We start from the raw sequence: 144179 nt of genomic DNA, 5'->3' as shown, positions 1-144179 counted from the left end.
GATTTCCCTCCATGACCCGGTCACGGTGAACGCGCTGCGGAACTGTGGCCTGCTGAAGTTCTTCCGTATCTCTAGCATGAGAGCACAGATTTCTTTGCTGCAGTATATGCTTGATGCTTGGGATCTTGTTAACCAAGTATTCCAGATTAGGGGAAAGTCCATCCCTTTGACCATAGAGGACATGTACTTCTTGAATGGGTTGTCAAGACGAGGTGCCCCCATTTCCTTGTCAGGTATGGCCCGGGGGACTGATTCCACCAGAGATTATGTCCGCCAGTATTGCAGGGAAGGTTCTCAGCCGAGAAGAGACGGCAAGATTGTTATCCGTGAGATTACTGATCGGGCTCTCAGGTCCATTCTGTACACTATTGGTAGGATGGCCGGTAGTGCAGCTCTACATGTTGCCAACAGATCTTATATGCAGCACGCCTTGGAGTGTCTCCAACCGAAAGTATTCAACTGGTGTGATGCAGTACTCGTTCAGATGAAAAGTCAATTGACCAAGGTAAAGGACGGGAAGCTGAAGAACTTTGGATTTGGTTCTATTCTGACTGCCTTCGCCTTGGAGAAAATCCCACTGATGCAGCCTCAGTACATCATACTCGACTTGCCTTCTCCGACCGAGCCACGCATGCAGAGGTGGGTTGATCACATGTCTAGGCATGCTGGTCAACCTCATATTACTTTTACTGAGGCCTTCTTCAGGTGGTTCGAGCGCCAGGAGATGGCGTTTTCCGAGTATCCATATGTGGGTATGGATTTCCGAGGTGATCCGGATTTGGTGCTACCGGATGGCGAACAGTGGGGCGCCATTGGTAAACTCTTTGACCATATTACTGTTTATTGTTCTTATTTATAATGTTGTTGTGCTTTATTCTATCAAGACTTTTAATTGTACTCTTGGGTGCATGCAGATATTGGTCCTGTTCGTCCAACAGTCCGTCCGAGACCGCCAGTTGCTGCCCCGGCAGTGGAGCCTGCAATGGTCGTATCCGCTGCAGCCAGATACAGGTTAAAATCTCTTTGATAGTCCAGGGCGTACATTAATGATGCTTTTACTAGACAATCTTTCAGAGCATCAAAGGAAGCTTGCGCCACCTGGTCCCAGACAAAAGGTACATCCTTTTTCAAAAGACGAGTATAACCCTTAGCAAGTTCTGCGTAATTTGGAATGAACCTCCTCAGAAAGTTTGCTTTCCCTTGGAGTTTCTGAATCTGAAGCAAATTTGAAGGTGGAGGCAAATTAATGATTGCCTGAACCTTACAGGGGTCAAGACGAATCCCATCCTTAGAGACTACAAAGCCAAGTAAACGACCAGAACCGACGCAAAACACACATTTGTGTGGATTGAGTCTTATCTTGTAGTGTCGACAACGTAGAAATATCGCTCTTAAATGCTGTGGATGATCAGTCCGCTTTCGCGAATGAGCCAGAAGATCGTCGAGATAAGGTTGAACAATGTTCTTGATGTCATGGAAGGCATAATTCATCGCCCTCTGAAACGTCGCCCCTGCGTTCTTTAAACCAAAGGGTGATTTTCGATAAGCGAATGTGCCCCACGGACAAATAAATGCAGTCTTTGACTGGTCCTGTGGGCGGATATTTATTTGATTATACCCAGAAAATCCATCCATAAATGAAAAGATTTCACATCCGGCGCATTCATCAATTATCTGGTCGATGAAGGGTGTAGGGTAGTTGTCCTTTGGACAAGCTTGGTTTACATCCCTATAATCGACACACACTCTAATCGTCCCTTGTTTCTTCATAACAGGGACAATATTCGATACCCAATCGGTTAGAGGAACCGGGTAGATGAATCCAGCATGGAGGAGTTTTTCAACTTCCGCCTTAATGGCAGCGGCTTTCTTGGGGTGTACCTGTCGAAGCCGTTGTCTTACTGTTTTGACATCAGGATACATTTTAATTTCATGTTCAACGATACTCAAGTCAATGCCTGGCATTTCATCATATGACCAAGCAAAGACATCTCTGAATTCGCGAAAAACAGCGTTATATATTTCTAGTTCTGAAGGGGAACAACCTTTGCCGACATAAATATTCTCTACAACATCTGTTTTAGTCGAGATATTTATGGCTATAGTCTCTTCAATATTGGATAGGTTTCGCTCGGAATCCACCGTGTTTACAGTATTTGTTAGGAATTCAAAAACTGAAGGGTGATAAAGGTCACTTTGAGTATCTTCTTCATATTCCGGAAGAAGGGAACGATGGTGGTGATCATTCCATGGTGCCTCCTCAATCATCATTGATTGTAAGATTCCTTCGTCAGTCCCATGTGCTTTCGACCAAGGATCTAATGGGGTTCCATATTCTCTAGACCTATCTACCCAAACGCTTGACGAGCGTTGATTTGGGTTCGCCTCCCATGCTTGAAACATTGATTGCTACAATATTTCTAAAGGGCTAGGGGGAAAAACCATTGAACGATCCATGTTGACATTCGTGGAAGATATCATGTTGCAGGTTGCTACGAATGGTATATCTCCCATATAAATTGGAGGTGGTAGCGCGAAAGTTCCCATCAATGTGGGGTCTTTCAATAATCCTACTCCGATATCTTGAATTGAATGGTTGCTTTCATGGATCATGGGAATGCTTCCTGTAACTTGTGAACCATTAGGGAGGAAATTATGTTGGTCGACGACCGTAATCCCTCCTTCAAACGGGAATGCGATCTTCCTAAAATAAGTCGACACCACAGCTGCCATGGCATAAATCCATGGTCTACCCGGTAGGATGTTATAGTCAAGATTTCCATCAATGACCTCAACATCAATTTCTACTGTTTTTCCTCCTAGTTCAACTTTCAAGTTATTAAGGATACCGTATGGGGTATAAGTCCTTCCGTCGAAAGCTTTTAGTGTTGTCGATGATCGCGACAAGGTTGGAGATCCTAAAGTTTTCCAGCAACTCATCGACATAATACATGTCGATGCTCCCTCATCAATTATTGTTCTGTGAACAGTTTTGTTGAGGGCTTTCACTTGAATAAGGAAAGCTAGCTGAGCTGGTAACTGAGGATCATATCCCTTGTGATCAAAGGATACAAGATTGGAATCCTTAGGATCAACCCCACCAATTGCTGATAACAAGGCCTGCCTTTGGGTTGGACAATTTTGTAATACTTCAAGAGTCGACATAGCGGATGGCGATTGTGCCAAATCTTCCACTATATTATAATGCTGCGCCGCTCTGGCGCGAGGATTAAATGTCGACTTGTGTACTACACCCTTTGGCGGTTTTATTGTTAATTCAGGGATGATGGGTGGTACAACTTCTGTCAAAGTTGTTGTCGAACTACTTGGTTGATCTTTACCTTTTTCGTTCGACAGCTGAGGATTCCCATAATCTTTGTTCCTTGTCGAAATCAAAGCATCATTCTGCTGTTTTGAAACCGACAACATAAGGACTTGCGACGGGGAAGCATTTCCGCTATCAACCAGATTTTGACCTGGGTTGGGAAATGGATCAGTTAACACAGCTGAGGTTTGGGAACTTTTAAAGAACCTCTTTAACTCAGCTTTGAATGGGCAATTCTTTGTGTTATGATCCTTATCATCACATATTAGACATGGATAATTTTGTCTCCCTTTCCCAGGAGGGTTTGAAGAATTTTTCCCAGGGGATGACTCACCCTGTTTCTTCTTCTTCCCTTTGTTTTGCTTTTTCTTGCTTCCTGGTTGATTGGTTTCTTTGCCCTTATCTTCTGATACGGCATTTACTTCCGAAGCAAGAATTTCTTCTTTTGCATTTTGATCTGAATTCTTACGGGCTTTCTTTGACGAAGCCTTTATCGATTTCGTGTTTGCCGTGCCAATCACGCCGTCACCAGCATGAGAGTCACTATTTGATTTAGGAGGAGGAGGAATTGAAAACTCTGGTCTAGGGGCGTTAGGTATCTTGTCGTAGAATGTGCCGGACTGAGTATAAACTAAGTCCAAATACTGTGCACGAGCAATCACTTGCTCCTCTGTTACGACTCCCCCCTTGGCCACACCTTCCGTAATAGTAGGAAGTAACGACTTTATAAACCATTCAGCTAATAGCTGATCGGGAACGTACGTTTTCACCATCCTACGACGATGACACCACTCATGTATATGATCAGATATATGGGTGGCAGTTGTCTGCTTGAAGTTGGTTAATATTTCTGTTCCTGTTTCATACCTTATCGGTAATTGAAAATGGGTTAAGAAAGTTGTGGCTAGGGAACTAAAATTGTCGAAAGAGGCTCTTGGCAATTCAATATACCATTTAGCCGCTGGACCTGTCAATGTCCTCTGAAAAAGGCGAAGCCTTATCGAATCATCGTTTAGAGTGTTCGACGAACACCACAGATGAAAAGTCATCACGTGATTCGATGGGTCTTCACCTGGATTTCCATTGAATTTAGGAATGTCAGATGGAAGTTTATGAGGAATCGCTGGCCACCAAGGGGCATAAGCAATCGGATCGTTTGTTAACCGGTGTAAATCGGGTAACTCTAAAGTCGCCACGAATGGTAACTGTTGATTCAGGTTAGGCGAAGCATAACCAGGGTACGATGGAATTGCTTGAGCAGTGGGCCTTTGCATACCAGCATAATGTAATTGATGTTGGTATGACTGATACGGTTGGTGGACTTGACCACTGTAAAGTGGTTGGTTTTGACCATTTTGGATATACGGTTGTCCATTATTCGCAAAGATCTGCTGCTCAAAACCTTGGTACACCTGCTGGAATTGCGGTTGTTGGTATTGCACAAGCCATGGTTGTGACCCCATGTTTTGTTGTGCTATGCTAACCGTTGGACCAAGGTGTGGGGTAATTGTACCCGTTTGGACCTGTGTCGCCCCACCAGTTGGCGATTGTGGTTGTGACCCATGATCAAGTGGCTGTTGCATTACAACCTGAGACATCTGAGGTTGGCATGCAATAGGTATCGCTTGAACTTGTGACACTGTTACAATAGCCAGTGTGGTTGGGATGTTCGTCATAGGTACACACTGTTGCATAGAATATACAACCCTTGGTTGTTGAGGTAGCATAGGTACCCAACTACTTGATGCAATTCCAGTATAACCTGAATACTGTTGCGAACTCACGTATGGGTACCCTCCCGGAGGGGGTAATGAAAGGGCATATTGCCCCCCATACGGTATCAATCCCGAACTCAAGGGGATTGATTGCCCAGATTGACCTCCAAATGGATCAATTTGGCGAGTTTCAACATAAGAGTTGCCGGGTATTACTCCGGATGAACAAACTGGAATAGACCATACTGTCGAAATAGTCCCTTGGTGGACTCCTTCTAGCTGTTGTGAGCTAGTTGGGACAGCTGGTATGCCGGAAAACATCGTCGGAGTGACGGCAGGGACTTCTGCTGTCGCTGTGTCATTTGACACAGTCCTAGATGATGACGGTTGTTCAGACATCTTAAGTCTATCCAATAGATTGCCTAGCGATTCTACAGGAACTTCCACTTGTGGTGGATTAACCTCTGATGAAGGAAGGAGAGTGACCCCGACTCCAAAATGAGTTGGAGTACTTGCTTGCGGATCCTCTGCAATTTCCTCTATCGCAATCAAACCCGGTGGAAGAGGAAGACCGTCAGGTCCGTAAAATATTTCTAGTGCCAAAGAAGTGGTTGCTTCGACAGCGACAGTTGTTTGAGGAACAAAACTCTCTGGACTGGTTACAGATGGAACTGGTTCAGTTATACAAGTATTTGCCCCCAGACTATGATCAGTATTACTGTCCTTCTGTGGCTGTTGAACTTCTTCTATAGAGGCAGGGTTTCCAGAAATGTTAGGAGTAACCGGAACCTGAGATGCAGTTGGAACACTTGTTCTAACTTTTATAGGAGATTTTGAACCGGTTAAACGAGTTCGCTTTGTCCGTACTGTTTTCGATTCCGGAGACAAAGACGGTTGACTCGTAAGCCTCCGCGAACGACGGGGTTTCAATTGACTTTCTTCCACGATTGCGGATTACTCGATCAACCAAAATATTAAAAGGGGAAATTTGTGTTTCCGAATTGAATGAATTTTATTAGACGCTTTTAGACACAACTTGCTTTTTCACTTTTTAAGAGTCGAGAAAAAGCTAAAGATGACTCTAGTCTCCTTCGATGTATTAACGAGCCCGAAGTAACAAATGCTCGGTTGGACTTTTTCAGTTATAGAGTTTGAAAAAGGCCAAAAGAAACTGCTCAGGAGATCTAGGCAGAGGGTGTGCCAAACCTTTCACAAAACCACAGAATACGTTTTACGGTACGGGTGGTCGATCTTCGTGAATGCTATGTTCACTGCATTGCGATCAGTAGGGCGGCCGACACGGCTTCCTCTGGATAAAAGATATATGCCTATAGGGGTCTCCCAATATATACGCGACGGTACGTGGGAGCACAAGTCCATATTAGTGCCACCGACTCTCAGGAGGAATCACCCACCTTCGTCGAGATCGATAGTCACTACGTTTAACGACGCCGGAACACGTCTCTAGCTTAGACCTCTATGTGTTTGTGTTATGTTTCAAAGCATTGTTAGGTTCATTCAATATATTTTAAGTTGATCTTTTTAAAGTTTGCCTTTCAAGGTTCACCACGAGATGTTTTGATACAAATTCCTAAATGCAGTCTAAGATGAGAAGCAAGCTTTTTCAATCTTTTCGACTTATGAAAATCTTAACTACTGAGGGAAAAGAAAGACAACATCTTTTCACACAGATCAAAGAGCACACACTAATGCACTTTTTCCCTAATTCAACATACAAACTTATCAAATGCAAAATGAAAAATGCAGGTATTTCTTTTCTCTTTCTTAATGTTGGTGCGATACAAAAAGAAAGCTGTTGTATAACTTTGAATTCAATTTCAAGTGAAAGCAAACAAGCTTGTCCAAAATCAAAAGACACCTTAAGATTTACTTGTTTCGACACTAGAAATATATAAATTCAAACCATATGACGAAAGCAAAAGCTCAATCAGCTATGAACAGCAAATAAACTAACTCTTAAGATCAAAACGACACTTTATCACAGGTCTAGATCTAAGAGGCCACAGCAAGACTAGTTCACTTTCGTTATGGGAAACTGTAAATGATACAAGAAATACACAAAGAACAAACACAGTTTCTTTATACAACCGAGGTGGAATAGTGGCAAGGAAAGTTGGTTTCAGATAGGTACATTGACTGGTAACAGGCTGCAAAAACAAGGGTGAAAACAGGGCAATGAACAGCAGGGAACCCCAGTAGCACTAGGCAAAACTGGTCCAGCGCAGGTAGTACACTGGTAGTTTGACCTTCAGCGTAGGTAGCCCCTTCGGGAACTGCGCTGAAATGCAGACTGCCTTCACAACACCTGCACTGAAGAGACAAACTTTCGTTTTTCTCAGTTTCCGGGTCACAGATTGCTCAAAAATTCACAGTTTTTGGCCAAATCAGAAGATATCAGTCAAGTACACACTAAGGGATGAAAAGGAGGATGAAAAGCTATCACTAAGAGCTATTTAGAGTCCTTGTGGATCAGCTCTTCAAATCATAAACTTGCCCAGCAACTGAGCTAGAGTAGCTGCCCTCTACTTTGCATTTGAAAGATCCAAATGCAGTTCGATTCGGTACTCCCTGTGTTTATGAAATGAATAGCAAAAACACAAACAACCAACAAGATACGTTCCCCAGTGGAGTCGCCAATTTGTTGTTGGGAAAAGTATCCAATACGGAATGACCCTATCCCACTCTAAGGGTGATAGTACCTCAGCAACAATCAAAGCAAAGCTATTCGAGATTACTTCTTTATGAGATGTAAGAGAGGGGAGAAAGAGATCCACTAACCATTGTCTTCCGCTAATGATTGATCCAATCTTCTCTCTTTGCTGCTTGCTCCCAGCTCCTTGTTCTTTCACTGGCCCAGCAACACCAAGATCCTGCAAAATAACAAGAGAGGGAAACTACAAGAAGCATACATTCATAATTGATTCAAGGATTAGAATAAATCAAATATACAAGTATCAATACGCCATTGAGACACATGCATATAGAAGAACTTCAAATGCTTTATTAATGGAAGAAGTAAAGTTCAGGAAGTGATACAACCATAAAAGGCCCAATCCAGCATCACCTCCCAGCAGAAAGAAATCTCCTCTTCACCTCCTTCAAGCAAATCACCCAATAGTTCTATACTCAAACCAACAGCACTTCCTTACATTCACAAGATTCCAGCCTCCCTAGACCTCATGAGAGAGCTCTATATATAGGAGATTTGGAGAAAGGATGAGTCAGCTTGAGCTTGGCATGGAGCTGACTAGTGTCCTCTCCCACTTCAGTTATTCTTCAGTTCTTGAGTCCACTTGGAGGTTCTTGCTTCCACTTGGAGATCTAGACCCTCTTACTCATCACTAGGCGAATTCCCTGATCCAAGTGTCATTTTGGAAGCTTCCTGGGCATTGACACCTTGAGGAATGACTGTGCCACTTGGCCAAACTCGCCCAGCACAGGTAGCCTTCATTACAGTTGACATTCAGCGCAGGTATAGAGTGGAGCAGTTGACATTCAGCACAGATGCTCAGTGGAGCAGTTGACATGATCCAGAATTTGCTTGTTTTTGAGTGTTTTCAGGTGGAGAACTGATATTTAGTGCTGTGGTTTGCTGACCTTGTTCCTCTAGGGGTAGGAACAACATGTTTAGGGACTTTGGATCCCTTAGATTATCGACATTTCATGCTTCATGCTGTAAGGCACAAAAATGTCTATAACAGTGGAGGCTGCGGCTTTCCCGTGTTTATCCTCTTACTTCTCCTGGCTTCAGATGGTAGAGGGATCTCCCTCTCTCTCTTCTCCTTCAGCTTTGGAGGTGTACTGAGGGTGGCCAGCGCAGCTGCTGCCTCCTTTTCAAGAATACCAACCTTCTCTTTCTTGCGTTTTGCTTTCTCAGAGCTCCTTGTAGAGGGCCCCTTCTTTTCAGATTTCGGGCTTCCTGTAGAAGACCATGCTTTGCCCACTTCCGGGCCTTCTGTAGAAGATCCTTTCTTTACCAATTTTGGGCTTCCTGTAGAAGACCTGGTTTTAGCCACTGTCGGGCTTCCTGTAGAAGCCCCTGCTTTGGTAATTTTTGGGCTTCCTGTAGAAGACCCTTTCTCTGTCTTCAGGCTTCCTGTAGAAGCCTGTTTCCCAATGATTTTCGGGCTTCCTGTAGAAGCCCCTTTTTCCAATTTCGGGCTTCCTGTAGAAGCCTGTTTCTGCTTTCCTGTAGACACGGGTGTCACCACCTTTTCTTGCTTAGCCGCATGGGTTTTTCTCTTTGCTTTGGTTGCAGGTGCTGATGAGGTACTTGGGCTGACGTGGGCCACCTCAGCTTTGTCCATTCTGCTCTTCAACCTCTTTTCTCTTGTTGACAAGATGGGTGTGCCACCTTTTTCTTTGTCATCCTTTTCTTCATGCTTATTCTTTTGTTCCTTCTTCTGCACTGTGGTCGGGGTCTTCTGGCCTTTTTCTCTCTTTCCCTCGGCCACTGCTTCTTGTTCCTCACTGCTGGAAGAACCCGTTTCTTCAATCAACATTTTAATGTCTCCATCTCTTGTCAAATTCCGGAAGGATTCCCATGAGAGGGGAACCTTATATGAATGTAGCGCATCCTCCACAAGAAGCTTGATCAGCCCATGGTGGGCTATCTGATCCGGTATGCCCTCTTTTAGCTTTGTGGCACACTCCATTAGAGACTGCAACAGGAAATAAGGGATGCTCAGTTTTTGTTCTACAGGAAGATCAATCCGATGCCTCAATTCAGTGAGCAACCGAAAGTGATATGCATACACGATGCTAAAACGGCCTTCACAAGTTATATATTTCATGATTTTCAAACTGACTTCATTCCATGGTGGCAATAGACTCGTTCTTCGCACCCCATTTTTGTCCTCCGAGAATTCCTCCTTAGGTGGAAAGAATTCTTTCTTGGCCTGCTGGCTCAACTTCCGTTCTTCCTTATCCCACGGCAGACCCATTGGAATTTCAGTGATTCGACTGATATATTGCGGGGTGAGCTTGAGGCTTAGGCCCCTGAAATTCACTGTGGCCAGTGTCTTGGATTTCGGCCTCAGAGCCTGCAAGAATTCTTCGGCCACTTCATCATCGTAACCCTGCAGCTTATCACAAAAAGACATCCATTGTGCTCGTGTGAAGAGCTCTACCACTTCCTGGTTTTCCCTTAATTTGGCTGAATCAGTGGGTTCTCGCCTAATAAACCCACCCGGCATGATAACACAGTTTTGTTAACCAGAGGTGGTGATTGTGGAAGAGGTTTTGGTTTACTGAGACAGAGCGTAGGATATCATGCACATAACCCACAAACTTATCCCTGAGGAACTTTGACACCATTTAATTACTCGACATCCTGTAGAATGACAGTATAGGCACAGCAGACAACAATTTCACCGTTTTTCTATGACTGGACTGTGGCCGACAATCTTGCCACCTTTAATAACCAATTGCATGAAGAGTTCAGGGTTACCTCTTTAATTGGCCACCTTTTTACGTGAGGCACCCGCTTTCCTGTAGAAAACTGCGTTCCTGTAGGATGACAGCGTTCCTGTAGAATGCAATGTTCTTGTAGAATGACAGCGTTCCTGTAGAATGCAGCGCACGGATTCCGGGAGAGATTGCAGTCGGTCTGCGCCTTGGGCGTGCTTCTCACTCGCTCTGATAGCCAAAGGCTCGGCGTATCACACTGCAGAAGGAGCAGGATAGCCGCTCGAGTTCAAACCGGTGGGTGATAAATGCATGAATGAGATCGAGCCGATTAGATTTCAAATTCGACGGAATTCGTGGCGCGGGGGGTGAGCTGTCCCCGCCGGACCGTTGGGTGACGTCACCCCATCATTCAACTGTGCGTTCACTTGCTGCCGCATCAATTCCCGCGGATCTGCCGCCGCCTCTCCTGTTGAACTCGTTTCCTCGACGGGATCGTTCTCACGTGCATGCTGCCCATTCTCTTTGTCATGGCCGCCACCCACACATCCAACTAGACTATTAACTGGCCGACGTGGCCGACAAAATGGCCACACAGTCGCTCAACCAATTCACCTTTACACTTAGCAATCAATCAAAGTAACATTCATGCAGTCTGATGGAAGGAAGGGTCGAGACACTTACCTGCGTGGCTGTACACGTTGTTTCAGCTCTTTGGACGCTGATGAGTCGATTTACCTGCTGCTGGCGAACTTACACAGGCCCGGAGGTCTATGTTCACGAGCTGCCGTCGATGGATGGGATGCTTCAGTTGCATGTGCCCACGTTTCCCTTCAGATGGCCTGCGCGGTGAATGGTATCCACTCTAGCAGGTTTAACTGTTACAGGACTGCCGCGGGATGTCTTGGAACAGTTCTTCCTCCTTGGGTGCATGCTGCACGACTATGGATGGCCTCACGATCATGCTCTCGGAGCCTCGGGCTGACTGGGATGAATATGGTGTGAGATCTCTAACGCTTTTTCCATTTACAGGTTGCTTTTTTTTTCCTCGAGACTCATCGATCTGCTTAGCTGGTGCAGGTACTTGGTTGCATGTCGACAAGGACGGTGGAGCAAGATAACAGCAATGTGCATGGTTGACAATCGTGGCATGCATGCGTCCAAACCGATCCTTAGCCGTTAGATCGCCTCATGAAATGAATTCTGGCCCGTTCTGAGCTTCTACAGGAAGCTTCCTGTAGAAATACAGCGTTTCCTGTAGAAAGGATGCGTTCTTGTAGAGAGTCTGCACCTTCCTGTAGAAGATCTGCATCTTCCTGTAGAAACTCTGCATTTTCCTGTAGAAAATCTGCGTCTTCCTGTAGAAGACTCAAGCTGGAATAAAATTGCACATACCTTGGAGAAAATGAGGATTCTTGGAGGAGGTGCTGGTAAGGTGTCCTTGTTGCATGATGAGGACCCTTGGCTTTGAGTTGAGAGGCTTCCTCTCTTCCATAGAACACCTGCATGCAATTTTACATAATGAATCTGCTGACTTTGTTTTTCTTTTGTTTTTTTTTTTTCTCTTTTTTTTTTTTGAAAGATAACAGGGGCGCCTCATTGAGGTTTTCTCCCTTGCCATCTGCCTTGAGCACCTCAAAGAGGTTTTCACTCAAGGATCTTTTTCCAATCTCCTCTTTTTTTTCTTTTTTCTTTTTTTTTTGAAAAGACAATAGGGGCGCCTCAATGAGGTTTTCACCCCTATTACCTGCCTTGGGCGCCTCAGAAAGGTTTTCACCCAAGGATATTTATTATTATTATTTTTTTTTTTTTTTGTTTTCTTTTTTAGATTCTTCAGGGTATGCCCAAAGCTGAGGCAGAACCCTTCTCTATGACCAACACTGCCTTCTCCATAGTTTTGATGAACTCTTGTCTTGAGGGAGGCTTCCTGTAGATCTTCAATCGATGCCCATTGACAAGCATGGGGATGGCTTCCTCATCAATGGTCCTAATAAGCACAGATCCATTGTCATGACATTTTTCCACTGAATATAGCCCTAGCCATCTGGTTCACAGCTTCCCTTTGAAATCTTTGTATCTGGAGTCATACAACAAAGCCCAATCTCCCGGCTGAAATTGCTTGTCATGGAGATGTTGGTCATGCCACACCTTTCTCAGAAGTTGAACCACTTCTGAGTGAAGGAGGGCCTGCATTTGGTGCTCATCCAGGCCATTCAGCTGTAATAGCCTTTCTTGTTGTGCATGGCTGAGATCTAGGTCCAGCTGAGCTGCCATCCTCAAAGTGTTGTATTCAAACTCAATGGACAGCAAAGCTTTCTTCCCATAGACCAGCTCATAAGGTGTGAAGCCGGTGGTGGTCTTCCAAGTGGTGTTGTAAGCCCATGTGGCTTCAACCAGGCGATCTGCCCAGTCCTTTCTGCTGCTGCTCACCACCTTAGTCAAGATCCCTTCTAATGCTCTATTGGTGACTTCCACCTGCCCATTTGCTTGAGGGTGATAGGGGGTTGAAGTCCTATGCTTGATCTTGTGATGAGCTAGTAGATCTTCAACCAGGTTGGATGTGAACTGGCTCCCTTGATCGGTGACCAGCTCTCTTGGATAGCCAAACTTATAGAAGATGTTTTCTCTTAGGAACTCGGCCACCTTTTCTTCTATTGTTGCTTTGATTGCTTTAGTCTCTGCCCACTTTGTCAAATAGTCACTACACACAATGATGTAAGAACTTTGCCTCGAAGAAGGGTTGATTGGGCCCACAAAGTCCATGCCCCACTTCTCAAATGGCTCAAGAGTCACTTGAGGTTGGAGAGGCATCTCATCCCTTTGGGTCGGTTTTCCCATTCTTTGGCATTGGTCACACTGGCTGACATATCTTCTGACATCTTGATGAAGTGTGGGCCGATAGTAGCCTGCCTGCAGGATTTTGAAGGCAGTTCTCTTTGCTGCAAAATGTCCTCCACAAGGCCCATCATGACAAGTGAGGAGGATATCAAAGACTTCCTCCTCCCTTACACAACGCCTTAAGATCTGATCGGGGCCAAGCTTGAACAGATTGCCCCCGATCCAAGTAAATGAGGCACTTTTTCTGATGATTCTGCTCTTCTCTCTGGAAGATAGATACGGAGGGAACTGTGCTGAAACAAGGTAGTTTGCTATATCAGCAAACCATGGAGAGAGTACTGAAATAGCAAACAGATGTTCATCGGGCATCTGGTCATCCACTGTTCCATCCTCATCTGCAGACAAATCCAATCTAGATAAAAAGTCAGCAACAACATTTTCTCTACCTGGTTTGTCAACAATGGTCAAATCAAACTGCTGCAATAAAAGTAACCATCTAATAATACGCGCATTCACATCTGGTTTATTCATTAAATATCTAATTGTAGCATGGTCTGTATGTACAAAGGTCTGGTAACCAGTAATATAATGTCGGAACTTGTTCAGTGCATGGACCACGGCCAAGAATTCTTTCTCGGTTACAGTGTAATTCAGCTCAGCTTTGGACAAGTTTTTGCTAACAAAGTAAATGGCATATGGAAGTTTTTGCTCAACCTGTCCTAAAGCTGCACCTATGGCTTTGTTCGAGGCATCAGTGTGGATGTGGAAAGGTAGGGTCTAGTTTGGACCTCTCAGGATTGGGGCTGACACCAACTTGTCCTTCAATTCATTTAAAGCTCTCTGACAATCGTCAGTCCATTTAAACTCCACATCTTTTGCCAACAGGCCAAACAATGGTGAGGCTAGCTTGCTGAAATCTTTAATGAATCTCCGGTAATATCCTGCTAATCCCAAGAAACTCCGGACATCCCTTACCTTTTGAGGAGGTGGAACCTTCTTGATGAGAGCAATTTTGTTAGGATCCACTTGTAACCGTTGGCAAGAAATGGTATGGCCTAGCACGGTCCCTTCAGTCATTAGGAATTCACATTTTTCAAGACTAAGGGACAAGTTCATCTCGATGCATTTGGTTAGGACTTTTCCCAGATTGGACAATGCTTCCTGGAAGTTGGCCCTATAAGGAGTAAAGTCATCCATATAGATTTCCACTGCATCATGGACCAGCTCCGAGAAGATGCTCAAGACAGCTCTCTGGAAGGTATCAGGAGCATTGCATAGCCCAAAGGGAAGAACTCGGTAGGCAAAGGTACCCCAAGGACAAGTGAAGGTGGTCTTATCTTGGTCTTCCGGGCTGATTTGGATTTGGTTGTACCCGCTAAACCCATCCAGGAAAGAGAAGAACTTCTTTCCTGCCAGTCCATCCAACACTTGATCTATGAAAGGTAGAGGGAAATGGTCTTTCTTGGTAGCTTTGTTCAGTTCTCGGTAGTCCACATAGATTCTCCATTTCCCATTTTTCTTGGGAACCAACACCAGAGGGGACACCCATTCACTATCTGAGATGGGGTAGATGAATCCTGCATCCAACAGTTTTTGCAATTCTTCCTTGACAATGTCCTTAAGAGCTGGATTCATTCTCCTCTGGGGTTGCCTAACCGGTTTACAATCCTCTTTGATGTATATATGATGGGTACAGACCGAAGGATGGACTCCTTTCATTTCCTTATAGCTCCAAGCAAAAGCATCTAGGTGGCTGGCCAACAGACTACACAGCTCCTTTTACTGGGAAGGAGATAGGGAGGAGCTGATCTTCAATGCTTTCTCAGGGCCGAACTCCACATTCTTGATTCTGGAAGTAACAGGGTTGGTTGTACAAAGATCCACTAAGGTGCTAGCTTGGGCATCCTCCACCAATTTCTCTAAGGGTAGTGCACTGGAAGGTGGATTCTGGATCAAGGTCTCGATCAAGTCATCCTCGGTTGGGGGGTCTCTTCTAGTGGTATCTAAGGTGCACAGAGGTGCTGAGTACACATCGTCTTCCTCTCCTTCTTCCAACCAGAGTGGTAAGTCATGCTCTAAGGAGGGTTGGGCAGGAGGGTATAGGACTAGCTGCTTGGACATGGGACCATTTTTGATGGTCATGTTTCCTGCATGACAACTTATGTAAGCATCTGCAGTAGCTAACCAAGGCATTCCCAAAATGAGAGGATATCCAGTAAGCTTTGCCTTTGGTTGCAGAACCAGGAAGTCTGCAGGGTATTCCCAAGAGTCAATAGAGACCAAGACATCCTCCACAATCCCTTCGGGAGTCACGGTGGAGCGATCTGCTAATTGCAGTACTGTCGAGGTCTTCCTCAAGGAACCCTGAAGATTGAGTTTGAGCATGGTATCCCTGGTCATCACATTAATGGCAGCCCCCAGATCAATCAAGGTGTGAGGTATGATGGTGCCATTGATGTGGACATCTACTACAGGACTTCCAGGATCTAGGTACTTTGGGCAGATGACTTGTCCTAGCATCAGGTCAGATAGTTGTCCTATGACATTAATGGTTGAAGCATCTTTCTTCCACCTGCCTGGGTGTTTGAAGCACTTTTCGTTAACCAGTTTGTTGTATATTGGCACATCCTTGATGGCTTGGAGAAGTGGTATTTTTACACACAACTGCTTGAGCTCACCCAGAAGCTCATCCTCCTCTGGGTTGGGTTGTGTGGTGGCTGTTAGTCTCTCAGGAAAGGGTGGAATAGCCTTTGGTTCACTTTCCTGTTTATCTTCCTCATCCTCTGGGGGAGGAGGTTGGCGATTTGGTAGAGTCTTTCCAGATCGAAGATTGATCTCCTGGATCTCCACAGCATAGGTAGGGCATGAGGTTTCCCCAGTGTATACCTGCTGGGCCTGTCTATTGTTGGGGTTCGGGTTCGGTTGAGCAGGCATTTGAGGTTGCCTTGGAGGAGCAGGAGGTAATCGCTGAGGTTGAACTGGTGGTGGAGGCAAGATGGCAGGAGGAGTGTTGTATTGGGGCCTCCACCCCGACTGAGGTGCATTCCATTGAGGCTGTGGCTGGGCATGTGAATGATATGAATGAGAAGTAGGTTGAGTGGGGTACTGAGGTGGATAATACCATGGAGGAGGCATGGACCATGAAGGATGAGCAGGGGGACCCCAGGAAGGCATAGGAGTCGATTGGTTGGGGCTGTAATAAGCTTGAGGTGCCCCTTGCATCCCCTGCTGATAAGGTCTAGATCCTTGTGGCCTCCTTTGGTTGAGGTAATAGAGAGGTTCAGTGGGAGCTTCTGTCCCTTGGTACATGGCTTTAAACCCAGGTAAGGTTGGACACTGATTTGTGGGATGGTCCTCCTCACAAACGAAACATACTTCAACCGAATGCAATGGGCATTCGTTCTTAGGGTGTCTCCTTGTGCACCTAGGGCAGAAGACAGCCAAGGCTCTCTCAGCTTATTCTTTCTTCTGCTGGATTCTGAATGTGTCCAGCTGCATGGCAATGGTCTGTCTCACCTCACTCTTGAGATCTTCTAATTGATTTGCAAGCTCATGTTTGGAGAAAGGGACACTAGTTGAGGGGAGGTTTCCTCTACCTCGTTTCCGAGTTTCCCTGGAGTGGTTTCTAAACACAGTTTTGATGTCCTCATAAGGCAGTTGGTAAATGTCCCCCCCAGCTAACATGTGAAGGATATCTAAGAGGTCTTCAGGGACTCCTCGGAGCAGGACCAACTTGAGGGATTCAGGGTCAAGTGTGCACCTGGCCCGCTTATAGCTTAGTTGGAACCTCTCCTCATAATCCTCTAAGGACTCATCATTTCCCATGGTCATCCTAAAGATTTCTCCCTTGGTTTCCTTAGACCTACAATAATCCCTGTACTTGGTATTGAAAGCTTGCTGCATCTGAGCCCAAGTGGTGATACTATTCCCAGGTAAGCCCATGAACCAGCGTAATGCTGCATCCTTAAGAGTTGAAGGGAAGAGTTTCAGCTTTTGCTCATCTTCAGTATAGTCATAGGTTCTACAAAGGACAGCAAACTCAAACAGGAAGGTATCAGGATCTTCAGTAGTCAGTCCATGGAAGTGAGGTAAGGCGGAGGGGCTAATGTTCTTCATTTTCATTTCTCCATTGGTCTCTCGGATGGGGAAGGCAACTTCTATTCTCTCATCTTCTCTTCTATTGTCAGCCATAGCTTCAGATGGAGTGGTCTCTAACTCTTCTTCTACTATAGGATCTTTGTATATCTCTAGATGTTCACCTATAGGTTCTTCTGGGTCACTGTCACCAAAGAAGAGAGAAGGGTGACTCAGTGATGTGGTGGGGGTGTTTGGTAGGAATTTGCCTGATCTATCTCGGTTCCTATGAGGCATGAAAGGGAAAATACTTTCTTTTTGATTGTTTTTTCTTTTTCTTTTGTACCTGCAAAACTGAAACATATTGATCTACAGCTAACTATAAAGATGCAGAATTAAACTGAAAGCAGGAAAGAACTAATCTACTCTGCTCAAATGAAATTGCAGGAATGGAAATGCTAGTCTACGCTTGCAGAAATGAAACACTAATCTATGAAAGCAGGAAACGCTAATCTATGAAAGCAGGAAATGCTAATCTATGAAAGCAGGAAATGTCTATGCTACTTTTGCAGAATGAAATAAACTACTTAGCAGAAGGCAAGAGTAAGAAAATAGAAGAAAAGCAACAATTACTAATACTCTGACGCTTCCCCGGCAATGGCGCCAAAAAGGATGGTGGGCTCCAGTATTGTAGCAATAATGCTACAACTCCTGGGGCTCCCTATCTCTAATTTTATCAACTCGGTAGTTCGTACAAACTTGGAAGCGACGGTGCTGTATGCACAAGTACTAGCTCTTGTCGCAGCTGTCACTTGGTCAGCTGGCACAAGTCCGCTAGGGCTCAAGCCAACTTCTATATGCTCTCAGAAGAAGCTTTCTAAATGATGGACGAAGGCTATCTCAAGGGAAATTGATCTACTTTGCAACAATGAACTGAAAGCCAACCAAAGCATGGAAACCCTAGTAAACCCTAATCTGACTAGTTTAACCTCTATGATGCAATGGTGAAAGTGCAAATGTCTAAAAAGGATGCCATTACTTCTAGTGATGTGAAATGCATGAACTCAAACTACTTCCATTGAAAAGAACATTGTTTTTGTATTTTTTCTTAAGTGGATGGAGTGATTATGAATTTGTCTCTTATTAGGGTTTGGCTGCGCAGAGGTGGTGCGAAGGGAGAGAAAGCTTGGGAAAGGTCAGGATGGCTAGGAGAGGTCCCAGAGGGTCCCTAGCATTAGCCCACAGAGGTCTACAACATTCAGATGCTCGGAAACCAAGTTTTCAGGCTTCTACAGGATGTCTGCAGGGGATCCTACAGGAAACTAAGGAATTCTACAGGAAGTCTGCTAACTTCTACAGGATGTGCTGTAAGTGGAAGTTTTGGGTGATGGTGAAGGGATGGAATGGTTTGGGTGGATAGGTGAGGTGGAGATGGAACTGGTGATGACTCAGGGGCAGAGAAATAGGACAGAGAATGAGTGCACGAAGTTGGTTGGTGGATAGAAGGATGGCAGCAACGAAAGGTCAAAAAGATGAATCTACGTGGCAATGGATGAGTTGGAGGGTAAACGAGCTGGACAAAGGCCGAGTAGGTGGCTTGAGGAGAGGTCAAGAAGAAGAAGAAGGAAGTGGAATGATATGGAGCAGTGTAAATGAAACAAATTACTTATGTCTTGCACCAAAAATGAGAGTTCATTAACCTATGATACCTGTGCCATTAAACCTATGAACAACAATGTAAAACCGAGAAAAGAAGTCGTGCATTGAATGAAAAATGTAGAAGTATGGTTCAATATCAAAAGTGCATGGATGGATCTTCAATGGAAATGACTATGTTGCAGCTTGCATGGAAGTAAAAGACTGCGTTTCTTTTTGGTGGTTGATATGGACTGCACCCTAATCCCTAAACAGAGATGGCAGTGATCTCTAACAACATTTTTCTTGGAGCTCCTGTGTATTACAAACCTCCTATCGAATCTAAGCAGCTGAAAGCAAAGTAACCATAAGCTAATCCTACTCAATCACACGAAAACTAAATCAGCAGACTGTAAATTTGAATTGCATGTCAAAGTAAAGAAACAAAGTGCTGGAACGAAAGGCAAATAACACTACAAAACAGAGGAGGTCTATTGCTCTCAGGTTGGGCCCTAACCTGAGAGCTATAGCTCCCTTAAAAACTCAGAATTAGATCCAAATATGCTTGCCTTTATTCATAATCAAAAGTCTAATGTCATGCCAAAACTGGCTTACAAAATAACAAAAACCGAGCTGTAACTCGTGCTCAGAGATTACAATAGCAATTCCAAAAGTAAAAAAGCTTCTAACAAAGGCTACGACCTCCATATTTATACAAAATGAGGATCAAGTTGGCTGCCTTCATTCATGGAGCTTGGCTGTCTAACTGAAAGTCAAACTGCTGATCCTGTAGAACGTGTTGGCTGCCTTTGAGCTCGGTGGGGAGAGCTGTTAGAGCTCGGAGTTAAGGTGAAAAGCACAAGGGAAGTCATTTAAAGCTGTAGACAACCTCCCTGTAAACATGCGATGCCACCTTTGCTGTCTGCTTGTCTCCTTTTGCATGGTCTTTTGCTCTCTTTAATGCCAAGAACCTGAAATTTTCATGTATTAGTCACATAGATATAATGCCTGCCCTTCTTCCTACAAACAACACGAATATACTAAGAAATGAATGCATAAGTGGTAAAAGATGAATGGTTGAACAAGGTGAGTAGGCCAATATGAGCCCAAATTGTACCAAAAATTGGGGCTCATCAGAAATCATAATTCATAGAGTATGAACACCAGAGGAGTAACAACACCAGTGGGGTAACAACACTAGCAAAGTACCTGCAAGAAAAATTATAATAGAATAGTAACAACATTTTATTATTATTATTATATATATATATATATATATATATATATATATTAAGCAATAGGTGCAGAGGAAGAATTCTCTGCATTAACAATTTCAAAACCAGAATTATTAGAGAGATGTTTAATAAAGGAGTCTTTGGAAAATAAATGATGATACAATCTGAGGCAATTTCCATTTACAATCAAGGGAGTATGTCCCTCATCGATTGTTACAAGTCTAACAGTCATGTTATCAAACACCGTGTCAACTTCATATGGTCCCATCCATCTAGATCAGAGTTTTCCTTTAAATTTTTTGAACCGAGAGTCATAGATAAATGCCCAATCTCCTCTTTGAGACACCTTTTTCTTAATAAATTTATCATGCCATTTAGTTTGTTGTTGTTCAATTGTAGTTGTGTTCTAGACAACTACTAAACAAATTTCATCGAACTCATTTAACTGTTCCAGTCAGTGTTTCTGGGCTTCTGAAAGATCCAAACCTACTTCAAGGGTTGTCTTGAGTATCTTAATTTTGAATTCCACTAGAAACAAAGGGGATTTACCATAGACAAGCTCATATGGTGAAAATCCTGTTGTGTTCTGCCATGTTGTTCTATACGCCCAAAGTGCCTCAAGAAGATTTTCAGCCTAGTTCCGGTGATGGTTTGCTACAATCTTCATAAGGATATTCTCCAACACTTTATTTGTACTCTTGACTTGACCATTTTCCTGAGGATGATATGGAGATGTCACCTTGTGCTTGATTCCATACTTCTTCATAAGTCCTGCTATTATATGTGATGTGAACTATGCCCCTCCATCTGAAACTATCTCTCTAGGAGCTCCATACCGAGTGAAAATTTCTTTGAATAAGAAATCTAAGACAACCTGTTCTATTGCTTTCACAATAGCCTTGGCCTCTACCCACTTTGTCACATAATCCGTGCAGACCAAAATGTGGACTTTCTAATGTGAGGATGGATTGAATGGCCCAACAAAATCAATAGCCCATTTCTCAAAGGGCTCAAGAACTAGTTGAGGTTGTAACGACATCTCATCTAACTTACCAGGTTTTCCCATCCACTGTCATGTATCGCACCCTCGGACATATTTCCTTGCATCATGAAAAAAGAGGGCCAATAGTACCCCATCTGTAACACATTATGACCTGTCCTCTTATCTGCAAAATTCCCTCCACAAGGGCCATCGTGAGACGACATCATAGATGTCATCTTCAACTGTGCAGTGCCAGATTTTCTGATCAAGTCTTGTATAAAAGAGGTATCCCGCTATCCACGAATAGCAGGAATTATGATGGATAATCCTTTGATCCTCTCTTTATGGTAAGCGTTGAGGTACTTTTCCTGTAGCAAGATAGTTAGAAATATCTGTATACATGGATTGTGAGTAGAAATTGAAAAAATATGTTCATCTAGAAGACTATCATCTACAGGTGCACCTTCATCACTAGTATGCATCCTAGACAAGAAATCTACAACAACATTATCATTCCCTGTATTATCTACAATGGTAATATCAAATTCTTGAATTAATAATAACCATCTAGTAATACGACCAGGAGTTATCGGTTTATTCATCAGATACCTTATGGTTGTATGATCAGTGTGCATGAAAGTGGGATACCCTATAATGTAATGCTGAAACTTATTAATAGCATAAATAACAACCAAAAACTCTTTTTCAATTACCGTATAGTTTAGTTCAACAGGAGTCAAATTCTTGCTGACGTAATAAATCGCATATGGTTTCTTGTCCTCCTGTTGTCCCAAGACTACCCCTACTATTGTGTGAGAAGAATCTATAGAGATATGAAATGGGAGCTTCCATTTAGGACCACATAATATTGAAGCTTTGCAAAGTAGTTCTTTGATTTTCACAAAGGTTGTTTCACATTCATCTGTCCACACAAATTCTGCATCCTTAGGTAACAATTGAAAAAGTGGAAATTCTATCTTAGATTTTTTTTTTCTATAAACTTCTATAATAGCTAGCATAACCAATGAAACTACATACCTGTGTCAGTGTCTTAGGTGTAGGAAAATTTAATATTACCTCTACTTTGGTAGGATCAACCTAAATTCCTGCAACTGAAAGCAGATGTCCCAGCACTATTCCTTCCTTCATCATCATATGGAATTTTATTGTACTAAGAGAAACATGTGTTTGCTTACATCTTTTAAGGACTTTCTCTAAGTTTTCTAGACCTTCTTCAAAGGAATCCCCATATGGGGTGAAGTGATCCATGTAGATTTCAACACTATCATTGACCAGATCAGAAAAAATCCCCAATATTGCTCATTGGAAAGTAGCAGGCACATGATAGAGACCAAATGGGAGGACTCGGCATGTAAAGGTTCCCCAGGTTCATGTAAAGGTAGTTTTATCTTGATCCTCATGGGTTATTTGGATTTGGTTGTACCCACTAAATCCATCCAGAAAGGAGAAGAACTTCTTCCCAGCTAATGTATCAAGGACCTGGTCAATAAAAGGTAAGGGAAAATCATCCTTCTGATTTGATTTATTTAATTCCCTGTAATCAACACAAATACACCACTTTCCATTCTTTTTGGGAACAATGACTAGCGGGTATACCCATTGACCGTTAGACATTGGGTAAATAAATCCCATGTCCAATAGTTGCTATAATTCATCTTTGACAATGTTCTTTAAAGCAAGATTCATTCTTCTTTGTGTTTTCCTAACATGCCGACATTATTCTTTATGTATATGTGATGAGTGCATAAATCAGCAGGGATCCCTTTCATGTCTATATATTCCCAAGCGAAGTCTTCTTTTTGTTCTCGAAGGAATTTTAGTAATTGTTCATTCTGGGAAGGTGAAAGGACATGATTAATGTTCAATGTTTTCACTGGTTCAATTTCTACAGGAATACTGTTACGGGGTACAATTATAGGAACATTTTCAACTTCAGTCTCTGTCTCAATAGCTTCCTAAACATTACAACTCATAACAGATTCTAATAGCTAGCGGGTTGAATCAGAAATGGAATTGGGACTGCTTATAAAAGCACTAATGGCATCATCTTCCATTTCATCCTTAAAATAAAGGACTTCACCAATAGTAAGAATTGGTCTAATTTCTTCGTTTTCAAGTTCGAGCCTTTTCACAGGTAGAGTTTTTTGTGTTAAGGTAAATCGCAGTTTATTAGATGAACTCGGTTCTATAGGGGGATAAAGAATAGGATTCTTTGTAACTTCCCCATTAGATATTACCATATTTCCCGAACGAAACCCAATGTAAGCGTTTGCGGTTGCAATCCATGGTCTTCCTAAAATCAAAGGATGCCCATTGACTAGGGATTGGGCATGTAATAGTAAAATATCAACAGGGTACTACCATGATTCTACTAAAATAGTTATTTCTTCCAACTTCCCTACCGGTCTTATAGTAGACCGATCTGCTAATTCTAGGATGGTGGGAGTTGGTTTAAGATTTGGCAGACTCAAGGTAATCATAGTTGCAAAAGTTATAACCTTAATTGTTTCCCCCAATTCTAACGACACATTTGGAATATCAACCCCATTAATATGTACTATAAGAATCGGGTTCCCTGGATTCCCGTACTTAACAAGTATAGACTGCCCCAAAATTATATCTGATAATTTTCCCATAAAATGAATAGTGAGTGGATCCTTTGTCTTTCTTCTAGGTTTCTTAGAGCAATATTCTTTAATTGTTTTGGCATAAATCGATACGTCCTTCATAGCTTAAATTAAGGGTATTTTGACAAATAAGTTTTCCAATTCCCCTAAAAAGTCAAATTCAGGATGAGGACTTTGCTTGCTCAAGGATAGTCTCTCAGGATAAGATGGACCTGTTTGACATCCTCTAGTAACAATTGTTTGAGTAAGGGGTTGTTGTTCCATAGGAATTTGTGTTGACTCATCCCGAGTTGTTCCAATAGAATTCCTAGGTTTTAGTAATGAGACTTCATCATCAGTATGTTCAAAAATTATTGGTGAAGTCTAAGTCTTTATTACCCAACCAGTCCAAAGATTTATTTCGCTACATTCTACAGTGGAAATACTGTATGTAGGAAGGTTTAGTGTCTCAACCTGTTGAGCCCCCCTATTTTTTGGATTTGGGCTAGATTGAATAGGAAGTAGTGGACGAAGAGGAGGACTACTAGTGGAGCCATTAGAGGAAGCTGTAACTGTTGTTGCGGCATTTGCTCGGAGAATTGTCCTGAAGGAGGAGGAGGTCCACGCCAAGTTTGGGACCATGAAGGAGTTGCGTTGGGCCAAGGAAAAGGTATGTTTTCTCCTCGTAATAGCTTAATTAAGAATTTGCCCTCATGTGTTTATCTTCGTTTTAGGAATAAATCTAGAAGAAAAAATAGCAGAAGCTGGGTAAAATCGACTATTAACAAATTGGATAAATATGGCATGAAAAACTAAGTTTCACTATCTTTTTATGAAGGGACGTGGATTGGACGACTGATGTTCAAATGACAGAGCAGCAACAGCTAGGAAAGGAAAAGGACAATGCCTTGAGTAGGAGGGACAACAAAAGACCAGGAGGACCAATGGTATTCTGCGATGAAATCAGATCGAGGGTTGCGAAATCCTCATGATCCCCTAATCTTGGGGATTTGCTTCTATCCCTTTACTTTTCCAATATTTATATAAATCCATGAGGCGAATTGAATAACTAGTTTGGAATTTCAAGATTGTAACTATTCTTTTTGAACACAAATATTTTCATTACTGTGATGATGTAACTCTATTATTAATTTTAGTGAAGAAGACTGTGTTTCATCTATAATCGTATTCTTAATATCTCTGAGTGGGGACTTCTGGAGACTTGGGCCCAATCAATAGGAGATCTGTTGCTTCAATTGTGTTATAATCATTTCTGTTTATTTTTATAATTTTTCATTACTATTAGGCTGTAAAGTTAATGCTACTTCGATTGATGTGAGGATTGATGATTCTGGTTTGTGTTTCTATTCAGACAAGACTCTAGATTTATCTGTGTTACATTTGCGTGATAATCTTTATTGAATTGATTATGTTGATTTAGACATTTGATTGTTGTTCATTATCACATATCTGAAGGTTATAGTTGATTGCTTTCCATGAGATGTTTACCTAGTTACTTGTTGATTCAATTGCTGTAGTTTTCCTTCATATCAAATGAATTAGTGTCAATACCAATTAGATTGCTAAGAGTGATTCTTTCTACTCGCATTCCAATTTAGTTTCTCATATAATAGATTAGGTATATTTGAGAATGTTCTGATGGTTTATTTCCAAATTATTTGGATTGAACTTAGAGAAATAGATATTAGTGATTGCAACGATTCCAATCATTTCATTATGGATTGACCTATGAACTCACTGCATATACAATGCTGACACTCTTGAAATAAACAGACTTACCCTGGGTTGATGATTAATGTAGGTATTAAGATTGATTTTAATAAGACATCTTAGTGCACCAACATTTTGGTGTTGTTGCCGGGGAGAGTGTTTCAAAGTGATTTCTTTTTATTTTGCTGTAAAAGAATTGGGTTTTAAAAATGGGAGGTAAGAACTTGCATAACCAGCAAGTAAAGTGCTTGCTCTTTAGCCCGCTTTTCAACAATTTCATAGAGGTTAAATAGGAATAGGTTTTTTTATGAATGAATAGGAATAAAAAGATTAAAAAAGATTACAACCCCCCACCTAAATCCACAAAACCCAAGGGATCGGTAAACCTTGGGAGATCAATTTTTATAGACGAAATCATAATAAAAGTAGAGTCTTGAGCATCAGTAGGATTCCAGACTGTATCTGGAAAAGCCCTACTATAATCCCTCAGGCAACAGGTTCACCATCTATAGCTTACGCTAATATTCATAGCCAAATTGGCAGATCTGAACAAGGTTTTCAGGTTACAACAAATTTACATTTTGATCCTCTACAAGAGGGAAAATCAGGCAACTTAAGAGAAGGGGAGGGAGAAACCAATGGAATTGCTAAGGTAGGACCATAGTTGTTTGAATGAGGATATCCTATGATCCTAGATTTAGGCAGTGTTGCAAAACCAACTTGGATTGGGAATCCTTCGCTTACCTGAATAACATCCTTTGAAATCCCCGAAGGATATTGACACATTTTCAACCAAATGGAAAACCAGGTACCTCAAGGTCAGGCCTAGACATTCGAATACCACATAGTTGACCAAGTGGCCAATGCCCTGATGAAATATATTCCCTTGCAAAGCATCCCAACCTTTCATGGGATGATCACAGAGGATCTCGATGCCTTCTTATTCGAGTTTGATGTCCTCTGCAGAGGGTATGACTATACCACTGACCCTCAAAAATTAAAGTTGTTCCCTTCTACTATAAAAGGAGCAGCTTTGAGGTGGTTCATGGGTTTAGGCGAACACACTATTAACTCTTGGGATGACATGAAGACTTCTTTCCTCACAAGGTACCAAGACTTCTGCAAGGCTAGGGAATTAAAATATGAAATCTTTAAGATGGTTGCAAAGGATAATGAAACTCTAGAAGAGTATGTCGAACGTTTTCACTATAATTTGCAGAGATCCCCTCACACAGTATTACCAAAAGAAATCCTGAGATCCATCTTAATTAAGGGAATGAAATAAGAATGGATAGAAAATCTCAATTTTAATGGGGAAAGGAGATATTTCTCAAGAATATTATGATGAAATCATTCACTTGTGTATCAGGTGTTCCCGAGGTAGCACACGCACTGGGTTAGGAAGTCGAGATCCTATGACCAGAGGAAGTGTTATGAAACCAGCTCGAGAAAAGATAGATCAACGCCTTAGAATTCAGCCTCTTCGAGGGGGCAACCTCCTTTACATTACATAAATGAACAATTCTTGGATGATACAAATGAAAAGACCTCATTTCTATATATAGGAGTCTAAGGGGTCATAACATAATCAGAGCCGACATAACAATAATAATGTAAGGGCACAATAATAACAATAGTGAGCTTCTATGGGGCATAATAGTAACAATATGGGCACTACATGGGTACATCAATATAATAAGTGGGTTATACTAATAACAATAAGGGGTTACACTAGTAGTATAGGGGCCTAACATGCCCCTCTCCTTCAAAAAGTGTTGTCCTCAACGCTTGAGTAGTTCGTGATGCTTCTGTATAAAATTCTTGTTATCCGATGTGGAATATTCAGCGGGTAAGTTCTTCCACTTGATGAGATACTCTGAAATTGATCGATTTCATAGTTGTTGGGTTCTTGTTTTTGTGACTGCTCCAGGTTCCAATATGATTTTTCCTTCCTCTTCAATTTCTAGCAATATTGTTTGAATTGGGATCTTTTGAAACTTTTGAATAAGTGGCCATACTTCTCCATCCTTCTTCCATTCATCCCTTGCTTCATTTATCCAATTTGTTTGGATAATATAAATAGCAAAAAACAATGCTTCCACATCCTCATCCTTGAAGATTCTTCCCATTCGGTAAGGTCGCCATTTTTTAAGTGCATGTAGTATTGCCAACATTTCCTTCTCATAAATAGCTTGCTTGAGATGTAGCAGTAAAAATACCCAATCACCTACATCAAAACATTTTTCACTACGATGTTGATCTACCTGTTGTTTCGTTTGATTTTGCACCGAAGTGGTGTTATCCTTTAAAAGTTGGAGAACTTGTTGTTGATGCTCGATGTGATCTTTCACTGCTTGAACCTTTTTCTTCTTGATATGTCCTTCTATCTCTAGAGTTTGAGTGGTAATTTCTTCCAATCTTTTACAAGATATGGTCGGATTCATTTCTTGATGCTCAATGTGATCTTTCACCTCTTGAACATTTTTCTTCTTGATATGTCCTTCTATCTTGATAGTTTGAGGAGTGGTAATTTCGAACAATGAATTACAAGATATGGTTGGATTCATTTTTCTTTCTCGATGTGATCTTTCACTTCTTGCACCTTTTTCTTCTTGATATGTCCTTCTATCTTGAGAGTTTGAGGAGTGGTAATTCTTGCCAATGCTTTACAAGATATGGTCTGATTCATTTCTTCTTTCTCTGGGGTGGGGTCCTGGCATATATCTTCTTCTTTTGATGTTTCTTGATCCTTTTCTTGCTCCTCTTCATATTCTATGTAAAATAATTTCTTCTCAGCACACTTATGACCTTTAGTGCATTTACTATCACAATTGTAACAAAGCCCTTTTTCTCTTTTTTCTTCCAATTGTTGTGGTGTAACCCTTGTAGGTTGTGGAAGGCTAGGAGAAACAACACTTCCATATTTATAGTTGTGAGGGGTACGCTTCCTGGTTTCCATAATTTTGCTTTCCACTATGTCACAAAGCCCTTTTACTCTTTCCAATTGTTGTGGTGTTGCTCTAAAGAAGGTGTTGCTCTTTGTATCCTCATAATGTGCTATCATTTCCTCCGTGAAAATTGACCACGTAACAAGTTGTTTACGAGAACAAAGCCCTTCGTACCATAAAAAATGATTTGGTTCTAAATATGAAGATGCAATACATACCTTTTGTAACAGTTGCACACCATGTAGATCAAAATATTACAAAGTATCCAATTTACCGGATCATTGCCATCAAACTTCCTCATCTTGCTTTTTCTTGATTTTAGGAGCTCGACCTTGAAACAACTGTAACTCTGTACTTTCGGATCTTTAAGTTCTAAAATTGCGACCTATAGTAACCCTCTGTTTCCTCTTTCCAATGCCACCAGTCTGATCCAAATTGGATTCTCTAAGGAAGAGTTATGCACAATCTCCCAAGATGACCTGATTATAGACCTTTCCAGAAGAGCAAACTTGTATGAAGTGCCACGTGTCACTGTTACAACCTTTGGATTTGAAAAATGCATACAAGAAACTATAGTCCGTCCTCTTTCTATATATTCTTATGAAATTTCAATCTGATCCCCAGAGAGAAAGTTATGACAATTTTCCCTAGGTCACCTGTTTGGAATGTAATTCAGGAGTTTGCAAAAAGACCAACTTCCTCAAATCATATCTCCGCAAATATAGCGCGAAAAGCTCTAAAATTTGGACCCGAGGTTCAACGTGATTTCTTCTCAAATGGGTTTTTTTTTCAACTTCTGAAACATCGCAGAAAAAAAAGTTATAGCAAAAATGCCACGATGACCTGTTTGGAGCAGTGAAACCCTAGAATCCAAAGCTTTGATACCAAATGTTATGAAACCAGCTCAAGAAAAGATAGGAAAGATAGATCAACGCCTTATAATTCATCCTCTTCGAGGGGGTAACCTCCTTTACATTACATAAATGAACAATTCTTGGATGATACAAATGAAAAGACCTCCTTTCTATATATAGGAGTCTAAGGGGTCATAACATAATCAGAGCCGACATAACAATAATAATGTAAGGGCATAATAATAACAATAGTGGGCTTCTATGGGGCACAATAGTAACAATATGGCCACTACATGGGTACATCAATATAATAAGTGGGTTATACTAATAAAAATAAGGGGTTACACTAGTAGTATAGGGGCCTAACAGGAAGCAACCCACGCAGTGGAGGCATAACAATAATGGAAATCGGTAACCTCCTGGAAGACTTTGAGATGAACATCTTGGGCACCCTAACAACACAGTTTGATGTCCTACAGGCTAAATGGAAACAAGCCTTAGCAAAACAGAATTTGGCCGTTTTTTGCCTACGATGCCAGAAGAAGCACAGCCAGCGGGAGTGTCCACTTAGACATGGTCTAGACATGTGCTATATTCACCAAGGACCACACCACTGAGCAGTGTCTATCACTTCCAGGCCTGAAAGCAGTTTTCAAAGAAGAAGATATAGAACCAATATACTTGATGAATCAATATCGACAGTGGTAGGCCAAACCCATTGGTATGTCACAGGACACAGTCCAGTTCTTTCCTTCTTCATCATTTAATCAACAACAGAATTCCGGGGTAGCATGACAAGGCCAATCACCTTACTCTAATTAGCAATCCCAACCATTTCTTATGAAACCTTGGCCAACTCAGTCGTTTCTGGGTAATGGCTGGTCAAATTCTCCGTTTACTCTTGTTTGGCAAGATAATCCATATCCATCCTAGTGGCTTGCCTCTACTTCACAAAATCCAAACTGGTCTCCAACTTGGCAGTGACCTTTAGGGGTAACCAATACATCTATGGGGATGGGTCCTCAACCTCAACCTACATTATCAGCCCCATATCCATTGCAGCAAAATCATCAGCCCCTTCTACGTCCCTAATTGCCAGCCCAACCGAATCCAAATCTCAATAACGGACTGGTTTAGCTGGTGCAAATTGTTGAAAGCTCAAACTATGAGATTAAACAAAAAGAATGTAACTAACTTAGACTGAGATCAGGGTGCATTATCACTCCTGAGGAACATTGAGACCAGCCAGCAATTAAGTTAAAAACTCCACCTGTACATACACCATCGACCGTGAATAACAAAAAAAATAAAACATGGAGAAGATATAGTTGAGCATAAAGACCTTGAAAAACTCATAGTTTCTTCTCCCCTGTTTCCTGAAATATTAAAAATACCTAAACCAGTTGTTTATCTAGACTTTGATCTTGTAGGGGAACTGAAAAATATTTTCATTAAAATTCCTCTCCTCCAAGCCATCCAAGACATTCCTATTTATGCTAAAACAATTAAAGAGTTGTGTGCAAAAAATCTTGTGAGGAAAGCACAATATCCACTCATCCAAATAGAAAATGGCATTAACCCATGGTATTCATCCACCCATGGAATTTACCCATGATATTGTGAGTGGCATCCAACCATGGTATTGTAAGTGATATGCACCCATGGCATTCATTTACCCATGGTATTTTCCCATGGTATTGTGACAACCACCCATGGTATTCATTCACCCGTGGAATTGACCCATGGTATTGTAACTGGACCCATGGTATTGTAACTAAAAAATACTATAAGTAACAAGTCGCATTTTGTAAAAGGACAGTTTTGTCTACCACAATGTACTTTTACAGTTATTCTCCATTATAATAAAAAGTTTCTTTGTGGTTTTGTTTATTGGGTGTTCTGCAGTTTAGGGGCACCTTTCCCTTGCTTCGGATTCGAAGATCCAAAGTCTTGCTTCTTCTATTTAAAATTTTTCTTAATCTTTACCGCATACCGGTATGTCGTGCCAAACAGAGGAGATGTCCAGGAATTCCATCTCGTCCTGGATGTACCTGTGCAGGCAGCCGAGGTACTTGAGAACCAAATTCTTCTTAAAATCCTTGATTCCCAACTTCGTGTGAAGGGTATGAAAAACATTGGTAAACTCCAACACATCTTGGTCCCTTCGCTATCGCAGCATTATCCAGTTTATGTATTTATCCTCATAGCTCCTGAAAGGGTAGTACTTCTCCTTGATGGCATCCTAGAACGATTCCAAATGGGTGTGGCTAAAAACAGTGACTTCGTACTTTCATACTTCTGCTCACAGTAGGATTCCCACCAGTCCTTGATGTGGGGGGCTACTTTAAGAAGTGCAAAGGTGATCTTTCCCGGCTGGAAAAATCATTAATGAAAAAATACCCTTCTAGAAGATTTAACCATTTATCTACAACATCTACATCTATTTGACCCTCAAATATGAGAATGTCAAAATTAACTTGTACCTTAAAGGGCGTGGCATTTCTAGAGTAGCTGCCGAAAGTAGATGCGTCACTCATGGGTAGCTGCTATAGGATTTGGGAAAAGTTGTCCATCATCGCGTTCCTTTGTCGCTCGAGGGCTTCCTTGAGCAAGCTTTTGATAGGATCTCTTGCCCCCTCATCTTTCTTTTAATCTGCCATGGGAGGCCGTCGGGATTTGCGAGGCTGGTCTTGCAAAGGTTTGACCAGTTCAAGCCCTAAATCCTTATATCCTGACCTTGTTGGAGACATGAAAGGTCCTTTTACAAAATGCGACTTGTTACTTATAGTATTTTTCAGTTACAATACCACGGGTCAATTCCATGGGTGGATGTCACAATACCATGGGAAAAAACCATGGGTGAATGAATACGATGGGTGGATGTCACTTACAATACCATGGGTGGATGCCACTTACACTACCATGGGTTGATGAATAACATGAGTGGATGAATACCATGGGTTGATGCCATTTTCTATTCAGATCATCCACCCACCATTCACGTTGTAGGGACCTTGTCTGGTTTTCTTTTGGGAAGGGAAACTCCGGTAAAGTAGGAAGATCCTGGGAATCCCATAGTTACAGTTCAAGTATAAGGTCGCTCCTTTCTAAACACACTAGTTGATTTGGGTGCAACCATTAACATCTTAACAATAGAAACTTGTAAAACACTTGGTATTACCGCTCTGGAACCAACCACCATCCTGCTAGAACTTGTCGATCGTTTGGTGGTAAGACTAGAAGGAACTTTGCATGATATTACGGTTTCTATTGATTCATGGTAGTATCCAGTAGATTTTCTCGTTATAAACCCAAAGAGTTGATTAGATGGGCACCCTATGATTTTGGGCCAACCTTGGCTGGCAACAGCTGATGCTTATATAGGTTTTCGAGAAGGCAGCATGACCATTGCTAAGGGGGATGCTGTAAAAAATCTTGTTTTATATCCTCCTACCAAACCAAGTTTTTCCATTGTAAAAATACATAAATAACCACCCGCATACTTGGAAGAAAGCATTCGTTCACTACTTACGGTAGTAGATGCACTTGAATTCAAGAATCAGACGAAAGATGATGTAATCAATAACTTTATTAATCAGCCAGCTAATATGAACAATGTCAAATGTCGAATGTTGAAATAAATTCCTGACAATGAAGCCTCGGAAGACCCTCTGAAAGATACTGATGATCAACATATCTAGACAACTATTGTTCATAACACCAAGCCTATTGAAATTGAACCAGACAAGGTTTTAAACGTTAATGATAGCTTGGAGAATGACCAACATCAAAATTTCATTCAAGTCCTGCAAAAAGATAAAGGGGATTTTCCTTGTGACTATCTAGACATGAAGGGAATGGACCCACAGTTACGTACGCATCATATCTACACCGAAAAGGATGCTCATCCTATCTGACAACCTCAATGGAGATTGAATCCACACCTCAAAGATATTGTAAAAGAAGAGGTACATAAGTTGTTGGATGTGAATTTTATTTATCCAATTTTGCATAGTAAGTGGGTCTCTCCGCTGGTAGTTGTTCCCAAGAAAAATGGGAAGTGGTGTATCTGTGTGAATTACCAAGAATTGAATAAGGTGACACAAAAAGATCACTTCCCTCTTCCATTTATTGATCATGACCTTGATACTCTCGGAGGGAAACAATTCTTTTATTTCTAGAAAGCTTCAATTGCTACAATCAGATTCAAATCGCCACTCAAGACCAAGACAAAATGACCTTTACCTTCCTGTGGCGTACATTCGTTTACAGAGTATTACCATTTGGCTTGTGCAATGCCCCAGCTACATTTCAAAGAGCCATACTCAAAATTTTTGCTGATATGATAAATGAAGAACTTGAAGTTTACATGGATGACTTTACCCCGTATAGGGACGACTTTGATCAAGTGCTACAAACATTAGAGAAGTTTTTGGAATGATGCATCACCCCCATGCTATGTCTAGGTAATGTTAAGTGTCACATGATAATGACAGAAGGCGTAATCCTAGGACATTACATCTCTGTAGCTGGGATATAGGTAGATCCAACAAAGATATAGGTAATTCTCCTACTACCTACACCCTGTACTCAGATGGAGGTACGTAGCTTCGTTGGATATGCAGGTTATTATCGTAGGTTTATCGAAAAAAATTCACAAATTGTTGTGCCTTTATATGCTTTAACAATTAATGTTGATAAATGTGACAGGTCTTTTACAGATTTGAAGAAATTAGTTTCGATGACACTAGTATTACATGGACCCAACTGGGAACTGCCTTTCCACATTTCTATGGAAACATCAGATGTAGCAATAGGCACTGTTCTCGGCTAAGAGGAGGATAGAAAAACTTATGCTATACATTATATCAACAAAAATCTTATTGTTGCTAAACTTAGTTATACCATAATAGAAAATGAATTCTTAGTTGTCATTTATACCATATATAACTAGCTATCAAGTTTTCTGTATATGGATCATTTCGCCATAAGATATTAGCTAATAAACCTATTACAAATGATCGAGTGACTCGCTAGTTGTTACTTTTGTAGGAGTTTGATATCACTATCAAAGATCATCCAGGGAAATAAAACCCAATCAGTGATTTTCTATCTTGGGTTCCAAAGATAAATGATCCATTGGTAGTAGACGACCAGTTTCCAAACGAACATTTGTGTTCCGTAGCAGTCAAAACGTCGTGGTATGCAGATGTAGCAAACTCTCTGGCAGTAGGAAAGTTGCCTAGACACCTGACAACAAGGGAAAGGAAACAAATTATCCAACACAAAGCTCGATTTCCTTGGATTTGCGGATACCTTTTTCATACAGGGTATGATATGTGTATACACAGATGCATTCAAGATGATGAAATTTATGACATCCTGAAGGCTTGCCATGATGAGCCCTATGGGGGACACTTTGCAAATCATAGAATGAGACATAAGGTACTACAGATGGGCTATTATTGGCCCACTATTTTTAAAGACACTAAGAAATATGTCCAGGCTTGTGATAGATGCCAAAGGATGGGTCGGCCTGGCCAATCTGATGAAATGCCACTACAACCCCAATTGGTAATAGAACCTTTCAAACGATGGGCATTGGATTTTGTTGGCCCATTTCATCCGCCATCAAACCAAAAGGCCTACATACTAGTTTCCACAAACTATGTAACAAAGTGGGTATAAATAGTAGATTTGTCAAGGGCTACAAAAGAGGTTGTAATTAATTTCCTTTTTCGGTTATTTTTGTGATATGGTTTACCTTTGGAAGTGATAACAGATGGAAGAGGGAAATTTGTAGGACACAAAATTACAACCACTCTAAGGAAACACCACATCACACATAGAGTCACTTCCTCATATCACCTGTAGGCAAATGAGCACGTTGAAAGCACCAATAAGGTCATAGAAGCAATTCTGACCAAGACAGTTTTGACACATCAGAGAGACTGGCCTATCGCACAACTTGGCGAAATACTACTGCATATTATCCATACCAACTTGTATTTGGAAAAGAACCTATCTTCCCTATTGAATTTGAGATAAAGACTCTCAGAACAGCCCAGGAAGTGGGATTGGGTCTGACATAGGTACAAAACAAACGACATCAACAAATAAATGAATTGGACGAGGCTTGACTACTTGCTCTACAATGCACCACAATTATTCAGCAACAAAGGGAAAAGTGGCATGACAATCTTATTAAAAAGAAGACGTTTCATAAAGGGGACTGGGCACTTCTCTATGATTCTAGATTCCAAGACTTTTTGGGCAACTTACAGACAAGGTGGCTTGGCCTTTATGAAATTCAAGAGGTACATAACAATGGCATGCTTACTCTGACTACCATTGATGAGTCTGGACATTCTTTCAAGGTGAATGGACATCGGGTGTGTCTTTATCACAAACCACTCACCAAAGAGTCTTTTTGTCAACAGGTACGTGATGATCCCACTATGAAAATTTTAGCTGCAGGGAGTGATGACCCGACAACTTTGTTTTCATAAAAATGTATCTTTATTCAACTATAAATAATGTATATATTCTCTTACAGTTGGTTGCAATTTAGTTAGGCATCACCATGTAGATATGAGGAGTTCTCTTGTTTTTTTGGTGTGTTTAATAATTTTTGTTCAATCAATTGAGTGATTGCCGTTCAATCCATTGAACAACACCGATTTATTTTTTTGTGTTTTGTTGTTCAATCGATTGAACGATTGTTGTAAAATCAATTGAACAACATCAATTTCCATTTTCTGTGTGTTTTGTTGTTCAATCGATTGAACGATTCTCGTTCAATCAACTGAAAAACACTGACTTTTTCCATATATTCTGCTGTTCAATTGACTGAATGATTGTTGTTCAATCAATTGAACAACAATGATTTCTTTTTCATGTTTTGTTGTTTAATTGATTGAAAGATTGTTGTTCAATCAATTGAACAACACTAATTTCTCTTTGATGGTTTTCTATCCAATCAAATGAACGATTGATGTTCAATCAATTGAACGATTATGGTTCAATCGATTGAACAACACCAATTTCTTTTTTGTGTTTTGCTATTCAATCGATTGAATGATTGTTGTTCAATCAAATGAACAACACTGATTCATTTTTGTGCGATTGTTGTTCAAATCGATTAAACGATTTTTGTTCAAATCGATTGAATGATTATTGTTCAATCAATTGAACAACACTGATTCTTTTTTGTGTGTTTGCTACTCAAACGATTGAACGATTGCTGTTCAATCAATTGAACAACACTAATTATTTTTGTGTGTTTCCTGTTTGATCAGCCAAACAGCTCATGCTCATTCTATTGAACAACCACTATTCAATAGAATGAATAGCCTTGATTTCTTTTTTTCTGTTCCATCGATGATCATTCTTTTCCGCCATTTTCTTCTTCTTCCATGCTTTGAGTGAAAACCATCTGATTGGATTTGAAATTTGTACCTGAGATAAGGAAAAACAATAATATTAATACCATTATGACTTATGAAACCTTTTGATGGTCATATTTATTCCAAAGCTGACATGGTGCATCTATACAATGACTGGTCAAATATCTTTTCTTTGGACACATCATAAAATGATTTATTATCTTATACCATGTTGGTTTATCTTTTACACTTTCAAATGGAAAAATCCCTTTGATATGATGATATAGGGATAAAAGAATAACTTTCATTGGAATTTTTTTACTTCTTACACCATCCCTGACTCTTAAGGAATAAATGAGCCTCCCTCCCTTTACAATAAAAGCATGAAAATATGAAAAGATAAAAATATGAAAATATGAAAATATGAAAATGCAACAAACATTGTCTTAAAGAGGATAGGGGGTCTCCATGCTTTGAGTGAAAACCATATGATTGGATTTGAAATTTGTACCTGAGATAAGGAAAAACAATAATATTAATACCATTATGACTTATGAAACCTTTTGATGGTCATTTTTATTCCAAAGCTAACATGGTGCATCTATACAATGACTGGTCAAATATTTTTTTTTTGGACACATCATAAAATGATTTATTATCTTATACCATGATGGTTTATCTTTTACACTTTCAAATGGAAAAATCCCTTTGATATGATGATATAGGGATAAAAGAATAACTTTCATTGGAATTTTTTTACTTATTATACCATCCCTGACTCTTAAGGAATAAATGAGCCTCCCTCCCTTTACAATAAAAGCATGAAAATATGAAAAGATAAAAATATGAAAATATAAAAATATGAAAATGAAACAAACATTGTCTTAAAGAGGATAGGGGGTCTCCATGCTTTGAGTGAAAACCATCTGATTGGATTTGAAATTTGTACCTGAGATAAGGAAAAACAATAATATTAATACCATTATGACTTATGAAACCTTTTGATGGTCATTTTTATTCCAAAGCTGACATGGTGCATCTATACAATGACTGGTCAAATATTTTTTTTTTTTGGACACATCATAAAATGATTTACTATCTTATACCATGCTGGTTTATCTTTTACACTTTCAAATGGAAAAATCCCTTTGATATGATGATATAGGGATAAAAGAATAACTTTCATTGGAAATTTTTTACTTCTTACACCATCCCTGACTCTTAAGGAATAAATGAGCCTCCCTCCCTTTACAATAAAAGCATGAAAATTTGAAAAGATAAAAATATGAAAATATGAAAATATGAAAATGCAACAAACATTGTCTTAAAGAGGATAGGGGTCTCCATGCTTTGAGTGAAAACCATCTGATTGGATTTGAAATTTGTACCTGAGATAAGGAAAAACAATAATATTAATACCATTATGACTTATGAAACCTTTTGATGGTCATTTTTATTCCAAAGCTGACATGGTGTATCTATACAATGACTGGTCAAATATTATTTTTTTTGGACACATCATAAAATGATTTATTATCTTATACCATGATGGTTTATCTTTTACACTTTCAAATGGAAAAATCCCTTTGATATGATGATATAGGGATATAAGAATAACTTTCATTGGAATTTTTTTACTTCTTACACCATCCCTGACTCTTAAGGAATAAATGAGCCTCCCTCCCTTTACAATAAAAGCATGAAAATCTGAAAAGATAAAAATATGAAAATATGAAAATGCAAAAAACATTGGCTTAAAGAGGATAGGGGGTCTCAGTTTGAGGCAACCTACCATGATCATAAGGATGTAACAGGTGACATTCCATTATGGCCACCACACCAAGGTAATGACCTTCTTGATAGTTAAAACCGTAAGAAGGACAGGGGGTCTCATCACGAGCCAGCCTAATCACTTTGTTATATCCTAGTGAATGGCACTATGATTATCTGGTTACCATGCCGGAATAGTGGTCTCTTTATAGCAAGGATAAGGAGAATCATCTAAATAACTAAAAGGAGGACTCTAGCTCATTCTTAGGGTTAAAAAGCAACCCTGTCGAGGCTATGAACGCCTGCTGGAAGCAATGGATCTATTTGTGGTGTTGAAGTATTATGCTACACTGCCAAATATTCTCTATCTTATTACCACCTATGAATTCATTTCTAAAGGATAATTTTCCATTTGAACAACATTTCTAATTCAATTAACCAACATGCATGGTAACCTATATCTTATATGCATTATATCATTATTGTCCAATCACTTTACCGACAATCATTAATATTTATCGCCGGTCATGCGTTTGTCACCTTTCCACCTAAGGTAAATACCTATTTACATAATGATCTAAATTTCTGTTTTATTCTTTTTACAAGAATTTCAAAAATTTGACGTGTATTGCTTTGATTTCCTTTGTCATATTTTACGCCTCTTTTATTTGATTGCTCTCCTGCATTTATGACTTATCGACATTTTCTCCCTTTTCCATGCTTGGTAGGCATGGATACCATTTTATGATTGGAGGGGGGATGGTCTGCGTTATGAACAACATGTGTGATGATTTATGAATAGCTTGTGTGATAATTATTAACTATTTTTTGGTAAAGGACTGCATTATGAATGCGCGTGTGTACTAATTATCAAACCATTTATGATTGGAGGGGGGAAGGAAGCCATTATGGGTAGCTTGCGAATTAATTATGATCCTGCGCCAAACATTGCTGACAAGACAAATAACATAATTTCCTTTGATATTAACTCTCAAAACAATGTCATTGCTCTATTAATAGCTTTAATGTTCTATGGTGTTGTTCCAAATTGTGAAAGTGTGAAAGGAGTGCATGAAAAATTGCAAGTGAACCACCACTGAGAAACAATAGCCATAGGAGGAAAAGCCATTGGAAGTGAACCCACAGTTCATAGGGTATCAAACCAGGCTTGTGCGATTCTTGAGTGCACTGGCTGGGTACAATACTTGACTAGATTGCATGGATTTCACGAACGAAATGACACTTGAATTTTTGCATAATTTACAGAATGGCCACACCACGGTGAAAGGCAGGAACATAATGGTCTCCGAGGCAGTCATAGCTGAAGCATTCGGACTTCCAGTAGAAGTAATGAGATGGATGGACAAACACATTCTTCTAAAGGATAATTTTCCATTTGAACAACATTTCTAATTCAATTAACCAACATGCATGGTAACCTATATCTTATATGTGTTATATCATTATTGTCCAATCACTTTACCGATAGTCACTAATATTTATCGCCGGTCATGCATTGGTCACCTTTCCACCTAAGGTAAATACCTATTTACATAATGATCTAAATTTCTGTTTTATTCTTTTTACAGGAATTTCAAAAATTTTGACGTGTATTGCTTTGATTTCCTTTGTCGTATTTTACACCGCTTTTATTTTATTGTTCTCCTGCATTTATGACTTATCGACACTTTCTCCCTTTTCCATGCTTGGTAGGTGTGGACACCATTTTATGATTGGAGGGGGGATGGTCTACGTTATGAACAACATGTGTGATGATTTATGAATAGCTTATGTGATAATTATTAATTGTTTTTTGGTAAAGGACTTTATTATGAATGCGTGTGTGTACTAATTATCAAACCATTTCTGATTGGAGGGGGGAAGGAAGCCATTATGGGTAGCTTGCGAATTAATTACGATCCTGTGCCCAACATTGCTAATGAGACAAATAACATAATTACCTTTGATATTAACTCTCAAAACAATGTCACTGCTCTATTAATAGATTTAACGTTCTATGGTGTTGTTGCAAACTGTGAAAGTGTGAAAGGAGTGCATGCACAATTACAAGTGAACCAGCCATTGAAAAAAAATAGCGATCAGAGGAAAAGCCATTCGAAGTGAACCCATAGTTCGTAGGGTATCAGACCAGGCTCATGTGATTCTTGAGCACGCCAGCTGGCTACAATACTTGACTAGATTGCATGAATTTCACAAACGAAATGACACTTGAATTTTTGCATAATTTATAGAATGGCCGCACCACAGTGAAAGGCAGGAACATAATGGTCTCTGAGGCAGTCATAGCTGAAGTCTCCAGAATTCCAGTAGAAGTAACGAGATGGATGGACAAACATGTTCTTCTGGAGGACACAATCACAATATTTCAGGACCCAGACAAGCAATTGGTGTGAAAAGGAAAAGGGATTCACCCTATAGCTTTAAGACAACCATGGCAGGAATTGGCAACCATTGTGCAGAGGTATATGATGTGCGACAAATGCCAGGACGTGGTAAAACCTTTTCAACTTAAACTGTTAGCTATTTTGAAACAGAAAATAACAATTATTTTGCCATTTTATTTAAATTATGTATTGCATGACGTTGGTCACCAGGTCAGAAAGGAAAAGGACCCACATCTAGTTGTCTTCCATCATGGGCTGATCAAATTAATCATCGTTCATGAATTGGCCCAGCAACAACTAACCTGGGATAACCTTATGTTGAGGGCCCGGAATTCGGGTCAACAACAAGGGGGATACCCACCCGGTCCGGAACTTGGTTGGCAGCTCCTTGTCCGTTTGGTATAGCGGGTCTGAGTGGGGATAATGGGACCAGTTTACCAATGTAAGGGGGTGTGTGTTTGTGTGTAGAGTTTGATGATGCTGATCTAGAAGTAATTTAAGCTAATTTAATTCTAACTTCTAAACTGACTCTATGCTACTGTAATCTAACAAAAACAACACATCTAATCTACGCTAACCCGGGGTAGATTTCCTCTATTATGCGATCTAAAAAGATTTCGAGCAATAACTGGTAATAAAGATTATTCAACTATCATAAGAATATAAATCAATTAAGATAAACCATTCTGCATAAAAAGTTAGGCAAAATAGTTGTGAACAACATATCGCATAATAAGTTATTCATATGTCAAGCACAAATAAATGACTCCACCGTACAGAAGTGCCAAATGGTAACCCACACATTCATACATTAACATATAAACAACTCAGTTGCATATCACTCTAAGAATATAAGCAGAAATTAATCAAGAGATAAAAGTACCATTTATGACTGATTTCACTCACAAACTTCAAGAAATAACGATTTATCTCTACTTGTTCTAATATCTACTAAGAGTACAGAAGTGCAACATCAGTAGCAGACATTAAAATGCAAACATAAATAAATCTCGATCCATCCATTCATCAAAAACCCCCTCCGAGGGTGCAAAAGTGCATGTTCTGAGGACAAGTTTTTTGACAAATTTCCGGACCCTTCTCCAAATGCCATGAGAAGGGTTAAATACTACTAACTAATTAATCTTAATTACACAAATTTAGGAAAAGGCTTCAAATGACCGCCCTTTTACTAAAACAAATTTATTTCTAAAAATTGAATCTAATTTCTAACCGTTTATGTATCTGCTCCCTAGTGCTGTAAGCGATGCAACGTTCGTCTGGAAAGAGTCGGCTGGTTGTCTTTTCCTTTCGTTCGAGTGAAAAAAGTGGAAATAACAAAAGCTGGCACCTCTTTCTGACAAACTAGAAGATATTTTCGAAAATCTTCCTCTGGCTCAGTGTATTTGGTGTGTGTATACTTAGTATAACCCAGATTTCTTTCAAACTGATTGTGCTGTTGCTATTTCGGTTTTCGGCCGTGCGAATGACTCAATGAGTTAGGGATTTCGTTGCCTGAACAATCTTCCGTATTGAAAATTGCTTCCGTTCTTTGTTCCAGGCTTTTCTGGAGTGTCCTCCCTCTTTAGCATTTTTCTTTTTGCTTTACCCAGTCTGAGCTTCAGGATCTTTTGCAAACATGCTGCTTTTGTGTGTCTTTGACTCTGAGTCTTGGATAGTCTATTTTCATCAGTGTCTGTTGAGTGATACTCTGGAATCCGCGGTCCTGCTGCATGCGGCATCCATTTGCGAAGGCATCTCCTCTCTGTTCTCCTAGTATTGGCGCTTTCCCCTTTTCCTTAGATGTTTCCTGCATATTGATTTATATTAGTTGCTACCTTACAGTTTACGCAAGGGAAAAGAGAAATGACGAAAAGATTGACATGAAAGCTTTAAGTTCTAATGAATGCATAATCATGACACTCATAATGACTTGACTCTTCGAAAAATGCAACACAATCATTCTTGGATATTTTGGCGTATAATCATTAATTTCCCTTAAGGTGCGCACTCAATTTTGGGTTTACAGACCATGTCGAGGGAATCCTGCGATGAGTGGTTCCTGCAATTCGCATCACAGTATTGAGGATTGCGATGTCAAGAAGTGTCGTCGCAGGAATTGATAGTCTCATTCATCGCAGATCGCAGATCGCAAGATCGCAGATCGCGTTTTCATTTACTGTGTGCTGTTGATGCGATGCTGCGATATGCGACGTCGCATATCGGCCGTCGGCAATTCCTTAAGTTTTTCTTTTAAGGGCGCTTTCAATATATGCGATGCGATGATTTCGCGTCGCTTCTTCTCAGCTCATTTATGCGCATAGGAAACGCTTCACTCTCTCTTCGCAATGCGATCTAGCTTTAGGGAGTAGAAATACAAAAATTTTGATACAAATATTTTTTGGATTTTTTGTTAAGGGTCCCCCTTTGTTTGATATTAGCAATAACACCAAACAAAGAGGGGGGTTGTTGGTGACCACAACAATGGCGATTCACTGTGAAGAACCAGTTATCTCTGCTTTTCTATTGAATTTTCACTTCCGAAACAGAAAAATTTTCATATGCCTAAATTTTGTTATGGACAGATAGAGTACATTACTCCTTATCCTGTCAATGATACTTTGTCACAACCTTTTTATTCCAATTGTCTGCTTCCTCAGGCTTAATTCTTGCATTCATACCAGACATTACTCGGTCTTTTTAAAGATAAAATAAGGTCTTCTCTGCGTACTGGCTTTTAAAATATGCTCATTTGTCGTAGGTAGAGCCTCTGCTGCCTGCAGGCGTCCATAGCCTCGACAGGGTTACCTGTTATCCAGCAATGATCCTTTATCCTGCTTGAGGTTATTTACAACATTTCAGAGAAAAATCCTTTTTGACACTTTTTCCTTTTTTATTCTCTAAAGAACAATGTCTTGGTTTGGTGGCCAAATTATGACACAGTCATTCACTTGATTTACACTTTTGCTGAACAAGCTGGCTCGTGATGAGACCCCTTGTCTTTTGATTGCAACAATCTTGAGTCGTTGCCCTATTTTGATAGACAGTATTGGCAAAGTCAGCAAGTTATAATATCTGTGATCATGATAAGCCGGCTCGTGATGAGACCTCTTATTCTTTGAGATATAGTGTTTTCTCGGATTGTTTCTCTGAATGCTGCGGTTTCCTTTAGTAGGGAGGAAGTCATTGTTTTTCCTTAAGAAAGCTCTGGACGACAATAATAGAGTTTGAAAACAGCAGCTTTACAGAGAATATTTATTTTATTATTGATGATACCTCTCATTGTGCTGACATAAAACAATTTTTTACCAAAGGTTGCTTTCATCAAAGTTTTTTGAGGTTGAAACTAACATCATATTTAGGCTAAAGTTAACTCTATTTGTCAATAATAAAAATCAGATTTTTCGAAAAGTTTTGCTACTTGTACAAGCGAAATCAAAATCTAATAGAGAATTGGTGTGCTCTTTCATGAATCCTTTTTGATGATCATTTACAACCGGTTTATTTATAAGAAAGAGAAAAACAAATAAAAAAACTAAAACTATCCTACAAAAATAGAAGAATGATCTTCTATGGAAAATACATTTTAAGAATTTGTCCATTCACAGGCAAAGAATCTCTTCTACCTGCCAAATCCTGCAACACAAACGTCGATGGGCCTATGACTTCTACAATCTGAAAAGGACCAAGCCACAGCTTCTGAAATTTCGTATGTTTGCCCTTTTCTTCATGAGCCTTATCCCATTTTAAAACTAAATCTCCCATCTAAAAGCTTTTTCTGGTCATTATGCTTGAGTCAAAAGAGGATTTTATTAGCGCTTGGCGGTGAGCATGGGTTTTCTTAGCTTGTTCTCGTCGTTCTTCTAGTTTGATTATTTCCATTTGTATCAATTGTAAGGAGGAAGTAGATACTTCATCGATGTGTTGTACTAAAGACAAAGAGGGAATGACTAAGTGAGTTGGAAGAACCACTTCTTTCCCATAAACTAAATTAAAGGGAGAAGTGCCGATTGAAGCTTTCTTCGTAATTCTATCTGCCCATAAAGCATTTACCAGCGCTTTGTGCCAATTCTTTTGGTTTTGGTCGACTGTTCTTTTAATAATCCTGATTAGGTTTTTGTTTGTTGATTCAACCAACCCATTACCTTGCGGATAGTAGTTGGCAGAATACTTCAGTTTGAACCCTCTTTTAAGTGTAAACTCAGTCATTGTATTTCCAGAAACGTATGATGCATTATCAAACATTAAGGCCGTTGGCAATCCAAACCTAGTGATGATAAATTGATCTATGAATTCAATAATGTTTTCAGAATTAGCTGTCTTGAGAGGAACTGCTTCTACCCATTTAGTAAAATAATCTGTTGTCGTGAGGATATACCTATGCTGCTTAGAAGAGTGAGGAACGATCTCACCTATTATGTCCAAGCCCCATTGGTTGAATGGTTGCTCGATGTTAACCGGCTGTAGTGGCATGGACGATTTCTTTTGTTTCCCTACAGCAGTCTGGCAGATTTGGCATTTCCTTACGTAATTGTATGAGTCTTTGAACAGCGTGGGCCAATAATATCCTGCACGTAAGATCTTATGTGCAGTAGCTTCTCCAGCATAGTGTCCACCTGCTGGTCCATCGTGGAGTTCCTCATATGTATGTACCTCTTCAGATGAGTTCTCAGGAATTTGCGATGCTCCAGCTAACATCTTGCAGAAGCCTTGACCTCTTACGATGTTTGCTGGCTTGATCTCAAGATCGTATTCTTGTAAGGCGGTAATCCAATTTGTTCTCTTTTCGCCCACATCCTTTTGTATCAGAAGGTTTCTTACCGCTGGAAACGGTACTACGACTTTGGTATGGGCTTTAAGTAAGAAAGGTTTGAAATATTTAATTGCTTTGAAAACGGCATATGCCTGTTTCTCCACGTCTGAATAATTGAGTTCAGCACCTTGTAAGTTCGAGCTAAAAAATGCGATTGGAGCTTCTGCCTTCTCTTGATTTGCTTGAGTTAAAATCGCGGCATAAGATTTCTCTGAGGCAAATGTGTATAAGATAAAAGATTCTGAGAAATTTGGGGTTGCTAAAGATGGAGCGTTGATGATAGCTTGCTTGATTAAGTTGAATGCTTCATGTTCATCTTGACCCCATTTAAAATTTGAATTCTTTTTTATCATATTTTGTAGAGGAGAAATAATACGTGAAAAATCTGGGACAAACCTCTTTACAAAATTGATTTGACCAAGGAAAGATTGCATGGCTTTTTTGTTATGGGGTACGGATATTTCGGAAATTTCTTTGATTCTGTCAGGTTCAATGTGAATACCAGACTTTGACACTATGAATCCTAGCAATTTCCCTTCACTTAATGCGAAAAAAGATTTCTTTGGGTTAAGTGAAATCCCATACCTTAAACATCTTTGAAAGATTTGTTTCAAGTCTTTGAGATGGTCGCTTCGTTTCTTGGAGTACACGGTTATATCATCCAGGTAAATCACTACCGATTTATTGACTAAACCTTTAAACGCGATGCCCATGGCTCTTTGAAAGGTAGCGCCGGCATTGATCAGACCAAATGGCATCTTCCGATATGCGTATGTGCCCCATTTAGTTCGGAATGTGGTTTTTAACTGATCATCGGGATGTACCAGCACTTGATTGTATCCTGAAAATCCATCCAGAAAAGACATTAACTCTGAGCCTGCTACTGCCTATAATATTTGCTCCATAGGTGGGAGGGGAAAATTGTCTTTTTGACAGGCTTTGTTGAGATTCCGGAAGTCGATACAGATCCTGATATCTCTATTTTTCTTTCTAACGGGCACCATATTAGATACCCATTTGGAATGTCTAACGGGGAAAATTATTCTGGCTCTCAACAACTTATTTAGCTCAGTCTTTATCTGATTTTCTAAGTTAGGGTGGATTTTTCTGAGCTTCTACTGGACAGGTTTTTCATTGTCAATCATAGGGATAGTGTGTTGAATGATAGAAGTGTTTTATGTCTTTAACTCATCGTAATTCCATGCAAAAACGTTTTTGTATTGTCTCAGAAGATGGATATATGATGATTTTTCTTCAGGGGCTAGGCCGTGGCCTAGATTAATGTTTTGTGGCTTCTCATCGGTTCCTAGGTTCACTAATTCATAATTCAGAGTTGAACTGTAGAGTTTAGAATTGGCAGACCTTTTAAACCGACTTTTTAAATCATATAAATCTTCTAACTTAACCACCGATTTAGGTATAGCATTATCAGTGCTATTTTGCTGTATTTGGTGATCATGATGGTCTTCGTCAATTATTTGATTTGAGTAGGATCCTTCAGAAGTGAGGAAATTTACAATGTCAGGATCGTCGTTGAATACTCTCCAGTTGGTGATGTTGTCAAGGATGGATGGTCTAAAGATTAATTCCATTGAGAATCTATCTGGACTAAAATCTTCGGAGGGAATAAGTCTAGAGGCTACGTTAGCTAACAGGTATGCGCTCGCATTTTGGAGTCTTGGGATTGAAGAAATATCGAATGCTATGAAATGTGCAGTCAGATCTTGTACTAAAGATTGATAGTGCTTCAAATGGCTCAACAGGAAATGTATGGTGTTACGTACCTGTTTGACGACAATCTCAGAATCTCCAAAAACTTGAATATACTTAACGTTCAGTCCGATTGCTTTGTATAGGCCTTGCACCAAGGCCTCGTATTCCGCTGTATTGTTCGTGCAATCGAACTCAAGTCTGCACGTAAGCATGGTCTTATTTCCGTCTGGGCTAATCAGAACGCATCCTGCTCCTGCTCCCTCGTTAGATTTAGAGCCATCAAAATATAATTTCCAAAAGAAAGATGTATTTACAGGGTTATCTAAAAAATTAACACATTTTGAATTATCAGTTTGAGAAAAATTTTCAACTTGGGACAAAACTGAATTTTCTAAGTAAGGTGAAATATGAGCATTGAAATTGTCGAGGAAAGAATCTACCGAGTAATTGCCTATGATACTGCTGTTGTATGCTATTGCTTCATTCTCTCCTTCCAATTGAGTCACTATGTACTTTTGGTGCAACTCTCGTTCAACCTTTATTTGATTCGGTTTACCGTTGTAGGGTAACCACATGTGCGACCAGTCGGTTGAGAAATATCCATGGAGTTTTTCGGACCAATCCTTGCTAAGAATTAAACCATAGAATTCAGGGATATCAGCTACTAGAATGTCGATAACCTGGCATACTTTCGGGTTAGACGACAATCTTATGGTCACCTGATTAAGTTCACGAATCACTTCGACTTGAGATCGATCAAGTTGAACTATGCACACTGCGGGTTTTTGTGGTTGAACATTCAATTTGGCACATATTGATCTGGGTAAAATATTCCTTGAAGCACCAGAATCAACCAAGCAATTGTGCACATTTTTATTGAAAAATTCATAAGTGAGAAGAAAAGGAGGAGTATGAGATCTTGATCTTCCTCCAATCAAGGAAATGTCATTTGGATCAATCTTATTGATCATGTTGGTTGGAGGTCTTCCCATGTTGTGGGAAGCTACAGCTGTAGGTAAAGATGTAGTAGGCACGGCATGTAATTCTTTCATCATTATTTTCTGTTGATGTTTCAATTTGCTCAATTCGTAAAGAGTGATATTAGCCCTAGTCTTTTTCATGTCATCGATAATGTTATACTCCATTTCATCTAACACTATCGATGTTCTTGATGGAGGTGCTTGATCTGATTGGGTTGGGCTAAATTGGGTCACTCTAGTGGTTGTTTTCTTTGTTGCGACCTTATCTTTTGTTGCAGGGCTTGCGCCCTTCTGTTTAGGGGTAGTTTGGGGAGGATCAAGTTGATTTTTGCTTCGTGTGCTAACCGGAAATGCTTCTTGATCTTCTTCTTGTGGGAGGATGAAATCCCACATTCCTTGTAGTTCCACAACTTCTTCATCATCGGTCTACCCTTCAGTGGTATTCTCTTCTTCTTCTTCTTCTTCTTTAGATTCGACGTTTGAGACAACATTGGGTGGTTTCACCTCCATGGGAGGATTTCTTTTAAAAGCTCTGTAGGGCTTTTTTGAAGAAGTTTCTGCTACTTGTTTTCTTATGTCAATCATCTCATTGGACATGGCCTTTAACACTTTTTGTAATCCTTCCATATCGAAAGGATATTTCGTTTGCTTCTTCTTGGTGTCTTCTTTGAAAGAGATTTTCTTAGATTTGCGTTCCTCTATTGCAGATCTCTTTTCTAGGGCTACTATGCGCTTTTCTACTGCTAACGCCTCTGTCAAGTTTTCAACTAAGGTCGTCTTGTTTGCCCTATCTATGAAGATAGCCAAGTTTGATGGTAAGGCCGTGATATACCATTCACATCTTACTTCCTCGCTGGGTTGAGAAGCAGCGGGAATTTTATTGAGGATCTTATTGAACCGTAAATTGAAATCTTTAATGGGTTCTCTAGCCTCAGCTTTAAGATTAGATAGGTCATTGATCAATGTCGCTGTTGATCTGTCATCACCGAACTTGGTGAGGAATTGACTTTGAAAAATGTCCCAACTTGTGATAGACCTGGAAGGTAACGAAAAGTACCATGACCCGGATGTTCCTTGCATTGTATAGGGAAAAAGCCGGACGATAGCATCCTCGTTGGTAACTCCGTTGAGATTAACAGAAAGCATGAAATTATTGATATGCTCTTCAGCTAGCATGCCTGTTTCTGGATTGAATTTAGGTAGCCATTTCTCAGGATGGGCCGGTATTGGGCTCAGGGGTGGAGGCATTAAAACCGCCCCAGGATTGTTCCATGGAGACTGGCCCATCGTTGAGTTGCTAGTTAATGAAAGTGCAGAGGATGGTCCCTAATGCTGAGACGATGAAGATATTATGATCTTTGATGATTGAAAAGGAAGGGTTGTGGAAGATGGATGAGTGATTTGGGATGAGGATGTGGGTGGTTGACTTCACGGTGAGGGGGTTGAAATGGACGAAGTAGATGAAAGAGTCTCACTGTCAGACTCTGGTGGTGTTTTCCTTGCTCTTTTCCTAGTAGGGAGAGGGAGTTCACTTGGTTGAATGCCAGATTTTTCACTCTTCAATCTGGTCAGGGGATGAGCAGGATTGTACTATGAAGTCACGCTGCCGTGAGACTTATCAGACCTCTTAGAAAAAATAGAGAATCCCTGGAGTTTACGAATCAAAGTTTGAATTTCAGGGGGTTCAATGATAAGTTGGTCTGATATATTAGGGTAGGTAGCAGCGGTGGATACTCGAGCGACTTCTAACTCCGGGTTTAACCGTACTGGAGAAGTCGGGGTAGTTAATGAGGGTGACTTACTCTCAGAATGGTATTTAGATTTTGACTTAGTTGCCATTCATAGTTCGTGCCCTCCTTCTAGCACCAAATATGTTGAGGGCCCGGAAATTGGGTCAACAACAAGGGGGATACCCACCCGGTCCAGAACTTGGTTGGCAGCTCCTTGTCCGTTTGGTATAGCGAGTCCGACTGGGGATAATGGGACCAGTTTCCCAATGTAAGGGGGTGTGTGTGTGTGTAGAGTTTGATGATGCTGATCTAGAAGTAATTTAAGCTAATTTAATTCTAACTTCTAAACTGACTCTATGCTACTGTAATCTAACAAAAACAACACATCTAATCTACGCTAACCCGGGGTAGATTTCCTCTATTATGCGATCTAAAAAGATTTCGAACAATAACTGGTAATAAAGATTATTCAGCTATCATAAGAATAGAAATCAATTAAGATAAACCATTCTGCATAAAAATTTAGGCAAAACAGTTGTGAACAGCATATCGCATAATAAGTTATTCATATGTCAAGCACAAATAAATGACTCCACCATATAGAAGTGACAAATGGTAACCCACACATTCATACATTAACATATAAACAACTCAGCTGCATATCACTCTAAGAATATAAGCATAAATTAATCAAGAGATAAAAGTACCATTTATGACTGATTTCACTCACAAACTTCAAGAAATAACGATTTATCTCTACTTGTTCTAATATCTACTAAGAGTATAGAAGTGCAACATCAGTAGCAGACATTAAAATGCAAACATAAATAAATCTCGATCCATCCATTCATCAAAAACCCCCTCCGAGGGTGCAAAAGTGCATGTTCTGAGGACAAGTTTTTTGACAAATTTCCGGACCCTTCTCCAAATGCCATGAGAATGGTTAAATACTACTAACTAATTAATCTTAATTACACAAATTTAGGAAATGGCTTCAAATGACCGCCCTTTTACTAAAACAAATTTATTTCTAAAAATTGAATCTAATTTCTAATCGTTTCTGTATCTGCTCCTTAGTGTTGTAAGCGATGCAACGTTCATCTGGAAAGAGTCGGCTGGTTGTCTTTTCCTTTCGTTCGAGCAAAAAAAGTGGAAATAACAAAAGCTGGCACCTCTTTCTGACAAACTAGAAGATATTTTCGAAAATCTTCCTCTGGCTGGGTGTATTTGCTGTGTGTATACTTAGTATAACCCAGATTTCTTTCAAACTGATTGTGCTGTTGCTATTTCGATTTCCGGCCGTGCGAATGACTCAATGAGTTAGGGATTTCGTTGCCTGAACAATCTTCCGTATTGAAAATTGCTTCCGTTCTTTGTTCCAGGCTTTTCTGGAGCATCCTCCCTCTTTAGCATTTTTCTTTTTGCTTTACCCAGTCTGAGCTTCAGGATCTTTTGCAAACATGCTGCTGTTGTGCGCCTTTGACTCTGAGTCTTGGATAGTCTATTTTCATCAGTGTCTGTTGAGTGATACTCTGGAATCCGTGGTCCTGCTGCATGCGACATCCATTTGCGAAGGCATCTCCTCTCTGTTCTCCTAGTATTGGCGCTTTCCCCTTTTCCTTAGATGTTTCCTGCATATTGATTTATATTAGTTGCTACCTTACAGTTTACGCAAGGGAAAAGAGAAATGACGAAAAGATTGACATGAAAGCTTTAAGTTCTAATGAATGCATAATCATGACACTCATAATGACTTGACTCTTCGAAAAACGCAACACAGTCATTCTTGGATATTTTGGCGTATAATCATTAATTTCCCTTAAGGTGCGCGCTCAATTTTGGGTTTACAGACCATGTCGAGGGAATCCTGCGATGAGTGGTTCCTGCGATTCGCATCGCAGTATTGAGGATTGCGATGTCAAGAAGTTTCGTCGTAGGAATTGATAGTCTCATTCATCGCAGATCGCAGATCGCAAGATCGCAGATCGCGTTTTCATTTACTGTGTGTTGTTGATGCGATTCTGCGATATGCGACGTCGCATATCGGCCGTCGACAATTCCTTAAGTTTTTATTTTAAGGGCGCTTTCAATATATGTGATGCGATGATTTCGTGTCGCTTCTTCTCAGCTCATTTATGCGCATAGGAGACGCTTCACTCTCTCTTCGCAATGCGATCTAGCTTTAGGGAGTAGAAATACAAAAATTTTGATACAAATATTTTTTGGATTTTTTGTTAAGGGTCCCCCTTTGTTTGATATTAGCAATAACACCAAACAAAGAGGGGGGTTGTTGGTGACCACAACACCTTGTAAATCCTACTTTGACCCCACTTGTAGAAAACCCAGAGATTGAAAAGTAGGGGGCAAGAGTGACAGGTCCGAAAAGGACACAGAAAAGAAAGAATCCCATTGTGGCCTCGGGCCCAGTAAAGCGAATACGCTCTGCGAGCGTAAAATCGTAGCAACACACCCGAATTCAAATAGAAGGAGAAGGGATGCCTCACATGCCCCCTCCAAGTCCACAAGATGAACCTTTGTAGGATTATGAGGAAGAGGTTTCCCGAGTACTAGAGAACATGGGGAAATTCTATGAAGGAAGAGAGCTATCTGGAAATTCTGAAGGGCAGAATTATGCCGCTAACCAGTCTGCCCCTCCTGGAAGTTCTGGTAATGATGAAATCTTGTGATGTACTGATAATTTGGAGGGACAGAGGGAACCAAATCCTTATATGGAGAAGCCCCTTGAAGGAGAGGTTCATGCAAGGGAAACCCTCGGGGAGGAAAATCAAACAGAAGCTACTGCTCCACTGGAACCCCCAGCAAAGGAAAACCCTATAGAAGAAACCCTGGAAGGTGAAAATCAACCAGGGGGCACTATTTTTATGAAGTCCCCGGAGGATGAGGCCCATATAGGAGAAGACCCTAAAAATGATAATTGCTTAGGAGACACCATTCCATTGGAGTCTCCTGAAAGGGAAGCTCATGAAGAAAGAGACCTAGAAGGTGAGAATCCATCGGGAGACACGATCCCATTAGAACCTCACCCTAATATTGACACAATTCCACCTGAACCTGAAGTAAATACAATTGTGCCACCACCGATCAAAGACCTCACAACAAAGAAAACATATAAGGATAGATTGAGGAAGATGCTAAAAAAGTACAGGAAGCAGAAGAAGACATTTAAGCAGATGAGAGAGTGGTTGAAGGAAGTAGTTAGGGTTCAAAAAGTGAAAACAAAATTGGATATTGTAGGGACTCAAACAAAACACTACTCTTGGGAAGATATTGAAACCCAAACCAAGACCCCTTTGGTTTGTTCAAAAGGAACCCAGACATAGCAATGCCTTTTAAAGAGTAGTGAAATGCAAACAAAAGATCCTTGCATTTGCCCAATAGAAACCCAAATAGATTTCCCCACTATTGATTCTATTGTGCAAACCAATTCTGCAGACAATATCCAAGAAGATTTCCATATGCCCCAATTGATACTGAAGAAAACACCCAAGTTGATTGTTGTATGATCCAAGAAGTGGCAGAGGCTGTTGTTCAAACTGACTTAATGGTAACACAGGATGATGAAGTCCAGACAGAGGAAACACCTGATTACATTCCTCTTGTAAGGGAAACCACCATTATAAAATTTCAAAATGAACTAGCCAAGGCTAAGAAGTAGTTGGCTCGACGTAAAGAAAAAGCAGTGCCAGTACAATTCCACCAGGAATTGTGAAATAAATTTGAGGCACTTACTATCACAGAGGATGAGACTTTCACTAATTACAAGGATGAATAGAAGAAAGTCAAAGAAGTATAGGTCAAGCTACAGAAGGCTAAGGATAAAATGGAGACTATTTTCTCTCTCTAGTCAGATGCCTTGTCATGCCAAGCACCTACCACCAACTATGCACTATTTCTGTTAGAAAGATACCTCTGGTTGAAGGTTAAACCCATTAAGGCTGGTAAGTCAACAGAAATAAAGACCACTTTATACTTTGTCAAGTGTTTCAAAGAACAAAATGAACAAGTACAACACCTTTTGTGTGGATTGTACATGAATAATTTTTTCTTAGAGGATGACTTAGATAGTAATCTTGGCCCCTTCATTGGGGATATCCAATTTCAAGATTTCTTTGATTTTTCCACTAGTCATATTAAATGGGCTAAAATCCATAATACTTTTGAAAATAGGGAATATGTCATAGACTTATGGGTTAGGGGAGAACCCAAAAAACCTCTACATCTCTCTGTCCAGCACAAACAGTTCATGAAATGAATAGGTGTTGTGGGTAAATTAGGACCACTTCATACTGACATCATATAGGTAGGGAAGGAATACTTTCAAGAAATCAAATAAGAAGCTTTGTCTACAACCAGACAAAGATGGGAAGCCTCTAGTAACAATGTCAAGAACAGAGAGCCATTTGGGTTTAGAAATTTCAAAGTTGCCTCCACTCGCCTACACAAATACAACAATATGGTCCTAAGCATGGGCCCTGATTGGATAGGGTGTCGATATAGAAGTCTGATTATCTGGTATCCTCCTAATGGGTATCATAGTGATTATAATATGCCAGATCACCGAGTGAACCAGGCTTTTGCAGTGCTCAAACAGAAAAATGGTTTTAGGCTGTATAAGGAGGAAGTATATCCTGCTTACTCCTTGACTCAACTACACCTCAACCATCTTATTGCATGAGGACATGTAGAAAGGTAAGAAAGGGAGTATGTTGGGCCAAGGAAAAGGTATGTTTTCTCCTCGTAATAGCTTAATTAAGCATTTGTCTTCATGTGTTTATCTTTGTTTTAGGAATAAATATAGAAGAAACAATAACAGAAGATGGGTAAAATAGATTATTAATAAATTGGATAAATCTGGCACAAAAAAATAGTTTTCACTATCTTTTTATGCAAGGACGCAGATTGGACGACTATTGTTGAAACAACAGAGCAACAACAGCCAAGAAAGGAAAAGGAAAACATCTTGAGTGGGAGGGACAATAGAAGACCAGGAGGACCAATGCTATTCTGTGATGAAATTAGATTGAGGGTTTTGAAATCCTCATGATCCCCTGATCCTGAGGATTCACTTCTATCCATTTACTTCTCCAAAAGTTATATAACTCCATGAGTCGAATTGAACAACTAGTTGGTAATTTTGAGATTGTAACTATTCTTTTTGAACACAAATATTTTCATTAGTGTGATGTTGTAACTCTATTATTAATTTTAATGAAGAAGAATGTGTTTCATCCATAATCGTATTCTGAATATCTCTCAGCGGGGACTTCTGGAGACTTGGGCCCAATCAATAGGAGATCTGCTGCTTCAATTGTGTTATAATCATTTCTGTTTATTTTTATAATTGTTCATTACTGTTAGTCTGTAAAGTTAGTGCTATTCCGATTGATGTGAGGATTGATGATTTTGGTTTGTGTTGTTGTTCAGACGAGACTCTAGATTTAGCTGTGTGTTACATTTGCATGATAATCTTTATCAAATTGATTATGTTGATTTAGACATTTGATTGTTGTTCATTATCACAAATCTCAAGGTTATAGTTGATTGCTTTCCATGAGATGTTTACCTAGTTACTTGTTGATTCAATTGTTGTAGTTTTCCTTCATATCAAATGAATTAGTGTCAATACCAATTAGATTGCTAAGAGTGATTCTTTCTACTTGCATTCCGATTTAGTTTCTTGTAGAATAGATTAGGTAGATTTGAGAATGTTCTAAAGGTTTCTTTCAGAATTATTTGGATTGAACTTAGAGAAATAGATATTAGTGATTGCAACGATTCCAATCATTTCATTATGGATTGACCTTTGAACTCACTTCATATACAATGCTGACACTCTTGAAATAAACATACTTACCCTCAGTTGATGATTAATGTAGGTATTAAGATTGTTTTTAATAAGACATCTTAGTTCACTAACAAGCTAGACCAGACTAAGGGAACCATGGTTTCTAGGGCATTGGATATTGACTGGACTATGGCCATTAAGGTGTAAGAGGTATAGACTGAGGCCCAAAATTCAAATTATTAATATACTGAGAATGATCTTGAGGCATACTTTGATTCATGTTCTATGGCCATGGTTGCCATGGTTTCCTTGATCCCATGAATTACAACTAATCAACTTCTTCATTTTCTCCTTGAAAAACTGCTTTCAGCCCAAGAAGAGATGGACAGGTGTTAGTGGAATGGCTCATTTCACATATTACACAGGTATCAACAGTATTCAATTGACATTATTTCAACATATGCTCCTTTTTGCATTGAGGGCATAAAATAGACATGGCCATCTCTGCTTTCATCTATTTCTATTTCACCTATAAAATGTCCAGTTGTGAGGATAGTATGCTCAAGATATCATTCCTCAAGTTGTGCAACAGGTTTCCAATTTCTTCTTTCGTAAATCCACCGCTGGATGTCTTGAGGATTTGGATCCCCTACCTCTTCCTTGTAGCTCCACGTGAACACTTAATGCATAATTTGCAAATGGTGTCAAAATTTTCCTTTGATATGTCTCCCTTTCCTACTACGTTCAAAAGTTCCAAATATTCCTCCCATAGTGCCCGGAGAAAAAAAATTCAAGATGTCCTTATCCAGATCACTATGGCCTGACCTTTGCAAACTGTATTGGAGATGTTCCACAAAGTCTTGTTGGCTTGATGGGCCCTGACCCAGGTTCAACGTTAAACATCCAAGAAAATCCCTACACCACTGGCCCTTTCAGCATCAATCCACGGAGCGCGAACTAAAGTCTCACCTGAAGCAGTATGAGGGGATGCAGGAAACAAGTTTTTGCACCCTGAGATGGTTGTGATGTCGGTTATTTTCCCTAACCTTCCTTCGCGCAGATCGATAAGCCCTTTAGGGCTTATCAAAGTACTTCTCTTATTCATCCTTGAAGCCTCCACGGAAGTCTCTGGTCGTCCTTTGCAGGCCCTAAATAGATAGATTAGGCACTTACACACCCCTATAATTACTCTTGCTTCTATATCTACTCATATTCGCTTGAGTATTGGTTACTTTAACATGCATTACAATTATCTTCACGTAAACAAATATTCCTACTTGCATTTGCATGAAAAATTAAAATACATAGATTCATGCATCAATATAGCATTAAACATAAACCCAATATTCAACATAACATAATTGAATGTAATGAACAAAAGTAAAATACACAGGTAATTTTAGAATACTCCTCTTTATTATTGATTCAAATATCTAGAATAGACTCTAACTACCCTGTGCACATAGCTGCAGGGGTCCACGCACTCAACTGCGGACTTCTACCCTAGGCCTCTTCGCACTCAGCTACAGAGCCTCTTCCTACACTAATACTCTTTGCTCTTAGCTCTCACAGACCCATACATAAAACATAGCAAGACTCTACTAAATTCAACTGAACTGTCTTAGACTCTTCTAAGACTCCCTTTTTATACAATCCCATGTTCCGCAAACCATGGGTAGATCTATAAAGCTAACTTGACTTATACAAAAGAAGGGTGGAAAACACTTAGTAACTCTTTGCATATTTGTGCTCCTCCACCACAAAATGTGGAGACTTTACATTCCATTATACAAAATTCAGGCTTTTTGCCCCAAAAATTAGGCTTTTGACCCCAAAAGTAACTCTAGGGATCCTACTCGCAACAGGCCCCCAACACAAACATGGTGACTCACCCTCGAGTCACTCTGCTAGCGTGGAGCTCTTGTCGCAAAGACCTCCCAGCTCCACCTGCACCACTACGACTTCTGCGATGCACTGAGTTGCCGCCTGCTGTACTTACATGATCAACTACTCTATTGCTCACCCTGCATTGTCCATCTGAATCTTGTGTTGTGTTTCCTCTATACTAGCCAATTTTCCTTCGATGGTGGCTGTGAGCGCATGGCCTTCATCAAGTCAAGGCCTTATTCTAGCCTTGAGGACGCCCTCTTTGCACTGTGTTGCATCCACCTGCTCTTTTAGCACCTTTTCCTCCTGTAGCTTTGCTAGCCTCTACATAAGGGTCACAATGCGCGTCTTTCACTTTGAATTCATAATATCTTTGCTGCAGCTCTCGGGCCTCCATTTCCAACCTTTGCAAGGTGGGATCCTACTACCAATTGGTAACCACTTTGTGTGCTTGCTCCAAGAGCGTTGTGCACTACTTCATTGCACTATCTATAGTAGCTACCGCATCTCTAACAGTGGCCTCACACTACTCCTTTATAGCTGGCGAAGGCGAGGTTGCTCCCTCAATGCAAGTTCTGTGATCTTAAGGTCCAATTCCAACTGAACCTTGGTCAGATTTGATCTGGCTTCGTGCACTTTATCAGCGATCTTCGAATGCGTTCATCCACAGGTTCATCTTCAGGAATATCCAGCACGGGGACAGACCTGTGTGCCTCTGCCACTACCTTGTTAGTGTGCTCATTCTTCGTCATTATAGCCTTAAAGAGATCGATGGCAAAAGTCTTCTCGCAAACATTTGGGCATTGTTCACCTTTTGATCACTCATGACATTCAATTCTCATTGTTCTTGAGCCCGAAGTTCTATGATCACACCATCATGCAGGGCGTGAATGGCTTCTCTTGGAAGTGCGCTAAAGTTTAGTTCAACCTTCCAGAGGGCACAGACATTGGCCCGATCATCTTCTACTTCCATGGTTAGCACTCCATCTAGTAGCACGATAATCCAGGGGTCTAAGGGGTGAACCATTTCTGCTGCTTCAACTATCCCAGGTGCCAAGCTGGTTGACACCACACTACTGTGACCCACACTAGTCTAAACTTGTGATTCCTGGATCTACAGCACGCGCAAACTCATCTGAATGGCATCTAAGGCCTATTTCTATTATTGCTCAAAATGTTGTAGTAGTTCCACAGTGGCATCCCTCACTGTGTCACCAATGTCATTCAGATCACCTTCTGTCAAGGTGATTGGGTCGAGGGAAGTCTTGCTGGCCTTGGTCTTCTTCCGTGGCCCTACTTTCTCCAATTCCCTATTGCGCTTAATCGGTAACGGAGTAGTCTCCGGGTCCGATCCACCCTGCTTTGTCTGTTGTTCCTCCTCCTCTTCAGTTTCTGGGGAAGGCGACTTCTGACTCTTGTCAGAGTCACGTTCCTCTTCTTCCTCTATCTGTTTTTCAGTAGCGCACTCTACCCTGGATTTGTCCTTAGCCTCCTTCTTCCTCTTTTCTGCTAGTTGTTCCATCTTCCGCTTGGCCTCTTCCTTCTTTCGTTGCGTTGCAGACTTGCTAGACCCAACTTTCAAGTCCGAAGTGGTGCACCAATCTTTCGTCCAACAGTCAAGGACCACGACGATCGCGTTGTCTGTGGCCAGGTATGGAAGGTCATACTAGTTTTGTTCAGGATCCTTCCGCACGTGCATGGAGACCCAGTGGAAGTTCACCTTGAACTCCACATACTCTGCCAATTGATCATAAACGGTTGGCGAAAAGTGCGGTTTGCGGTTGACGACCATGTGGATATTCATCTCCATCAATATCCAAAAGAACTTGTTGTCCTTAACCCTTTGGGGGTCCTTCGTAGCCCAAAGTGAAGCGAACTTTGCCACTTCCGGTAGGTCCTGTGCGACCGAAGGAAACTGACTATCCTCTGGTAACTGCCATGGGACCAGAACTATGGACAGCATCAACCATGCATAGTGAAACATTTTTCTTTGATCCTACTCCTCTTTGCAGTTCACGAGGAAATCATTGTAGAGGTAGTGCACCCAGTTGAACTGTACGCCCTCTGTGCACTAGGATGCTAGTGACACTATTGGTGCCCATACTCATCTGCGCGACACTTCCTCATCATCTTTCCTGCGAGGATCTGGGTGGCTACCTTGACTGCGGGGTTGGTTATGCTAGTGATGGAGTAGCCACGTGGCTTCTTAGCGAGCTTAAATTTATCCTTCATTACTTCAGTGAGGACGCGCTCACTTGTCTTTCAACCAAATTCCATGGCTAGATTTTCTCCTCCATGCGACAACCAAGTGATCCTATGGATCAGGATTTCAGTGATCAATATTGGCTCCTCTAGCCATAGGCACCCATCATGCACCAATCACAGTAGATGCTTGATTACTATCATGGTTATGGGTGTGCGGTTGTAATGCGGTACCCACAACAATTTTAACAGACCTACCTTATCCACCCCTTTTACCCACTTTCTTGGCTCCAGCATGGTCACACCAGAGTCTTTGTAGAAGATGCGGTGCATGAGTTGATCCGTCGCTAAGTGGGGAAATCATTTCGTATTAGCCAGATCCCAATCCTCCAATTTTAACTGGGAGACATGCCCTAGGCACGGTCCTTCAAAGATGATTTTTTCTAGCAGTGGGGTGTATGCAGCGTGACATTACTTTCATCAATGTCCTTTGGAACCTTTGTTTTTCCTCTGCGTGGAAGAATGTATTCAGGAAGTTTGAATATAGGATCGAACCCCTCAACGTCAACATATTCCTCCCCCATTTTAATGTCTTCCTCACCCATATGGAGTTCTTCAACATTTACTTCAGGCTCTAGGTCAATTACCTTGCCCTTCTCCTACGCGGTGGGCTTCTCCTTCTGTGGGTGCTTTCTGGGTGATGCGCGCACTATCTGTGGTGCCTTCTACTTATCTTTCTTTGCTTTTAGACACTCCTTGGTTAGTGTAGGCCTCGACCTGGGTGTCCTCGGTGTTTTAGGCAATTCGGCTGGTACTTCGACACTCTCAACCTCCGGGACAACTCCCTTAGCTATCATTGGTACCTCCGGGGTAGCTCCCTCAGCCGCCATTTCTTCAATTACACTCACAGTTTCTGCAGGTTCCAACATAATATTGGACAACAACTCCTATGTCTCCTTTTCCAACCTCTCAAAAATTGAACTCGCTATCAAAGCTTCAAATTTCTCACGGTTCATGTGCATTGGAGAGCTCAACACCTCAATTCTCAAAATGCCAAGTGTTTTTCGCTGGGTAGCCACTTGTAATTTATAGGCATTTTTGAATTCAAATCCGACCATTCCCCCCAAAATTCATTCATAAATGCTGGATTGGCGGTAGATTTTCATAGATCTTGCCCTTAAATTCTGACTTAAATGTCGGCCCCTATTCCATTTGGTTGTTTTCCCATTGTCAAGTCATGAACAATGACCATAATGGTCACTTTCGGTTGCCTTGCGTGGTCCATTCTTGGATAGTGCAGCTCCTTGTGCATTTTTGCTGACACTGTGACATTCCTTCATTCTGCACAGTTCCCCAATTGCGCAGCTCCCCAACCTGGGTAGTGTAGTTTATAGTCCTGCACCTCCTTTCAGCTACCTAGAGTGCTAAGACTGTGCTTCCACCATGTAATCATCTAACCGGATTGCCAGTGTATGGCTTCAATCAGCTACCATTCACTTGCCCTAGGAATGGTTCTCCATTCAACTTTACCAAGTAAACTGCTCCACCATCGGTAATCTCCATGATGACATATGGCCCCAGCCAATGAATCCAAAATTTTCCTGCATATTTATCAAACTCGTTGCCATATAATAGAACTAAATAATTTACCTTGAAGGTGTGCAGTTTGATGTGCCGATCGTGCCATGCGTTTTTGCGCTCCTCTTGAACTTGTTGATGGTATTCGACTAGAAATCTATCTTCTTCAAGCTCTGTTAGCTGCACAAGCCTCTCCTTATGGGCTTCATGATTCGCAATTCCTATGAATGCCACTATGTACAAATTAGGTACAATGTAATCCATCGACACCACAACTTCCATGCCATAAACTAGTCTGAATGGCGTTTGTCCAGTCAACTTCTTGCAAGTCGTTCTATAAGCCCATAGCACCGCAGGCACGCAAAAATCCCAGTTGTTTCTTTGAGCATTGCAAACCTTTGTGAGCGTGCTCGCTAATATTTTATTAATCACTTCCATCATCCCATTAGCCCACAGATGATATGGCGTGCTCTTCTGATGGTAGACCTGGAATTCTTCTGTCATTGCGCTAATTGTCTCATTAAGAAATTGTTTACCGCGATCGCTCATTAGAATTTTTGGACAAACAAACCTTGTCAGAACATACTCAAAGATAACTTTTGCTATTGTCGCACTTGTACATTCCTTCAGAGGTTGTGCCTCTACCCATCTAGTTAAGTACTTAGTCGTGGTGATGGTGTACTACGCACACGTCTTCTTTCCTAGAGGCTAAATTGGTCCTACAAATTCAATTGCCCACTTCTCAAAGGGCTGTAGCGATATTTGTGGATTCAACGGAAACTCATCCCTGCATGAGGGTCTGCCCATCCTTTTGCATGTGTCACATGCCCTACAATATGCTTTTTAATCCTTATGCAAGGTTGGCCACCACAACCCATTTCCTACATAATGACCTCACGCAGATCTGCCATGAGCCTCAGCGAGGATGTTGTTTCATTCAAACTCTGGAACATAACATCGCAATGTTTCATCTGATCCAATTTTGTACAAGTTCCCTGCAATGACAGAAAATTCTGCCACATGCACCACCAATTCCTTCTTCTGTTGGCTTGTATATCCTTTCGGAGTCATACCTGTCATTAGGAAGTGTATAATATCTTCAAAGTGTACATCTGTGACATGTACTGCAAAGAGCTGCACGTCAGGGAGTCCTTCCTCCAAATTCGTAGGTTCCTCTCCAGTTTCAATGTGCGACAGATGATCCATTCCAACATTCAAGCATCTTGGTTTCGCAATAACTTCATAATAATACTCCTAGAACAACAACAGCCACCCACATATCTTCCCCCCCCCCCCCCAACACAGGCTTGCTGACTAGGTATTTTAATGTCGAATGGTCTGTATACACCTTAAAATGTTTTCCCAACAAATAATGCCTGAACTTCTAGAGCGCGTACACCATAGCTAGTCCTTCGTGCTCTATCGTGGAATAATTTTTCTCAGCTTTGGATAGCTTCCTATTTGCAAATACTATAGGGTTATCCAAGCCCCCTTGACTGACCTGTGTCAGCATTGCTCCTAGTGCAATACATGACACATCCACATGCACATGTAATTCCTTCTTCCAATCTGGGAAAAGACTAGGATCAACGCAGTGACCATTTTCTCCTTTAGCACATCCAAGCTCTTCCGGCATTCCTCATTCCAACAGAATGTACCATCCTTCTTTAACAGTTTTTCCATCAGCACAGTGATCTGGGCATAGCTCTTGATGAATTTCCTTTAGTATCCCATATGCCCCAACATTGCATGTAGTTGTTTCACACTCCTTGGTGCCTCCAAATTGATTATGGCCGCGATCTTCGCAGGGTCTACCATCAAGCCTATTCTGCATACCACATGGCCCAACAAGATCCCAAAATGGACACAAAACAAACATTTCTTCAGATTGAGTGCGATCTGGTACCTCCAGAATGTATCTAGCATCAAGTGTATGCTTTCCACATGGCGCTTCACCAGTCTAAACACTGTCCAATCGTCAAAGTATACTTCTAGAAATTTATGAATGAAATCCTTGAAAACCGCGATTGCTACACGCGAAAATATCGCCACGGTGTTCTTCAGCCCAAAAGGCATCACCGTATACTGGAATCATCCACATTTAGTCGCGAAGGTCATCTTACTTCTATCCTCCAGTGCGATCTTGATTTGATGGTACCGAGAGAACCCATCAGTGAACAAATATGCTTCCTGGCTACCAACATTATCTAGGACCTCATCGGTGATTGGAGTTGGGAAGTGATCATGCACGCAGGCATCATTAAACTTCTTGAGATCTACGCATATCCTTATTTCTTCCTTTTTCTTCTTTTCCTAATCCACTATTAGGCTTACCCAATCAGATTCTTCCAGCGGTTCAATAATACCTGCCATGAGCATTTTGTCTAACTCTGAGCAGACCCTTTCTTTATACTTCGGATTGAGGTGGTAAGGTATTTTCTTCACAGGTTTTGCGTTCGGTTTTAGGGTGATCTTCATGACACCCAAGTCACCTATTATCCCTTTCATATCTAAAAACTTTGTGGGAAACATATCTTGATATTCGCAGAGTAGTTCGGTGACCATATCTAATGTCTCGTCATCCCAGTAGTCCCCAATCTTTGCAAAACTTCGGCTCTGCCTCTGTGCCAATGTTCACCTATCTAGTTTTGAGCAGCTCTTTTATGTCAGGGTTCTCTAGTTGCGGCACTTCAACTTCGTGGTGACCTTCAGTCTCTGGGATATTAATTTTTCTTGGGTCTTCATCTTCTTCTTCTGCTGTGACATTGTAGCACTCCAACACGTGGCTCAGCTGGGTGGTCCAATCAGGTTGAATCAAATCTAGAGGATCCTACGGTATCCTAAAAATTGTCATCTTAACCTCCTGCAATGCTTCGTCGATAGATTCAAATCCATCCTCAAAACTAAACGTCATCAAAAATCCCTGGCGCAAAATATTCCATTCTTCGGTGCCATGGTAGAGTTCCATCTCCAAGTATCAATTCATTGGTATAACATCCAAGATATGAGAAAAATATATGGGCTCATTCCAATTGAGGTTTCACTCCGTACACTTCAGTCCATTTGGCCAAATGGTCACAAGGATAATTTTTCCCATCATATTTTTCTGTTAATCGCACCTTCAGATGACCAAAGCATACCCTCATCATCCTCCTATATTTGCACCAATCATCAAAACTATCTTTGTGCGTACCCCACCATCTTGCGGCCGTAGCATGCATTGCCCAATGTAATGCCTAGAAGTGATGCTTCTCTGGTAATTCCCTTTCAAATGCATCCAAAAAGTGATCAACATTAGTTAACCCATCATAATAAGGCAGATTTCTTACCTTTATTGATACACAACACAATGACTTGGTCATTATATTACAACGTAGCATAGATACTTCATGTGGTTGATTCTGCTAGTGCTTTAGTTCTTCGTTTGAATTTGATGTGTAGGAGCTCTCACGGTCATATGTAATACGTTTGTTTGTTGTTAGATTCACCCAATCCTGATCTTGCGCTATTATCTTGTAAATCTAGTCCAAATCGTTATCACTTTCATAATCGTGGACCAGTTTAGGATAGCGATGTCCTTCTGCAGGGTCCAGTGGCACCACTACGCAGAGCGATTTCTTCTCAAATATCATCTTTTGCTTCTTCAGGTTGATTACCCCATTAATGTCAGTGGCCCAATCAATCCCAAGGAGCACAGTGTAGGGATTGTTGTAATCCATAATCTATATCACTTCAAAATCCACTAGTGCGCTTACGCCTTCGATATCAACTCTTATCCCTTGCAACCTCCCCATTGGGATGATTTTCTGTTGATTCACCATCCTTAACTGAATCAGAGACCACTGTAGCACATGTCTCCCCATTCTTTCCCATGTTTATTTCAACAAGACATTCACGTTGGACCCTAGGTCTAAGATAACTTGGTCCATTTCGTATTCTTCTATCTGCGTTGTGAGTCTCATCTCATGTCCAGTTCGTGCCTTATGCTTACCAAGCTTCCTAAATACGTGTGGTTCATCAGTAGCGGTTTCATTTCCAATGCACCTATTGATCATCTCCTGCAGTCCCTTCACAGCCTTACTATCGCGGAGCAGTTTCATGCAGGTCTCCAAGAACGTGGTAATCATGGATAGGGCCATTTCTTCAACGGTTTCTCCTAACTCCCTAAGGTAGAGGCATCAACAAAAATTTTCTTTGCTTCCATAAATGTTTCTTTTGCGTGTTCTAGATCAAACCTGGTCTCCTTTTCTGGTGCTTTGCAGACCCACTCACCTTCCTTGGGTTGCTTCCCCTTATCCTCAGTAGTCGTCACTCCACTCCATAGCACAATATTTACCTTGGGTTCTTCCTCACGAGGCTCAACCCTCATCATTTGTAGGTTCTGAGTCAATTACTGAGGTTGCGCCCCCTTCCCACATATCTTAGCTAAAAATATAGGGAAATCCTCCATCGCCTGGTCAAACTAAGTAAAATAGCAGCATGATAGTCGCGTCAGATTCAGGCAGTCTCGCACATAGTGTCCTAATCCTCCATAATTGTAACAAATATTCTGCCCTCGACCTCTGCTAGTCCTCCTCCACCTCAGCCTCGACCACGCCCCTGATACTCGACTCGTGCTCCTCTAGCACCTTGGTCTGGAGGCCGTGTTTCTTCCTGCACCGTATATGTAGGTATCCTATCCATCATTAATTCATAACTTCGGCAATTACACTCATCATGACCCACAAATTGAAAAAAGTTGTAGAAGAGCTGTTGCGGTGTCTGTACGAATTTTTGTAGCAAATGGCAATTATTTGTCACATGTTCCTAGCTACCTGACATATAGCACACCATAGCACGGGCCCTGTACTTGGCCCTGCTATAGCTTCCGGCCTCACAGGCATTGGTCCCCCTGATGCAACATAATTTGTGAAAATAGGGAAGTGACCTTTGTCATGCCCCTAGCTTTCGCATTTTAGGCACCACACTTCTTCGTGTGCCTCTGGACGAGTTGTTCTGTCCTTCCTCAAAATTTTCATTTCAAGGCAAAGGTTCTGCAATTGCGTGTGAATTTTCTCAACCCCCAAATTAGCATCCTACATTGTTGTCTCGTGCAATCTCATCGCGATTTCCAGAGCTTCTGCCTAGGTCCCGATCTTCTGTTGTGATAGCGCAACCCTCAGGTGAGGCAGGAGTGAGGCCACAAACCATTTGCGGTGCTGCCCATCAGTCAGATTCATGTTGGCTACACGAATTGTACACTTCAATATTTGATCAAAATCTGAGGGTGTCTCTCTAAGCTTCATCATGATTTCCTTGAATCCCACAATTAATTGCGCCTCAGACTTAGGTTTACTATATTCCTTATTCATCGCAGACTGGATATCAGCCAATGCAGACGTCGGATTATCAATGCAATACTTAATATACCAAGTTAGTGTGCAGTCCTGAAAAGCACTAACCCCAATGTTTCTTTCTTCATTTGATCATTCATGATACCCTGAGCTTCCCACATAACCTTTGCGATGAACCAAAACTAGTCCAGATCTTCATTTCCTACACCCTTGAACACAAGTATCTTTATAGAGTTCGCCATTTTGAATGGTGGTGGACGTGGCGGCAGTGTGGGTGAGGGGTAAGTCATGGAGGTGAGGATGGAGGCGATGTAGATAGAGGAGGTGAGAATGAAGGCGGTGTAGGTATTTGCGGGAATCCCTTATCAACTGAATAGCGCTCAACGGAGAAGCTTGTGCTTCTTCTTTGTCATCACTCAGAGGAGACTCAATCAACGGGCTATATTCAAGGCCTTTTCTTCCTCCATCCCTGAAATTCCTTCCACTTTACATAGCCCCAAACATCAAGGTAACTGCATAACCCGCTTTTCACACAAGAGCATCTTAATCCAAGTATTTAATGATTTCAAATACTTACCTCGCGGCCCCTTCAAGAAGCGGCTCTCTGCTTCGCTGTAACTGACCGAATTATCGACCACGAACTTTGTCACAAACCCTCCTATGATACAGTTGAGCCAATGATCAACAATGCGCACGATCTTATCTTCAGAGGCTTCCAATTTCTGCACTAACTCTAGGTCTAGACAATTGGATTGTCAAGCCTCCACCTCCCTTATCTGTCTACTACCTTCGTGATCTACTCGTATAATTCAACGGGGAAGGAGTAGAATAAGATTTCGTGTATCTCTATGTACATATATCTGTCCAACCACTGCTCTTTCGTCAATCATAGATTCATGTTTTCTTGTGCTGCGAATTTGTGGATCTTTCTATCCAACTAGTCTTCAATCTCCTTCTTATTTGGATTCCAATGATGTGACATCACACATATTGTTATGCAGATCCTGGTTGCGACAATGGAACCATTTGTTGGCTTGATGGGCCCTAATCTAAGTTTAGCGTTAAGAAGCCAAGCAAATCCCTACACTACTGGCCTTTTCGGCATCAATCTGTCGAGTGTGGACTGAAGTCTCACCTGAAGTAGTATGGGGGGATGTAGGAACCAAGATTCTGTACCCTGAGATGGTTGTGATGTCGGTTATTTTCCCTATCCTTCCTCTGTGAAAATCGATAAGCCCTTTAGGGCTTATCAAAGTACTTCTCTTATTCGTCCTTGAAGCCTCCACAAAAGTCTCCGGTCATCCTTTGGGGGCCCTAAATAGATAGATCAGGAACTTACGCACCCCTGTAATTACTCTTACTTCTGTATCTACCTAGATTCACTAAGGTTTTGGTTACTTTAACATGCATTATAGTTATCTTCACGTAAACATATATTCCTACTTGCATTCATAGGACAGAGTAAAATACATAGATTCACGCATCAATATAGCATCAAACATAAACCCATTATTCAACATAACATAATCACATGCAATGAACATAAGTAAAATACACAGGTAATTTCAGAATACTCCTTTTTATTATTGATTCAAATATCCAGTATAGACTCTAACTATCCTGCATAGATAACTGCTGGGGTCCGCGCACTCAGCTGTGGACTTCTACCCTAGGTCATTTTGCATTTAGCTACAGAGCCTCTTCCTACGGTAAGACTCTTCGCTCTTAGCTCTCATAGACCCATACATAAAACATAGCAAGACTCTACTGAGTTCAACTAAACTGCCTTAGACTCTTCTAAGACTCCCTTTTTATACAATCCCATGGTTCGTGGACCATGAGTAGATCTCTAAAGCCGACATGACTTATACAAAAGAAGGGTGGAAAACCCTTAGTAACTCTTTTCATCTTCATGCTCTGCGACCACAAAATGCGGAGACTTTACATTCCTTTATACAAAATTTGGGCTTTCTGCCCCAAAACTTGGGCTTTTGACCCCAAAAGTAACTCTAGGGATCCTGCTCCCAACAAGTCCTCCACGTTCTCATCCTCTTTTTGCATAATATTAAAAATTTCTTCCTTAACATCTTGGGATTTAATCAAATTCAAGCTTTTGTGATCCACATTTTGATTTGAGAACAATTTCAGAAGAAATCATATTGGTAGATTTAGGTCGACACGTTTCGAACCAACCAATGTGGTTCATCATCAAGATAAGATGAAAAATCAGATCATAGCAGAAATTTAAATAGGGAGTCAATATCTTCTAACAACTAAGGGAAAAACGACTATTTTGGACTGGATGGGAAAAAGGGCCGAAATACTAATTTATTTATTTATTATTATTATTATTTATTTATATATTTATATATTTTAATTTATTTTTATAATTGAATCAATGATAAATACATTATATACTAATAATATCTAACTAACCTGACCCTAAAGATAGAAATATTTACTATTTATTTGTTTTTTTTTGTTGACTAGCGGAATTGGCAACGACGATGGTATCATACTCGCATTACATGGGGTCGAATCCCACCAGCTGCCACTATAACCTCTAGGAGGAACTGCCCAGCCCGCAAGAATGACCCTCGGTTAAGACGAGACTCGAACTCGTGACCTGCACAGTGGCACGGATGACTTAGCAGATCGTCTGCTGGCCACGAGACCAAACCTTTGTAGGCTACTATTTATTTAATTATTATTATTAATAATATTTATTTAGTTTAATTTATTTTTATAATTGAATCACTAATAAATACAATATATATATTAATATCTAACTAACCTAACCCTTAAAATAAAAATAAAAAGATAAGGGAATAAATAATGAAATAAAACAACTAAGTCAAAAAGTCAAATAAATAAATAAATAAATAAAAATAAAATGGTAAAATAATAAGCTTAAATGAAATATGAAGGAAATAATTAGTTATAAAAAGGAAGAAAATAATTAAATTGGATATACAATAAATTTCGATGTACTATGAATAATCAAATTTAATTTTAATTATGTTATTTTATTGTTATTCAAAAAAAAGAAAAAAGGAAGGGATAATGGAACCAACCTCATGGGGGAAATTAAGAAAAATAAAAACTGAAGAGAGCAGAAGGAGAAACGAAAGGAAGGAAGCTAAGAGGAAAGGGTTAGAATCCAACAACTACTGATTTTCCACCCATCGTCCCTATCAAGATTATTAGGCCACCTTTCAATTTCTATGGCTTCCCTAAATTTACGGTGATGAAAGTGAGAAATCTTTGCAATGACCTTCGCCTCCTCAATGCATATATGATGATTGGTCTTCACAGCATGCTCAGCTAAGGCCGAAGAATGAGTCCTTCCATGCTTGATATCAGCAGCATGTTCCTTAACCCTTTGATTAATGGATCAACCTATTTCACCAATGTACGATGTTCCACAGGAGCATGGGATGACATAAATGCCTTTCAAATCTTTAGGGTCCACAGAATCTTTAGCTGATTTTAAGGAAATTCTTAAGGAATTAAAGGATCGAAAGGTTGACAGAACGTTGTGTTTCTTGAGGATTCTTGCAATCCTATCAGTCCTCCTTAGGATGAAGGGGAGGTGAACTCCAGAACTATGATCAAAAGGGTCTTTTTTAACCTTATGACATTTACAAGCCTTGAGGAAGGCTTTAAGGCCTTGTTTCTTACTGTAACCATTATTTACGAAAACCTCCAAGAGATGGGATTTCTCTTTAGAAAAATGGTCGACATCAGAAACCCTCATAGCACGAGTAGCTAGAGTGCAAAGAACCCCCAAATTTTGAGCAGGGAAATGATGGGACCTGGCATGAAGATATTGCTCAGTGTGGGTTTTCTTCCGAAAAAACTGATGGGAAAATGAGCCATCCTCTTTTTCAGAAATAAGGACATCTAGGAAAGGAAGGAAACCATTAAATTCGTTCTCCATGGTAAACTTAATGGAGTTATATTGATTATTAAGATGTTGAAAGAAGAGATCTAACTTATCCGGACCATGTTGCCAAATCGAGCATGTATCATCTACAAATATTTTCCAAAGCTTAGGTTTAAGAACTGTTGAGGCTAAAGCTTTGGATTCAAAATCTTCCATAAAAATATTAGCAACAAGAGGGGACAGGGGTGAGCCCAATGCCACACCACATGTTTGTTCATAGAACTCACCTTCGAAATAGAAGAAAGTCGAAGTAAGGCAGATCTCGACTAATCTAGCGGTGTTGGGATTGGTAAGGCGAAAGATGAAATCCAAGGCTTCTTTGATGGGGATGTTAGTGTACAAGGAAACAACGTCGAAGCTTACCAGAATGTATCCATGATCAAAATTTACATCTTGTAAATCATTGACAAATGATGAGGAGTTTTTAACAAATGAATATGTGAGGCCAACAAGTGGCTTAAGCTTGGAGGCTAGATATTTCGCTAAAAGGTAGGTTGGCCCACTTATGGTGTTGACGATGGGTCTAAGGGGGGCTCCTTCCTTATGGATTTTCGAAAGTCTATAGATCTTGGGAGTGATGGGGACATTCTGGTAAGCTTTGATGTTGTTTCCTTGTACACTAACATCCCCATCAAAGAAGCCTTTGATGTCATCTTTCACCTTACCAATCCTAACACCACTAGATTAGTCGAGATCTGCCTTACTTACACATTCTTTTGTTTCAAAGGTGAGTTCTATGAACAAACATGTGGTGTGGCTATGGGCTCACCCCTGTCCCCTATTGTTGCTAACCTTTTTATGGAAGATTTTGAATCCAAAGCTTTAGCCTCAGTGATTCTTAAACCTAATCTTTGGAAAATATTTGTAGACGATACATGCTCGATTTGGCAACATGGTCCGGATAAGTTAGATCTCTTATTTCAACATCTTAATAATCAATCTAACTCCATTAAGTTTACCATGGAGAAAGAATTTAATGGTTGCCTTCCTTTCCTAGATGTCCTCATTTATAAAAAAGAGGATGGTTCATTTTCCCATCAGGTTTTTCAGAAGAAAAACCACACTGAGCAATATCTTCATGCTAGGTCCCATCATTTCCCTGCTCAAACATTGGGGGTTCTTTGCACTCTAGATACTCGTGCTATGAGGGTTTCTGATGTCGACCATTTTTCTAAAGAGAAATCCCATCTCTTGGAGGTTTTCGTCAATAATGGTTACAGTAAGAAACAAGGCCTTAAAGCCTTCCTCAAAGCTTGCAAAAGTCATAAGGCTAAGAAACACCCTTTTGATCGTAGTTCTGGAGTTCACCTCCCCTTCATCTAGGGGACGAATGATAGGATTGCAAGAATCCTCAAGAAACACAACGTTCCCTCAACCTTTTAACCCTTTAATACCTTAAGAAGTTCCTTAAAAATCAACTAAAGTTCTTGTGGACCCTAAATATTTGAAAGTCGTTTATGTCATCCCATGCTCCTGTGGAACATCATACATTGGTGAAACAGGTCGATCCATTAATCAAAGGATTAAGGAACACGCCGCTAATATCAAGCATGGAAGGAACTGCTCTTCGGCCTTAGCTTATCATGTTGTGAAGACCAATCATCATATATGGATTGAGGAGGCGAAGGTCATTGCAAAGATTTCTCACTTTCATCACCGTAAATTTAGGGAAGCTATAGAAATAGAAAGGCGGCCTAATAATCTTATTAGGGACGACGGGTGAAAAATCAGTAGCTATTGGATTTTGACCCTTTCCTCTTAGCTTCCTTCCTTTTGTTTCTCCTTCTCCTCCCTTCTATTTTTATTTTTCTTAATTTTCCCCCTGAGGTTGGTTCCTTTATCCCTTCCTTTTTTCTTTTTTTTTTGAATAAGTATAAAATAAGATAATTAAAATTAAATTTGATTATTCATAGTACATTGAAATTTATTGTATATCCAATTTAATTATTTTCTTTCTTTTTATAACTAATTATTTCCTTTATATTTCATTTAAGCTTATTATTTAACCATTTTAATTTTAATTAATTAATTATTTTTGTTTTTATTTATTTTTAATTTTTGACTTAGTTGTTTTATTTGATTATTTATTCCCTTATCTTTTTATTTTTATTTTAAGGGTCAAGTTAGTTAGATATTAATATATATTGTATTTATTAGTGATTCAAAGATAAAAATAAATTAAAATAAATAAATAAATATATAAATAAATATTAATAATAATAAGAAGAAGAATAATTAAATAAATAGTAAATATTTTTATTTTAAGGATCAGGTTAGTTAGATATTATTAGTATATAATGTATTTATCATTGATTCAATTATCAATATATATATATATATATATATATATATATATATACACACACACATATATATATATATATATATATATATATATATATATATAGATATATATATATATATATATATATATATATATATATATATATAATAATAATAAAATAAATAAATAAATAATATTATGTTATATAAATTAGTATTTCGACGCTTTTACCCATCCAGTCCAAAATAGCTGTTATCTAGTTGTTTTTTCCCTTAGCTGTTAGAAGGTCTTGACTCCTTATCTAACTTTTTGCTATGATATGATTTTTCATCTTGTCCTAATGATGAACCACACTGGCTGGCTCGAAACACGTCGACCTAAATCTACCAATGTGATTTCTTCCAAAATTGTTCTCAAACCTTGAGATTTTCAATAGTCTTGATAATTTTCAAACAAAATCATTTTCATATCATCCCATGTAGTAATAGATTTCCCTCATAAACCCATGAACCATCTAAAATATGTTCCCTTCAAAGTCGCAGGGAATATCTTCATTTTTTGTCCATCATAAATATAGTCATACCTCCGACAGACAGTGTCAAATTCAAACAGGAAGGTGTCGAGATCTTCAAAAGAAAGACCATGAAATTGAGGTAATGTCTTCAGAGGGATAGGCTTCATAGGTGCATCTCCCCTGATATCACGAATTGGAATCTTGATCGAAGAAGTTGCAGGGGTCATGAATATCTTCCAAAATTCACTTGGAATCTCGACAGGTTTTGTTTGTTCTATAATGTGTGGTTGAGTCTGTCTAACAACACTCCCTCGATCAAATGGTGTAGTGAATTCCAATTAGTCTTCTTCTTCTTCTGAACTCAAAATGTTCAGTTCTCCCGATTCTCTTCTTACTACTTATTCTTCCCTAATTGTGCTTCTGTTATTGGGGGAGGTTATGGTTCTAAAACTGACTGCCCTCTAGATCTCATATGAGATCTCACCCTAACAACAACTCATGATGATGCTCCTGATTCAACTCTTGAAATGATTCCTTGGATACAGGTATTCTACCTAGATCTTTCCTTCCTCTCTTTGGGGGTCTTCCTCTACCCCTTTTATTTGTATCTCTTTTCATGCAATCATAAAATAAAAGAAAAAAATTCAAATAAATTAAAAGATCAGGACCTGCAGTAGGGTGAAAAATTCCCTCCCTGGGACGAGAGAGTGGCCCCGCAAAAATAAGGAAAGCAAGCCAACCACAAAATTATAATCTCAGGACCTGAAACAGGGTGAAAAACTTCCCTTCCCAGGATGAGAGAATGGTTCTTATGAAAAAACAAACAATCTAATGCTTAAGAGTTGGAGCAGGGTGAAAAAATTCCCTTCCCAGGACGAAAGAATGGTCCTATGTTCAATGTTGGTCGTACTTTTGAACCTTCAATAGCATCCCTGACAATGGCGCCAAATGTTGGTGTTCAGATATGAATCATACAATTCACCCAATTCCACATTAATTGTCAACCTGGGGCTCAACTGGTTATTTCAAGTCTATCATGCAAGATATATGCAAGCCACATGTTCCCTACCTAGAATTGAACATTCAATCATAACATAAAAATGTTAGGAAACTAGCTCACAAAAAGATAGAAAAGATAGATCAACGCCTTATAAATAAGCCTCTTCGAGGAGGCAACCTCCTTTACATTACACAAATGAACAATTCTTGGATGATATAAATGACAAGACCTCCTTTCTATATATAGGACTCTAAGGGGTCATAATATAATTAGAGCCGACATAACAATAATAACGTAACGGAACAATAATAACAATAGTGGGCTTCTATGGGGCACAATAATAAAAATATGAGGACTAAATGGACACAACAATATAATAAGGGGGTTGTACTAATAACAATAAGGGGTTACACTAGTAGTATAGGGACCTAACATGCCCCTCTCCTTCAAAAATTGTTGTCCTCAACGATTTGAGTAGTTCTTGACGCTTCTGTACAAAATTCTTGTCCTCCCATGTGGAATCTTCAACGGGTAAGTTCTTCCACTTGATGAGATACTCTGAAATTGATCGATTTCGTAGCTGTCAGGTTCTTGTTTCTGGGACTACTCCAAGTTCCAATCTTATTTTTCCTTCCTCGTCAAGTTCTAACAATATTGTTTGAACTGGGATCTTCTGCAACTTTTGAATGAGTGGCCACACTTCTTCGTCCTTCTTCCATTCATCCCTTCCTTCGTTTATCCAATCTGGTTGGATAATAGAAATAGCACAAAACAATGCTTCCACATCCTCATCCTTTCTTGAGAGTGCATCTGCAACAACATTTTTCTTCCCTTTTTTGTAGATGATTTCAAAGTCATAGCCCAACATATTTGTGACCCATTTTTTCTATTCTTCTAAAGATAATATTTTGTTCTAAAAAGTATTTAAGACTATCATGATCCATTTTTACCTTGAAGTGTCTTCCCATTAGGTAAGGTCACCATTTCTTAAGTGCATGTAGTATTTCATACATTTCCTTCTCATAAATAGCTTGCTTGAGATGTAGCCATAAAAATACCCAATCGCCTACATCAAAACTTCTTTCACTACGATGTTGATCTGCCTGTTGTTTCATTTGATTTTGCACCAAAGTGGCGTTATCCTTTAAAATTTGGAGAACTTGTTGTTGATGCTAGATGTGATCTTTCACTGCTTGAATATTTTTCTTCTTGATATGTCCTTCTATCTTGAGAGTTTCAGGAGTGGTAATTTTCTCCAATGCATTACAAGATATGGTCGAATTCATTTCTTGATGCTCGATGTAATATTTCACTCCTTGAACATTTTTCTTCTTGATATTTCCTTCTATCCTAATAGTTTGAGGAGTGGTAATTCTGGTCAATGAATTACAAGATATGGTCATATTCATTTCTTCTTTCTTGATGTGATATTTCACTTCTTGAACCTTTTTCTTCTTGATATGTCCTTCTATCCTGAGATTTTGAGGAGTGGTAAGTCCTGCCATTGCGGTACAAGATATGGTCAGATTCATTTGTTCTTTCTCTAGGGTTGGTTCCCAGTGTACATCCTCTTCTTTTGATGTTTCTTGATCCTTTTCATCATTAGGAGGCTTTTCTTGTAGCATCTTTGCCCCACCTTCCTTCAAACCTTCCATGTCTTTCTTCAAATCTTCCATGCCTTTCTTCCAATATGATTTCATACCATCAATATCAGCTTTCATGGCATAGATAAAACTATTAATCTTTTGCTTCTCTAGAATATCATTTACCCTTATATTCAATCTTTGAAAGTCCTCAATGTGCTCTGCCATTGAACCCTTTTGTTTGACGTTTATCGATTGGCTAAAGAATGTGTTTCTCTTTGTATCCTCATAATGTGCTATCATTTCCTCCATGAAAATTGACCATGTAACAAGTGGTTTACGAGAAAAAAGCTCTTTATACCATAAAAATTGATCTGGTTTCTAAATATGAAGATGAAATACATACCTTTTGTAACAGTGGTACACCATGTAGATCAAAATATTTCTCCATCTGTAGTATCCAATTTACGTAATCCTTGCCATCAAACTTACTCATCTCATTTTTTCTTGATTTTAGGAGCTCGATCTTGAAACGACTGTAACTTTGTACTTTTGGATATTTAAGTTCTGCAATCATGACCTGTAGTAGCACTTTGCATCCTCTTTCCAATGCCACTAGTCTGATTGAAATTGGATTCTCCAAGAAAGAGTTATGCACAATCTCCCAAGATGACCTGATTATATACCTTTTCAGAAGAGCAAACTTGTATGAAGTTCTACATGTCACTGTTTTGACCTTTAGATCTAAAAAATAAACATAGAAAGCTACAGTCTGTGCTCTTTATGAAATTTCTTACAAACTTTCAATATGATGCTCAGAGAGAAAGTTATGATGATTTTCCCAAGGTGACATGTTTATAATGTAATTCGGGAGTCTGCCAAAACCCTAACTTCCTCAGATCGTATATCCAAAAATATAGTGAAACAAGATCTGAAATTTGGACCCAAAGTTCAGACCGCTTTCTTCTCAAATGGGTTTTTATTTTATGTTCTGAAACGTCGTAGTGAAAATGTTATAGCGAAAATTCCACAATGACCTGTTTTAGATGAAATTTTGTAGCTTGCAAAACCTAAATTCTTCAGATCATATCTATGAAAATATAGTGACACAAGATCTGAATTTCAGAACCGAGGTTCAGCGTGATCTCATCTCAAATGGGTTTTTTTATTAGCTTTTGAAACGTCCCACAAAAAAAATTTATAGTGCAAATTCCACAATGTCCTGTTTGGAGCAACGAAACCATAGAATCCAAAGCTCTGATACTAAATGTTAGGAAACCAGCTCACAAAAAGATAGAAAAGATAGATCAATGCCTTAGAAATAATCCTCTTCGAGGGGGCACCCTCCTTTACATTATGTTAGTGTCAGCTTTTTTTGCCTTCCTCTAGTGATCAAATATGCTCTTACAAAGTGATTTTAAGGTGTCAAGGTCAATTTTGTCATTTCAAAGAGTCTTCAAGCAAAATTTGGTCACTAGGCATTAGGTCTAGGGTTTGCTTTCACTCTTTTCAAAGTTTCCCAAATGTCAGTCCATGTCATCATTCAGCTGAGTGTATCATCATTCAGAGGGTTGTCATCATCATGTCAAGTTCCATTGGGTCATGTTACACCTTGTTCATGCTTCAGTTGCACCTAGGCAAGGTTCATTTCCCTCTCCTAGGGTTTTGAAGGCAATTTCTCTTGAATGGTCAAATCATTAGCAAAATTTGTATCCATATGTTCATACACCTTCCCCTATCCTTCATGTACCTTATTAAACACTTCCCATCACTGAGATCCCCCAAATTCCTCATTTTCTCACAAACCCTAGTTTCTTGCTACAACCTGGCAATTTTCTAGGTTGGGCCTGTGTTTTGCCCTTTTGGACCCCTTCCCCTCACTCAATATCTGATATTCAACTTCCCCTGCTTCCTAACATCCCTCCCTACTTCCCAAAATTTCCTCAAGAATTTAGAAGCTCCCTATCCCCTTCATTTCGCTTCATTTCGACAAATCTCGTGTTCCACACAACGGGGTAGGTTTTACTCAAATGATCTTTCTGAGCAATCAAAGATGAATATGGGAAAACTGAGAGAGGTTTTTTTCCACAACAGGCCAAGAAAGAAAAACCTCCTTCACTGTTTACACAGGTGTCATGGTTTTGGAGAAATGTCAAAAATACAATCGCCTCGGGAGAATTGATGCACCTCTGACGTGACCTTGGGAAAATCAATTTTTCTCCTAGATTGGTTGGTCAAATAACTTTTTTGATGAGTCAAAGGATAACTAGACAAAAATATCTTTCCAATGAACTATCATGAGCTCAATTTGGAGTTGAGGAAGGCATTCAAAGGTTGATTGCAACAGAACTCTTCCTTGAGGCAGCCTCATTTGGCACATTTTGACCAGTCTTGGGAGATTTGATTTTTGACAAGGCAAATGAACTCCAAATTGAAAAATTCCAATTGTTTTGGAAAGTATACTCAAATAAATTTCCAACGAGCTATTCGGCACCCAATTTGGACACCGGGAATGCCTTCAAAAGCCTCCTGCAAAATTGCGCTACGCATATAAGGAGCGCTACGCATATAGCTTCCCCTGCCTTTGTAAAATAACACTGGCGCTACGCATATATGGAGCGCTATGCATTGGGCCAGAACACAAAATTTTTTGCCACTGCTCTTCAAAATTCAAATTCTCTCAGTCTCCTTTGCCTCCTGTGAGTTTAAATCATCTTGCTATTATCTTTGGTCAGTGTTTGGAGTTGTTTGAAGATCGGTTGTAAGAGTATGAATGTTGAAAAACACAAACCCTACTCTCTTGCAGTCCACTATTCACACGGACCTATTTCCCACAGTTCCTCCCACATTTGGAATTTGAAACAAAAGCACCAAATCCTGATTCTTCATCTCATTTAAGCCAACACAGATTTTGCAACATCATGGAGGCAGACAACAACACATCATACAACCAAGACAGAGATTACACCACTGAACTGCATACACCAGGAGGACGCTGAAGCGCCGTCAAACACGTAATCCATTCTGGATTTTGGCCGAGGCTTTGCTGGCTAGGCATGATACATGATGGAGGGTCTTTGCTTCGAATTTGAGCAAATCCAGAGAAATTTTTTGGTCCCAAAACAGATTTTTCAGCTATACGAGTAGCGCATCGACGCGCTCGCTTATGATTGGGACACTTTCTGGAGAAAAAAATTATATTTTTGGGTTTTTCATGGTAATTTATGCATGCTCAGTTATTGCTGAAGCATTTCATCAAGTTCTGGATGATCAAAAGGCCCAAAACCACCATGAAAACCACCTTGCTGCCACCTTTTGCAATAGCAGGAAGTACTTCTAGGAGAATGAAATTTGGAGGGGGAAAATGAGCTCCAAAATGAAAAGTTCCACTTGGGCTGGAAAGTCGACATCCAGGGCTTTCCAACGAGCTATCATGAGCTCAATTTGGATGTCGGGAAGTACCCCAAAAATAGGCTGAAAGGTGCGCCACGCATAGAGATCAGGGTGCTACGCATAGAGGTTTTTGGTCAAATTTTCATCCTCCAGCTCAGAATTTCGGCCAATTATGAACAGTTTCACCTCTTGATGTGATTTTTGACACATATTGATGTAATTTAATGTACATGATGTAAATTTGGTACTTATTTACCTATTCTAGATGATTCATCCACAAAATAGCAAAAATTTAATGTAATGAATCAATTTCCTAGCATATAGGGGTTAGTTGTTTGACTACCTAGATTTCAGTGCCTTGCTTAGAATTGGTTGAAACTTCTCCTAGAAGGAGGAGCTCGACCCCTAGAGGTTAGGGAATGGGTTGGCTTGGTCTATATTATATACATTTTCAGTCAGTAGCAAGGGTTGGACTCTTGGGAAGATTTTGGCACACTATTGTACATATTTTTCATATTTTGGCTAAGGAAAGATCAAAGGTTTTGCAGCACCTGTTGGGATTCTTGTGGCTTTCAGTTCTTGATGGTGTTATCTCTCAGTTATTGTAATTTTATTCATGTTTAAATGTGTGCCATTCCCTTCTTATGATTCTGAAACTAAATGAATGAGTAAATGAGGTTGAATTCATTGTTTACAGTGCTCTTCCTTTAAATTTGTTTAGTTTTACATGTTTTTCCCAGTTTGGATAGGATCCATGTTCTCCTTTTCCCTCTTCAGCTCCTTGTCGTTCTGATCCATCCATACGCCTGATTGAAAGCATCAAGACTATTGCCTACCTTGCGCCAACTCGAATTCTGCAAAGATCTGACCTTAATCCCCGGACCCAAAATTGGTTTTCCTGTTTCTCCAACAAAAAACTCAAAAATCTAAATCAAACTTTCCTATCTCTTTACTAGCCTAAAATCAATATTAATTTTGAGTCATCTCAGCCCCTTTGAAGACCTTTTTCCGAGGTAGACCCGGAGAGAGCCCTCTCTTGTCCTCGTAGGGCTAGCTACGAGGCTGAGCTTGGTTTGATGTGGCCTTGAGTTTTGCCTTCCTCAGCATGAGGTAAATTTGAGCGCTAACACATTACACAAATGAAAAATTCTTGGATGATACAAATGACACGACCTCTTTTCTATATATAGGAGTCTAAGGGGTCATAATATAATCAGAGCCGACATAACAATAATAATGTAAGGGCATAATAATAACAATAGTGGGCTTCTATGGGGCACAATAATAACAATATGGGGACTAAATGGACACAACAATATAATAAGGGGATTGTACTAATAACAATAAGGGGTTACACTAGTAGTATAGGGACCTAACATAACACTTTGTAACAACAAGTTATAATTGTAACAACAAATAAGAGTAACAACAAGTTAAGACTCATAGTAACACACTAAATCATTATTAAATAAAGAGATAACACAACAGAAAATAAACCTACACACACATGCATCTAATCCAATAGCACCTAGTGAGAAAAGTGGACCCAACTCATTGATGAAGGTTGTGGCCAGATTGAGATCTATAAAATACTCAAGGGATCAACAATTGTATTAAGCAAAATATCATTATAGAAGTTTGTTGTTACAACTCAAAAATATCGTATATCTCCTAGCGGTGGCTTTACTAGCCTTGAAATCAATACTTATACATTTCATAAATCAACTAATAGTGCCTAAGATAACGACAATTGTCTGCCTGCAAATACATAACAATTTCTGGAGATACAACAAAATTAAAAGATAGAAAATGTGCTAGTCAATAGGTTGATCCACCGTTGTAGCTGATATCCAAAGATAATGCTGCTAGCTCAATGGTCATCATATGTTGAATCATGTATTTTATCATCATTCCTCCAAATTTGCATGAAAACTTAAGTTATCAGGTTGCTTTAGGCAAGAATCCCCTATGACTACCCTTCAATGATTAAAAATTCACAAAGACATGACAATAGGTGTACCTTCGTTGTTTAGAATGCAAATCGATCAACAATGGCATGAAATGAGTTCAGGAAAGGGTTAAAAAGGTGGGTTAAAATAGGAAAAATTAGCAACCAACACCTTGCATGGAAGTTTCTTTGCTAGGATGTGGTGAACTGTCAACCATATAAATGTTTCCCTCCTTCTAGTGCCATAATTTTGATAGGGATGGATCCATCCAACATATAAGAGGTATCTCTGATATGAAGCCCCAATTAGACCTCACATTGTTTAGTATGAGAACCCCATCTAGAAATGTGGCCTAGCTGCCATGTTCTTAAATATTCTCCTTGACTACAATAGTTATCATGAGAGATCAACACACATGTACTTTTGAATGAGCAACTAAGTATGCCTTGTGAAATGTTCAATTACAATATGTATCAAGGTTATTTCACCAAAAGGGAAGAGAAAGTGAGTCTTTAGAAGAAAAGTAATAGTACCACTCTAATGAAGACACACACACATACATATGAAATAATATTTAACCATATAGTGAAATAGTTCAATTTCTTTAGTACATGATTAGAAAACACATACCAAAAACATATAAATAATAGTCTTAAAACATTCATGATATATGAATGAAAGTGTGTTGGCTCAATGAGCTTCAAATATTAAGTGAAAGTTCTGCTATACATTGATACAATGAGACACCGCTAGCTCCAATGATGGATCATTAAGCCACTACTTTCTCTCCAAAAGAAGAATATTTCTCTCTAATGCCTAGTTGGAGAAGCCAAGGTGAAAATTCATTTTCTTGAGTAATGAGGCTTCTTTTATAACAATATGAATGATGTTTCATATCCCCATGACTCTTGAACTACCCTCGTGACTCTTAGGCTTATAATTTTGTCTTTGACTTCCATGAGACTTTTGGAATTTTCCTAATGACTCCTTTGTCCATATATGACCCTTGGACTTCCACATATTTAGATTTACAATATTTTCCAAAATTACATCATTATTTCCACATCATCGTGTGACGACAACATGAAAATTCATTAACATTGATGACTTTGACCCATGGTGACTTGTAACATGGATTTCTTTGATAAGTGATCGAACTACCACTATGTCTTCAATACTTATAACAGATATTGCATTCTTATTGCTTTCTACCCTCCAAAGGGTCTGGAGATGTAATGGAGTATTCATGGGTCACTTAGATAATTTGGATCCCACATTCCTTCATTTGTCATAATATGTTCCTTTTGTGAATTTTCCTTCAAGATGATTTCTCGGAGAACTTTTCTTGACATATCTCCACACACATCTTTTCCATGCTTTATTTAACACTTGTAGATATAGATCACTCATGCCAAGCAAACATTAGCCCAAAAATCTCCTATTCTAACATGATTCATGCAAATTTTCTAACTGTGGATCAAGGATGCATAAGAGGGAGAGAGAGAGGCCTTTTTGGCATAGATCACACTTGTAGGAGATAGAGAAGGGCATCATTGCTCACTGATATTGCACCATGCGTATTTTTGGAGGAGGAGGAGGCTAAGGTGGGTGCAGGTCACAGTTGCAAGAGGTAAGGCTTCAAGGACTATTCACTAAGACTGTGTCATGTGCTAGGGAGGAAGGCCAGGACCACAAGGAGGGTGCATGTCATAGTTCTAATCCACAAGGAGGAGCATCACTTCCCACTAGGAGTGTACAATGCACTACACTAGGAGGTTGAGGTAGGACTGGTGCAATGAGGGAAAGTCAGCAACAAGGAGAGGGATCATTGCTAACTAGAATTGTACAATGCACAGAAGGGAGAGGGAGAGCTTGAGATGGGGTGAATTTCTAGCTGACAAGGGGGTCACTACTAGGCCTTAGAAGTGTGTAGTGAACTCCTCCAAGCCAAAAAGGAAGTTTACAAAGCCAAAAAAATGGCCCAGTAAGGGGGTCACTACTAGGCCTTAGAAGTGTGTAGTGAACTCCTCCAAGCCAAAAAGGAAGTTTACAAAGCCATAAAAATCGCTAAGTATGGAAGGGTGAAACATTTAAAAACACACTAAGTTATGGGTAAAATGGAGTGTTAAACATCTCAACTCATCACTAAATCTTAGATATGACCCAATATTAAGAAATATACATCAAAATTCCAGTTCACAAACAATTTCTAAGTGCAACAAAGAAATTGTGTGTAGTTGTGACACATAAGTGTCATTTTGTGACTAGAAAGGGAATTATGACTCGAAAGTGCATTGTAGCTTCTCTTAGTGATCCAATGTTATGCAACCAACTCATAAAATAGAAAAAGAAATAGATTAACAACTTCAAAATAAGCCTCTTCGAGGGGGAAACCTCCTTCACATTACATAAATGAACAATTCTTGGTTGATACAAATGACAAGACCTCCTTTCTATATATAGGAGTCTAAGGGGTCACAATATAATAAGAGCCTACATAAAAATAATATTGTAAGGGCACAACACTAACAATAGTGGGCTTATATGGGGCACAATAATAACAATACGGGGACTACATGGAGACAACAATATAATAAGGTGGTTGCACTAATAATAATAAGGGGCTACACTAGTAGTATAGGGACCTAACATGCCCTTCTCCTTCAAAAATGTGGTGTCCTTAACGCTTGAGTAGTTTTGGATGCTTCTATAAAAAAATCTCATCCTCTCATGTGGAATCTTTAGTGGGTAAGTTCTTCCACTTGATGAGATAGCCTTTTTTAAGAATGAAACATTTAGAACTAGGTGCACTTAGGAAGATGCAGGAAGCTCCCATTTGTATGCCATAGTATCAATATATTTCAATACCTTGCATGAACCATAGTACTTTGGTGATAATTTATTATCCTTCTTAGCTTGCTTGAGGTACATTTATTTTTCTGGTTGTAGTCGTAAAAATAACCAGCCACTTACATCAAAACTTCTTTCACTGTGATGTTGATCTGCCTGATGTTTCATTCAATTTTGTACCAAAGTGAGGTTATCTTTTAAGAGTTGGAGAACTTTTTTTTGATGATCGATGTGATATTCCACTGCTTGAACCTTATAATGATTGTCCAAGACTTTTTGGAGACCTGAAGAGATAGACGATTTCATTGTTTGAACCTCTAGTGAACATGATTGTGCAAATACACCTCGTTGTTCTTTCTTTAGAATCTTTGTCATGCCATTAGAGATGATTATCTCTCCTAGTTTCCCTACGATACCCCTTAATTAAACATCCTTTCCTTCCCAAAAAAAATGAAGAAAATTTCTTGAAAAATAAAAGCTATCATACCCAAAGATTGCAACCATTGGTCTCCTAGTACAACATCAGCACCACCCATTGGAATGGAAAGCATTGGACTATTCAATAAATATTCTCCCATGGATAGCTTCATATTATGGCACTTTCCAGAGAAATTTATGCTTCCTCCATTTGCGACCATCACTTGACACTCTAGTGTTGGATATAAGAAGCAATTCAATTCCTTGGATACCTTATAATGGATAAAATTATGGGTACTACCCAGATCAATCAACACTATTACCTTTTCCTTCTTGATATGTCCTTCTATCTTGAGAGTTTGAGGAGTGGTAATTCCTGTCAATGCATTACAATATATTTTCGGATTCATTTCTTCTTTCTTTGAGGTTGGTTCTTATTGTATATCCTCTTCTTTTGACATTTCTTGTTCATTTTATTCCTCCTCTTCTGAATCTATGTAAATTAATTTCTTCTCATCGCACTTATGACCTTTAGTGTATTTTCTATCACAACTGTAACAGAGCCCTTTTTCTCTTTTTACTTCCAATTGTTGTGGTGTCAACCTTGTAGATTTTGGAAGGCTAGGAGCAACAATACTTCCATTTTTATAGCTGTGAGTGGTAGGATTCCTTGTTGCCATAATTTTTCTTTCAATTTTTCTTGTAAACCTGAATTCCTTCTCCAATGAATTAGGTTTTCAAAGATGAACCTCATGTTGGATGTTATCCTTTAAAGTACTTATGAACAGATCAGTCCTATGCTCCTCTAGAATATCATTTACCTTTATATTCAATTTTTGGAAGTCCTCAATGTAGTCCACCATTGAACCCTTTTGTTTGAGATTTATCCATTGGATAAAGAGGGTGTTTCTCTTTGTATCCTCATAATGTGCAATCATTTCCTCCATAAAAATTGACCAAGTGACAATTTCTTTATGAGACAAAAGCCATCGATACCATACAAACTTATTAGGATGCAAATATAAAGTTGCAATGTGTGCCTTTTGTGTGTTTTGCACATTGTGGAGATCAAAATATTGCTCCATTTGTAGTATCCATGTTACAGGATCCTTGCCATCAAACTTCCTCATATCGATCTTTGGAATATGGTGGGTCTTCAATCCAACGTTAGAGTCTAGGAAATAATGATTAACATTTCTTTTGTTCTCATCATGAGTTTTCTCTACTACCTTTTCGCCATTGGGAAGCATTTCTTCTAGCAAATTTATCAAACCTCCCTGCAAAACTTACATGTATTTCTTCAAATATACAATGTTGCCTTTTAGTTTTTCTTCTAGAGCATCCATCTTACCTTTTGTTACTTTTTTGTGAGAGTGAAATTTGTTTCACTTGGTCTCAAAATTTTGATATATCATGTTGCATTTCTTCCTTTTCTTCATGAGTCATAATAGAGTTTTCAGGTTTCTTATTATGTGTTTCCATTTTATTCATTCGAGGCATCAATTATTGATAATTATGCTTCACAATTCCATTTGAATCACTTTAAACTACTTTCTGAAACAAAACTTATGCAATTTAAAAAACAATTGCACACCTTGTTTTTTCGCTTTGTAGGAGCTTGATATTGAATATAATTTATCTATGTAATTTCGAATCTCCAAGGTCTGAAATTATGTCTTGTGGTAGCCCTCTGAGTCCTATTTCCAACCCCACAAGTCTAATCAAGATTGGATTCTCCAGAAAAGAGGTATTCCCAATCTCCCACCATTACCTCATTATATACTATTTCAATAGAGAAAACTTGTAAGAAGTTCCACATGTCCCTATTTTTCCCTTTGTCCCTGAAAATGATAACCAACAAACTAGATTCCATCCTCTTTCTTCCAATTTTTATGAAATTTTAATTTGATTCTTAGAGAGAAAGTTATGACAATTTTCTGAAGGTCACTTATTTCAGATGGATTTCGAGAGCCTGTAAAAATCCGAACTTCCTTGGATGATATATCCAAAAATATAAAGAGATAAGATCTAAAATTCAGACACGAGGTTCATAAATATTTTAGATCAAATAGGTTTTAATGTCAGCATTTGAAACTTCATATAAAAATAGTTATAGCACAAATTCCATGATGACCTGTTTGAAGCAGTGAAACCCTAGAATCCAAAGTTCTGATACCAAATGTTATGCAACCAACTCACAAAATAGAAGAAGAAATAGATCAACGACTTCAAAATAAGCCTCTTCGAGGGGAAAACCTCCTTTACATTATAAAAATGAAAATTCTTGGCTGATACAAATGACAAGACCTCCTTTTTATATATAGGAGTCTAAGGGGTCACAATATAATGAGAGCCTACATAACCATAATATTGTAAGGGCACAACACTAACCTTATGGGGACTACATGAGCACAACAATATAATAAGGGAGTTGCATTAATAACAATAAGGGTCTACACTAGTAGTATATGGACCTAACATCGAACAACACTTAGGAAGGAACATGGACACGTGAAACATGTGTAGAAACATGCAATAACACTTGAAGACCAAACACAACACTTCACATGATAGAAGGGAGGCTCCAAAATTTGAATATAACAAAATTTTGGAGGGCTTTATAGTATCAACAACAAGAGTCTACGAAGGATTAGGCCATGTTACCGGCCCAACACCTTGATTATAGGTTTTAACCCAAAATAAAAATTATCTGCAGATGAATTCTAAAAATAGAAAATAAACAATAATGAGAATATAAAAAAAAATACACAAAGATTTTCCCTTGGATCCCAAAACCGGGACTACCAGATTGATTTTTCATTATGTTCCTTTCAATGTTACATTACATATATATACATGCCGAAGCATTCATAAAACCCAATCCATTAACCCTGGACTAGAACATAACCATAGTTCCCTTGATTGGATCTACAAAATACCAGGGGCAGAAAACCATCACGCCCAAAACCATGTGCAAAACCCAATAGAAAAACCATAGGTAGGTCCGCCCACCTAATATAAGGTAAAAAAAAATTAAAAAAATCTGGGGTGCTGCCCTGGACACCGTATATGGGAGCTATCGCCCCCTTGAAACCCCTTGACAAGGGGGGGCTGTGCTCCCCCTATGACCCCCCTACTGCACCCGATGCAACGAATAGCGGAGACTTCCACCTCCCCATGCATGTGATTAGTCATGGAAAGAATATAGCACACACCCAACATTCTTCCACTTGTTGTTTTCATTTCCACATAAGGGGTGAGAGGAGAGTTTAGTCATTGGTCCAACCTTGCAACACCCATTGTTTCTCTACACCAATATAACTTCTGAGTGCTCACAAACTTTTTCAATGCATCTACAAAATTCTTCAAAGTGTTCATCTTTATGAGAAAAACCTTTTTGTCCTTCGCCATATCCCTCACAAAGTGATACTAAATATATATTTGCTTTTTCTTTGAATTATAAGAAGGATTCTTTTCCAAGAAAATTTCACTTTGGCTATCAAAGTCTATCTTTATAGCTCTTTGTACTAACCCGATACGTGAACACAATCTTTACAACCAAATTTCTTCCTTTCTTACATGAGTGGTTGCCCTGTATTCTGCCTCTCTAGTGGAAAGTGACACTATTGAATGTCTCTTACTCATCCAACTGATTGCTCCTCCAAATAGGTCAAACACATACCCACTTGTAGATATTCTCTAATCTAGATCTCCAACCTAGTCTACATCAACAAAACCATGGATGTTCAAATCTCTATCCAATCTTGGTCTTCCTTGGTAGCACATCCCATAATCACTAGTGCCACACAAATACCTGAAAAATTTCTTCACTGTTGTTCAATGCTCCTTCCTTGGTTTTGACATAAACCTTCTCAATACTCCCACTGCATGTACAATGTTTGGTCTAGTACAAACAATTGGATACATCAGGCTACTGAATGCACTTGTGTATGGAACATGGGACATGTCTACTTCCTCTTCTTGTGTCTTGGGACATTGTTCAACATATAAATTTACATCGACAGGAATAGGAACCTTCATTGGTTTACCATCCTGTATGTTAAACCTCTGCAGTATTGTCTCGACATACTTCCTTTGGCTTAACAAAAGCTTCCTTTTTTCCCGATATCATTTAATTTTCATGCCCAAAATATAATTTGCAGCACCAATATCCTTCGTGTCAAATTTGGAGGACAATTAGGTATTCAAATCTTGGATAATTTATTTATCATTTCCAATCAGTAACATCTCATCACATACAAGACCAGATAAGTAACACGGTCAACAGTAAATTTAAGATACACACAATGATCCACTTTGCTTCCGATGAAGCCAAGTCCCCGTATATATGCATCAAATTTATGATACCACATCCTTGACTACTGTTTTAACCCATAGAGAGAGTTTTTTAACCTCTATACCAGTTCTTCATTTCCTTCACCGCATAGCCTTAAGGTTACTTCATGTAGATCTCTTTTTCCAAATCCCTGTGAAGAAATGTTATCTTCACATCCATTTGTTCTACCTCAAAATCAAAAGTAGCAGCAACAGATAAAAGTAATCTAATAGAAGCTACCTTGGCAACAGGAGAAAAAATATCACCAAAATAAATTCCCGCCACCTAGGAATAACCTTTTTCTAATAACCAAGCTTTGTATTTCACCAACTTGGCTTCTTCATTGATCTTCTTCTTAAACACCCATTTGCTTCCAATGGGTTTCCTTCTAGCCGACAAATCCACCAGATCCCAAGCCTCATTTTTTTCCAAAGATTCCATTTCATCAACCATGGCCTCTTTCCAGAGTTTTCCATCTTATGAATCTAGTACCTCCCTGACAGTTCTGGGATAATCATCAGTAATAGGTAAAGAAAAATTTGAACATAAAGTAGATGGACTATAACTTTCTGGCTACCTTGTTTCTCGAACTGATCTTCTAACAACTGGAGTTTGTGTCTCTTCATCTTCTGATTCTTGTTTTGATGTAGAGTTTGATTCTTCCTCATTTAGCTCTAACTCTATTTTCTTAGGTTCCTTTGGTAGGAATTCATGTTTAATAACATATTTCATCTCTCTAAACACCACATATTGGTTGTACACAACCTTCCTTGTTTATGGGTTCCAAAGCTTGTAACCTTTTAAACCATCCTTATACCACATAAAGATGCACCTGTCAGATTTACTATCCAACTTGGTTATTTTCTCCTTTGGAACATGTACATATGCATCACAGGAAAATACCCTCAGATGTGAAAGAGAGGGTTTCTTACCAGTCCATACCTCATGTCGTGTCTTATCCTCCAACACTGATGAAGGTTATCTATTAACCAGGTAACATGCAGCCTCCACAACCTCTGCCCAAAATTCGTGTCCTAACTAGGCGCCACTGAGCATGCTTGTTGCCTTTTCCATCAATGTCTTGTTCAATATTATTGCAACTCCATTTTTCTGAGGTGTGTATGGAGTATTCTTCTACCATGATATACCACACTTCTTACAAAACTCTTCAAATTCCTTCTTGCAGAACTCTCCACCAATATTTGTCCTAATCAACACAATTATCTTTTCCTCTGTCTAGTTTTCTACTAGAGGCTTAAATTCTTTAAACCTATCAAAGACTTCATATTTCTTCCTCAGGGAATATATCCATGTATTCTTTGAGAATTCATCTATAAATGATACATAGTACACAGAGTTACCTAGTGATGGAACCGACACAGGTCCAAAGACATCACTGTGCACAAGCTCTATATCCATTTTTCCCTCTTAGCACTAGAGGGGAAAACCCGCCGCTTCTTCTTCCCATATACACAATGTTCACATTCGAAATTAAAACATAAATTAGACATACCTTCTACCATACCATTACCATGAAGTATTTGAAGGCCCTTCTCTCCAATATGTACAAGCCTTTGATGCCATAGCATGGTCTTTTCTCTAGAGTCCACTAGTTTTTATGCTCCACTTTTAGGAACCACATAACTATTGCACCCATCAATAACAATACTACCCAAAAGCTTGTATAGAGTTCCAATCTGAACTCCCCGCATCAATAACAATGCTTCCCAAACCATATTGCAGGTATCTTTCTTAGACAATGTTTTTACACCTACATCATCCATCTTTCTTATAGAAATCAGAATTCTGGAAAATGTAGGAATATGCAGAACACCCGAAAGTGTTCTAATCCTTCCACCTTGCAACTTCAGCTTGACTTTTCCGCGTCTGACAATTCTAGCCTTCCATACATCACCGCCATGATATTTCTCATATTCATAGAACCACTTGATGAGGCTCATCAATAGGTACATTATAAGGGTCATGATGCCATCCTCCAACTTTAGAACTATCTCTTTCTCACATTTATTTACAATTTTTGTTATATTATGCTTAGTGAGAGGGGTAAAAGATGTTTTTCTATGTCATGTGGCCTAATATGGTTTAATTGTAGGAAATGGAGCATTTTTGAGATAATTTCCATGCAGGGGCTCGAAGTAGACAACAGGGAGAGATTCTAGGAGGTTGTCCACCTCCTTAACTCCTTCAATCAGCCTAAGATCACCACACTCTCTCTCATCAACTCGAGGTCATTGGCAGCCAAGAAAGTGTAGTTAATGAAGATCAAGATCCACCATTCTTGAGTTATGGGAGACAAACATTCCTATTTTCTAGGGAGCTTCTAGTAGCTACCCTCTTGTATAAATAAACATGTAAAAGAGATCATTAGGATTCGAGTTTTCTTTTCATCTAGGTAGCTATTGAGCTCAAGTACTTGGCATTGTTATTTTTTACTATTATATGATGCATTAGACATTGATGCCATGGTAATCAGAAGCTGCTTATTGGTTCATCACTAAGTTAGTTCCAGAGGGCCAAGGATCTTGGGTTTGGGCCCAACCCTAGTGGCTTAGGTACCTCTTGTGTATTTGTATCTCTTTTTAGTTTATAGTGGTTATTAGTTTCTTGCATTTCATTAGAAAATAACCCATCAAAATCCTGTGATTGCAACCTCTACCTCATCTCTCCCATGGGAGCATGAATAGAAGGATCTATAATCACAATCCAAAAGTATTATGTTTATGATTTCTTGGAAGATTATTTATGTTAGTCATATATTTTTGCAAATTCTTACTATATCTTAGGAGTTGATTTATTTACTAGATTAGAGTTTTTGGCATAGATTAGATGGCATTTAAATTCAACTCATTTTTTCCACTATTCAACTCATTTACAAGCATCCAAAGAATAGTCTTACAAACAAATACAATACATGTGTGAAAATGTGTTGGTCTGTTAAAAGGCTCCTGAATTAAGAAAAATTTCCAAGACACATCTATACACCATTACATCACTAACCCAGATAGAAGGGCATTGGAGACAATGCTCGCTCCTCAACGAAAAGATTACAGACTATCAAGGCTATGTGGGAGGAGCCAAGGTGAAAATTCTTTTACATGTACAAATGAGGGTTATATATAGCCAAGGGTGAAACTGACCCTTATGACTATTCGACTTCCCTCATGACTGTTTTACTTACATGACTCTTCAACTTACATAACTCTTTGAATTCATCTTTGGTTCTCTTCAACTTCCACGTTACATTACATTGATTACACAGTTATGACCCAAAGTAGTTATGTGGTTGAGGCAACTCAAGAAACAACTCGACATGACACTACTGGTATGCACATGCTAGCTTTGTTGTTCATGTTGAGCTATTGTGCTCCTCAATGATGAGTGTGCCCATGGTGTACCATAGCTTCACCTTCATATGAAAGAGTGCAAAAAGTATTTAATGGTCTTGATTTTCACTTGATAGTTCATGCATTCGCATGTGTCTCCTTTGATTTCTACTTGGTATGCTTCGTGTGTTCATCCAACCACGAGAAAGTCTTCTATCATGCTCTCCTTATTCATTCCATTTTTCATCACACCATGTCCTATCAATGTACTTGTTTTTGCAATTACTCATGATGAGACAACATCAAATCTAGAAATTTCCTAGTCTACCATGATGCATTATCTTTCGTTTCCAAGGGCAGGTGACCGAGAGAGAGGACAAAGCTTTGAAACAACACAAAGCACATGTCAGGCTGGGATGTGAGGCTCTGGGGCACTATCAAGAAAAATTGCACAAAGGTCACTAGGAGGCTAGGATGAGTAGTTTGGAACAACAATGACATTTTGCGGGATTTGACTCAGCTAAGAGGCAGAACTGCAGAATTTTTCCCGGGAAGGTAGTGCGGGCAACAGAGGACACTTGCAGTGAAAAATGCACATATTTTTAGGGGAGGTTGGGAGTGTACTGCGGGAGTTTGCTAGCCAAAACTACGCACAATTGGGAGGCAGTCATGTAGGACATGAATGCATAGTTTCTGGACTGGGCGGGATGTTGGGTAGCTAGTAGACAGTCCAAGAAAACTATGCAATTTTTAGGAGGAGCAGCAGGCCAGCTGGCAAGTGGACTAACTGGTAGAACTACACAATTTTCAGAGATAGTGTAGTGATAGGTAGTGAGTGCCTATCCATCATGTCTATGCAATTTCTTCAATCATCAGAGGTGAGCATGCTGATAGCTTCTACGCAATTTTTGGGAGGAGTGAAGCCGAGGGTCACTGCCCAGTGAAACTCTTAAGTTGACCAGCAGGAGGCTTGATGGATGGCTTGCAGGTAGTGCATATTGAGATGGCTTCTTGGGAAATTTCTACGTTATTCTGGGTGATAGCCATCCAGCTCGATTCTAAGATTACGTAGTGCAGACTACTTGGGAGGCAACCTAAATCTTTGCGCAAGTCTGGGTAGCAGTACTTGGTCACTGAGGGCTGAGACTGCGCAGCGCAGCTCAATGGAGGTCTGGTTGATAGATCTTTGGAAAAATGGTTAAGTTTGTGAGCAAGTGAACTCGTGTATACATGACCTTGCACACACATACTCAACATGGCTTGATGACAAGACATCTCAAACCAACAAGACAACATATTCTAAGTGTGACGAACTGCGGGACTGTCTAATGATGAAAGCGACAAGTGCAACACTTCAGATAGACCTTCGAAGACCATGACAACACTTGCGCGAAAGTTCTTACAGCATCATGTGTGAGTGTGATAGATGTTTACGTAGAGAACACAACTCAAACAAAAACCTTTAACATGACCAGAATGAGGTCACAAGTAATGACATAGAAATCAACATGCTGAAGACGACAATTGGCCAAACAAGCAAAAAGGAAGCAAGACATGCAGAGGAAACACATTAAATGACTTTTTTTGTGTTTTCACACATGCATGTTATTGAGGAGAAGATGATATGAAAATGACAAGTAGTCCTGCAAACTCAACTAAGAGGTGTACTTCTAAAGGTGTTCTTTACTTACCATACTTACCCTTGAGATGATCATGCATCCAACGGAGTTTGCATGCAGTCTTGATATTTTCCATTACTTGGTCTCTTGGTCCTTCTTCTCAACTCCTTGGGAGTGATCTCAGCATGTCACCTTTTCTTGTTGTCACTGAGCGATAGGTCAACGTTGTTTTAGTGGGTAGTGACTGCTGCCGGAATGAGGCCCTGGGAAGCCCATCTACGTAGTTTATGCATGCAAGACAGACATGACAACTTGGATAACATTGCGCAATTTTGAGGCACATGACACTGCTACCAAATGGGGGTCCTGGGAGGACACTTCTGTGCAATTTCTGAGAGCACTATCAGCTTCCTGACTGCTCTGCGCATTTCTAGAGAGTAGTGTTGGCTGGGTTCTCTACGGGCTGTGGGGTTTGAGTAGGCAAGGCAGGAAGCTTGATGGTTTCAGAAGAAAAGTGCAAAGCTCCGAGAAGCTTAATCAGTCTAGGTTTTTTGGGAAATGGCTATGTGAAATCAATGATAGAGATGTAAACAATGATAGGACTCGATTTTCATCACACACGGACACTTAGTGACACAAAGTAGACCATCTAGAATGTATAAGACATTCTTTTGTTGATGAAACATCTTTCGTGACAAGAGTGCGTGAAGTGAGTGTGAAACATGTCTATGTGATCACAACCACTCATACACACACAAATTCCTTGAAGCAAAACAACATTCCCTTTGTATGAAAAACAACAACCCCTATGCCCAAAGATGACACATACTGCATAAAGATGAGAATGCGGGAAACTCTTTAGATCAAGGAGGGAAGCTTGAAATCATCATCTTACTAATAGGTGACAAAGGATGATCGATCGTAGGATCCAAGGTAGGCTCTCAAATTTTCATGTGAGACAAAATTTTGGAGGTTGGTTGTAACCGCTACAACAAGGCCATATATACCACATTGTAGATTTGTCTATCTTTTAGGAAGCTAAATTTTTCCCCTGAATTAATAGAACTGAGAATGGGCCTAAGCTGACAAGAAATGATATTGGAAATGTTGGACACCTAATCCTCAATGGGTTAGTGTGGAAGCCGAATAGACAAAAGGAGTCCAAGAGACCTTGGGATGTGGAACCCAATGGTCACAATATGTACTATAAATGTAAATCATTTGTTAATAAAAATGTACTATCATGTTTTATCCTTCAAATTCCTTGTTGCCCATGTGTGTTTAACATGGTATCAGAGCCATGATGTGTGGTCTGTGTAGTTTTCTTCCTCACAGTTTATGCCTTAAGTAGAAAAAGAAAAATAAAATAAAATTAGCATGTTGTTATTCCATGCGCAACTGGTATGAGATGCCTTGAATAGTGTTGGCCTAGTCTTCATTACCTGACCATTTATTTTATTAGCTGAGCACATCAGATCTGAAACTAGGCAACGTATTCCTACCTGCGGCCTATCAAAGTCCGTGTACTGGTGTCACTGGTATAACAGGACTATGATTTACCATTATTCTCTGACATGGTATTATTTTCTTCAGAAGAATGTCAGTTTTTCATGGATTTTTTCTGCCAATTTTATAACCTCCATCGCACCTTTGACAAAGTCCTACTACGCTACTCTACTATGCTGCTCGAATTATGTTAAGACTGTGAATTTGGAGCGTTGGCTGCATTGTAATGAATGTGAGACCATGAGCTGTGCGCTCAGAGGTCTACGTGTAAATGTCTTAGCATGTGTTGAGGGTAGTTGTTTAAAGCTTGAAGATGTTGAAGCCGTAGAAACCTGCATTAAATTTGGAAACCATTGAATGAATTCACACCTTCCCATCTGACCAAATTCAGTTTTCCATATATACATTGTTCCTCCTACTATTCACCATTATTCTAGCTACTCATAAACATCCATACGCTGCTCCACTTTGATTAAACAGTTTCATTATGTTATGCATTTGCTTGAAGTCTCTGGTATTACATTAACGCTGGCCTGTCTCGGCTACAACTGTAGGTTAACATTGTTATTAAATGATGAAGGCCTCTGTTTAGCGAGTTCAGCAGTCGGAAACCTAAGCTATCTGCACATCCATCAAGTAACTATTTGGTTGGTGCTCTCTTTGGGAAGATGAATCGCTAACAGGGCTACTGGAATTGCTCATCTTGTCAACATCTTAATTTCAGTCGGCGAGATTCGTGTCAGCACTGTCTCCATTGAATGAACCTCTGGTGCCTCCACTCAAGACAGATGTTGCGTTGGTAAAGCTTTATAATGGTGGAGATGCAGGGAGATAGAAAAGTAATATGCTCGGAGTATCACTCAGCACTACATATGCCTGAGTAAGTTCCTTGAACTTTTCGGCATCTTCGCCCTTGTTGGGATGGTTTTTCATGGCGGCCTTTCTGTATGCTTTCTTTAATTCAGCCTGCAAAGCATCCTTTGGCACTCCCAAGATTTTATAATATCGGGTGCCATCATTCTTCTTGGAGGCGCGAGCTCCGAACATTTTCACTTCCTTTCAACTTCAAATCTAAAATATATATATAAAAAAAGGAATTGGCTGAAACACTTCAAGAACAAATTTTTCGAGTCTCTAACACCTTCAGGCAGAATTACAGGCCAAATCAAAGTTCCTTGGCCATTAGTTAAATCAGAAGAAAATAAATTTTGCCTGTAAAGAGAACGATTTAGCAAGAATCCCGCAGCCAGGTTATATTCATTAACACTATTGATAAGTTGAAGACGGTTGAATTTCTTTCTAGATCCATCACCTGAGCTTTTTGTCGTCTATCTTATTTCTTCCTTGACATGTAAATGGTGCATAGGCCAGTTCCATCAATATGGCCCTATAAAATGTTTCATGTGATAGTTCCATCCATATGGTCCTACAAATTACTTCTTGCGACAGTTCAATCTAAATGGAAATATGAGATCTAGTATAATCAGCCTAAGGAAAGCTAATATAGGTCGTTGTCATCAATTGAAGCTGACACATGGAGGCAGACTTGTTAACATCAATTCAATATATTTCTGAAAAATGCATAGAACAAAAGACGCAAATTTCCAATGACAAGATTAAATGTGGAAAACGTCAGGCTCCAATCAATGTTGGCTTGATTGCTATGCATAATACAGATTAAATAGGGAGAACGACAGAATAATGGGTAACCTATGTATATGTGGTTTGGCATACATAGAAGTATGGACAGAGATATTATAAGGTGTTTTTGCATGCAAATTTGTAGAGAGGTAGCATCTACAAGAAAATAGGACGTGCATTGGCGTTTCATTAGAGAAGAGGAAATTGCTCATCATTTCATACATTCGGTGAGAAAAGCTGTGACCTAATATTTTCCTCACATATCGACATCTACATCGGGGAAGGAAAAGGATCTTTGTTGTTGAGGATCATTGAACTTGAAAACTATGAACTGTGGCATAGAATATATTTGGTTGCCACTTATATATATGCATGTTGAAAGCTCCTGCAGCATACAACGACTGAGTCTTGGTATGCTATACTGTCTTCTTGAAAACCATGTGTATATATAGCGGATCAATAATATGCCATGTGATGGGCATATGAGGTATGAATGTGTGGTACCATATGATATGAAAGCATCCTATGTGTTGGTCATTTCTCTTGGAGATTCATGCTCCTTATATGGCATTGATTACTTTATGTTATTTCAAATGTGTTGGAATATGAAGCTTATATAACCAAACACAACTGAAATTGAAAGCCATCACTATTTTTGCAGACAATGGTGATCTGTTGTAAAATCCAATTGTATTTGACATATTGCGAGTGAGTGTTGATTTTTCTCTACAATTTCATAGTTGTGATTAGTGTAATTTTGACAATGAATAAAACAGCCAGAATTGGTGAAGTATTGGAGTTCTTAAAAACTCTAATACATTCCTCTCATCATGGTACAGTAAGAATAAGCAAAGCTTCTCTTGTTGACATTAGAACCTGTTTGCATAATGTACAAGAGAATATTGAGTTTTTGCAGCTTGAGACAAAGCTACAACAGGAAGAATTACAGTAGTGGAGTCATCATTCTGAACCTGTTTTTGTTCAAAAGATTGAAACAGACTCCCATAAATAGCAAGAAAATAATGTTACAGTTCATTCAGATCTAGTACCTCATAAAGCAGCAGTTGTAAATGTAGATGTAGAAACTCAGTCTGCACTTCCCAAGCCCATCATCAGACCTTGGGAACAGCTTGTCCACAACAAGCACAGAACTGGTCTTGGATATGACAAGGACTTGTCCTTTCATATTCCAGACTACTCAAAGCCAATTCAATTTCAAACTGCTATATTTCTAGAGGATGATTCATCTTCACCTATTCTTCATGACATTTCACCTCCAGCTGTTCTAGATTCTGCCCCTCTTCCACAGCAACAGCAACAACATCAGATTGTGAAATGCCAACATTGTGACCACGTTGGCCATTTGAAAGATCACTGTTTTGATCTTCATCAATGTAAGCACTGTCATAAAACTAGTCATTCTTCACACAGACGCTTTAGAAATAAACGTCCTGCAAGAACAAAGATTCATCTTGGATGGATCGCTCCTTGGAAATGGGCATCAATAGCCAGGAAGATATTCCAAACACATGTCAAAACTTGTTCCAGAGTATTGAACAGTCTTGCAGTTGAGTTTTCTCCATCATCTCACCTTGTATCTGACAGGGGGGGAAATGATGGTCATCTACAAGCTTCAAAGACACATCAAGCGAGCGTGAGCCATAACCTGTCACTCCAGTTTCAGAGTTGTAGCCAGAAACAAAGATGCCCCTGAGCATGCCTTCAGTTGGTGATCTGGGACACTTCCTCTAGCAGAAGACTTCAGCTTCTTGCCAGTTTCGGAAGAATTCCAGGAACAAAATTGAGAACACTTCCTCTAGCTGAAGACTCCAACTTCTTGCCAGTTTTGGAAGAGTTCCAGGAATTGCATTAAGCATTCCAGAGTTGTTGGTCATCCTTAAACCATCACAGGTTGAGACTTCCCTTTTCAGGTTGAAGTTCTCCCTCTTATGCGAGGTGAGACCTCCCTTTCATGGTTGAAGGTTTCCCTCTTCAAAACAATAGGAGCACTTCCTCTAGCAAAAGACTTTAGCTTCTTGCCAGTTTTGGAAGAATTTCGGGAACTGCACTAAGTGTTCTAATGTTGGTGGTCATCCTTAAACCACCACCCTTTATACCAACATTTCAGAGAGCACGTTCAGCCTAGTGCTGCCATGCATTTTTGCACATTTTGTATTACATCACTCTTCTTGGACTCATACATAACCCTTCGGATTAAGGGGGGTAATGTTGGACACCTAATCCTCAATGGGTTAGTGTGGAAGCCAAATAGACAAAAGGAGTCCAAGAGACCTTGGGATGTGGAACCCAATGGTCACAATATGTACTATAAATGTAAATCATTTGTTAATAAAAATCTACTCTCATGTTTTATCCTTCAGATTCCTTTGTTTCCCATGTGTGTTTAACAGGAAATAATTTTATAAATAGTGTTGCAACAAGTTATGGGTTTAAAATCTTCAAAGGATAAACACTCTTTCTTCTTCAAAATTAGATCCAGGAAGGTATAATTTAGAGAACGAATAACATTTCTTGAGGCTATAGATTTTTTGACCACTAGAACTAGATCATTCTTTAGAAGGTAAAAAATGTTGCTATAAACTTCAACAAGGATACCATCAAGGATAGGGCTCTTGTAGGTTTTCATGGACTCTAGGGTGGCTTGGAATTCACCAATATAGACTTCCTCTTCAAGGGGATTATTCATTTCCTCTGTAAAAACATTTTCTATTTTTGAAGTGTCTACTAAAATCTCCTGGATAGGTCACTCAGAAGCTTCGTGAAATAAGTCCTCAAAATACTTAGCAAAAATATCTACCTTGTCTTGAAAGGAATTATAAATAAATCTCAATTAATCCTTAATCTCTCATATGGATTTTAGATTCTTTCAAAATTTGTCATATTGGTTGAAGTATTTTGTGTTGTTTACCCCCTCTTTGATCCAAAGAGCCTGAATTTTCATGTGCTACTTAGTTTCTACATTTAAAGAAAGCTTGTGGAACTTAGATTCAAAGTCCTAGATATGAGCCAAATCCTATTTTGAAAAATAAACCAAAGAATTTTCCTGATAGAAATTTTGAATGATACTCAGTTTCAACATTGATGAAATCAACCTCAACTTTTTTGAGTAACAAGGGAGCCATTCTTTTGTGACCTTCTTGAAATGAGAAATATTATTTGCAAATTAAGCCATAGGAAATCCTAAGTGAGAAGGGGATAAGAGAACCCAAGCAAAAGTAATCAACGCTCTCAGGTTAGGCTTTGAGAACCAAATGTGCTTGAAATTTAAGGGGGGAGGCAGCTAGGACTCTTCCAGGTCTAAGAAAAAATGATAAGGAGATCGCCAGAATGCCCTCATGCAGATACCAAATATTTAACTCACAAGGCCTATTGAACAAATCGCCAGAACATAGAAAATAGTTAAGTCTCTTTGAAATAGCATCCCCTCTATATCTACCATTAGGTCAAGTAGGTAACAGATCAACATGCTTGACATCAAGGAGGTAATACTTTTCCATCAAGGAGGAGAAAAAATCACTTTGGGGATTAACATGTAGATTTTCCACCCAAAATTTATGCAGTGACAAAGTAAAGTTTAGGTCTCCCGCAATCAAGATAAAAATTCCATCAAGGACCCCTTCTTCTCCCAATTAAGTCCAAAAGGGGATTTGGTTTGCATATGGGCCATAGATATTCACCATATTGAGGGGTAAGCTTAGTTCCTTAATATTCAAATGACCAAAAATGGTATAATAGGAGACCAAGGAAGAAATAATCACAAGATCTCGAAATAAAGAAGTGAGTAGATCCCTAGAGTGGCCATATGAGTTAAGTTTGTTGATGTACTATTTGGGTAGCAACAAATCGAAGACCACACTATCACGCACAACATCCACCATAGTTTCTTCAAGGATGATATTGTCAAGATGATGTCACCTAATCAATCGCTTAAGGGATAAATTATTAGGTGTGCCCCCCAACCCTTTGACATTGAATGAAAGAACCTTCATGAGGAAGACCTAGTGAGGGAATTACCTTCTCTAAGGGCTATGGGGATAGTGGCTTGTCTACTAGATCTGATATCAACCACTATATTTTGTTGTGCTTTATGCAATAAATATTGTTGTCCAATGAAATTGGAGAGAAGGGGTTTTGAAGCCATCCCACCACTAACATAAGCAACATCCCCATAATGAGATTTGGATCTGAGCACATATCTATAGGAGAGGGAGGAAAGTAGTGTATAAATTCCTAAACCTGGAATCCCTACTGCAGCAAACTGATGTTACTTATCCTCCTTGTTAAACCATACAAGTTATTTACTGTGTTCTATGGTAAATATTGAAGTAAATACAATTGCAACCTTCACCATTTAAATAAAATACGGAAAAAAGAAACTGAACAAGAAATAAATACACAACACATCTACACAGTTATTTTTGGACAAATGTCCCCAGAAAAACCCAATGCTGGAAAATGGGTGCAACAACTTTGAGGGTTTTATTATTATGAAGTAGTAATTTCTGAATACAATCTTTGGATGCCTTCCCGGTAATCCAGTTATAGAGAATATGAATGATAGAGAGATAAGTGAGGTTACCTCACACTATCACTGCAAATCCTGGTTGATCCAGCTACTCAATGAACTACCCTTGGTTGTCACTACATAGTCACTATGTCAGTCGAGCATCACACCCTCTGGGGACAACATCACCCCTTCATATGATCGATTTTCTTCCCAGGAACTTCGATTTACACCTCTCGGTATCACATCCTGGATTCCAACTTCTTCAATTAATTCCTTCAATAAATTTTTGGATTCCCTCTTGGCTTATGCACTGCCTCTGCGTGGCCATATGTGGCTCTACGTTAACCTCTCTAGCTTTGTGATGCCTTTATTGGATCTCTCTCTCTCTTCTATGTTGAGTATTCTCTGACTGGGAAATATTTCCTTTTGGATATTATCCCTGCCACTCATTGCAAAATATCACTATAGAAAATCTCTCCAGCAGTTGTTTTACTTCTGGAAAATTGAACTTTTGATCTCCCCTCTGTGTGTTCTCTAAGTGCCCTTCAAGCCTATTCTTATATCTTTCAATTGGACAACCAACAACCTAGATTAAGATCTAATCAATGGCTTAGATAATTTTGGCTTGATCCTCGTCTTCTTCTAGAATTTAGACCCATAATTTAGATTAATACCCACGAATTATTTTAATTTCCTAAGTTTAGACTTAGGGTGCCATTAAAAATAACTAATTATTTTAATAAAACTGTCTCCGAGTGGAATTTCCCAAAATATTTCTAGGTATTGGAGAATGCATGTTTCTAAGCCTCCTTGCAAATTTTGAGACTTAGAGCACATCTGATGCTGCCAGAAATCAACAACCAGTCCACTAAAGGAAGAGGCCAAGAGGCAAGGGGAGGTTGAGCTAGAAATAAAAGGAAAAGCTTTATGCAGGGGGTGATGTTGTGAACAAAGGGCAAGGGGAAAAGGAAAGAGGTCGAGGAGTGAGGGGAGCAAGTCATATAGGGAATAGAGGGAGAAGAGGAGCCAATGACCTCAATCTTAGAAGGAAGATCTATCAGAATAGATGGAGTAGGGAGTGAGTGGGACACAACCTATGGGGGATAAGAAAATAATACATAGGGATCGAAGGCCAAAATACCATCACCAATGATGGGAAGGAGACAATCAAATAACTATGGAGGGGGGAACGAACCCAAATCCTTTCCTAGAGCATAGGGAGCAGATGAGTAAGAAGTGAAATTAAAACTAGGATCATTGAAGGAATGGTCGTAGGGGGAAACTGGATTTAGCGAAATCTGAAGAGGGTTCAGTTGATCATGCACTATGAGAATTTGAGGAGGCCTTTCATTAAATATTTTTCTGTGTCTAGCCACCATGAACACTCACAATGGACCTTTTTACTGACAAATGAAACCACACATTTTACTAACCATGTCAGGGAAGGGACTTAGGGCATTGGGCTCTTAGATGAACATTAGTGTGTCATATGAGATAAAAAAAAGGTAGCCTCTAGTAATCGATCCTATGGACCCACTCAAATTCACCATATCGAAGGAGAATTTCTCCCAATAGCCTATCGACCAAATTCACCTCAAATTCAATCCAACCCCATCACCAATTAGCTTTGGAAACCCATATTAGTTTGGCGAGATTATATGAACCAATTTTATTTCCAATTGCCTAAAAACATGCCTTGGACAATAAATGGATAGGGAGCCCTAGAAGAATGGCCCAAGCCATTTTAATATTGTAAGGCTCATGCTTTACATCAAAATTCATAGACCATTTTTTAAATATGGCATGACAAATCCTAATTGCAAAATCCCTCCATAATACACATCAAGTTTGCTTCCTCTTGAAATTGGAATGAAATCCATCCTTGACACAACAAAAAGGACAATGGAGAATAACCCATAAGGGGTTCCCAAACATTTGCAACTCACTGCTAAAGGGAGGCCTCTTTTACATTTTCACCATAGAAAAAACCAACAAGGGTTGAGGCCATGAGTTGCAGAATGTCTGCCATGGCCACATATTTTTTTACCATCAATGAAACTTGATCTTAGTTTGGTTTAATCCATTTACGTTATTTATATTTTTACAAGGGACGAGTGGAAGGGGTTAGCATTGTCGAATGGGAGAGATCTGAAATGAAAATACTTGGGAGGTCACCACACCTAGAGGAAGTAAAGAGCCTTGGTAGATATTCACCATCTAGCTACACAAATTGCTCGGATCTTTTGACTTGGCCATATTCTAGCTGATTTTAGAATGTGGGCCTTGAGGGACGAGTTTGAAATACTCCAACTTGTCATCATAGAGATTCCAATGACAAAAAAAGGGGAGGAGAGGAGGGAACATCATGTGCAGAGAGAGAGAAGTAAAATATGAGAGGTTCCACGCTGCAAAAAGGCCTGCAGTCATGGAACCCTGTTGAGTAGGGATACTACAAGCATGGAATCCCTCTTCCACCACTTCATTTATTTATCTTTACATTGGTAGATATAATATTTATGGTTATACATTATATATATCTTTGTTTTGGAGATCACGATAAGTCTTCTAATGGAATAATTTTGAGTTGATTGTTCTAAGACGTCGATCAAACTTGGAGGACTATGAAAACTCTCCAATTCAACCTATAAACTTCATTATCTATAGAACTATTTTTGAGTGAGTTCTCTTCATTCTTCTCTTTCCATTTATAGTATTAAAATTGTTAGCTCACTAAAGGAATTGCATGTTGACTAACCCTAGTTAGTTGACCAAATTTCCTTTCTTATTTTGTGGGTAAAACTTGATAAATAAAAATAATAGTTAGTCTAATCATATACAACCATATGTTATCATTATTAATATCTTAATATCCTAATTAATTTCACGGAGTCCAAACACCCTCCAACACCGACAATTTTCACCCTCTTTTGTCTTAACCTAAGATTTCTCCTTTTTGCCATAAAACTAAGTAATGACTCTACTTCCAATTTTCCTCAACTTATTAGTGACTATATGTTATTGTGTGGACTTTGAATTCTACACTTATGTTGTGTTCAATAGCACCAAAGTTGAAATTTTACGTTCGGAATTTTCTTACATGTAGTTTTGGAGAGAAAGCTACCATAATTAACATGAAGTACAATTGTCAACCATAAAATTATATGGGTTGAAAACCTAAACACGTAACATTTTCTCCTAGTTGGATTTTCCCTTTATGGCTATTCTTTATCAACATAGTTCCATTCATATTGTGGAAGCTTTAACCTTAAAACCTTAAGGGAGAATCTGTCACAAGTAGATAAAAGGAGGTAGCATCACATTTGAGGGTGCTAGGTCTCTCTATTTCATGTATTTTGTTATTTTTTCTTCACATTTGTAGATCTAGTGCTTATTAGTTATATATTATACATATGTTCATATTTGGGATCACGATAAATATTCTCTTGCAAGAATTTGGAGCTAAGTGTGTGGGTCATTCTAGGATATTAATCACTCTTGGAAGATTACAACAACTCTTGTTCAACCTAGATGCTTCATCATCCATAGAAACTAGTTTTGTGTGAGTTTCTTCATTATTTTTTTTCCATTTCTAGTATTAAGTTTTCTAGCTCACTAAAGGAGTTACATGTTGATTAATTATAGTTAGTTGACCTAATTTTATTTGTTATTTTGTTGGTGAAACTTGATCTAAATATTAAATAATTTCTCTAATAATCTACAATCCTAAGTTATTATTAACAAGATATTAAGGTCCTAACTAATTTCATGTCACCCCCATCCATTTTCACCCTCTTTTGTCTTGCTTCAAGGTTTATCCACTTTGCCATAAAACTAAGCAATGACCCCACTTTCATATTTCCTTGTTTCATATTTCCTTGTTTTAGTTGTGATCCTGTACTTTTGTGTGTGGTAGCACTAATATTGAGATTCTACATTTATTAATATTGAGATTCTACATTTATTTTTGCATTTTCTATTTGTAGTTGTGGATTAAAACTACCAATATTGACATGCACTAAAATTATCTACTTATACATTTTATGGATTAGAAAACTACATACTCATTGGTTTTTTGGTTTACACAAATACTCTATAATTCAAACACACACACATTTATAATTCCATAGGCTTAATTTTCTCCTTCACCTAAATAATAGTTTAACTATTTAGAAAAAACATTACAAAATCTCTCTTTATAAACACATTAATTCATTGACAAAACACTTTGTGAGTAAGACAAAGGAGAAGTTGAAATTTTAAATATTGGAATATTATATTATCTTATTGGGATTTTTATAAGCTATATATTAAAAATAAATAAAGCAAAGTGTATTTGGCTCATGAAGGAAGAACTTTTGTAATAAAAAGTTCAAAACTCTCTCATGCAAAATTCAAATAAAAGAAAAATAATTTCTATATAATTCTTTATAAATAATTCCATTATAAAAATCTCTTTGTAATGCTTATATATATATATATAAATTTCTTTAAAACTATGCATTGATTTTTAAACAACATAATCCAAATTTTATTATTAAAATCAATTTATCAAAAATATAATATTAAAACTTTTTACAACTTACATAATAATATAACAGGAATATAATCTAGATCAAAATATGTTTTCAATAAAAAGATTATTTTGCTTTTATATGATAGTAATTTTTATATTATAAATAAATAAACTATTAATTTATATTAATATGAATATAAAAAAAATTAATTTTTTTTAAAATAATAATAATTAAAAATATTTAAATTATAAATAATAATAATTTAACTTTAAATTCAAAACCAAGCCAAAAAATAATTATATTTGGAAAGTAAATAATTATATAAGTTGTGAACTCTCCCTTCGTACAATAATTTAATTACATATATAAATTACTCGTTTTTTTTCAAATTAAATTAAAATATACTCTTTTCAAAATACCTATGCAACTTCAAAGTAAAAATGTATAAAGCTCCAATATCACCTAACGTAATTTGTGGTGACGAATCTTACAATGACATATTTCAAGACCAGACATGTACGAGTGTAATAATGCAAGTCCAAGTGTAATTATGCAAGTCAAACATGTTCAATAATGAATGAAGTGGGAATAACAATATTAGGTGTAAGATAGTAAAACCAAAATAACATACATAATAACAATTATGTGAATACTAAATTTTGAATAAAAGCCATATCATTATTATCGAATATAAGTGATATGTCCACTTATTATTTTAAATCTATATGGTAGTTTAGGTATGCATTTCCGGTCACAGTTTTCTAAAGCAAAATATACATCTCAATATTAAAGATATACCGTTTATCTTTCTTATAAAAATGAGTTATTTATTTATTTATTGAGAGTATGAGGTTTTTTCCGAGTGAGAGTATGATTATTATTAAAATGTTAATTTATAAAATAAGATTAAATAATATAGATTATGAGAAGTTCTTTAAAATTGCTTCAAACTTAATCAAAATTATTACTGATTTAAGTGAGAATGATATTAAAAAATTTAAATCTTAACTAAATCATTAAAGGATATAGCTAGAAGTCATTTTACAAAATACTAATTATATTGAAAATATTGTTATAAATTTATGGGGTAATAAAGAATTTGAAGAAAAAAAAATAATATACTATAAGGTAGCCAACCCTAATCTAAAATGTCAAAAATATCTCTGAGTTTTAACCCTAATCTAAAATGTCAAAAATATCTCTGAGTTTTAATTATCACGAGAAGGAAAACCAACATTGCTAAAACAAAAAGAAACTTTCATATATTGCATAATGAAAATGATGTTGGAAAATTTCAAAAACATTGTGGGACAAGAGAATCCACCATCTCTGTGACACTAAGAGTGTCAAATATAAAAAAAAAGTCTCAGAGTTCCCTATATGTATGCAAATTAAATCACATTTTGAAATAATTATCACAATACCAATCTTTGAAACTTCTAAGTCATCAAACCTATAGTGATATTGAAATGCTACTCTTAATGTTTTTGGAATGCCAACATACAAATTTGAAAAATTCTAGAAAAAATTTCTTTCTTGGTTTTTTTTATTCTTTTTTTTCCAATTGAATATCTAAGTAGATCCATCTGAAGGGATCAGTTCTCGCCGACTTATTAGCAAAGTTCAACCCCGAGAGTATTAGGGAAAATTGACCTCGTGAACTCCCATTAGCGAGGTGTTTTTAACAACAAGAACTCGACCAATTGAGCTAACCCTCAGGACTAAAGCTCTTTTACTTTTATTAAATTTAATAAATGAGCTTTTATCTAATAATTGTTATTATTATTATTAGTCGATGAATATTGTTAGAAATAAAATATGAAATATAGTAAGAGAGTTGGATACACACACATTTAATTTATTAGTCATATATTTCAAAAGCATCATTAACCATTAAAATGTTTAAATTAAATTAATATTTAAATAATTTAATAACTAATTATACCATATTATAATAGGAGTGTGCTATTTATTATTATTATTATTATTTAAAGCATCATTAACCATTAAAATGTTTAAATTAAATTAATATTTAAATAATTTAATAACTAATTATACTATATTATAATAGGAGTGTGCTATTTATTATTATTATTATTATTTATGCTACCACTACGTCGCTCCCTAGCATGTGAACCACAGGTAAATTGGGTAGAATTCAACCTCAAATCTCTCGTAAAATAACACTTCGTTATCATGGGGATCACCGGTTGAGTTGTCCTCGACCACATTAACCACATTAATTTAAAGTTATGTTGATGATTAATTTAAATTTCATTTAATTAATTATTAAGAAAACGTTAAAAAATAAATTTATTGTATAAAGTTTTATAATTTAGTTTTATATAAATATGTTAAATTTTTTATTAATAAAGTAAATTTTATTAAGTTTTTAGGGGGATGTTCAGTTGGGATGGTCATAATATGAAGTCTTATGAAAAGTATGAAGTTTAAGGTTCAAATTCCTTAATTTATTATGTGGGTTGTGGGGTTGTAAATGGGTCCACCTAAAAGTTATAGTGATGGGATTGAGTCTTTGTCATGCGAGTATGAACATAATCCAATTGTAGAATCCTCTAGATAAAAAAATATTAATAAATAATTTTTATTAAATTAAAATATATGTTATTTTAATAATAGTAAAATATATAATCTATTTTTAAAGTCACACTCAGACTAGATACCAAATTGGTGTATAAGACTTTTTTGTTTGTGGGACAAGGGATTTGTATCTGTGTATTCATTTGACTACTAAACTCTACAAAAATATACATTCTCTATCTCCTCTAAACTCAAACTTATAATTTATTAGGAGCAAACAAATACCCTTAACATATTTTTTAAGTAATAAATATGATTATAGTTGTATATTTATGAAATATATTAAAATTTAAAATAACTATTATTATATTTATATATTATAAAATATATTAAAATTTCGAAATATTAAAAATTAAAATGAATAACTGATTGTTCAATTTCGAACTAACTATATGGAATCTTGTGAAAGGATAGATTAGAATTAGTTTTGTGGGTTAACACGAGTATCAAAATATAAACTTAGCGTTCAGAATGGAATTGATTAGATATAAATAAAGGTTGTGGATTTGTTATTTTGTATTTAATATAGGACCGTGGAAAAACACACTCATTATTTATTTAGTATGTCCCTAAAATGATGACGTCCAAAAGTTAGTCATAGAATAAATATTTATGACATAATAATGACTTAAGCTTTTTTGTATGTAATTATTTTTGTATGTAATTATTTCTCTCTAATTTGTTTCTGAAAATTATTCCAAACCAATAAGCTTGTCGCAATTATGCCTCTGGCAGGAGATTCTTACACAACCTTATTACCAATAAAATCTAACGAATAATTTATTTAATATTAATATTTATAGTAATTTAATTTTTAAATTTATGTTTAAGTTAGACATTAGTATAAGAAAGTTTTTATTTATGGAACAAAAGATTCACTTCAATATAATAATTTGACTATTAAGGTTTATAAAAATATATATAATCTAAATTTATATAATTTATCTTTTTGGGTTCCAATTTATAATTATAACTTTTGAATAATAATTAGTAATTTTTTTTAATTAATATATTTTTTTAAAGTTGATTATATATTAATTTTTCATTATAATTATATATTATAATATAAAATTTTTTATTAATTAAATTTATTTTAGATAATTGGGAAAAATGATTAAATATTCTCCACTTAGATTTAATTATTGAAATTTGTAAATATATATATACTATACCTTTTGATTTTTAACCATAATTTAAAATAAAAGCACACATTATATTAATATGAATAAATCATTATGGAGTTGTCTATAATGCGACTTTTTGGAGATTCCGGTGACGGAATCCGGCGGAAGAAATTGAGGTTAAATCTTGATTTGTTGTAGTTAAAATGGTTTTTTAACTGCATATTTGGATTCAGCACCCTCGAAAACCTTTGGGACGCTTTCATTGTGCAGAAACTAGCTATCAAACTTGCGATTCCAATAAATTCCTGCCGGATTTCGACCGGAAAAACCGGCCGGAAAAGCTTTCAAAAAGTCGCATTATAGACAACTGCAATCATTATTACTATCGTACTATCCTACTTAAATATTTTAAACTTCATTGAATCATGGAAAGCCTTTAGTGGTTTGACTTTGTGTTCTACGTCACATAATGATATCCCTAGAAAAAAGTGAAGTGGAGTGCGGCCAAATTCACCGAAGAATCTTCTCAACAACCAAACAAATCCATTCCACCCATTCCCTTTCTTTCATAATGCAGAAGCAACAATCACAATCTAATAAAAGGATAGAAATTGAGTTCAAACACTTTTAGAAAAAGAAAGATGAGGTATTAAACATTAAGGAGTTATAAACTTTAACATGTTTTAGTCTCCAATGGGGTATTAACTAGCACACTATCTAACCCGAGGGAGAATGTGGGGTATTAACTAGCACACGGTAAAATCTTGTTAAGGATGACACAAGTGAGGGAAGCAAGACGGGATTAGACTGCTAGCATTCGAGAGTACTCCCTCCTCCCTCCTTATAGGCAAAGGTGGTGGAAGTTGGAAACCGTATCTCTATGCAATTGTTAAGTGCACTAACCTCTCCTCACTCATCGTTGGTTCGGTGTGTTTTAATCAGCCTAACAAACTTCACAATGGGAGTGGATATAGTGAGCCTGCCAAGCATTAATGGTACTTTGCAGGGCAAAGGGAATTCTTGTCTTAAGATGTTTGCCAAACACACCATTAATGATACTTTGCAGGGTAAAGGGATTTCGTATCTTAAGATGTTTTCCAAACACATTATTTGTCCTCCCTTACCTTTTTTGTGCAGAGTAACAATACTCTGAAATCGTGTGGTTTTGTTCCCTTGTGGGACTATAAAGGGAAAGGATGCAAAGCCTCGCGATGACGCATGTTTGTGGTGCTTTGTAACATTGTCAGGTTGATGGGTTTACGTTATTTTGATATGATAGGTATGACGTCCTCTGAGCATTGATCGCTTCTTATCCAAGGTCTGCCGACAGAAACACTTGAGATTAGAGTGTCTATTTCTTCACAATGGACTCTGAGTCAATTTTTTTATTTTTTTTCTTCCGTAGTGCCACCTCGAGGCGGGTCTTTGAACTTGTGATCCTTCTCCCCTCCTCAGCGCTCTAGGGCCTAAATTTCCTAGGTATTTCTGTCAATTGTACAATTTTGGTGTGCGGGGTCTGGTACCCTAGTAATTTTTCGACTTGGTTTTAGCAGTTTTGTCTTCCTTAGTTTTTCATAGTCATAAGGACACTTAACGTACTTTGTAGGTTGTAATATTGGTTGGGTGTGTTTACATTTTAAGTTTATCTAGGAATTTCCCTTATGTCGGTCTCATAAAGGTTGCAAAACCCTTAGTCTAAACCTAATTGTGGATTCTCATCTTACTTTTCCATTGCAAGTTCATCCCTATTGTGTCAAGGATTTTCTTCATTTCTCTTTGTTATTTAATGCAATCTATTATGGGGTGTCCTCAACATTATGTGGGGGTTTGGTTCTTCATAGAGTGTTAGGATTAATTCCCTCTACCATTCTATCCCGTAGTTTTCCAAAATGACAAGGCTTGTCCCTTGCTCAGTGTGTAGTGGGTTTTGGTGATGATATCGTTCTCTTTCGAACTCCATTATATCCGTCTCATTTTAACTTGTTCATGAGTCTGGTCAACTTCCCTATCGACAATTTTGCAACTCCTATTTATTTTTTGTCTCCTATACTCCTCAACAAGACTATGCCATCTCGACAAAGAATGGAAATACGTAGGAGAGGTTCCAGCTCCAGGTTGAATTCTCATCCTCAGAGCCTATTTTGATGCACTTTTGTGGTATCTCTGTTTGATACAATACCAAAAGAAGTTTGTGATTTGAAAGATAGAACAGATAAAGCTTATTTTTCAAACTCTGAAATTGGAAATCAGGATCTCAAGTGGATACCTAACCCTAGTAAACACTAATTTCTCTTCTTACACTCGGTTGCAAGTTATTAACAAATTGAATCCCCTTTTTGTTTGGTTATCCATGACAAACAAGTGGATCATTACAGGATTTTTTCAAGGCAAGAAGATTTGAAAGGCCTTCTCAGTAGTATTCATTATTGCTTGGATGACATTCTAGTACGACTTCAAAGGGTGGAAAGGTATGTTGTGTCGGAGTCAGATTCTGACTCGGGAAACATATTTGATGTTCCTGCGGTGGTTGATACACCACAACTTAACATTTCTCCTCCTCTCAATTATGCCCCTTCAGTAAATGGAGACCCAATGTCTCTAATGGTAATTTTTTATGCTCCCCTTCTCAATTTATCCCTATTGTGAATGGAGACCCAATGTCTCTGGTGGTCATTTCTGATTAGTAGTACATGTTTCATTGTCGCTTCTTTTTGGTCGGTTGTCCCAACATGGGAGGCTCTCACATGTGCCATTAGATCTCATAACTACTATCATGCAACATCCACACATCTACGCATTTATGGAATGTGTCAACCTTTCAGTTACCTTGTTCGGTCTCTATGGTTTTAACTTTTATGGTCTTTTTGTAATCAGGGAAATAGAGCCCTCTAGTGCATATATTAAATAGTACTGGACAATATTGTAATGATTAAGTAAATTTTTTGAACTATAATCTATCTTAGGATAGTATCCATGCACATGCAGAGAAACAAAAACATATCCATGTATTTTTTTCCATCATATTTTAATTAATGAAAATTTTGTGCCTATTTACAAAAAAAAACTTTAACATGTGTTAGTTAAGATAGACAATTTGTTTAATTGAAGCAAAGTGGTAAACCTCCCCATTTACCCAATGAGTCATTTTAATGTAAAAAGGATTTTAATTTAATGAATATATACATTATTTTCATGGGTGGAGACTATAGTTACATGGAACTACCTCTATTCATTTTCTCCATTCTCATGTTTATAAGAGTTGAGGAACAATCCTCGATGGGGTGGTAGATGGACAATCAGAGGCCCAGGATAGGGGCTTTAATTTTTCACACCACACGTCATCAATGATTTCAAAATGTGTTGGGAACATTTCATCTCGCACTCAGCGAGTGAAGGTTTTGGAGAGGGTAATGAGTATAATTGCTCTTCGCTTGGTTGTGGAGTTCATTTGTAGGTTGTTGATGATGAGCGATTGGATTTTAGGAGGTGTAATTATCCAAGTGTGAAGGGTGTCTTTGTCTTCAAGTTGTTCCCCCTCTTGGCTTGAAGTTGAGTAATGGTTGTTGTTGGAGGGGCTAGTCAACAGTCAAGTTGGAAAAAGCATAATGTAAGTTGGTCGACAAGATTGTTAATTTGATGACTAAGATAGATTAATCTAAGTATGGTCGATAATTAAACTTCTATATCTGTCTGGACATGGTATAAGTATATTTGAATGCATCGATGTATCAGTTATGATTTGGCTTTTAAAAGATATAATATAAAGTGTGATTTTGTTGGTTCTTGACTACTTGTCTCTTCTTTTTGTTTTTCCCTATGTGTTTTTTTTTTGTGAATGCTTGATTTTCTTACTATTGGTAACCATGCATACTTTTCCCTATATTACAACATTGGTTCCATTTCTGGTAACTTTAGACTCAAGTCAGAAAAAATATGCAATCACAAATGTTAACGTTGGAAGAGATACAACTGTGGTGGGCAACGAAAATGAATAACTGCTTGAAGCAATATGCTAGAAGGAACATACTATCATTAGCAGAAGCCAACACCATTTTTTTCATGGAAGCACATGAATGGTTTATTGAATGCGTCCCGATGGAAATCAAGAAATTTCTCTACCAAGTTTCTCATGAAAAACTTCAAAGTGAATTTGATGCCTGAATTTTATTTAAGTTATCAAACCATGGCCGAACGAATTTGCATGAGTGGGTTGAGTCGATTTTTGATGATTTTTTTGAATAATGAGTAATAGAAAAAAGAACCTCTATTGAACATATAAAATCTTGGTTCTACAACAAAACAATGATAATATCTTCTACTTGATTCCCACCCTATTGCATAAGTTCTTCATCGACAAGGATGTTGGTCATATAATTTAGTACTGAACTCCATTTCAAACTCCGATAAACACCAACTAATAGCAAAATAAAACTGACTGGCAGAACTTCCTTGATGGCCGGTGTAAAGATACAAAAGAAGTGTGGGATTACCTTTTAAGAAAATAAACATGGCTAGTAGGTACTCCCTCATGAACCGACACTAAGTCGGGCAACCTGGAGGGTAACTGATGGGCCTCCAAATTAAACACAAATTAAGTCCCAACTAACATTTCCTAAGTGCATAAAGTCTATATTAAATCTTTCCTTATACACTTAATAATGTTTTTTTAGCTTTAATATGTTCTTAGGAAGGTTTAGAGATAGTTTCATATTATCTGCCTAATATTATTTATTTCTGTAGAATATTGAGAGAATATTGAGTAAATTTTGAATGAGATAATATAGGTAATTTCTCCCTACTACAAGATGGACCAATATTGGATTAAATTATGGAGCTCCACTGATTGAGAAAATCTAAGAATGTGTTCCGTGTCACTAAATGAAGATTCCTCCTCTTGGGAACCAAATGAAAATTTTAAGGGATTTTGGAGGGGAAAGATGCCTCATTTAAAGTAGCATGCTTCCCCATCAATTTGTATAAGTACCAATTCAAATTTTCCTCGAGGGGCATGTATTTCGTAGTCTTCTTGCGGAGAAAACTTATTTAATAGATCTGCTTTCATTTCTAGTAGGGATGTACTTGGATTAATTCAAATGATGATGTTTGGCGCCATTTTTAGCTTCTAAATCTTGGTTTCCTTCATAGGATTGTGTATTCTTGGGTTTGGCCATCCTAGGAGCCTTAGAGCCTTGCTATACTATTTATTTATTTCCTTTGAATGCCTTTTAACTTGCATTTCTAATTTCTGCATTTAGTGTTAATGCTTCCTTTGTTGTAGGTTATATTGGTTAAATGATTGAGGTGAGTTGTTTTATAGGTTATTTACAGATTCACAAGCATGATTGATCATTAGAACAAATTTGAAAAGTCATATTCATCATTGAGCTACTTTGATTGGTTTACAAGTTCACAAATATAGAATTTCTAGAAGTCTCTTGTGGCAAAATAGTAGTATTTTTTTTCTATTTTTTAGAACGTCTTAATGAGATTCTTTCGAGTTTATTCCACTTGTATTGAGTCATAAAAAAATTCAATTTAATTAAAAAATTCACCCCATATCATTTTCACTTGATCACGTTACGCATTTGATAGGTTAACTAGATCACTGATTCTTGGATTTCTAGTTTTTGGAGTAGTAATCTCATGTTAGTTATTAGCACATGTTAAGAAGGGTATTTTTGATTTATCCCAATTGGATTGGAGTATTAGGACTTCACATTTAATAAAAAAAATTACCCCATCTTATTTTCATTCAATTTTCTTTGTCATTCAATGAGATAAATTAGAGGACAAACTAGCCGGTAGACTAGGTGTTGTAGTCTTTGCAAGTATAAAAATAATAATATTTTTGTGGTGTGTAGGAACTACTGTTGATTTGCAGGTGTAACACCCTCCTCCCACATCTACCCAAGTATCCAAAAAATTGGGGTAAACATGTGACAAGAGGTTACTATGATGTGATTCAACCTCCTAGATAACCTTAAGGAAGTGGAATTGAAGGAAACACACCATAGAGACCTTCCACATCAGTAACAAGACTCCCAGGAACCATCCCAACCTCTCAGGTTACCATCCTATGGGTCCCACTAAGTTTTTATACCATTACATTCCCAGACGCTCCCTTGATATCAGCATGCATGTGTCTAGAGGGCTTTGGATGCTCCGACAACATGGTATGCCAGCATCCAGGGACTTTTCTGCCCAGTGTTGTGCCTGCATCCTTGGGATTTGAGCCACCTATTCAAGCCCACAGCCCAAGTCACTGCCCAGAACTAAATGGCACCTTCAGAACATAAAGATAATAGTGGAATGATGATTCAAATGCAATTACTTGAAAAAGGGATTGATTGGACCCCTATTAACAATGATAGGCATTTCATCAAACATATCAAAAATATGTAATCTACAGGAGTAAACAACATTTTGAGCATAGGGGTCTCATACTTATCTGAGAATTGCTAAGAATCATTTTTCCCTTATATCATCAATTGCATTATCATCCATTAGGTCATAAATACATTATTCATTCATTTACAAATAAAAACATGAGGAGAGGCATACATCATCACTGTAATAATACATGCTTATAAGTAGCATAATAACGATAGAAATATGAAGGATAATCCACATATAAACTAGTACATTTATACACAAGATATCAAGGAAGGAACCTCTTATTAATGAATGCAAAATCCAACCCAGGATGGGACTACCACGTTCCACTTGACCATAAAATGGCTGAGCTAATTTTTTCTTCATCCATTCACCCCAGTGCCATATTCCAAGTATGAATGTTAGACTCAAACCAAAAGAACCAATCAGGGCATCCCAAGGCTAAACCACCTCACCCTCATCAATAGAACCACGCTTTACCATAATCCATCTTGGATCACTACGCTAACACAGTAAACATGTAATGACAGGATTTACCATGATCTCCACCATAACACTAGGCCAAAACAAGCATGGATGCCATCATATTTCTCCACCTACACTGTGTGGAATTTTCATGTCTCCTAGTCTCTCAGGCTTTACCATTATCAACAATCTAATCTAGGGATCACTAGGCCCTAGACCAAGACACCACCCTCTAGGCTTTACTGTATATCCCTCCGTACACTAGAAAGGATTCCTAGGCCTAATCAAGGGAAAACACCTCTAGTAGTTACCATATATCCTGCCATTAACCAATCAAGGATTCCTAGGCCCAATGAGGCAACACAAAATCTGGCTTTAACAAAACCTATAGTCCATTTCAAGGGTCACTAGGCCATGTGTTCTATCATTTTGATATCCACCTCACTCAACTTCAAATCCATTCAGAAATCCAACACAACCAAAATATGGGAACCCCATCACACCCTGGCTATTCGGAATTTCTAAGGCTAGGATGAAAACACTGTCACACTTGGAAAAACCCATTCTATAACAGCAAAGAACCACATGCAATACCATGCATTCCAAATATAGCAAGGAAAACACACATTTATGAGGCTCTGTCCTTTGTGAAATGTATTCCTTTAAAACCAAACAAGCTATTTTAAATAGATATCTAAAAAAAATTAGTTTTGTACTCTTCACATAATGATATCCCTTGAAAAAATTAAGGTGGGGTGCGACCAAATTCATCGAAGCATCATCCAAACAAACAAATCCATTCCACTAATTCCCTTTCTATCATAAAGATAGAAATTGAGCTCAAACACATTTATAAAAAGAAAGATGAGGGATCTATGAGACTCGACATTTTTCAATTAAAACAATAAGGAGTTACAAACTTTAACATGTTTTAGCTGGGGGGTTAACTAACACACTATATAACCTGGGGTCAAAGTTTGGTATTTACTTTTTGTACAAATGTAAAGTCTCTGCAATTTGAGGAAGCAAAGCACAAAGATAATAAGAGTCAAAGGGACTTTAGTCCCTTAGGTTGTTAGGAGATAAGAAGTTTTGAGACCGACCCATGGTTCGCGGACCGTGGTATTGTAAAAGCAAAGAATATATATAGAAGTGTCATACCAAGTCTAGAAGATAAGTCATAACTAGCAGATCATTGTTTTGGGCAAGTAAGCTAAGGAAGGAAAGTTTTTTCCCTGTACTTAGGTGAAGGGAAGGGCTTCTACAGCTGAGTGCGTGAGACCTTGGTAAGTCCATAGGCAAAGTGCGTGGGCCCCTGCAGCTGAGTACATAGGGAAAAAGAGTTTCTACTTGAAATAATACATCTAATAAAGAAAGTTTTGATCCATTAATTGTGCATATGTGTGTCTATTTTTACTTCTTCATTTTTCTATATTTTCACTTTGTATTGAAAATTATATGATTGAATGCTTATCTTATGCACAAAAGTGGTAGATCAGTAATATTTGTTGATGTTATGAGTGTTTAAAGAACTTTGCGAAGATATAGATGTTTATTAGGTGAATTAATGTAATTTACTATTTTGGAAGGGTTAGGGTTCACGAAGATAGAGCTAAGCCCTAGAAGCCACAGGAACCCGTCACATAGACCGCAGGATGCATAAACCTAGTTTTGTCATCTCCGATACTGCTTCAGGTGAGATTACATCTTGCGCTACGCGGGTTGTTGCCGAAAGGGCCAATAGTTTAGGGTTTTGTTGGTTGGCGCAACTAACTTTGAGCCTAGGTCAGGGCCCATAAAGCCAACAAATGGTTCCATTGCTGGGAGAGGGATCTATTTAAGGAATGTGTGATAAGTGGTTTCCCATTAAGAAAGAAATTGAAAAGTGGATAGATCAGAAACTGCACGCATTTGCAGCTTAGGGGAACAAGAATTTGCGCCTGTCGAAGGGAGAGTGGCTGAATAGATGCCTATTCACAGACGAACATAAGATATTCTTCTTCTCTTTCCCCTACAAATTACACGAGTGGCTGTCCAAATTGGCGGATAGTCAGGGTACGTGGAAGCTTGATGGCTGTATTGTGTGGACCCCAGAACTAGTGAAGCGCTTGGAGGCTTTAGAAAGAAAAGTCGTGTAGGTTGTTGACCACTGGATCAATAGTATTCTGGGAGGATTCATTACTAAGTTCGCGACTGATATGTCCACCAGTTATATTGAAGAAGAGCACAGGATTTTCAAGGGACCGAGTGGTAAGTACTTGAGATCCCTAAAGACCTGAGTGAAGATGTTATTGTGTGAAAAGTAGGTTATGCCTTTAAATTTTTGTTTGGGACTACACGAAGTGGGAGAGAATTAAGAAGGAACCAAGATTCAGGCTCTAAATATGGTCTGTTATTGGGATCATTTGATAGTGACGATGAAGGTAGTATTATGAGGACACTGCGAAGCACGCTGCAGATCATAAGCCAAGGTTTCACAAGGATACCTCATCCATCCACTCCACCTCCGCCTCCACCTCCACCCCACACACCTACACCTTCACCTCCACCTCCACCTCCATCATTTAACATGGAAAACGCGATCAAGATGTCTGTATTTAAGGGTTTGGGGACTGAGGGCCTTGAGAAATTTTGGTTCATTGCAGATGTTGTATGGAAGGCACAGTAGATTAATGATGATGACATGAAGATAGTGCAACTAGTCACATCACTACAAGGCAGAGCGTTGAGTTTGTATATCATGTTTTTCTCAGGAAAACCCAATGTGACTATGCTAGAAACCTAATAAGTGCTGAAAAATGAGTTTAAGAAACCCAAATCATAAGCCTAGTCGGTAACAAAATTTAAAGAGATTCAGTAGAGGGTGAACGATTCTACATGGGACTTTGATCAAAGACTAAAGTGTCTAATTCAACAAGCTAACATGATAATCATAGATGATCAACATAGAGACTGATACATTTCTTCACTCCTACCTCACTTGAGATTACCATTGTCGCAACATAAAATAGGAATGCAAGTTGAAGCCTTGGAGATTTCCATGAGATTAGAGGCTTCACCTGTGTAGGATATGAATCTAGGGGTACAACAGATTCAGTCACAACTAGCCAACCTACACATGGAGTTACAGAGTCTTAAGAAGGGAAAGGAAGTCCAGCCCAAGGTGCGCGCAGAAGTTTGGTGCCTGAAGTGTAAAGGCCATGGTCATGATAAGGACCACTATCTAGTCTATCAGAATTACCTTATTGGGGGAGGTCCTTTCCCCTGAAGCCAGAGAACACCGCTGGGCTGAGAACCGTAGTAGGATTATGGTGCGATATTTGTCAAATCTCTAGGAAACACGCCACTGATAACTAGAATCACTTGCAGAAGTTTGTGCAAACCCCTTAAAAGTTGTTATGCACTTTCTGTAAATCGGTCAGGCATGATGAGCGAAACTACTAGAGCTATGAACTGATGATGGAATGGACCCCTACTTATAGGATGCAGGTGGAGAATTGATATTAAGATCAGGGCGTAGGTGTAGCACGCAGAGGATTCCAAGGCCGAGGAAGAGGATGAGGAGGAGAACCCAGAAGGGGCCGCTGATAGTTTATTTGTTACAATTGTGGATAGATAGGTCATTTTGCACGTGACTGTTAGAATCTGATGCACCCATCTTGTCAGTATTGCCAGAAGTTTGACCATGTCATAGAAGATTGCCCAGTACTTATAGCAAAGATGCAAGAAAATAAAGCTGAAACACCTACGCAGAATATCCAAATGAGAGAGAGAAGCCTCGCGAAGAGGAGACTAGCCTCAATATCATGACAAGAAGTAGTATAGCCACAGGAGAATATAAGTGGAAGTAGCCAGAGGTTGAAGGATGGGTACACAAGGCTGCTGAGAAGGAATTTGGGTTCGACCTAAGCCATGCAAAGGAAACCTTTCTGGAAGCTAAAAAGATCTTCGTAGAAACCTCTACATTAGGAAATTAGGAGAAGTCTAATGGAAAAGATGTAGCCCTTCATTCTTAGCAACATTTTTGAAGACTTGTATGAAGCTTCTAAGGGATAGAAGGGTGTTAGAAGGGCTACAAGAGCTTATTGATAATTGTACAGGTAAGATTAAAGCTCCTCTAGAATACCGTGTGCTCTGCAAGATGGTAAAAAACATGAAGGGAATAGGTCGCAAGATGTGACTAACTGGGCAAATTGGGGAGTATGAGATGGACCAGGTAATTATCGATCTAGGATCTGATGCGAATTTTCTGCCAAAGAAAACATGTGGAAGAATGGGGAGGCCTATGTTGCAATGGTATCCTATTAACCTATGCATGGCAAACCAACAAAATATCATTCCTTTGGGGTGCCTGTAAGGGGTCATGGTAGATATTGAAGGAGCAAGTACCCTAGCCGACTTTGAAGAGATCGAGATAGTCGACGATAGTAACCCTTACCCTGCACTAGTAGGCATTGATTTGGCCTTTGATATTGATGTGATTATTAACCTTAAGAAGCACAGAATGACATTTGAAAGAAAGGAGCTCCAGGTCATTGTTCCATTGGATCCAACTGAAGGTGTGCGATATACTGAACCGGTCTGTGATTATGAGGAGGTCGATCTTGATCGGATTTATAAAATAACTACACATGATGAGGATTGGATCAACCCTATGGTGGATGGATGGATCACATGGGATAGGGATAATTCCTTCACTTCAGATTCTAATGAAGAGCTTGAGCATTGGCAGAACTGATTACACGAAGTCTCCTCACTGCGTTGTAACATGTTGACAAAATTGATCCGGTGCATATCCACTAAGGTAAAGAAATTTATCTTATTATGATGGTTTAGATGATGTTAATTTATTTTTGGACAAATTTGAGAGAGATGTTCTAGAAGATCATCGATTCCAAGTGCTATATTTGGCACTTCGCACTACCTCTGCCATTTGGGTACACATAAGGATAACTTCACTGATTGGAAAGAATACAAGTGAATGATGAAGCTGAGGTTTGGGTATGCTAATAGCCGTATGACAAAGGAATACATAGGAAAGTATGATCCATGTGAACATTTGGCATGATGGACTAAAGCACGGAAGATGAACCACAGTCAGAATGGGTTCACATATTTTGTCACACTTTGGACACCATTCCAATGAACTGGTATCTAGAAACCGAGCTACGACATGGGACGGCCGAATGGGATATCTTGAAGGAAAGTTTCCTCTTGACATTCAACTTTGATGATGGCTTTGAGTGTATTGATGAGGCACTCGAAGAAATCAAAGCTGCAATCTTTAGAATACCTGAGGAACTGATAGAATGTGTTCATCAAGACTAGAATACCTAGTCGTGCCATGCACTGGAATGTTATAATGTAACTACAAAAGAAACTGCAAAAAAACATAGAAATATCAATATTCCTAAGTCTGAAGGACAACATGATATCGAGGGACCTAAAGCAGCAATCCCTGACATATCATAGCCTTTAAAGACTAAGCAGGTAAATATTGGATTGGACACACAACCGAAGTTTTCTAATATAGGTAAGTGTTGGGATGAATATACGGTTGATAAGGTCGTAGAGCTGTTGCGTGAGTATTAGGACTTGTTTCCCACCAAGCTTTCTGATCTAAAGGGGATGGTAGGGGATTTGAGGCTAATGAAAATTACTTTGAAGCCAAATGCGAAGCCTGTAAATCATCTCCCCTATCAATTAAATCCCAAATATAAGGAAAAGGTGCACAAAGAGTTGGATAAGATGCTGGAAGATGGGATCATTGAACTTGTGGAGGAATTAGACTCGTTAAGTCCCATGGTAGTCGAAGAAAAAGAAGTAGCAACACGAAATTTAGATATGTGTAGATTTGAGGAAGTTGAATGATGCATGCGTCCATGACCCATTCCATACACCATTTACAGATGAGGCGCTAGAGAATGTTGGAGGGTAGGAAGCCTACTCATTCACTAATGGGTTCTCGGGTACCATCAAATCAAGATTGCGTCGAAGGATTGAAGTAAGGTCGCCTTCATGACAGAATGGGGTTGTTTTCAATATACAGTAATGCCTTTTGGGCTAAATAATGCCCCTACAATATTTTCTAGAGTGGTAATTGCGGCTTTTAAGGAATTTATCCGATGAGTGCCAGTATTGTAGCAAGGATGCTACAACTCCTAGGCTACCAGCTTTACTTATCAACCTGGGGTCCGTACAAACTTGGAGGCCACAGTGCTATATGCACAAGTAAAAGTGAAGTTCCTACCTGTTGTCACTGTTCATCTAGTGAGAGACCTGAGGGGTTCCAAGCTAGACTTCTATAGAGTTAGAAGAAGCTTGATTCTTTGATGGAAGAAGAGAAAATCTATTCTAAAAGAGTCACTCTCTTGCAGTAATGAAGAAAACAACATGTAATGCTAAATCACACAATATCCTAATTAACCATTTAAACAGCTATGCTAAGTAGAATTGCTAAATCAACACTAACCTAATGCTGCTATCTAAGTTATAGAAGTAAAGAGCATCAAACCATACTAATGCATAAGCAAGGAAACTAAACTAAATCTGTTTTCAATTTTTGGTTTTTTTTCTTCGGTAAAATCAAGCATGCAATTTAATTGTTCTTGTGGACGTGATAGGTGCATGGAAGATGGATAAGGATGGATAGAAGGTCTATGGAGTGTTTGGATGGTGTGGAAGGGTCCTAGGAGGCTTTTTATGAAAGGAAAGGCCACTGATATAGAAGGTTAGGCTGAGAATGAACTCATTGTGTAAATATTTATTTATTAATACAAAAGTGAGATTTTTGAGTTTGTGTGGTGTGTATTGAGTAATTGAATTATGAACTATGTGTGGATTAGAGTAATTCTGCATAACATAAGTGTGCAGAGAATTCAAAAAGAATCGGATAGAGAGGACAATTCTCAGAGGAGTATTGCGATGATCAGACAGTGTTGGAGTCTGATTGAATAACTAAATCAAAAGCTCATGAGTGGCAGTGTTTAAATAATATGTAGAACAAAATTCTGGAAGGAGTCAAGTGGAAGAGAAATCAAAGATCAAAATCAGTGAAAGGAAGAAGTAATGAAGCAACAGTGCACATAAGCCGTTGGATCAGTCAGATCAATGAACAAGATTAATGGAAGATGAGCGACGAAGATCTTATCGCATGATATTAAGTTAATAGATGGATGGATCAAAGCAAGTCACGTGTTAACAGAAGGGTGGAAAATGTGCAGAATGATGGAGCAGTCTTCGTAGGTGGTAAGCATTATCTCGCGTGCCCTTAGAGCTGTAAGTGGTATTCCTAAATTTCACGCAATTAGCCTAAGTAGGTGACACGTAGCACAAGAAAACCACTTTTCTTGCACACTCTCGATCGGATATTAGTCATGCAAGAATTCACGCGAGATTGCGCGATAGCCATTGGATCATGTGGGATTTATCAACGGTGGATATCAGCCAAGCTAACTGGCAAGTGGGTGATGCGATAGTCATTGGACCAAGTGAGATAGATCGATGGTGGTGATTGGCCAAGCTAGTTGGCGAATTGGTGACGTGATAGCCATTGGATCAAGCGAGACAGATCAATGGTGGATATTTGGAGCACCTAAAGTCAAATGCTGAAATGAATATGTTAGCTATGTGACACATGGTTGATGGTGATTAGTTAGGTTTTTCATGGATTGGATGGTAAGGAAATCCATGGATATAATCTGATTAAGGTGTGATTTATTAGCTTCCGATTAAGCATTTCAATGTGTCTAGGGGAATTTCAATTAAAAAAGGACAAAAAAAACTAGTGAGGGTGAGGGTGGACCAAGAGATGTTTGAGGTGGATGAGGTGAAAAATGGATGTTGGTGATTAAGTCTAGACCTCCTCCTGAAGTACCTGCAATTCTTAAAACATGCGTGTCTTCCAAGAACTATGCAACAAGATACATTCTCATAAACTAGAAAAGCATGAATCAGTTGCTCATATTATGCATGAAGAAAGTGTTGAAGGAAATGAGAATATGAGTGAGATATTATTATAGAAAGAGAGTGATGGAAAAATATGAAAATGAAATGAACCAAGTACTGAATCAAGACAACAAACTCCAAAGCTCATGCAAGAACTAGAAATCTATGTTTTTGGGGTTGCTGAAGGGTCTCTTCCTCATGTCATGGTCCCAAAGGGAGGAGGTGAGGCCGAGACACCTGTTGATGACCTTATGGTGATATTTTTCTCCTTGCTAACCTGCTAATTGAAATAAGGCACAAATGGAAGCAAACTAAAACACAACCAATCTACTCTACATTGTTGTAATGGAAATGCAACTACTTAATCAAATGAGTAATTACACCATGAATCTATGCTAGCATACATGTACAATAAAGAGGAGCCTTGGCTGCTAGGGTTAGGCCCTAATCCAAGAACTTCAGCCCTCTGAGTTAACTCAGTGCTAGCTCAAAACAAAACTCATTCTTATTATCAAAACCATGGATTACATAAAAAGCTATCAAAAGTCTTGTAGCTCGAAAATATCTAGAGTATATTTTTACAATAAAATATCCAAATCCTACTAAGGTCCTGGGCCTCTCTACTTATACATCTGAAGTCTCCAATGAATTCCTTAAAATTAGAGTGTCTTGGTTCCCAAAGTTGAGATAAACTGGTGCTTTGACTTTCACTTGCTCGGCTGCCTTCTAGTCCTCATGATTTGGTTGTTTGCACCCCAAGCTGATGGAGGAATATTCGAATGGGGGGGTAGTAAATGAGGAGGATTTACCTCCTATAATTCCTCTCCCTTGTCCCATTTGAGTTTTGACCAAGGTCTTTGCCAAAATTCCTTGCTTTTATCCTTTAATCCTGCATTAAATGCACATTAGACCACAAAGAAAAATATCTAACTCTAACTCATCTCATAAATAAAATATAATAAAAAGTATGAAATAAGTTGTGAGAGTAGTTGGTTTGAGTTAGCTAGGAGGTGAATTAAGGCCCATATAATTACCCAATGATGAGGCTCATCATCACCCACCTACTGAAAGTGTAGACTTCCTCTGAGCAACTTAGTCAATGTCCATGTCCTCCATGGCTCTGGTAGCCTCTCTAACATCCCCTGCCTCTGCTATGGTCTCTTCTTCTTGTTCATAAAAGCCTGCTTTCATTTCTACTTCTTCCCTGTTAGCGCTTGAAATTTCACCTCAGGCTGAGAAAGGCAAACTTCAAGGCAACATCAAACCACTTAGCCTCGTAGCTAGCCCTACGGGGCACGAGAGGGCTCTCTCCGATCTATCTCGGTAAATATCTTCAACGGGTGAGATAACCAATAAGGAAACACTGATTTTAGGCTATTAAACTGATAAAAAGAGTTTGTTTTGGGATTTTTTGGATTTTGGTGGAAAATCGGGGAAAGGCAATTTTGGGTGCGGGGATTGGACACAGTTTTTGCAGGGGGTTCTTTGGGGCAAGGTAGGAGACTGTATTGATGCCTTTAAATTAAGTGAATGGGTAGGAATGACCGGTGAGGAGCTAAGGAGAGCAAGCAATCACCTTGAGTTCTCCTTAAACAGATGAAAACATTGATATTAAGCAAATTTAAAAGTAGAGCATGGAAATCATGAATTCTACTTTAACACTTCATTTGCCTAATTTCAGAAGAAAAAGAAAGAGGATGATTTCACATAACACACTTAAAAGTACAAAGAGAAGCACACCATCAATACATGTAACCACAAGAATCCCAAAAAGGACTGCAAAACCCTGGTCTTTCTTCCTTTGCCAAAATTGCAGAGATACAATGAATAATACAATAGAGCTTTCTCCCTCAAGAGTCCAACCATGAAAATGACCAAGAAAGTACATAATATATGCAATCTAACATCTTTCCTTGCCTCTAGTGGTTGAGCTCATCCTTCTAGGAGCTGTTTCAACCAATTCTAAACTGAGCACTAAAATCTAGGCAGTTAAAACAACTTGCTTCTATAAGCTAGGAAACCAATTCATTCATTAAATGTTTTCTATTTCATGAATGAATCTTCTAGAATAGGTAAATAAGTGTCATATCAACATGAAAATACATTAATTACATCAAAGAGGGTGAAAAATCCCATCCCAAGTCAAAACTCGCCAAAGCTGGGCGAATTCCTGAGCTGTACGTGAAAAATTGTGAAAATTGCCCAACAGGTCGCGCCCTAATCCTGATAGGTCGCGCTTCTTTGTAGATGCTTTTGAGGCACTTCCAGGTGTCAAAATGAGGCAAAAGTGGGCTTGTTGGAACGGTTTGGATGTCTACTTTCCAACCCAAGTCGAATTTTTGAATTTGGTGGCCATTTTCCCCTCCAAAATTGTAATCTCCCAAGACTGCTTCCTGTTTGTCAAAAAGATGGCAGAAAGTCAATTTTTGCATGTTTTTTGACCTTCTGGAGGCTCAAAATTTGATGAAATCTCTTGGTAATTGCTGAGCAGGTGTATCTTTGCATGAAAAATCTAGAAATTCTTAGTTTTCCCAAAATGAAATTGCCCATCGAATAGGTCGCGCGCGGCGCGCGACCTGTCAGGGAGAAAAACCTGTTTTTTGCCCAAAAATTCATAAGTGACCAAAAATGCTCAAATTTTTTTGAAATTTGTGTTGTAGTGAGGTCATTTAATATCATGCTCCTTCAAGGAAGCCTCAGCCAAGATGTGGAGGGGATCGGGCCTTCTCCGTCGTTTTAGTGCTTTGGCCAGCAAGCTCTCCAAATGAGCATTGACCTGGAGAAGCATAGCCTCTCGAGTGATAAAATCCTCCCATGGGATACCCTGCTGTTTTGACTGTTTAAATGCTGCTCCAAGGGGACAAAAACACAAGGGAGATGGTAGGGAGGGGGAATTTTGAAGGGATTTAGGGAAAATACATATGAAAGGGGAATTTAGGGAAGCAATTATGAAACATATACCATCACATAATCATATTTTGTAGGGGTTTCATAGGAGGTAGGGTTTAGGGACTTTGATATTTTTGGTAAGGAGATTAGGTAAAAATGACAAGGGAGATGGTAAAGGGAAGTGGGAAAAAGTGGGGGTGACAAGGATGACCTTGAAACAACAAACAAACCATAGTTCTACAAGCATTTTGACATTTTTAAAGCAAATATACATGAACTTCTCCTTTCAAATTGATGGCATTAAAACACATTTTCATGCTCATGCAAGCTTTAGCAAGCAATAAACCTTGATCTACCTGCAACCTTGAAGAGATTTGGGGTCAATTTGCAATTTATAATCAATTTCCTGTAGATGAATTCCCAACAGGTCGCGCGCGCCCAACAGGTCACGCCAGTGTATTTTCTCAACTGGTAAGACATCCCTGACAGGTCGCGCGCACCCAACAGGTCGCGCGCTTTTGCAGGAGGCGTTTGGAGGCCTTCCTAGTGTCAGAATCAGGTGCAGGATAGCTCGTTGGAAAGGTCTTTGAGTCTACTTTCCAACCCAACTATAATGTTTCAATTTGGAGTTTATTTGCCCTATAAAAAATCAAATCTCCTAAGACTGGTCAAAAAGTGCCAAATGAGGCTGCCTCAAGGAAGAGTGCTGTTGCAGTCAACCTTTGAATGCCTTCCTCAACCCCAAATGGAGCTCATGATAGCTCATTGGAAAGCTATTTGTGTCTAGGTATCATTTTACCCATAAAAAAAATCATTTGGCCAACCAAGCTAGGAGAAAACTTGATTTTTCCAAGGTCACTTCAGAGGTGTCTTTGATTCTCCTGAGGCAACGGTATTCTTGACATTTCTCTCAAACCATGACACCTGTGCAAAAAGTGAAGGGGGTTTTTCTTCTTTGGCATGTTTTGGATGAAAACCTCTCTCAGTTTTCCAAAATTCATCTTTTATTTCTCTGAAACGGCTTTTGAGTGAAACTTATCCCGATGTGTGGAATAAGGGATTTTATCGAAATGAAGCGAAATGAAGGGGATAAGAGGCTTCTAAATTCTTGGAGAAATTTTTGGAAGTAGGGAGGGATGTTAGGAAGCAGGGGAAATTGGAATCTCAGAGATTGAGTGAGGGGAAGGGGTCCAAAAGGGAAAAACACAGGCCCAACCTAGAAAATTGCCAGGTTGTAGCTAGAAACTAGGGTTTGTGCAAAAATGAGGATTTTGGGGGATCTCAATGATGGGAAGAATTTGATAAGGTATATGAAGGATAGGGGAAGGTGTATGAACATCTGGATACAAGTTTTGCCGATGATTTGACCGTCCAAGAGAAAATGCCTTCAAAACCCTAGGAGAGGGAAATGACCTTGCCTAGGTGAAACTGAAGCATGAACAAGGTGTAAAATGGCTCATTAGACACTGACATGATAATGAAAATTCTATGAATGATGATAGAATCAGCTGAATAGTGACATAGATTGGCATTTGGGCAACTTTGAAAAGAGTGAGATCAAACCCTAGACCTAATGCCTAGTGACCAAATTTTGCTTGAAAACTCTTTGAAATGACAAAATTTGACCTTGACACTCTGAGACCACTTTGTAAGAGCATATTTGATCACTGGAGGAAGGCTGGAGAGATTGACACTAACATTCCCAATGCCTCTTTTCCTCTTGTTCTTTTCTCCCCTCTAGCATCCCTAGGAGTAATGGTGGACTTAGTTTTAGGCCTATCCAATTGACCTTCAACCTTTGCATTGATTTCTTATACATAGGTGTCCTGTTGAGTGCCTCTCTCAACCTTTGAGGGGAGTGATAAACTCTGATATTCAAGCTATGTGGTAGTATGTTCCATCTCCTTAAGCAGGCATGTATACTATCATCTCCTAGCAGCCTAAACATATCCTCAAAATGTGAAAGTGCTTGCTCTTGGGTAGCAAGATATCTAGCTACCAGATGAGGATCATTTGTAATTAGATTATGGCTGTTGATTAGGGCCATGGGATTTGATTGTTCAGATCTGATGAAAAGAGGTTCATTTTATCTTTGGCCAATATTCTTTTCATCTCTGCAGCCCTTGACTCCTCATGGTTCATCCATGATGCCAAAAGCATTAATTGTATATCTCCTAGCTTGACATTAGGATCCCAAACATTCATGTCTGTGAGGGCCATGTTGTGCAAGTAAAAATCAGCCATTTTGACCCTATCCTCTAGTGTACTTTGATAAAAAATACCAATAAACTGTCTGTAGTCCTAAACTAGCATGGTGCTCCTTTGTGCTAGTGTTTTAATCTGAAATTGCAGCCATTTTTCTCTAAGGTAAAGAGAATAGGATTTAGCTGGCATCCTACACTTGATGGCCTCCAAGGAGAGGCTGGCCATACATGCTAGTTGGTTTTCCCTTTCATGCAATTTTGCTTTTAGCCATGCATTTTCCCTCTCAAGTTGATCTCTCATTATTGCTTCTCTGTCCCTTAAGCCACTTAGCTCTTTGCCCATTTCCTTGAGCTTCTCTTCCATGTGCCCAATGTCTTCCACCCCTTTTTGAGGTATCACCCTACCTCCTTCAATAAACCAGTAGTAGGAGTCTAGGTTAGTTTGGGGACTTGGTTCCTTTGGCTCAGGGTCTTCCTCTTTGTTTCTTGCTACTCCCATACCTCGCTTTCCAATTACTGTGCTTCCTGTAGTTTTTGTTGTGGATCCTATAGGATGGCCTTACCATTTAAGGAAGTTGATTTGGTACTAGGCCTCCTTACATAGGTGATTGGTGACTTAGGGGAAGTCATTTTGTCTCCTCGTGTAGGGGAATATTCAATATCATTAGGGACCTTTGTTGATATTTGTGGCTTCGCTTGTTTGATTCTTGTGCTCTTTCTTGTTCTGAAATATAGAGGGATTTGCCCCCTTCTTTTCCCTTTTTGCTTGACTGGGGTGCTGAGAGAAGTGAGGGCAACTACTGCCTCCCTCTCAAGGGCCTTTGGAGACACCCTAGGTGACTCATCCTTGTGTTCTTCCCCTTCTGTTTCAATGCCTTCTTGCTCTTTATTTTTCTTATCTTCTTACTCTTGTTGTTCTTTCTCATCTCCATTAGTTTATTCCTTCGTTTCCTCCTCTATTTCAGCATCATCCTCCTTCTCTTCTCCCCCTTCTTCTTCTGCTTCATCATGTTCCTCTGTATTAGTTTCTTCTTCATCCATCTCATCTCCATCTAGATCTGTATCTTCTTCTTCTCGTTTTTCCTCCTCCTCACTAACAGAAGGACTAACATCATAGCCGAGGGTTTTGATGTCATCCTTTGCTGGTAAGTCTCTGAAGACTGACCATGTTATAGGGATCCTGAGTTTTTGGAGGGCATCCTCAATGAGGATGCTAATCAACCCGTGGTGAGCCAATTGTTGGGAATTCCCTTCCTTTACTTTGTTGCTGGAGTCTATGAGTGATTGCATCAATAAATAGGGTATGTTGAGTCTTTGGTGAACTAGCGTTTCTACCCCAAATCTTAATTCTTCAAGCATCCTAAAATGGTAGCCATAAAAAACACTATATCTACCCTCACATGATATATATTTGATGAGTTGGTAACCTACCTCACTCCATGGGTATGGCAGACTGCCCCTCCTTACTCCATTTTTATCCTCTGTGGGTTCTTCACCTTCTAAAAAGAATTTCTTTTTTTCCACCTAATTGTCTTCTTTGTCTTCTTTTCTCCATGGAATTCTCGGGGGAAGTGTGGTGACCCTACTAATGAGCTCTGGGGTGAGATCTATAGTGAGTCCTCTAAATATAACAATGATATGGATTCTGCTGTGTGGAGTGAGGGAATGAGAAAATTCTTGAGCCACCTGATCATCATACCCTGTGAATTTTTCGAAAAAACTCATCCATTGGTGTCTTATAAAGATTTCAAGCACTTGGGGGTGTTTTTGTGTCCTCACAGTGTTTGTGGGTTCTCTCCTATTAAACCCTCCTGTCATCTTGCTTGTGAGGCTTGAGGAGGAAATGAGAGGTTTGACACAAGAATTTTAAATTTAGGAGAAAACAGATTTTCCTGTGTATGTAATTCACCTCCCACAGTTGTTATATCCACTAGCTTTTAGAGCATTTCTAGTTCATTTTCTTGTAAATGGGGATGGATTTTTAGATCCTACCTCTTTAGAATGGTGGAAGTGGAAAATTATCGTGATATTCCCTCTTGAGCCCCTATCTGCCTATCCTGTAGACTGCCTCTATGTACCCTGTAGATTGCTCCTATAGGCTGTTCCTGTAGGAATTCCTGTGCATGCTCCTGTAGAAATTCTCTTGCAGAACGATGGATCCTTGCTTCCAGTGGGTGGCTAGAGTTATGAGAGTGGCTTGAGTGAGGGAATTTTGAGGAGGTGGAATGCATGAATGCATGCAAATGATGTTTTATTTCCCTTTATGGCCTTTTGGGGTGAGGTGGTGTGCTGGAAGCATAGATACATTTCCATTTTTAGACCGTTGGTCCCCACCACCACCTGATCATTCCCACTCCTCGTAATCAGCTCCCACCTCATAGATCCATAGTTAACCACTTCTTGTCCTACTCCTCCTCTGTCTTTGAGTTGACTACAACCACGTGTGAGAGGACACCTAGTTTTGTATGTGATGACTGAATGAAGGTGGCCAAGTTAACTAGCCACCTTTTCACTTATAAACCAACTACCTCGTAACCCTTACAACTTTTGTTCAAATGATGCATATGAGTGAGTGAGCGGGATACTTACCTGTGGTCTCAATGCCATGCTGCAGTTGTCGAAGATTAGAGATGTTGAATTGTTTATTTGCTACATGGTCATTCTTCTTCCTCCTCTGCTGTCTTTTGATGGTTTCTTGGATTTTTTAGGTGTTTGTGACTGAAGATCTGATGTTGCTACTACTGTGGAGCTCCTAGATCATCCTAGTGAAGACCTGTAGCTAATGATTGGTATTCTATGGGATAGGCTGCTACAAGATTTCCTACATGATGTCCTATAGCTGCTTCTCCCTTAGAATTTCTTAATCATGTTGTTGGCTGGGGCTACAAGGACCAAGGGAGTAGGAGTGTGTGTGGAGCAAGGGACATTTAGTTAATGCTCTTACTCTCCTCTATTTTCCCCTTTTTCTTTTTCTTTTTTCATAACTGGTAGAAACTGATCTCTTTTTGTTTTAGGGATGTTGGTAATGGATGAGGTGAGGGGTTAGATCATGTATAGAATGAATTTTGGGGACCTAACCAACCTACCATTCACCCTCAGATTGCTTCCTGTAGGTTTTCCGGGCCATTGTTATTCCTACAGGATCATCCTGTAGGTTTTTAGGGGACCCTATAGAAAACACAGTCTTCTCCTAAATTGAAGCAATGAAGTGAAAAAAAAAATGGAATTGATGGAGGGATGCATGGTAAGGAGTGGAGGAGATGAATATATGTGAGGCAGGGTTCCCTTTTGATCTTCTCTTTACTCGATTGTCTTTCTTGCCCACCTGCAAATAACAATTATGTCTTTTTTCTCTCTTTTTTTTTTTTGAAAAACACCTAGGCTACCTCAGAGAGGTTTTCACCCTAGATGTTTGCCCTGGGTGCCTCAAGGAAGGTTTTCACCCAGGGATCTTCTTATTCTTTTTTTTGTTCCATTTTTATTTATTTATTATTAATTTTTTTTCATCATTGGGTTGCCTCATGAGGTTTTCAACCCAAAGATGGGACTCAAGTGCCTCATGGAGGTTTTCACCTGAATCCTTATTCTTTTTTCTGTTTTTCAGTGACCTGATGAGGGAGGATCTGGAACTTGCTCCACCATCATCACTGTCTTATTGATATTGTTAATGAACTCTTGTTTTGATAAATGCCTCTTGTACATTTTCAATCGGTGCCCATTAACAAGAAATGGAATGGATTCTTCATCCATAGTTCTGATTTGCACTGAACCATAATCATATCATGTTTCCACGACATAAGGTCCGAGCCATCTTGTCCTTAGCTTGCCCTTGAAGTATTTATACCTAGAGTCATATAGCAATGCCCAATCGCCCTCTTGAAATTGCTTCTCCTTAATATGTCTATCATGCTAGAGCTTCCTTTGAAGTTGAACTATCTCTATATGTAGTAGGGCCTACATTCTGAATTCATCCAAGCCATTCAAATGGAACAATCTTTCTTTCTGTGCATGACTGAGATCCAAATCTAGTTGGGTTGCCATCCTCAATGTGTTATATTCAAGCTCAATGGACAACAAATCATTTTCCCCATAGACCAACTCATAGGGTGTAAATCCAATGGTGGTTTTCCATGTTGTATTATAGACCCAGGTGGCCTCAACTAGTCTCTCTGCCCAATCCTTCCTGCTGCTGCTCACTACCTTGGTTAAGATGCTCTCTAGTTCCCTATTGGTCACCTCCACTTGCCCATTATCTTTTGGATGATAAGGAGTGGATGTCCTATGCTTGATTTTGTGTTGGTTGAGCAATTCTTCAATCATGCTAGAGGTAAACTAGCTGCATTGGTTTGTGACTAGCTCGCTAGGGTACCCAAATTTGTAGAATACATTCTCCCGTAGGAACTCAACCACCTTCTCTTCTGTTGCTACCTTAATTTCCTTGGTTTCAACCCACTTAGTCAAATAATCAGTGCACACAATAATGTACTATTTTTGCTTTGAAGGAGGGTTGATAGGTCCAATCAAGTCCATGCCCCACTTGTCAAATGGCTTGAAAGTCACTTGAGGTTGTAGGGGCATTTCATCTCTTGGAGTAGGATTTCCCATCCTGTGGTACCAACCACACTGACTAACGTAATTTTTCACATCCTGATGAATATTTGGCCAATAATAGCCCACTTGTAACACTTTGAATGTTGCCCTCTTTGTTGCAAAGCGACCTCCACAAGGCCCATGATGACAGGTCAGAAGGATGTAAAAAGCTTCCTCTTCCCTTACACACCTTATATAGATTTGATCTAGGCCAAGTTTGAAAACATTGCCCCCAAATCCAGGTGAAGGGGGCGCTTTTCCTGACTATCTTTCTCTTTTCTTTGGAGGGAAAGTTTGGTGAAATGTGCTGTTACCAAATAGTTTGTTATATAAGAAAAAAATGGGGAGAGAACTGAAATAGAAAACACATGCTCGTCTAGTAAGTGGTCATCCACCGTTCCTTCTTGACCTATAGGTAGATTCATCCTAAATAGAAAGTTTGGAACACCATTTTCCTTACTAGGCTTATCAACAATAGTTAGATCAAACTGTTGTAATAAAAGCAACCATCTTATTATTCTAGCATTCACATATGGTTTTTTCATTAAATATTTGATTGCAACGTGGTCAGTATGCACAAATGTTTGGTATCCTGTAATGTAATGCCTAAATTTGTTTAATGAATGCACACAGCCAGGAGTTCCTTTTCGGTCACAATATAATTTAGCTCAGCCTTTGAAATGTTCTTACTGATAAAATAGATGGAATAAGGCAATTTCTCCTCTACCTGACCTAAGGCTGCTCCTATGGCTTTTTGTGAGGCATCAACATGAATATGAAAAGGGAGGGCCCAGTTTGGGCCTCAAAGAATTGGTGGAGTGGTTAGCTTACCCAATAAAATGTCTAAGGCCTCTTGATAGCTTTTTGACCATATAAACTCAAAATATTTGGCCAACAACCCAAATAAAGGAGAGGCCAACTTGTTGAAGTCCTTTATGAACCTTTAGTAGTATCCAGCTAACCCCAAGAAACTCTTGACATCCCTATGCTTTTGTGGAGGTGGGACCCTTTGGATGATTGCTATTTTGTTTGGGTCCACCTGCAGTCATTGCTGAGATATTGAATGACCTAGCATGGTCCCTTTAGTAATTAAGAATTCAAATTTTTTCGGATTGAGAGACAGGTTCATTTCAATGCATTTGTGCAATACTTTTCCTAGGTTAGTTAGGGCTTCTTGAAAATCACAGCCATAAGGTGTAAAATCATCCATATAAATTTCCACAGCATCATGTACTCATTCGGCGAAAATACTCAAGGCTGCTCTCTGGAATGTGGCAGGAGCATTGCATAGGCCAAAAGGAAGGACCCTATAGGCAAAAGTACCCCAAGGCAGGTGAATGTGGTCTTATACTAGTCTTCTAGGCAGATTTGGATTTGGTTGTACCCATTGAATCCATCTAGGAAAGAAAAAAAATTCTTCCTTGCTATGCCATCTAGCACTTGGTCAATGAAGGGTAGGGGAAAATGATCCTTCTTTGAAGCGTTTTTCAACTCCTTGTAATTGACACAAATCCTCCACTTACCATTTTTCTTGGGAATTAACACTAAAGGAGAGACCCACTCATTGTCGGAGATAGGGTAAATGTATCCTGCATCTAGCAGTTTTTGCAGTTCTTGTTTGACTATATCTTTAAGAGCTGGATTCATCTTCCGTTTTGGCTGCTGGATTGGCTTGCAACATTCTTTGATGTATATGTGGTGAATATACACTCAGGGGTTTACTCACTTCATTTCCTTCTAACTCCAAGCAAAGTCTTCTAGGTTTTCTTTCAACATGTTGCATAGATTTTCCTCTTCGAGATTAGAAAGAGAAAGATTATTTTTCAAAGTTTTCTTTGGGCCAAATTCTATGGTTTTGACAAAGAGTGGGATGGAATCAGCCAAGCATAAGTCAATTGGATGATTGTTCTGGGTTTCCCTTACTTCTTCTTCCTAGTAATGAAATAGGAGTTGGACTTTGGAGTAGGTGTTCAATTAAGTCATCCTCATCTTGTTGTCCTCCTCCTATGGTTGCTTCAAAGGCATAAAGTTGGGCGGAATAAACCTCATCTTCTTCCTCCTCCTGCAACCATAAAGGTAAATCATGCTCTAGAGAAGGTTGAGCAGGAGGGTATAGGACTAACTGTTTGGACATATGCCCATTCTTGATGGTCATATTCCCAGCTCTGCAGCTAATGTAAGAATCGACTGTGGCAAACTATGGCCTCCCAAGGATGAGAGGGTAACCAGTAAGCTTAACCTTAGGCTAGAGAACTAGAAAATATGCAGGGTACTCCCAGGAGTCAATGGAGACCATCACATCCTCCACAATTCCCTCAGGGTTGACTGTGGAATGATCTACAAATTGCAGAACTATTATGGTCTTCCTCAATGATCCTTGGAGGTTGAGCTTGAGCATGGTGTCCTTGGTCATCACATTAATGGCAGCCTTGAGATTGATCAGAGTGTGTGGGATGATGGTGCCATTGATGTGCACATCTACTACAGGGCTTCCAGGATCCAAATATTTCAGACATATTACCTGCCCCAAAATTAAGTCGAATAGATGCCCAATGACATTAATGGTAGGGGCATCCCTTTTTCTTCTTCCTGGATGCTTGAATCATTTCTCCTTAATCAACTTACTGTAAATGGGAACATCTTTTATTACCTATAGAAGGGGGATCTTTACACACATATTTTTCAATTGTCTCAGAAGTTCAGTTTATTCTGGGGTAGGCTGGAGTGGATGGGCTAATCTCTTAGGAAAGGGTGGATTTACTTTAAGGTTGCTTTCCTCTCCTTCTTCCTCAACCTCCCTATGTGGAGAGGGGTTGGTTATATAGGAGAATTCTCCAGATCTTAGGTTGATCTCCTGGATTTCTACAACATAAGCTGGGTATGATGTATCTCCACTGTATGCTTGTTGAGCCTGCCTATTGCTCGGGTGCAAATTTGGCTGGGCATGCATCTGGGGTTTCTTGGGTGGAGCAGAGTGTAGGAGTTGTGGTTGGGTAGGTGGTGGAGGCAATAGAGTTGGAGAATTATTGTATTGGGGACTCCACCCCTCGAGTGGGGTATTCCACTGAGGTTGTGGTGGAACGTAAGGTTGAAATGACTGGTTGGCTAGCTGGTAATGATACTGAGATGCATAGGACCAAGGAGGGGGTGTAGACTAGGAAGGATGAGTAGGGGCTCCCCAAGCAGGTATAGTTATAGTCTGGTTGGGGTTGTAATATGCATGTGATGACCCTTTCATACCCTGCTGGTATGGTCTAGGCCTAGGATGTCTCCTTTGGTTGATGTAGAAAAGATGTTCAGTGACCCCTTCAGCTCCTTGATATACAACTTTGAGTCTGGGTAAAGAAGGGCACTTGTTTGTGGATTGGTTTTCTGCACAGACCAAGCAAATCTCAATGCAATTCAATGGATATTCATTCCTAGGATGCCTCTTGGTGCATCTAGGGCAAAAGACGACCAAGGCTCTCTCTGCTTCCTCTTGCTTCATTTTGATGTTCATGGTGTCCAATTGCAAGGCAAGGGTCTGTAGCATCTCACTTTTGGAATCTTCTATCATATTTCAAATTTCACCCTTGACAGATGAGTTGGAAGATGATGTACTGGCCATAGGTTGACTACTCCTACCCTTTTTCCTGGCTGCCCTAGAATGGTTTCTAAAGATAGTCTTGATATACTCATAGGGTAATTGGTAGATATCTCCTCCTGCTAACAAATGTAAGTTATCTAGAAGATCTTCCCTTACTCCTCTGAGAAGGACCAACCTTAGTGACTCGAGGTCAAGTGTGCACCTGACCCTTTTGTAACTGAGCTGGAATATTTCTTTGTAGTCTTCCAAGGATTCATCTCGGCCCATGGTCATCCTGAAAATCTCTTCTTTAGTATCCTTTGACCTACAGTAGTCCCGATATTTTTTGTTAAAATCCTGTTGCATTTGAGCCCAAGTTGTGATGTTATCTCCAGGTAAACCCATGAACCAATGCAATGCTAGATCCTTGAGGGTAGATGGTGTAGGAATTTACAGGGTAAGTTCCTTAGACAGAACACCAAAGGACACCGCCCACAAACAGATCACTGATCAATACACCAGTATTTTGACGTGGTTAAAACCATCAAAGAGGGAAACAGTCCACGGCTTGAGCCAACGCGACCACTTCAGGCAATTTATTAATAAAAGAATGAAAATTTACATCAGCTTCTCTCATGGACGGTTAACCTACAAATGACCCTCCATGCTCTTTAAATAGAGATGATGGACCAATCGGGTGTTAAGCCACGGATCAAGTGTCGGTAATACTGAGGAGAGAATGAACCATCGGATCACTACATATCATGACCGTCGGATTGTAAGTTACAAAATATACATAGTAAAGAAACACACTTTACCTAACTCTATACTAGACCAAGGTATACTTAACTATTTCCTATGTGTCGGAATATCCTAACAGATGGAAATAATTTTAACTTTTTCTCATCATCTGTATAGTCATAGGTTCGGCATATAACGAAAAACTCAAATAGGAAAGTGTCGGGGTCCTCTATGGTCAAGCCATGGAAATGAGGCAGAGCAGAGGGGCTTATATTCTTCATCTTAGTGTTCCTGTTGGTTTCCCTGATGGGGAAGGAACCCTCAATTCTCTCTCTATTCCCTCTGTCATTTTGGTTTTCAGCCACTGGTTCAGTAGGAATGGGTTCTTCTTCTTCTTCTTCCCCTGTAGGTTCTTCAAATATGTCAGGTTGCTCACCTAAAGGTTCCTCTAGTTCACAACAACTGAAGAAGAGAGAAGGTTGGTTATTGGATGTAGTGGGGGTATTTGGCAAGAATTTCTCTAAATTGTCCCTATTCCTACGAGGCATGAAAGGAAATGCTTTTGGGTTGGTTTTTGTAAGATTTTTTTGTTGGAAAGCACTTTATAGAAATGAAATTGTTGGTTGAATGAAAATTACAGACAGAAAGAAAAGTTACTTGTTGAATTGAAATTCTACTTGCAGAATGGAAATGAAAGCAGATAATGAAAACTGAAAGAAAGGAAGCTACTAGATTACTTTTGGAGAAATAAAATAATGGCAGAAAATTGAAGACTAGAAATAGAAGAAAATAAAGCAATAATCACATTCTACTCAGACACCTCCCTAGCAACGGCGCCAAAAAGTGATGAGCACTAGTATTGCAGCAAGGATGCTACAAATCTTGGGCTACTAGCTTTACTTATCAACCCAGGGTTCTTACAAACTTGGAGGTGATAGTACTATATACACAAGTAAAAGTGAAGGTCTTTCCTATTGTCACTGCTCATCTGGCAAGAGACCCAAGGGGTTCCAAGCTAGACTTCTATAGAGTCAGAAGAAACTTGATTCTTTGATGGAAGAAGAGAAAATCTATTCTATGAGACCTACTCTATTGCAATAATGAAGAAAACAACATGTGATGCTAAATCACACCATATACTAATTAACCATTTAAATAGCTATGCTAAGCAGAATTGATAAATCAACACTAACCTAATGTTGTTATCTAAGTTATAGAAGTAAAGAGCATCAAACCATACTAATGTGTAAGCAAGGAAATTAAACTAAATTTGTTTTCACTTTTTTGGTTTTTTTTGGTAAAATCAAGCATGCAATTTGGTTGTTCTTGTGGATGTGACAGGTGGCTGGAAGGTGGTTGAGGATGGCTAGAAGGTCTATGGAGTGTTTGGATGGTGTGGAAGGGTCCTAGGAGGCTTTTTGTGAAAGGAAAGACCACTGATATAGAAGGTCAGGCTGAGAATGAACTCATTGTGTAAATATTTATTTATTAATACAGAAGTGATATTTCTGAGTTTGTGTGGTGTGTATTGAGTAATTGAATTATGAACTGTGTGTGGATTAGAGTAATTCTGCATAACATAAGTGTGCAGGGAATTAAAAAAGAATCCGAGAGAGAGGACAATGCTTAGAGGAATATTGCGATGATCGGACAATGTTGAGGTCTGATTAAATAACCAAATCAAAGCTCAGGAGTGGCAGTGTTTAAATAATATGTAGAACAAAGTTCAAGAAGGAGTCAAGCCAAAGAGCAATCGAAGATCGAAATTAGTGAAAGGAAGAAGTAATGAAGTAGAAGTGCACAGGAACCGTTGGATTAGTCAAATCAATGAACATGATTAACAAAAGATGAGCGGTGGAGATCTTATCACATGAGATTAAGTTAATAGATGCATGGATCACATCAAGTCACATGTCGACAGAAGGGTGGAAAATGTGAAGAATGATGGAGCGGTCTTTGTAGGTGGTAAGCAGTATCTCATGTGCCCTAAGAGCTGTAAGCGGTATTCCTAAATTTCACGTGATTATCCTAAGTGGGTGGCACATAGCATAAGAAAACCACTTTTCTCGCACGCTCTCGATCGGATATTTAGTCGTGCAAAAATTCACATGATATTGTGCAATAGCCATTTGATCATGCGGGATTGATCAACGGTGGAGATCAGCCAAGCTAGTTGGCGAGCAGGTGATGCGATAGCCATTGGATCAAGTGAGACAGATCGACGATGGAGATCAGCAAAGCTAGTTAGCGAGCGGGTGACGCGATATCCGTTGGATCAAGCGAGACAGATTGACGGTGGAGATTTGGAGCGCCTAAAGTGAAACGTTGAAATGAATACATCAGGTATGCGACATAGGGTTGATGGTGATTGGTCAGGTTTCTTGTGGATCAGACGGTAAGTAAATCCATAGGTATAATCTAATTAAGATGTGATTTATTAGCTTCCACTTAAGCATTTCAATGTGCCTAGGGGAATTTCAATGAAAAAGGACAAGAAAAACTAGTGAGGGTAAGGGTGGACCAAGAGATGGTTCAGGTGGATGAGGTGAAGCATGGATGCTGGTGATGAAGTCTAAACCTCCTCGTGAATTACTTGCAATGCTTAAAACGTGTGTGTCTTCCAAGAACTATTCAACAAGATACATTCTCATAAACTAGAAAAGCATGAATCAGTTGCCCATATTATGCATGAAGAAAGTGCTGAAGGAAATGAGAATATGAGTGAGATATTATTATAGAAAAAGAGTGATGGATAAAGATGAAAATGAAATGAACCAAGTATTGAATCAAGACAACAAACTCCAAAGCTCATGCAAGAACTAGAAATTTGTGTTTTTAGGGTTGCTGAAGGGTTTCTTCCTCAAGTCATTGTCCCAGAGGGAGAAGGTGAGGCCGAGACACCTGCTAAAAACCTTATGGTGATTTTTTTCTCCTTGCTAACCTACTAATTGAAAGAAGGAACAAATGGAAGCAAACTAAAACGCAACCAATCTACTTTACACTGTTGCAATGGAAATGCAACTACTTAAGCAAATGAACAATTAAACCATGAATCTATGCTAGCATACATGTACAATAAAGAGGAGCCTTGGCTGCTAGGGTTGGGCCCTAACCCAAGAACTTTAGCCCCCTAACTTAAATCAGTGTTGGATCAAAACAAAATTCATTCTTATTATCAAAACCATGGATTACATAAAAAAACTGTCACAAGTCTTCCAACTCGAAAATAGAGTAGAGTTTTACAATCAAAAATCCAAATCCTACTAAGGTCCTAGGCCTCTCTATTTATACATCTGAAGTCTCCAACGAATTCCTTAAAATTAGGGAGGCTCGGCCCCCAAACTCGAGATAAACTGGTGCTTTGACTTTCACTTGCTCAGCTGCCTTCTAGTCCTCATGATTTGGCTATTTTCACTCCGAGCTGATGGAGGAATATTTAAATGGCGGGGTCGTAAATGAGGAGGATTTGTTGAAATGTGGCAACATGAATATTCCAATCCAATTTTTCCTTGAATTAAATTGTGAATTAAAATCGAATTTATTCTTAACAGCTACTTGGAAATAATTAATTAAGTAATTTTGACTTAGTTGGAGAAATTCAAGTTAGAAGCCTTTATGAAGTCATGCAAGAGTTATCCCTTAAATTAAGGAGATAAGCCTTAAATTAAGGAGATAAGCCTTAAATTAAGGAGATAAGATTGAGTAATATTTGAGTTGTAATTATTTAACTTAGTTTACTAAGTTAAGTCTAGTTAAATTAGTTCCAAACTGTTTGAGGAACTAGTAGAGAGTTAACAATCAGTTGATGCATGCATGCACTCAACTAGTGTACTCCAGTTAACTGAAGATTCTCTCATCAGAAACTCATGCATGTCTATTCTGAGAAAGACCTAGTTGAGATTAAAGTCAAGGAAAATGTACTATCAATTGCATGTGTTTTCCTATAAAGAAAACTCTTGCATGCAGAAGGATCAATTCCTTGAGGATTGCGTAATTTTGACACTGTGTGAGATCAGGAGATCATCCACTTGGTAAATCGAGTTTTTCCACTTGGTTGAAGGAGATCATCTTAGAGGAACAACGCAAGGAAATAGGAGCTTTGAGCGCAGAGAGGAAGGCTTGAGAGAAGCCAAGATTTCCTGTGAGGATCTGTGAGGATTGTACTGAGAGCTGGCTAGCTGTGAGAGCTAAGGCTTTGTATGACAACAATGTATTTCCACCTTGTATCATAATACAGATAGTGGGGTTTTTAGCTAAGGCTTTCCCCAAAGTATTTTCATGTGTATTGTGCGATTGATTCTTCTTCTTCTGGTTATATTGTTCAACTCGATCTTTAAGCTTCTGCAAATTGATAGTAGAAGTAGGTTATAGTATTCTGCTTCGATTTATATTGCATTATCGGGTTAATCTATAGTCAGATTTTCTACATGGTCTTAGAGCGAGATTTGTAGAGAATTTGAAAAATTTCTACATGGTATTGGAGTTGTGAACAATATACTAAGAAGAGAATTCGAATTTTTAAGTTCGGGGTTGCAGGTGCAAATCGAATTCTTATCATACTTCAAGGTTGGCCAATGGCGTTCTATGGCTTGAGACTCGAGTATGCCTTGGAAGGTAGCTCGAATTACATAGCATGGAAAGATAGAATGGAGGCTGTATTAGAAGACAATGGCTTGAAGGAATTCATTGATCAAGAAATATAAAAGCCAACTTCAAATAATGCACAAGAGTTGGTTGAGTGGAATAAGGGTGTGGCGAAGGCATGACAAATCATCCTTGAGGGAGTTCGAGACCATATTGTCTCGAGTCTCCATCGGAAGGATACTCCATTTTCAATGTGGAAGACATTGAAGGACCTCTTCCAGAACAGTAGTTACCAGAGGAAATTGGCACTCAAGGATAAGCTTCGAAGAATCAAGATGGAGAAGGGTGATACTATTTCCACATATCTAAAAAAGCTCACCACCTGCAAAGATGAGCTTAGTAGTGTGGAAATAACTACTGTCGATGATGATATGGTGAGCCTCACTCTCCTTGGTCTTCCAAAGAGTTGGAATAGCTACCAGGACTCTATGAATGGAAGGGAGAAACTGCCAGGTTGGGAACGACTATGGTCGGATCTGATGCAGGAGGAGATCAAGAGGAGCACACAAGATGGTTCTTCATCCAAGGATGATGATGAAGAAAATCTAGCCTTAGAAAGTAAGGGAAGGAAAGGGAAGGTGAGGGCTTCCCATTCCAAATCG

This window comes from Pinus tabuliformis, chromosome 8 (genome assembly GCF_031772625.1).
Source record: "Pinus tabuliformis cultivar Carrire ecotype Pingquan chromosome 8, CPIR1, whole genome shotgun sequence".
NCBI lineage: Eukaryota > Viridiplantae > Streptophyta > Pinopsida > Pinales > Pinaceae > Pinus > Pinus tabuliformis.
The sequence above is the reverse complement of the archived record's forward strand: the minus strand, read 5'-3'. Positions refer to the sequence as shown.